Below are 114,782 nucleotides of genomic sequence, written 5' to 3'. Positions count from 1 at the left end.
CGGTGTTGTGGAAAGATTTGGAACTGATGACAGGTGACATTTGTGTTTTCAACAATGCAGGTTCTAAGCGTAAATTTAACCTCGAAGTATATAGGAAAAGCGTCTGAGAATGCATGTTTTTTTAAAATGGTTATGATAGTTGTCTAAGATTTGTTCCTCAAACTGTTTTCAAAAGTTCCAGTTCATCCAGGTATAAACTAAGATCTCGTATGTTTATCAGAAATATTAATGGTTTGCAAAATTTACTATGATCAGATATATGAAACGATTTTTTTCTGAGTGAACATATTAATTGAAGACACATTAAAAAGCATTAAGCAGTCAAAATAACACTGTTTGCATATGTTGTAGGAATACAGAGCAAATAGTCTATCATAGTTGAATGGATGATAAAAACATATATTCTGATAATTAGAGTTTTAATTTTTGCTTAGTCGGAGTATTGGTGTTTTTACCTAGTCGCAATATTTTTTGGTTAGTTTCTTCTTCCTCCTCGGCCTCTTGTCCACTTCTGGACTTTTTAAGTTTGGATCTGAGAAATCCTCGATATGGTAACTTGGTCCTGATTCCTGGTTAAATGTTAGAAACATATTAGGTATCTCATAAGGAATAGTTTAGTAGTTGCAATCTAATTCTTGATACCTGCGTCATTGTGGATGGAATTGTTGAATGTGGAGTAAGCATTTCATCCTCGGGTCTAAGGTCTTCTTTTGGGAATGCATATATTCCAGTAGAGTAGTACGTGTTCATCTGTTTCAAAACATTAGGTTCCATAATCTTGACTCTAACTGCGAAATGTTGATTTTCCAGTGCCTTAATGATTTGTGGAACATTAGGGCATTTTATAACCTATTTGATATGTACTGTGTTAGATAAGTGAGATCAGATGTGCAGTCAGTTTTAGCATCATAATAATATCATATTTTTGTTGTACCTCTTCATCAAAATCCATTACTGCCAAATTGAACACAGTTCTGATTTCACGATCCAGAAGAAGTATATCAATATCACCAGTTGCATCTTCTCCTAGAATACTTATCTCCCACCTGGTTAAGCGACGCATTTTGATTGTGAAATAAATTTTTTATAGCTTTTATAATTTTTAAATAATACATAATGATATGAATAACATAATTTAAGGGAAAAGATAAGCCAATACCTCAAATCTGGTTCTGGAACATTCCTATCATAGCATCTGTAGCATTTAAGGTTCCCATTCTTCAGCTCGATTGTTTTGTAGCACGATGTGCAATGATACCTGAACCATGCTCCTGTTTCCAAAACCTTTTTTACCTTGATTTTGCAGATAACCTCTTTCTGCATATGATGTTGCTATTATAATTCAGCCAATGTTAATTTCAATGTACAAATATTATATTCTCCATTTTTTTCCATTACCTCCACAAACTCCACTGGTAGCTTCTTTAGATCAGATACTGTAATAGTTTCATTCTTTGGTTTGACATGATTCACGAAATTGTATTTTGAAAACTTCCCCTGTGAATACCTGTGAATATTTTTATGGTTTCACATAATTTATATTCTTCCCTCAGCTTTAGTCATTTTAATAAGCAGATTTGAACTAATATAGATGAAGAACTTACATTTTTCTAAGTGCCACTACACTCCTGTCATCATAGTTGATGTAGAACTTAGTTGCTGTGACATTTGCTATCTCATACTGCTTTGAGTTCTGCCTTGCTGGCTGCCATGAGGTTATTTTTGCACTGGCTATGATGATTATGGTTGGAAATTCTTCAATATCTTCGAGTGCATCATTGAATTTCTCAGCCATAGCATCCCAGAAACAGACATTTACAGAGGCCCTTTCGGAGAAAAAAGAAACCGTTTGTTCTATCTCTATTAGGTACTGTTCTTTGATGCAGGAAATATTTTATAAAATTTAGAATATTACCTCCCATCAACAATGTTGAACTTGATCTGTTTTTGTTTTTTTCCGAACCGATTAACCAAATCAGCTATAGGGGTATCATTCTCTATGATACCGACAACATCTTGATACATAACAGAGGGAAACAATCAGTTTGTTTAGTTACGAAGTGTATTAAAAGTAGAAAAAGGATTCCAGAATAGGATCATAACCTGTTAGGTATAGATTTTTGTCAGCAATAGTTTCCAATTGGTTTAGATCATAAAAATCAAACATATTTTTCTGGATGAGCCCGTCCTCCTTGTCTATTTTTTCAATCTGAGTGTAGTTAGTTAGGATTATTTGTTTATCATGGTTAACACATCTAAACTTCTCAGAACTATCATATTCTTTAATTGTGAAGTTTGAAAAGATGCAAATGTTCCCATCTTTCAGCTTTGTTTCCTGTTCTTCAAAAATCTTCCCCGGCACAAATGCATGCATTCTAAAATTCTGGAAATAAACAGATGTATATATATTACTACTATGGAGTGTTCTATCCTGACAGGAACAAATCAGAATGCAAGCTTAAGAAAATAAAATGTACAGCTCCTACCTTATCATCCAGCAGCAGTATATTTATTCCTTTCCATGCATCACCAGAGTTTGAAACACCTTTCCAGTTCCTTATAATCCTGACCTTGATATTCCAGTTGAAAGATCCAGCATTGAGTTCAGACAAACAGTTGAATTTTGTTGGAGACATATTTTCGGTTGTTTGCTCTCTTCAACCTACTGGGTTTAATCTCCAAATCTTAACTTGAGGTAATGTTATTGGGAAGAAATCAAGTTGTTGAAAGTCGATTTTATGTTTGATGTGATGTTGTTAGATCCTGCAATATTTTTAAAAATTATCAATATCCATTACACAGTTCATAGTATGTCACCTTGGACAATAGGTTTTGATTCCAATTTAATAATACAAAGTTCGTCGATTTTAAGTACACAACTGACAACAATACTGTTTTGTAGCAAAAGTTTTATGCAATACAGCAGAAAAAGTAGTTTTCCAAAGTTCTGTAACAAACAGAATTTTCTGCCATGTCTTAACTCCACGCTGCCAAAACAAAAGATATACGCGGATGCTCCCCATCTCCCATCTACGTCAATTTGTTGTTTCTTTACCCTGTCAAACAATTTCAGATAAAGTATTAATATGATGAGACTTTTTTTTCACTGTTTCATAGATAAAAATTTTTCTTACCATATTTCTTGTTCTTTAGCTGGTAACTGTTCAATGTCATATCTTCATCGTCACTCTCACTGACCACCTCGATGAGTTTCCTGGCTTTTTTTTTGGGAGGTTTTTCGATTGCATGTTTGCATTGACCTTTGTTTTTTCCTGGCTCGGATTTTTCTCCTGTTGGTAGGTTTAATAATTATTTATACGATGAAAAATAGGCATGACATATTTAAACATAAAAATATTTTATAACCTTTTTAATCTTGATGATTTTTTCTTTGCTTCCTGAAGTGTGCTGCTTTGGTTTTCCACCTCCCGCGTTGATCTTCTCTTCCTGCTTTTTTTTGGCCATTTTCTTCGGCTTATTACGCGAGGTTTCTGTTTCCACGTGCATCTCCTGTTATTGCATGCATGATAATTGTTATTTACCAATTATGATGTTTACAGCTATATAATGTTCTAAAGATTAATCGATTAGATAAAAAACTAACATCTAGGATTTGATCGTCTTCAGCATCTTCCGAAATCTGCTGAACATCCGCTGCGTTTTCATCACTTTCGTCCACATTTATTTGCACGTCACAGACTTCATAGACCTCGCTGTTCTTCAATATATTCTCTTCATTGACCAAGATCGTGAAACCGTATTCCTTGTTGAGCATATTTTTAAGCACAGGTGGGAACTTGCCGTCTTCTTCCTATTGCAATTTGTCAGTGAATATATACTTGTAATGTTTGGAGCAAGGAAGCAAATTCAAGCAAAATGTATCAAACCTCTGTTAGATCGAGCTCAACATCAAAAACCATCTTCCCGGTTAGTCGTCTTATTTCTCGATCACCTAGAACTAATGGCAGCGCTCCAGTTTTGTCGGTGCAGAGCACAAACAATCTAAACCTAATATCATGCACGCATATTTTATTACCACATAAAAATGCATTAAATTTTTTTCTCAGAAAAATGATTATTTTATATACCTTTTTTGTGGCCAGGGGAAGAACCGACCACATTCACTGCACTTGTATCTTCCATCGATTAAATCAAGCTCTAAGTTGCATTTTGTGCACATGTAGCAAAACCAGTTTAAATCTTCTTTAATCTTCTTCACAGTCACCTTGCAACCCACCTTTCCCTGCATTAAACGTTTATTAGTTGACATCATAGCTTAAAATGAAGAAGCAAGGATGCCATGTAAAATGAATTTAATTTATTATCACCTCTTTGTTCATATTTTTTATATCAGCGATAGACATATCGTCAATAGCAACAATCTCCACCTGAGTAGGTATTACTTCCTTTTCAGCCAAAAAATTGTTTTTTTCGGCTCTGTATATGATGAAATAAGTATCATAAGAAATTGACAATGCACAATCATATTGAATGAAGATGTGTACGAACATGTTTCACACCTTTTCTGCAATTTCCTAACAGCATGGTGGTCAGGGTTGATATAGAACCTTGTTGCTGGATAATTTGTTAGGTTCACATCACCTAAGCCAGATAACATTCAACTTTTAGGGTATACTATATAAATCTGAGATTGGTTTGTTATTAAGATGTTATAATTAACGTAAAAAACTTATGTTTTGAACTGTGTAATCCTTTATGCGATTTTTGTACCTTGAAACTTTCCAATCTTTGCACTGGAGATAATCACGAACTTATTTCCACTTCCTAGATTTTTTATTGCGTCTTCGAATTGTTTTGCAAAATCATCAAACAATGTAACACTAACATCGGTGCTGTTACACATAAATATAAATTTTGACATACCGAAATAGGTTTTTTCTGTCAACAGAAAGGAATCTAGGTAATAAATTATTGATGCATTAGATCCCTGACCTTCCATCAGTTAATGTAAATTTCTTCTGCTGTTTTTGCTCATCGTTGTCATTAACGTAGTCTCTTAAGTCTTGAGCATCTTTAACTGCTCCACAAACATCTTGAACATATTTTTTGAATCAAATAAATTAGGACATGGTTTTAAGTACCTATATATTATCACAGAAAGTATACATTAATGTAAGAGCTGATGTTTGGAAGATGTACCACAAAGAAATCGTTTATCCTCTTCCATTGATCGAAGGTCGTTCAAAGGGAAAAGGTCCACCACCATCTTTGGTATAGTTAATGCAGTTGATGTGCATCTTTCCATTTTTGTATAGTGAGAGAAGTAAATATGTTTTTCAAAACGAACACACCGGTTAAATTCGAGTCCAGTATAGTCTTGAACCAAGAAGTTAGTGAGTTGATAGATATCTCCTTCCATGATTTCCTTTTCAAATAGTGGTGCCAACTTTGCTGCAATAAATCCATGAATACGCGAACGCTGAAAATAGATTGTACATAGCATTTAATACTTTCAAAATAAATTACACGTACGATAAATTGTTACAGAGATGGTGAAGTAGTTAATGCACTTACAGAATCATCAACAAACAAAATGTTCAGACCGCGAAATTCTTTCGTTTCTCTGGTGATTCCTTTCCAAACAGCCTGTGCTCTTGCTCTTATAGTCCATTTCATGGTTGAAGAATTCAGATTCGTGATTGGAGTATGATTGATGAATTCCATTTTGTTCATCATATAGCCTAATTTTTTCCAGAATGCAGTTTAGTATAATGGAAGCTATCCTTTAAATCTTCAATGTAGTAGATCTTATGGTACGTTGATGTAGTCTTATTTTAACACAACTTATTTAATGATTTCTGTGGTAGGTGGAAGATTATAGCTTAGTTGTATCACCTATGTTTGACAGCAACCCTATGTAGTTTTCCCGCCTATGTAGAAGGGTTGTAAATACAGGCGTGCTTACAGCTAACTTTTTGATAAATACTGTCCTTTGCACCAGTCCCTTAAAATGCTGCACATGTATCTAAGTCTATTGTTTATCCGAGCAAAAGTTTCTGATTTTGTCAATTTTTTTGGTCCATTCACCGAGCTTAGTCTGATTGTATTTGTATCATATTTGTTTGAATTAGTTAAATATGATACTTAGTCTCCATAATCATGTAATGGTTACTTTGGTGTTCCTGAGAATTATTTGAATAATAATAACAATAAGTTGTGCTTTCGTATCAATTTTTTCTCATGCAAAAGCTACTGAATATAATATTCAACAATTACAATACATTACATAGGGGAGATAAAAAAGCTATCCAACATTGTTGTTCCACCAACTTCTTGATATTGCATCGCAACTAAAGTCCGTTTATCTCCCAAAACCTTGAATGAAAAAAATAGTGTTGGATTAAATATTGTAATTTATAACCTGTACGTTGTTTGTATCATATGTATGAAATACCTTTTTCGAAGGTTAGTTTCGACATCAGAGTGATAGTTGATGAAGAGCCTAGTAGCTTTGACATTCCGCATAGTAATCTCTCCAGTGTACTCATTTTTGATGACTTTGCAACTTGATATTGTTAGTATGGGTGGGTTGTTGACGTTGTTCCTCAGAATTTTCTGAAATTGAAGGGCAAAACCATCCCAAAATCTAACACGAACACGGTGGCTGTTGAAAATATTTTAATGAACTATTATTTACACAACCTTGTATGATATTTTTAAATATAGAAGTTTAACTTTGAAGAATACATACATGAGATCAGTTAGATAAAATTGATGATAAAAATGTTTTTCGTATAAATTTGGACCATCAACCGTTTCCAAAGGCTTCAAATCCTCGATAATACCTACAACGTCTGCAGAGTAAACAAATTCAGATATAGAACTGAATAAAATTTTCCCACGTCTTATAATGGTATATAATGCAGAAATTCATTTTATTGTTTATTACCTATCAAATATGTTATCTCAGAAGCAGGATTTGATAGATTTCTCATGTTTGTGAAATGGAAAACATCCTTTGGAATTCCAGCTGAGCTACTGTCGATGGGAGTTACGATCGAGTTGTCGTTCAGAACTAAATGCAACTCGTCGTCGAAACAACGGTCATTCTGCAGGAATGGTTGTACAGAAAATTTGTTGAGAATATAACTATTTCCTTCTGTTAACCTGTTTGCAACAGTATTCAGACATTCCACAGGTACCCAGCAGTGTTTACGATTATCCTGTAAAAAAACAACCATTCATTCGGGGTGAGGAGGAGTTGTATAGGCTATCATGCAGTGTAAAAATAATCATGGATGAATTAGTTACATATTTGTCAACGAAAATGAGGTTCATGCCATGAACCCGATTATCTGATGTAGTCTCAGCCCACTTTCTTGTCACTGTAACTTCAATGCTGAAGAGAACTTCTTCGTCTAAGTGTAGATCATGAAGGTACTTCGTCTCCATATTCAAAGAATACTCTGCATCTTTGTTAGGTGATGACATTTAGTGTGTTGTGTAGTGAAAGGAGTTACGATCGAACTGTGTAGGCAAGGTTAATATATAGAAGTAATGAATACTCTGCGTGTATTATTTTTTTTTTGTTAGGACGTGGCAATATTAGTGGAAACCGCCAAAATTTTTGTATCACAGTAAATTTTTTACGAATCAATATTAGGTTAGAAAAAATTGAACAAAATGATTTGTTTTTTGGCTTTTAAAATATACCGTCGTTAATATATATTTAGATTTCTTAGCTGAGATGAATAATAGATTGACTGGACTAACTAATTCTTTCTAATCTTTGAAATTTGTCATAGTTGTAAATTATAGAGGAACGCATTTTTATTTTATGAAAGAAATGTTATTTAAGATATTTTAGGGATGTTGCAATGGAAGCCTAATTTTTTTCACCGGAGCATCATTAATTTGAAGCATATTTATCTGAAGCTTTGATGAACCAAAGATTCCATGAAAAGATTTAACAAAACAAAATTAACGCAAAACAGGCAGAAAATTTCAAGGATGCAGTTTTGTTTCAGAAGAAATTTGTGGTCTATAGTTGTAAATAAAATGCAGCAGTTATAAAAAACCAAATTGAATGCAGTTACGTTCAGTTTTTGAGTCATTTATAAAACAGTTTCTTCTATGCAAACTATACAAAGGATAAAATCTTGGAATATACTAATTTGACTTATCTGAAGAACATGGCTTCATCCCAGGCTGCAAACCAGGCTGCCAAGAGGAAGAGATTTCAGGACATTAAGAATACAATTGTAGATGAAATATACAATCTGGTGATTGCTTCGAATGCTTTTGTGACAGAAGTTGAATCAACCAGTGAACAATTTAGTGGCATCTTCCAAGACATGGAGAAGCGTCAGTCGGAATTGATTCATCAAGCGGTTTTAATTAACGAAAAATATGGGTAAATTATTAAACTATCTTAAGTTTTGTTTCTTTCTGTAAAATATTTGACATGGCCTGCTATCACATGCACAAATGCAGAAGCATTGCTGATCTGGTTGAAGAAAAGAAGAAGCCTAAAATTGGAGAGGTATCATCTTCGTTTGAAACTCTGCCAATCAGTTATTCTAATAGTACTAACAGGTTTCTAGATGATTCTGAATGTTCTCTACAGAGGCATGTTGAAAACACTAACAAAGCATTGGAGACCATAATTAATAAATTTAACAAAAGTGTTGAAACCTGGAAGAAGAAGTACGAAGAACTCAAGGAACAGGCTAAAGTTCTTGAAAACAATAGAACACTACATAGGATGAAAGTTAATCAATTCAGGAGTGTTCTGTACAGTTTTATTCCGGGTGTTGACTCTTCTGACTCAGATGAGTCTGATTAAAGTTTCATTGAATAATGTTTCTTTATGGTATGTTAATGGTGGTCTTGTGTTCTGAGTGTAGTCTTTATTTTTCATATTTTATTGTAGATTTATTAATGCTAATTATACATGTTTTAATTTGTTGATTGCAGATTAAAAATATTTGCTTGTCTTATTTCGTTTCAATAAGCAAGCATTATATACTTGAAAGAAGATATGTGCATTTCTATTCCCCATTTTGCATGACATGAAACAGACAAAGTGTGATTCAATATAAATTGAGGCACAAATTAGTTCTTGAAGACATGACAAACCTGTATGGGAATTACTCTAAGTTTTTCCCAAATGCTTCTCTGGATGATAGGAAGCACTGTAAGACTATGCTGTAAAAGAGGTTTAAAAAACCCCTTGACTAATTAAGAACGCAAAAGCAGCATCATATTCTAAAAACCAAACACAACTATACGATTATATCAGATGCTGCTCTAAGCATAACTTAGATTACTACGATTTTACTCAACAACGCACTACGCACAGCATACATCAGTATCATTATACTCAAGACAACATAGAACGTAACATAGATCACTACTATTAAAATCCAGGAATTAGACCACCAAATTGATTTTTTAAGAGCAATTAATAGCAGTTCACAGTCAACAGTTAAATAGATCCAGAACAAATATCTTCAATTGTTACTTAGTTGAACATGTCAAATTTACTCAAACTGAAAACATGGGTTAGTTTTTCCACTGCAAAGGTCAGCTTACGGATTTTCTTGTTCAATTTTTTCAGCCTTTTTTCCAGCTTTGCCTTTTTCCCTGGTTTCTTTTTCTTCGCCCTGTACTCGGAACTTTCAGATAGACCTGGGCTTGATGTCTGTGATGATTGTTCCTTGTCCTTCCTGCAAAGAAAGTCAAATTTTAGAACTAATATGTGTTAAGAAAGGACAAATATTTGTAGAACAGTTTAGTTGATCAACCCACACGAACCTCGTTCGTTTTTTGTTCCGAGGCGACGGAGGCGGTGTCGGATACTTCGGCCTGTGGTGAATCGAGAGCGCAAAATTAATTTAAAGGTATTAAAATAGAAAATAAAAAATTGTAGATGATCTTACGTCGCCAGCATTCTTTTCTTGTTTTTGGTGGTTGGCGTCTCCCTCTTCTCCCTGCAAGAAAGTAAAAATAGTGTTTGAGCAGAACAGTGACGAAACTAATGAAAGCAAGAATCTGATCTTACATTGGCATCATCGACTCTCTGTTTCGATTTGCATTCTCCATTGTTTTCTCTGTAGCTGTTAAACCCTAATTTTCCAGAAATGAATAGATTATCGTACCTGGTACTCTTTTGTTTCTTTTTATTCCTGGGCTTTTCAATGTCAAGTTTGGGCCTAAACGTTTGGTATTGGGCCGTTAGCTCTTATATGGTTTTTTGTGAAGAATTTTAAAGTACAATTGTTTCCTTTTTTTTTTTTTTGGAAAAAATATATGTTTGAACATTCCATTATCCACACATCTGAAACTTATTAAAACTAATTTTTTTGGTAGCTATATAATTTTTTCTTGACTAAATTATTGTCTTAAAATTTTATTAAAAATTTGCACTTATCCTCTGTCCTCCCAGGTGCTCGGTTCGATCCCGGCTCACCCCGAGAGTTTCGTAGAATTAAAATTCATTTTTAAGGCTATACGCCATATTTGTTAAAAAAAAAAATTGCACTTATCAGCGTAATGAAGAAAAAGGCATTACATAACAGTTACATGGGAAAAAATAATTTGTTGGATAACATTACAATTGTGTTGGATGATATTACATGTAACTGCATCTCTTGATAACTCCCTAATGTTGGATGACATCGTGTTGTATATATTTAAATAACAATTTTGATTTTGAGAAATTTTTGGTTCCATGAATTCCCTACTTTTTTGTATAATTATATTCTATATGATATTTTTTTTTTTTTAGGTTTGTATATATTTTTTTTCATACGGCATATTTTAAAAATTGAATTTGGCATTTAATTCTTTAAATAATGTAAAGTAATTAAATTTAGGTTGCAGTTCTGGTTTCCCTAATAGCTCTGTTCTTAGTTATATTTTATGGTATAAAATTCTGAGCTCTTCCTAGATTATCTCTCTATGAATTATTTAGCAGGCGCTTGCTCCCAGGCATGTATAAGTTCTCTTAAGCATTGTTATTACATTTGCATGTGAATGATTTTGTTCTTCAATTCAACCGTGAGTAGTTATCTTATGTTTGTCACAAAGCAGGTTGTTTAGGGGATCCGGAGCTGAAACCCCATTCCGTTTGCTGAAAGTGTTGATTGAAGACGACCATGGTCATCATACCTAGTAATTTATTTTAGTGTGTTTTTATTGAATTTATTTGTTTTCATAACAGCATCTGCTCCCTTGTTTTCTTGAAATTTTTGGGCATCTATTCAGATATAGGTCAACTATAGTTTCACCTCAGCGAGAAGACATTCACATGTGATATTCTGTAGCAGATGATTATCTAAATGGACTTGAGAAGATGCTCAATATTTTGCTATATGCAGAATATCCTTGCCGCAAAATTGTTTGAAATTAATTCCACTATGACACGGAAGATGTATTATCGTCTAAACAACAATCGTTTATGTTTGATTAATGCCTAATTTTATTCTGTTTTAGATTGGAAGTTTTGAATAGTTTTATGTGATAATTTGGATTTTGAGTAATTTGCGTTGCTCCTAAAAGGTATATTTGAGTAATTTGCGTGGTATTATTAAAAAAGTTAGGTATTGATTAAACTCCACATCCTTGATATAAAAAGCTAAACATAGAGCTAGGTTTTTAAACAAAAGAAGTTTAGATCAGCACATCTATTAGTTAAGATCCTGTCTAGAGATTGAAATTCCTGCATTCCTCATTCTGCGATACCTGAAATTGCATCACAAATTCTGTCAATATTTTTGTTTTCGTGTGATTAGAAGCTAATTAAAATAATTGTACCTTTGTCTGAGCATACTATGTTGTTCAGATTCATAGTTGATGAAATATCTTGTTGATGGCGAATCGATCAATAGTATATCATTGCTGTAACGATTGAATTTCATTTTGCAGCTTGATATAGAAATTGTAGTTGGTTCTGCGTTTTGATCATTCCATGTGTTGAGAGAATTGTTGCAGAGCTTAGCCATTTCATTTCTGAATCTTATAGTTTTCTTCGTTCTTCAGTCTCGTTTTGATAAATTCACTTGATTAGTAACGGAATGTTGAACTTACAAAGGCTGTATAAAAAAACAGGACAACTACTTACATTGTGTCTGTTATTTCAAGGTCCAAAAAGATTTCTTCTTCATTGTGTTTGTTGATAAAGATATCCATGGTCCCTTTTTTTAGAACTATCCCAATAACATCTAAAGCAAATTGAATCAAGTATTTTTGAGTATTGATGTATAATCATTGATGTAATATCTTATAAAATATATTGAAAGTAGAAAGGTATGTGTCTGGTATACCTATACAGTGATTTCCCTGCAAATGTTGCTTATGTAGATGCGAGTAATCTTTGAAATTGAATGTTTCTTTTGCTGTGACGCAGTCGTCTCTTCGCAGGGGCAGAACAATTGTTGATTTCATTAGAATCATAAAAAACTCATCATTCTCAGCCCACTTACAGCTTGATCTGTAACTGCTGATCATAAAATTATGTATTTCATAGCTTTTATCCTCTTCAAGGTCTTGAATGTAATAGTTTGCCATATTTGAAGGAATCCAGCAATATATTCGATAATTCTAAAAGTATAAAGATGAAAGTAGTCAAGTTGTGTAACATATGCAGTTTTTAATGAAATCAGTCAATTCTTAATAGAGAAAGCTTACTGAACTGTCCGTGAGGAACATGCAGATACCACTGATAGGTTCTGTTTGTGATGAAGTTTCAATCCATCTTCTCGATACCTTCACTTTGATGCTTGCTGTGTAGATTCCTGGTTCTAGTAATTCTTGAATTTGATAATATCTGTTGAATGCCATGGAGAGGACTGAAAGAGGTCTTCAAATCTTGCATGATTTTGTAGTGTAATAAAGGTATGTTATATATTTTATAAAGTACAACTTTACAGACTCACCTCAATTGGCATTACCTTTGCAGCTTTTTTTTATGTTTGTTTATTTGTTCATAGGACAGACTCTCGGCTGTCATACAGTAATCTTTAACGAATTTATCCATCATACAACAACTTTATTCAAAAGAATAGTAAATTTTATTTTAGTATTAACTTTTATTGATATAAATAGGATTGAATAAACCAATCAGAAGATTCATGTTCTAATGAATTCTCTTCCATGTTGGAACTTTTGATGGCCAAAATTGTTAAGCACCCATTATAGTTGTCCTCAGGTAGGGGTGAGCAAAACCGAACCGGAACCGAAAAACCGAACCGAACCGTGTAAATTCGGTTCGGTTCGGTCCTAATTTTCTGAAAATTCGGTCCATTCGGTCCGGACCGAATAGACCGAAATAAAGTTCGGTCCGGTCCGGTCCGTAAAAAAATATTTCGGTCCGGACCGAATAGACCGAAATATATATGATTTTAATTAATATTTATATTATATATCTTATATGTTATAATTATAATATCTAATTTGTAAATTTAATTATATCTATGTTTAATGAATTGGGGGTGATTAATTAATATGAAAATTTTAAAATAAAAGATGAATTTTAGTTTTATTTATAATATAATTTTTTATTTTAAAAATAATTTCGGTTCTTTCGGTCCGGACCGGACCGAACCGAATTATTTTGGTTTGGTCCGGTCCGGTCCATTATAAAACTTCGGTCCGGTTCGGTCGGAAAAAAATTAAAACTTCGGTCCTCGGTCTATTCGGTTCGGTCCGGTTTTGGACCGGACCGACCGAATGCTCACCCCTATCCTCAGGCATGCAATAATACTGGTTACTCGTTACTGTTAACCGAAACGTCTAGTCAATGTTTCTGGTTTCGTAGAGGGTGGATAACATTTCATTCCCCGAGATTTTCACTGCAAAGGAAATCGAATCTCTGTCAAAGGTGAACCTGTTGCTGTTTCTTTTGTACAGCTCTGTCATTACTCTCTTGGTTATGTTATCAGCTTTTTCGTAGCTGATTCCCTGTTCATAATTTATTCGTTGATGAGAGATATCGTATTTTATTTGCAGCTGAATATGTGAGAAAGAGGTCAATTCATTAACATGCACAATCACTTAAAATACTTTCCAAATCTATCATGGCAACTTAGTTTTAGAAAAATTTGTTTGTTTATAATATAAAATTATACAGAGGCACAGATGAGAAACCGAAAGGTATGCAGATGAAAAGCTTTTGTTTGAATTATAAAACCGTTTCTTCCATCCAATCCGCATAAACTTTAAAATCGTGCAACACAACAAAGTAACTGTTTTGAAGAATATGGATTCACCCCAGGATGCAACCCGGGCTGGCAAGAGGAAGAGATTTCAGGAGATGAAGAACAATGTTATGGACGAAATCTATAGCCTGGTGATTAGCTCGGATGCTTTTGTTACAGAAATTCAAACAACAACTGAAGAATTTAGTTTGATCTTCCAAAACATGCAGAAACGTCAAATGGATTTGGCTAAGCAAGCAGTTTTAATCAACGAAAAATACGGGTAACTTATTCAAGTATCTTAAGTTATTCTTCTTTTTTTAAATGATTTGACATGCTTTGTCGTGACACGAGGGATTGCAGATACATTGCTGATATTGTTGAAGAAAAGAAGAAACCTAAAATTGGAGAAACATCTTCTTCGTTCCAAACTCTTCCAATAAGCTATGCCAAGAGTTTTGACAGATTTCTTGAAGATTCTGAATTGTCTCTGCAGAAGCACACTGAAAATATTAAGAAAGCACTGGAGGATGTAAATAATAAGTTTAATGAAAGTGTTAAAACCTGGAGTAAAAATTTTGAGGAGCTGAAGGAGCGGGCTAATATTCTTGCAAACAGTGGAACACGACATCGAATGGAAGTTGATAAATTCCGTAGTGTTGTATATGGTTTTATTCCAGGGATAGATTCTTCGGACTCAGATTTTTCTGATTAAAGTCTAGTGTTCATGTGTTCTTAGTTTTGTAAGTCTTTTTATAATGACTATTATGCAAATGTTGAACTTTATGTTCTCCTTCTAAGTGAAGATGAAGCATTCATTCCGTCTCATTATCTTTAAGATACCATTTTTTATTATCTCTTTCTAAGTGAAACATTTTTTATTTTTAATAGTTGCTTAGTTATATGATTATTTCTGGTGAAATAATCATCATATTTTACTACTTCTTAGATATGAATAGAATTTTCATTGTACCGAACCAAGAATGGAAGAATTGAAAGCGACTAATAAAAATGAAGCAATGGGGTGACATCCAAGTTGGAAAAGAAGTGGAGTTGTTATGAATAAAGACTCCTTCCGTTCTTAATTAGTAGTTGCTTTTGTCTATTTTCCTGCAAGATGAAACCATTGTTTGTTTTTAATAGTGCCTTATTTATATGTAATTTTTGGTAAAACAATCATCATATTTAAGTAGTTCTTAGATTTTAACATAATCGTTTCTCGAGTTTATATCAATTTATATGTGGTAAGTTGCTTTTGTCTCTTTTTCTGCGAGATGAAACCATTGTTTGTTTTTAATAGTGGCTTATTTGTATGTATTTTTTGGTAAAACAAATATCAAAATTAAGTGCTTCTTAGATTTTAACATAATCGTTTCTCGAGTTTATATCAATTTATATGTGGTAAGTTTTTAGGCAGAATTTAATCAAACATGGTGAAAACTAATTTAATTTGATCTGTAAAAAAATGGAATGTTTAAAATTTTTTCGATCAGAGGAGTACTATAATACGCCCTCTATTTGTATTTACATTCTTCAAAGAAATGATATAATCCGGGAGAACTATTTGTATATTTATACAGATTGTAATATTAAGGAAGAATGTTTAAAGTTCTATGTTTTATAATAAAATTATTACACCCTCCATTCCTAAAAAATTTGTCATTTTGCCCTTGTGCACGTAATATGAAATTTATATTTTTTGAGGGAAAAAAGTGTAACAGCTTTTTTGTTATTTAAAATAATAAAATTTAAAAATAAAACGTGCACACATACATTATTATTGCACCTATGCATTCATGGTAGAAGCCAAAGCGACTAATAAGAAAGAAGCTATGGAGTAAATTCCTGCATGTAATTGAAGGTGTAAAACGAATACACTTCTACATATTATTTATCAAAAAATAATGTTCTAAAAATACAGACATTCCCAACCTTTCTAACCTTTGAAAAATTACAGACATTCCCAACCTTTCTAAAAAAATCTATAGTCGATTAATCTTTTGAACATTATATAGTTTTACTATTATATTTTTGATATTTATATTTTTTATTTAAAAAGCCAAAAAAAAAGAACATGTAGAATTACATTTTTATTGCACCAACAACTACGTGAAGAAAGTCAAAGGGACTATTGATTACGAACGGAGGAAGTATTTTTTTCAGTTTTAAATTCATAATATACAGGGATAAAAGTGACGGTGAAATAAATATTATTAAAGAATGGTCTGAAACGCTTAATAGTGTTTGGGTAACCCTCTTTCACTACATAGAAGCGTTAGGAGGTTTATTTGTTTTTCATACTCTTTTCTACTTATCGTCCAACAGGAATTGAAATTCAAAGTTCTGCGTACTGTAATATTATGCATTATCAAGTTCTTCTAATCGGTATGTCCTGAATTTGATCAGTATGACTACAATGGGTAGAAAAGGTACGATTTAGCTGTATTTTTTTATAGTGCTATCATTATCCAAAATTGCCCCAATTTAATTTCTGTTTCCTTTTCTTCCTGAACAGTGTCTATGCCATTAAGTAAATCGAGCCGTAGGAAGGCTTTCATATGTCGCATTGTTGAAGATGTGAATAAGAATTTCTTATTGGTATATTTTACAAATAAATTTAATTTATCTCCATGTTTTATCTCTGTGTATATGATATTGTTCGTTTGAAAACTTTAAGGTTTTATTCCTCAGAAATTTCCGTCGGAGTTTGCTGTATATTTCAGTTCACTTGGATTGAATAATATAGGCTTGCATGTTCCATTGAAAAAGACCTGGCTTGGACGTTTTGTTAGTGAGTCTGGAACAGTCGAAGGCATAGAAAATTTTTTAGAAGCCTATCTTGTCAATGTGTGCTATATGTTTTGTTTAGAGTACATCGGTGGTACTGAATTCACAGTTCAAATTTTTAATGAGTACGCTGTTGAGGTAGATTACACAAAAACTGCTGATATTGCTCAAGCCAAATTACACAAAAGTAGAATTAGACCAAGTGTCATGGAACCTTTATCGGCTATTAGTGAATTAAAGAAGGATAAGTTGAAGACCATATTTTGTTACAATGCTTGTTCTGGTTTTGAAGGAGAACTTGAAATTGTCATTCACGCAAAACATCTGGGGGACGATGAATTGATAGAGGTGTGTTTTTTTGAATCATAATGTAAATTTAACTTTTTTCTCTGTAGAGAGTCTGTTGCGATCAATTGTTTCAGGTGTTTTCATATGAGCAAGCTACAGAACTTGGTTTTGAACCTGGAATGCAGTGGATTGTGCTGGGGTTTAAAAAAAATTTTTGGAAAATTAAACTGCAATGGAAGAGAAATAGGTTATTCTTTGGCAGTAAGTGGAATAAACTTGCAAGAGCTTCCAACCTGACTATTGGTGACAAATTAATGCTTGTGAGCACAGATGAAGAAGAGCGATTTGAAGTTGTTATCTTTCACAAAGAACAAAGCAATGCGGTGTACAAAAGTGGTAACTTAGTTTAGAAAATCTTGAGTTTAACATATGGAATGTAACTTTAATAGTCTTTTGATTTGTCCTAAAGATGTTTTAAAGACTATTGTAAAATGATCAGGTACCGTGGATGGTGAAGGTCATCTAAAATGGTTCAAAGTGTTGAACTGGATAAGTGTTCATGCCGGTGAATTGGTGAGTGAAACAGATCATTTTGATAGTTTTATACATGTTTTATTTTACAAAAAAATTCACACTTATTTTAGTATTGAATTGAGTTATTGTGATTAGGAAGTACCACCAATTTTTCTTGAAAAATATGGAGATGATATTAGTGATGATGCTGAAATCTATCTGGCTGATGGGATGGTCTATGGCTGTAATTACTCTAAAACAAAGAAATTGCTGTTTGGTATCAAAACTTTGATGAGGCAATATGGTGTAAAGGAAGATTTCACAATCTTTCTTGAATATCTTGGCAACTCTAAGTTCTATGGCTCAATATTCAATGAAGAGGGATTAGAAATCTTTAACTGTCTGCAGGAGAAATTACTATCATACAATCTTGTAAAGTTAAATGCACCGGAGGAATATATCATATCAGACAGTGATTCTAATGAAGGTAAAAATATCTGATTGTGTAATACCATGTTTTCGTTCTATTATTTCTTAGTTATTGTATTAAATGTTTTGTTCTTCAGGATGTGGTTCTGTTCATATTCTGGGAAGTAGATCAACAAATCAGACACCATTAGAGGAGGAAGGTACATCTGATAACAAATTCACAGTGAATTGTTCTTTGCTGAATAATGTTATAATTGTTTCATGAAAGTGTTTTCAGATGCCTATGCAGTAAAACATGAAAACGTTCTGCCCACTGAATATCTCTCTAAGTTCAGTGTGAAGTTATTAAAATCACATGTTGATCAGAACAACCATGGTGTGGTATGTTTTTTGAACTATGCAAATTATTAGAGGTACTCTAAGAAAATCAGAAAATAATATATTTCTTCAATACAGTTTCTACCGCGTTTTTTACATGAGGTTTATAAGAAGTGGAATAAATCAACTTCTCTGAAACTTATCATGGATGGTAAAATTCATGAACTGAAAGTCCTCAGAAGAAAGAAGAGCTGCAGACTTGGTCTGGGTTGGAATGAATTCACAATGAAGAACAACCTCAAGAAAGGGGATACGTTAGATTTCTTTCTGCAGGGGACCGATACCTTGAAAGTGAAGAAATCTGTTTAGTGGTAAATTATCTCCTTTGGTATAGCTGATGTTACTATTAAGTAGTGTAGATTGGAGAATGGGAAGACTTAGTTCCTTAGAAATGGTTTTCTGTTTATTGACCACTTTTTATTAAAAGATATCATTGAGTATTATTTATTGACTGTGACTGATGCTCAAATTCGTTTTATTTAGTTTCTGTTAAAACATTATTAGAAATAACAAACAATAGATTTGTTACATTCCCTGTAAAATGTAATAAATAAATGTAGTTAGTGTGTTAATAATTAACAAATTGTTTTATTTTATGAAAAAGCAAGCGGAACATTTTTGGTTATTTTTAGTTCCTCTCTTGCAATATTTTCCATATAATTTATTAACTGAAGTTTGGTTAATAATGCATCATCGTTTTTAGTATTGAATATTGCACTGCAATATTAAATTCGTAAAGCAAAAACAGACTGTGTATTTCATAATGCAGATATATAATACTAACATTTACATTTCGCATAACAAAAGTAATTGCCTATAGTACGATCTCATCCAGCCTTCACATAACAAAAGATATTTCGATGTTGTTTCAATCCCAATATAACTAATATTTTATCAAACTAATCGAAAATTATCTCGAAGAGCATAAGAAGAAAACAATGCTTGCAGTTGGATAATCTAACCCTTTCCATATGCGCAGGCCAGCCGTACGGCGAGTAGTGGTCAGCTGGACGTTTTTTGTACAATGGGCAAGTGGAAAAAGATGGTTTCAGAATTTGTCTCGCACCCCATCCCCCTACGCACAGTTTGAGACGACCATTAAGGGCTTGCGTGAAATAGCTTAGTTGTGCATTGAAATTTTGGTTGCTGATGAACATGGAATGAATCGCTTTTGCAGCTTCTTCAAAAGCTTCTGCATTGTAGAACGGTCTAAAGATATTTATAGCAAGAAAAGAAAAGTGATCACGAATTGCTAGATTTTGAAGGAGAAACATATTTTCCGGGATCTGTTTTTTTAGGAAGAGGTTATTGCATGCATTATAACTAAGAGCATGGGGAACTCTTATCTCGGCACATTTCTTTAAGAAGAGAGTCAATCTAACAGAAACAACCGGGTTCCACGAAATCCTGTGAACATGCATGTATGTCCAGTCAAGATGGTGAAGAAGATTGGAAACCTCTTCATCATTCATGTAGACAAAAAAAACTTGAAACAAATTTGTAAAAGCAACAAAATCATCTTGCAGTACCAAGGAGCAAATCTTCAAAAGGATATCTATGTTGAGGTTGAGGAGATACTCCTCGGGAAAGGTTGTTTTTTTCATTTTAACAGAGCTGAAGTGGAAAATAAAGAACTGATACAGGGATTGTTGAAGAGTTATGTTTCCCTTTAGTTTATAATTTATTTATAAGCTCTGGGCATCTAGGTTTGGGGCGAGCACGGTTTTAGATGTGTTGGTTGTTCAAATCACTCCTTTTGTATTCCCGATGCGTGTTTTGACGTTGTGTGTTCAATAAGTTTGGTCACTTGCATCACTTTGAATGATGTGAGCAGAAGAGTAAATTGGTTTTTATCTTTTATTAATCTGTAATTCTGGAGTATTGCCTTTGGGAACTGCGTGTGGCCAACTATTGCACACGTGTGCCAATCTATGTCAATGCATGCGATCTCAATGTATGAAAAACCGAGACCTAATGAGGTCTACTTAGACAGTGCTCTTGTTTAGTTCGAGGTTTGAGAAGTACGTTAAAAATCATACCTTTGCTTTTTTTATTTCTTTTTATAATCTCTTCAACATGTATGTTTAAATTAAACAAAATAAATTCTCGTTCTGATTACACATCGAAATATGTGAAAAAGGGCAAAGTTTATGATAAAAGGGAACCCGAAGAATCCAACACTTCTAACATGGATATAATAGACAATAGTTTTTTGTTTATTTTTAATAAACAAAAAAGACAGTTAATTTTTTATGCCTTAGTGGCAAGATTTAGACTCAGAAACCGTCTTGGTGTAGGATTTTTAAATTGTATTTTATTTGCACCTAGGTAACTACTAATGGAAGTTAATTATTAGTTTTACTGTTTATTTCTCCCTACCAGTTTACAGATTTATTTGTGACGATAACATTAACATCTCATCTCAATGGTCTCTTCTCCTTGAACAGTCGAACAATAAAGATGGATTCCACGACTTTAATTCCAGAATTTTTCAAATACTTAACCTCCGAAGATGTTTCTTCAATGTTTCTGGTAAGTTAGTTTTCTAATTTGTTCAAGCTTGCTCGTAGATAGTAATTTTGGTTCTTATGCAACAATGTTTTGATATTTCAGATACTTCCTCCGAAGTTCTGTAACATGCATGGAAATACTCTCCAAGGAAACTGGATTTTAAACATTAGGAAGGGTTATAGGATGCATGTTGTTTACGATCGACAAAATCATCGTTTGTTGGGTATAAGCAAGTTGTTCTCTGATTTTGGAATCGTAGGTGGCGAAGTGTTGATCTTCGAATTCGTCGATGGGTCAAATTTTAATCTGTACATTATTGGTGAAGACGGTAATGAGATAGACTATCCCTCAAATGGCCATGCATCTGAACATTCTTCTCCAGAAACTGGTAAAATAGTTCGAATCATTGCAAATCTTTTGCTTTCAGTGTTATCACTAATTGTAGATATATTAAACCACTGCTTTCAGTTTCAACATATCATGGAGGCTGGAAGTTTCTTAAGTTTATTAGTAATGCGGATCAAACGTTTGATGAAGTTGTGAGTAATTTAAAATTCAATGCATGATGTTAAAAATTGGTTTATTGGTAAAGATTATTTCCGATGCATATTGTGTAATACAATCCTTTTTTTTATTTATAGTTGCTTCCGACAAAATTCTGGAGAATGTTTGGTTCTGTAATACCTGAGTGGTTCAACTATGTTCTGAGGAATCATTTTAGATTTGGTGGTCACTTTGAATTTTTGGAGCGGAAACTTTCAGGTTTGAGAAAAATATGTGATGGTTTGAGGTTGTCCAGTTATGAAAAGCTTGAATTATTGGTTTTTACCTATGAATCTGGTGGTTTTTTTAAACTGAGTCTATTTGATGGAAGTGCCGTGGAAGTGCGCTTGGATGTCAATGAAATAACATTTGGTAAGTTTTCATTTTTGGGTTTTTTTGTTTTATCGAGGGACGTAGTGATTTTTATGTTTTTTCTTATGCAGGTACTTTATTCTTGACATTACGCTATCCATTTGAGTTTGATGTCCGGGTTATGCCTTCTTACATGTTAAAAAACTGTCCTGGAGTGGTTAGTCTGTCCATCATGAAATCTTGCTTCATATTATGTATAAGATTTGGTATTATTTTGTTGATGACATTTGTTTTGTAGACAATTTCAGTGGATTTCATGCGTGTAACCAATCAATGGAAAAAGAATGACAAAATATCAATCTACAAAGGACACTTTTCATGGGAGTTTGAAATTAGGAAATGTCGGACGGCTAATCGCACTACTATCAATAATGGTTGGAAAAACTTCCGCAAAGATATGAATCTAGATGTTGGAGATTTTTGTTATTTTCGGTGGATTAATGAATCCTACCATCATTTTAGAGTTGAGGTTGTTAGGGGGAAAAACATGAAGGATCCAGGTTGTTGTTAGGCGAGGTCAGGGGGGTTGATGAAGGATCCACGTTTATGTTCCATAATTGAATATTTCCCGCTGCTGCATGCATGCGGTTTGGAGAATGATTTGCACATAATTTATATCCTAAAGACTATTGCATTGTATATTATATTTGATGTAAATTTGTACTAATCACGAAATCACCGTACTGAGTATTAAATATTCAATAAAAAAATGTACTTGAGAGGTCTAATCTTTCTTCAATATTAGGATATAGATACATATATCGGTAAAAATGAATGGTATAAAACGTAGTTATAAAGAAATACAGTACATTTATGAAAAAAGAAATACTTCTTTTTATGACAATAGCAGAGGCCACAAATAAAGTACTTCTTGTTTTTCGCGTTTATGGGCTTCCACTTGTCTATTGGGCTTTTTTTAGAGTGAAGTATCCACTCAGTGTAAAAAAAAAAAATATCAACTAAGAGGAAAGAGGGGGCCTGGAGAAGCAAGACCAGGATCAGCTGTTGAGTGTCAAAAATCAAAGTGAACTGCATATTTTGTATCTTCAACTTCGAAAGGCTATGAGGTAAGATTCGTGTTTATGCTGATTTTGACTTCCGAAACTTAGAATAAGCTAATTTGCCTGTATAACTAAATCCAGGTCGGTCGAAGGTACTGGGATTTTGGCTGATAAATTTTACATTGGGCTGAATCGCAAAGACACATTGTCGAACAAACTGGTAGTGTTTAGATCTGTCTTAGAATATCTTTTCTATATACTTTGGTTAAGGTAAATAGTTTTGTTATCATAATGCGTAACCTAATTTTTAACAGAAGCTACCAGTTCAATTCTGCTCGAAATACAGTGAGGTTTTGTATGAATCAATGGAATTGAAACTCCGTAACGGATATATTCTGCGTGTTGAACTTGATCTGGTTAAATGCGAGATGAAGGGTTTTCTATGGTTTTTTAGAGACATGGATTTGAGGGGAGGAGAGTTGCTTCTCTTTGAGTATTTTGGGCGTTTCAGTTTCAACGTTTATATAATTGGCGACAATGGTGCAGAAATCAGCTACCCAGATAGAGTACATTGTCTACAACTATGTTTACCTAGTATCGGTTAGTACATAACTGTTTTTTGAATAATTCTACGTGGTACTGCAATACAAAGACGCAGAAATTAATAAATTTTTTTAATCTGTAGTTTCCGTTGCTGATGGTGGCTGGAGATTCTTCAGTACTCGTGTAACTGTAGAATCTATTTTTGATGAAATTGTATGTTTGTCTGCATTTTATAATTTTGTGTGTTTATCACATTCATTGATCAATTGTGCTAATGTATACTGTAGGATGCTCCAGCAGAGTTTATTGAGCGATGTGGTTTATTCTTGCCAGAACGTATTACATATGTACTTAGTAATGGAAAGAAGTTTGATGGCTCATATGATTCACAGAGTAGTCGTTTCAATGGTTTGAGCAAAATGTCTAATATAGTAGGATTAGATACTATGTCTGTTGTTCGTAATTTGTTATTGAATTATGATGGGTTTAAGACGATTTCAATTTCTGCCTTTGATTCGGAACAGAACGAGGTTGTTTTCCCAGGGACACCACTTTGTATGGGTAAATAGCTAACTCATTCCATTGTTAATATTTTTTTACATATTTCCATATGTTATGCGAATGTTTTTGCTGAAATTTTGTTTTTATAGATGCAAGTGGTTCCTATCCTCTGCTGAACAACTATTTTCAAATAATTGTTGAAAATAAACACATGTCCGATGATTGTTTTGCTGTTGTAAGTAATTGTAAACTGCTACATATTCATATAGTGATATTATAGATGAGTTGTGATCTTCACTGTTTTGTTTATCTTTCTTTTTCATAGGAAATCTCCAATGAATATAACAATCTGTCAATAGAGTGGGACAACTTCCAGTACCTTAACATTTTTACAGGATTGTTTTCGTGGAGGATTCTAGTCAGGAAGCGGGATGATCATCAATGCCCAACAATTGAAGATGGTTGGAAAATACTACGAGATGGTTTGGCTTTAAAGGTTGGGAATGTCTGTATTTTTGAATGCCCAACACTGTCGTATGACCAGTTCAGAATCAGAGTCTTGGAAGGAGATCATGAGATGTGATAGTTCTTGGTTCATTTTTAGCATTCTGGATTATGAAAGTTAAATTATCCTGATTACATCTTTGAATGACTTAACAAACATATTTATTTGATTTTCCATTGTTTTATTACGTTCGGATTTTTTACAATGATATATGATTCTCTATCATTTCTGTGGATTAAGGTGAATGAAAAGTTGTAGTCGGGAAGATTTAAATCATAAGTGATATTTTTTATTTGGTGAGAATTTCTTAAATGATCCTTTTTACAATGAATTGGGAATCTCTTTTTACAAACTGTCCCATTTTTTTCGTCACCTAGCCTGCTGTGCTGGCGTAACTGATCAAAAGGTTGACTCAAATTTGATAAAATTTTGTCGTGGGAAAAAAGAAAAAAAAATCTAACCGGAATAAATAACTTCTAATAAACTTTGAGATGTAATTTTAAGTATTTTAACATAATGGAAGAGTAACTTTGGATCAGTGCTCAAAAAGGAGTCAATTCAACCAAAATTATTGAAAATGTGACAACATTTCAATTACTGACTAAAGATGCAAAAAACCAAGAATTCGGAAAACCATCTTCCATATGGTAAAACCGAATGTAAAAACCAAAAATTGGTTAAGATAATTAAAACATGGTAATTATGTAAAACACGCGTACACATGTTACATTGAAAAATCTAAATCATCCATGCATGCGTCGAGATGAATTTTGAATTGGAGATGAATATGACATGTCACAAGTAAAACTAATTTGTTATGTGACAGAACAATGTAAAAAAAAATTAATTAATTCTGACCAAGTTGTATTGTACAAAAATATAAAACTATAAAGATTTAATTTGAGCAAAGGAAAATACAGAACAATAAATAAAAAACATCTTGACTTGATATTTTTGTGTACTCAAAAAAATAATGTCCGTTTGGGTGTATGAAATACACATTCAGTTATCTTGGTGTTTACTTCTGCCCAGTGTAATAAAAGTCGGCGATTAATCGCCGATTAATCGCTGTTCGGTCGGTCACCATCTAGATTAAGCGTTAATCGGTGAAAAAATCGTTTTTTCTAAAAACCGGGATTAATCGATCAAAAGTCGGGATTAATCGGAAAAAGTCGGTCAAAAAACGGTGAATTTAAAAAAAATAAAAATTAAAAGAAAAAAATTCTTAAAATTCTAAAATTTAATTTGAAATAAAACAAAAGGCACGGAAATGACAATACAAATAAATTAAAGTTTTTTTATTACCTTCCACTCTTTCAATAATAACTTTAAACTCTAATTACATAAATTTGCAAATATCTTTCTTCGTAGATTCAATCAAATTCAAGTTTATATATTAGATCACTGGACTTGTATATGTATATAAAAACATGTTTTGTGTTATAAAAAATCATTAATCTTTTGATATTATATGACTATAAATTTATACTGTATATAATTATATTAATATATATTATTTAAAAAATAATATTAAATTGATTACGATTAATGATCCGATTAATCACTCCGATTAAAATCCGATTATCCGATTAATCGCTAGACGGTGCCTAGCCATCAAAGTGAAGTTTAAGTAATACTGTACTACTAAGTGTTAGAGTACGTGTGTTAACCTCAATTTTCAACTTTTTAGTACAGTAGAATCGTCATGGGGTACAGGCTATATGCACAGCTGAATGTGTTGGCATGATTAAAAAAACACAGGCAGGACATAGCCATGGTGCTTAGGTCTGCGTACTAATAGCCCATTTTCTGATTCGGTGTTAAATCAGCATTTAATGACAAAAAACTACTATAACCTTTCATGATCTACTTGGTGCACATAACAATTGAGTATGTTAGGAGTACCAATATACAAAGAATATATATTTTATGTATGCATGAAAAAGTTATTTGCGTAATAAAAATGTATTTAATTAAATAAAAATGGAAGACGCAAAGAAATTCAATAAAATTAGATAATGCCTCGTAGATTAAAGCGGAATATATCTTACAATAATTATTATGCTAATAGCCTCTGAATATTTTATAGTTTATCATCAAAATCATACATTCGGAGCAAGTAGCTGCGAGGATTTCTTTGTAGCTGCAGCCAACACCATACGGATCCATGTTATGAGCCTTACCGGAGACATACGAAGAACATACGCCATTCTGTGGGAATATATCAGGACGATCGTACCAAAACACTTTGTATTTCCTACAGCGGCCGTTCAGAGCCCTACAATGGCTTTCAAACTCCAACCTAAACTTTGAAGATTCAGAGATCTTTTGGTGGAGAATCTGGCCGTTTTGTTGAAGTGATGATGGCTCGTAATGTGTTTTAAACACGCAGTACGCGAGGAAACACAAATCATCATCATTTGCAATATTTCGTAGAATATTAAGCTGCTGGGTCGGGGTGTTACCTCGAATCAAGTTTTTACATGCTTTATAGCAAAGAGCTCCTTTGACACCAATCGCCACAGTGTGCTTAACGAAATTGTTGAAGACCCTACATTCTAGATTCTTGAAGGGTTCGACAACCTCGTGCACCCTACTCCAGTCTAAATTGTGTAGGAGTTTGGTAACAGCTTCTGGGGTTTGGAAACGAAACCAGACTTGGATGAGGAAGAATAGGTCAAGAAAGCCATCCTGCTGCAACAGATGACATATTTTCAGGAGAATGTCGATGTCGAGCAACAGCAGGGGGGAGATTGGTCGACTGGATCTGGCCATTTTTTGGAGAGGTTTAGAGGAAGTCTGCTTCATTTTGTTTTGCTCAGAAATTTTGTAATGGCATGCAAAGTATCCAAGGGTATAAGTACTAAGACAACAGCTCTGACTTTTCATATCCAGCGTGTGTAATTTAATTAAACTAAAGGCAGTGAACAGACCAGCGTGTGCATTAATTTTTTGGGAGTATTTCTTTTTTCATTTTACATTTTACAGTGTACTCATCCGTTTGATTTTCCATGTCATTCAATCAGTTCTAAAACTTGTAGTGAATGGGGGTTGATTGTAATTATAATAATTAAATTAGTAAATAAACCATGTGTATAACATTTGTTTTTTATGTACAACGTAATATGCAATTAATAGAACATAACTATGGAAAAATCTTATTTGCTATAAGTGGATTCTCATTTTTAAACTGAAATACTTACATGTATAATATATTTATATTTATGTTTCTTTATTCAGTGTTATAAAAAGCGGGAATCAGAAAATCGACTATTAATCAAAATCTGAAATAAGATCATTATTCAGAATTATTTTAATTCGGTATTGGAATTCGTTTAGTATTATTCGTGTTAGTTTATTAACAAATACAAATTCGAATTCAAAATTTAGAAAATATTCGGTTCATTAACAAATACAAATTCGCATAGATAAAAAATATAAATGAAGATTCGCTATTTGCTTAATTATTCGGAAATTATATATTATATATATAAATATATATATATATATATTATTTTATATTATATAGAAAAAAAATTATATTTCTTATTTAATAGGGTTATGGATTATTTTGGGACAATATATTAAATTAAAGCAGCCCAGTCCATATAGTAACAGGTTGCGCCGCTGGAAGTTCTATTGTATGATCTTGGAATTAATCAAGGCGTATTCAACTTTAAATTTTGGTTTTAATTTTAATTTTATTTTCTTTCAATCGGATGATTGTGGTCTGTATAATTAGTACTTTATAATTTGCCTAAAATGGTGAAACACGAGAGTTTATAACTTTTGTCAAGGGCTAGCACTTCAGTTATTTAGTTCCATCTTGTTTTAATTGAGTACTTTAAACGAATACAAATAGTTCGTGAATCTAACCGAATCCGAATACGAAAACAAATAATTATTTGGATAATAAACGGATACAAATTCGAATATATGTATTTGAACCGAATACAAATATGAAAATTAAGATATTAGTTTCGAATTCGTTTCGTGAACAGCCCGACATATATCTAGCCAAGTGATCATATTTCTGTCCAATTTTCCAATGATAATATCTAATACAACAGTAATGAGTAATTTATTTCAAAAACAATCATCAAAAATAATTATACAAAATTATATAATACAAATTTAAAAATTGTATATTTTTTGAATTTATATTTTAGTAAAGAATCATATTGAGGATATATGTACAAATATCCATCAATATAATATGACAAAATAATTTAAAACAGACGAACAGTAGCGCATGTGTGATAAGTAACTTTCACAAGAACTAAGAATCAAAGCAAGTAAGTTTCGTGCATAAAATAATCTGATGCTGAAATAAACTTGGCACCAGTATCCTAAATTCATGTCAAGTTATAAAAAACTTCCGGATAAACAACATTTTGAGTTCTGGTAGTGCACTTGCCGAAATCGTCATCTATGAAAATCTGAAGTCCTTCAGGAGAGGTAACACGACTGATGGCCACGTACAATTGACCATGGCTGAATACAGGTTTGGGAAGATATAAACCAACGAAAGAGAGGGATTGACCCTGGGATTTGTTGATTGTCATTGCATAACAAATTTGTAGGGGCAGCTGATTCCGAATAAATTTGAACGGAAGCTTTGTATCACTGGGACAACATTCAATCCTTGGTATGAAAAAACGTTGCCCAGCAGACGATCCACATATAACCTCACACTGAACAGAATGTTTTAGGCATTTTGTGACAATCATCCTGGTTCCATTGCATAGTCCGACAGTTTGATCAAGATTCCTCATCAACATGACCATTGCACCTTCCTTCAAAATCAAATGATGAGCGGGAACACCAGGCATATTAAGATTGTGCAAGTACTCAGATGGGAAACACATAGGAAATTCACTCTCTGAACCACCAAAATCCTGCGCATCATCTCGACTGTAATATGATACTGGATCACCAGGCAATTTATCAACAATAACAGAGTTGATATACGAAGCAGTTTTGTTGGTCGGAGTAAGGATTGCTCTTTCGCCAAGATACTCTGGAGAATGATACATTTTCTCAAGGTCTGGAAACACAGCATCAATCATTTTCTGTGATGAGTTGGAATCAGATAAATTGCAGTACCTTGGAGGAAGATCTACATCAAACTCACTGATATCAGAGTTACCAGAATCAACTTTTGAATATGAACCATCTCCAATAGAGAGAACCCATTTGGCAAATTGCCTCAACACCTCATCACGCGCAGCATCATCTGATCGACCCAAACGCATATTACGGTTTAGGATGAAAACTGTGCAAAACCTCCATATTCGTGACCGGGTGATGCTAGAATTGACAGTGTCTGCACGAGAGGCAAAAGGAATGACAGGAAGAACTTGTCGGAAATCACCACCAAAAACAATTGTTATTCCTCCAAAAGGTTGATGATATCTTTCAGGATGAACTGATTTCATTAGATCACGCAGTGTTCGATCTAAACATTCAAAAGCGTATCGGTGAGTCATTGGTGCTTCGTCCCATATAATTAAGCTGGTTTCTCTAATCAGAGCAGCAATATCTGAGTCATGGGATATGTTGCAAACTGAAAAATCGTCAAGAATAATTGGAATTTTAAATCGAGAGTGAGCTGTACGTCCACCTGGAAGAAGAGTTGCAGCTATGCCAGAAGATGTTACAGGCAATACAATCTTACGATCAGCACGTAACTTGTGTATCAATGTTCTCCACAAAAAAGTCTTCCCACAACCTCCGCTCCCATAAACAAAAAAAACACCACCCTGTTTCTTTTCTACTGATTTCATTACCTCTTCGAAAACATGCTTTTGTTCTTCGTTGATATTCCCAAATAATTTGTCAAATTCATTCTGCATCACAGCAACGTCGTAGTTCGTCTCATCAAGGATGAGATTATTGGTTCCGGTGTTCAAAAAAATAGGAGGCGGTTGAGGTAGCATTGGAAAATCAGACAAACTCTTCCCAACACCCTTTAACAGCTGATGAATATCTGAAAATGAAAACAAAAGATTGTAAGGGGACACGTAATTGTATTATTACTTTGTGTGAAAAAATTATTGTTACTTGCAAGAGCATGATACATAATTTCTTCCTCAGTGAGAGTCAACACTGTATTGCCAGTGGCTTTTCGACGATTGTGTAATATATCATCAGTCAAGGATTCAATATGCGAGGACCATAATTTGAAAACATCATTTACTTGGCAATTGACAATGATGTGCACAAATAGCTGCCTTATCTGTGATGCAAATCCACATTTGGCACACTCTGCAATTACCTCATGCCATTCGTTGTCATCGTTGAGAAAACCATAATGATTCGCTGCTTCCTGAAATGAATTGTATACTTTCCCATCTATAGTCCTCAAAGACTCAAATGATACAGGGCCTTTTATCCTAGAAAGCAGCATACGCAGATACCATACATCGCCGCTACTATGGTGGCAGTATGTCAGGCGCCCAATTTGAAAACCTTTCTTCCGAGGAGTCCACATACACAATTTATCATTCCAAACATAGTGCTTTGGAATCTCATCGTATGTATACTGTTGAGCACAGTTGTCAATAGAATTAAGGTGGAAAAAAGCCTCCAGTTTGCTTCTGCGATTTTTTTCTCTATTGGCAATCTTCTTCAAAGGTTCATCAGATCGGAAAGTACATGGTCGTTTGCCAGGAAGGTGGAAAGGAAGTCGCTCCACAGAGATTGACCTATGATGAATGTCAAAACCAAAGGTGCGATAAGCAGACTCAGCACCGCAAATATAACGCCCATCAAAATATTGTTGAATCTCGTCTACAGGATCTTCAGGTTGACTCTTTGGCATTGGTCGGGAACCACGTACTTCAACAGTTGCCCTATCAGGACCTTTCAAGCAGTATTTAAACAAATACTTGATGCTGCGAGCATGGCAACATATCTCGATATTAATATGACATTGGTACTTAACCAACAAATCTCTATTGTAGGGGACAACATACTGGTTATCAAGCTCGGCATTTCTAACTTTTACTGTGATACCAGTGTTCCTCCTCTTGTAGACTGGGAATCCAGATTCATCAAAACTTGTGCTGCTTGCATACCTACAAATATTTTAAAATTGTGAGGAAAAATGAAATGAAAAAATGAAAGTGGTTGAGATCTGAAAAGTTTAACAAAGTTCGAAAATATATACTTACTTTTTGGGGAAATGCCTGGAACACTTGTGATTAACCATGCAGGGTGATTTTGGGAATTCAGGGCCACATGGTCCATGTATCATAAACTGTTTGACTGCTTCATAACCAGTTGGATCTGTTTCTGGATCGGGGATTTCAGCCGAGACGAATTTGTCAACATTCCGTTTCAGTTTGGTTTTGGAATCATTATCCAGCCATATGAGCATATGCACATGAGGTAAGCCGCGCTTCTGGAATTCAACAACATACATAACTGGAAAAAAAAAATCCTCATTTAATTATAAAATTGTTATAACTTTATGAATTTACAAATATACTTTGAATGAAAAATCTGCAGGAAAGATTGTACCTCCAATGCATTTCCCAAAAAAACCTTCCTGGCGGATATCATTCAGAAGTTGAGTGAGTTTAAGCTTAAAAACCCGAGCTATTATATCAGGATTGTCAACAGGTGTACCAAAAGGAATCAGCTTCATCATCTCAATAACTTCTGGCCACATAGGATTAGAGGTCATTGTTAAGAAAATATCAGGATGGCCAATATGACGACAAACAGCAAGAGCATCCTGAAAATTTTGTTGCATATAGCGCTTTGAACCCACATAGCCAGCTGGTAGAATGAAACTTTTACCAAGGTTGGATTTGTCTGAATCACCAGATCGTACAGAATCACATATGTGGCTGTAGAGTTCACTCCTGAGTGTTGTCTGGTGGGTTCTGTACCACCACAGTCGTGCCTGCTCTATTGTTGAGAACGCATCTACAATATACTGTTGAAATAATCGTCCTCCAAGTCTCGGAGTCATACCTGCAAAGTGTCGATTGCAAATTAAATACTAACATTACGTGTATAATGGTGAGTTTAATTTAAACTATTACAAACCTTCATTGTGCCGGACTTGTAGTCTGTATGCGTAGTAGTCCTTCAGTGTGATGCTCTCTCTCGTCTTACCACGTTGTTCTTCAGTTGACTCATATTTTAGACCTAGGTGAAAACCATCTTCACCGCCAGGGAAAAGTAGAGGGTACTGCAAAGCCATCAATTTGGGGTGAATGTTGGTAATACGCTGCAGCCCTGTTTTGATGTCTTCAACAATTACATCGCGACTTTCATCAGTCTCCTCCTGATCTCCAACCAGAATTCCAGCAACTTCGTTCGAAGGACCAACGCGATTCTCCCTCCCATCAGTTGCGCGGGAAACTTTCAAAAAAATATCCAATTCCACAACTTCATTGTTTTCAAACCTATCCCTAGCGCTCCTAAATTTTTTCACAAGCTCATTCTTTTCATCCAACATTACAATCAGACCGCTAACAATCTCCTCATCTATCTCATCAGACCTATCCACCTCAACCCACCTAAGTCTATTCTGAACTTCGTTGGCTGTGTCGTATATATACAACTGACAGAATTTTGGATCTTTCCCTTCATCTGGAATCAAGGTCCCAAAGAGGTGATGATTCTGCCCATTCAGCTTATATACATAAGGTGATCCTCCTTTGTTTATAGATGAGTCGACATTCCCACCAGTTGATGTGAAGGCAAACATAGAATTGTACACTCGCGTGTTACGGTGAAAGTGCGGACCTTTCAAAGGGTCATTATAAAGTTGCCATAGGTATGACGGAGTCCTTGGAGCTGGTGGAAGCTTTATTTTACCATTACCACAGCATATATTATATTTGAACAATCCTTTCTTCACACCTTTGTTACATCGTTCTTCAACCCACATAATTGACTGGCATTTAACACATCTACCAGTTGGAGGACCAATGAAACCGTAACCTTTTGGAACTGCAGGATATCAATGTTCATTACTGCAGTTGTAATTAGTTGGGTAAGCCAAAATGTTCACAAAAAAATGATTAATATGAAACCTGGTTTAAGGTTCTTCTCATATCGGGAATTGAACTCCTCAGCATGTTCCTCGTAATCTGATAAAAAACAGGAAAAAAGAGTTTGTTAGAGTGTGTGCATAACAATAATTCCAATGTATTTGAGAAGTTTCTGCTTTCACCATCAACTTCAAGGAAGTCATCGTATAACTCCTCATCACCAATAAATGAAGATTCTCCTGTATTGTAGAAGGACAAAGGTCAAAATAAACCTCAAATTGGGATGTTGAAGTCCTTTTGAAAATGCAAGACTAACCATCATCAAGGTGTGTTGGAATAACCATTTTATTAACTGGATTTGTCTCTTCAAATAAAAAACTCTTGGTAATAGAATCAACAACCTCGGGTCGTGCACGTCTTGCCTTCTTGGTTACTCCTTTAGGTATATGTTGAGATTCACAATCAGGGTAAGCAATCCCTGCCTTCCTCCTCCTCTCTTGGACACCTGCACATTTATCTTTTTATTGCAGAAACATAACATACATAAAACAGCATTGATCATTTGGAAAAGTACCCGCTGGATGGTCAACACGAAGCGAGCCTTTCCTCTGGAGAGGGGTAAACTGACTACTGGCTGTAGCATAGAAAAGTGGTATTAAAACACCAAAAAAGGGTTTAAAAACTGCAATGTATTAAACTCAATTACAAAACGATGCTGGTTTAAGAAAATTACGAATTGTGCTTTCAGGTGAAAACAATCCACTGGTTGGAAGATGAACTTTGGCCTGTCAAGTAAATTGATCAATTCCTAGTCCAAATGAGTACCATGTTCAAACAAACACTGTCCGAAAAAAAAAAAAAAAAAAACCTGGCTAGAGAAATTGTAAGAAATAGGTGATCTTGCAACACATTCATTGCATGCAGCAGCCAAACCTCTCTTACTGGTAACATTTTTGTTTACTGTGATGAGTCAGGCAAACATAAACGAAATGTAACCATAAATTAAAACAATGTAATCTAGGAAAAGTTTATCCGTGTGTGAAATTTAAGTATACTACCTGTTTTTTCAATACTGGGTGTAACATTTTCCTGCAAATTAAAAGTTAACAAATGTTTCAATATTGATGTAATTCTATAAAGCTACTTCCAACAGTATGATGAAAAGGGGCTTGCCTTCTGCAAAGCAGCAGGAATCCGATAAGGGCTTGATACATTTGTAACATCACCCAAGGGCTTCCTAGACGATTTACCTAAGCCGGAGTTTGAACCAACAATTGAGTAATTATAACAAACACATTGCATACTAAGCAACCAAGTACACAATTAAAAATAGGGGAGTAAAAAACTAACCCACAACTGTTTTGTTCGAGATTCCGCCTACAGTAGATACAGGCCCTCCATCTTGGCATTCGATGACCTAATCGATAATGGTGTGATTGAGAAACATAAACCACATACGGAGAACTGTCATGACAAAACAAAAGAAATAACATAACCTGGGAGAAGAAGATTATACAACTAACCTCATCCATGAAGATACAGAGCGAGGCTTGGAAAAACAAATGAAGCTCCTAGTCTGAAGGAGGAAGAGAAAAAGAAGCTCTGGATTTCAAATTCAAATTCAAACAATCTGAGAATGAAATAAAAAATACATAGCATTGATTTGTGAGGGAACATAAGGATTGTCCAGGAGTCTGATCTTTAACCCAGAAGACCAACCCGCCAAAATCTTTGAAGTTAGATATTATAGTACATACCAACCTCCCATTCACGTGATTGACCCAGCTGGAAGGTGGTCCACGTGCGGTTGAATTGTTTTTGTTAAAAAATGAATGGCATGATATGTTATTAAGAGGGTGAAGAGGGGCATTGGTAGTAAAAAGCCTTGAAAAATGGGAGGAGTATCTATCTATTTATAGATATTTGGTTCCGCCACTGTTTACCATCAGGGGCGGATGGAGAATTGTTTTCTGAGGGCACCAAACAAATTTTTGAAAAACACCTGTATATTTTAAATTTTTTCGGGGGAATTAGCACCTGGAGGCTTAAAGGACATCCTGCAAGCCTAATGAATCTGAACCATGGCCTCATCGAAGTTTGTCACGTCTTAGGATATGCATTGGAAGAGATAGTTAAAAAGGTCTAAATCATTTCAAGCAAGCAAGTATTAGTATTTTTGAGGTTTATGAAATTGCCTGACTACTGAAATTACAGGGACTGATCAAGGAAGAACTCATGGACTCGTTCAATCTGCCAGTCTGCACCATCTGAGGTGATGAAAGTTGTGACAAGTGATGAGCATTTTAAACTGTACCAATTTTTTTCAGTGTTAATAATTTAAAAAATTATCTCTGTGGAAATTAAAACCAACATTTGCAGAAGTTCCAGACAAGGAGACTGTGTTCCCTAGAGTCCCTGCTAATGATACTGAACTAGTAAGCTTGAAAAATTCGCAAAATATGATATGCATATATGTGAATGCACTGTATTAATCATATTAATTGTAAGTTTAAGTTCGCAAACTTGTCGTGACTACATGTTTGCAGTATCTTCATCATTCATGTTTATAAAGTTGTCGCGATTGTCCTAGTTAGTGTGCTAAACAACAAACAGGAGCATGGTCGCGCACATACAAATATAACTGCCGACCCTCAAGTACTGACTCTTTTAGTAAAATATTTATGGCAGAGAATTTTAAGCGAAAGTTCTCTGTAAGAGAGCCTCAGAAGCACAACAGCTTCCAAATAGGTGTCCTAACTTGGGATCTTGGACAGAATCAATGGCCTCAAGCAGTAGTTCAGCGGGGGACTTAAACAGCTAAAAAATAATTTGCACAACCTCGGATGGTTTAGTTGTACATTATTTATAACGCGGTTAATCTACATGTGTCCTTGTGGTTGAAGCATTTACCTGAAAAGTTAGACTAAAATATGATAGCGGGATGGAAAACGCTGTGGCTGTGAATGGTGGAGATGGCCCTAAAAACTACACCAGGAATTCCAGGATACGGTACTCCATCTGCTTGAACCAGAACATCGATCACATAATCCACATTTACACTCTGCACACACAAATTGATATTGCAATGGTAGTCTGATAAACACATGTTCATATGTGCTGCATGGATTTGAAAAGTATTTACACTATGTGTTGAAGTTCTAGCATATGCTAATAAGTAGGCATACATTTCAGTTAAGATTTGTTTACTGCAGCGGCATTGATGATGTAATTTTAAGTTTCAGGTACAGTCTTTATCGCGTAACAAAATGATCTAAGTTTTATACTTATAGATGTACAGTAGTACATGATTATTATTACAGGAAGAGTCATTGGACCTAACACTTTTTCATGTGTTAAAACTATAATACAAGAAGTGCAGCTCAAGTTCAATGCTAATTTCCAGGGTTCATCAGCCGCCCTGAGTTCCAAGTTTTCTTTAACGACACCTTTAGCAATGACTTCAACACGCTATTCAATGCTCTTCCTGTTAATAAATTGTACATGGCAGCTGGAGTTACTGGCTCTTTTTTTGGTCAATTGTTCCCAAAAGGTCCATGAATTTCAAGCACTCTTCGTTCCCTTGTCAATGGCTTTCAGAAGTTCCTAGAGAAGTACTGCTAAAGGATTCCAGGGCGTGGAATAAAGGCGAAATAAGTTATGTTAGAAGTTCTTGTGAACTCAAAAAGGTTTTCGCTGCTTAGTTTATGAGCGACTTTAAAGCTTTCATCAGTGCAAGATCTGAAGAATTGGCTCCTGGAGGGTTAATGGTCATATCCAACCCTTGCAAGAACGATGAATCTGAACTATGCATATTGGATCCAATGGATGCCTTGGGAGATGCGTTCATTGATATGGTTAAGGAGGTAATAATATATCTCTACCTTTTGCAATACTCTTGAGTTGAATGACATTGATTAACTACTGAAATCACAGGGTCTGGTAGAGGAAGAACTTCTCGACTCGTTCAATCTACCAATGTATGTACCAACACCGTCTTAAATGATTAAAATGGTGTTGGCGGATGGGCATTAATTTCTCAGGGTGGAGGGATCATTTGTGAAAATAAATCTGAGTTCTGCTGAAATAAGTAGATATTCTTGTTCCCCTGTAAAAGCATCTTTACGGTGATGATCGACTTGTCTAGCTAAAATGTTGAATTAGCTAGTCACCGGAGAGTATGCACTCTGATTCTAGTTTGGTTTTCTTATCTTCATTTTTCATTATCTTTGTAATCTTATTACTACTAATAAATTAAGTAACTGGAAAGTGATATACCGGGACAAGGGCAGAATAAGTAACGTTAGAAGTTCTTGTTAAGTCAAAAAGGCTTTCGCAGATCTGCTAATAAGTGGCTTCAAAGCTTTCATCGGGCAAGATTGGAGGAACTGGTGCTTGGAGGTTTGATGGAGATGGCCTTATCAGTTCCTTGAAAGCCTTATGACTTTACTTATTAATTTCAAAAATCTTTAAATATATATTGTAGTAGCATTTTGATCACTTAATTAGATTGATTAGAATATTAAATTAATTTCAGGACCATAACACACATGTCTCAATAGCTTGGCCCCCTCACTAATTTCAGGACCGTAACACAACTGTCTCAGTAGCTTGGCTCCCTCACCACCTAGCCTAGACTAGCCAATCTATGAATAAAAGAGAAAAAGATAACAAAACAACTAGTGTATGTCAGCCAGAAATCAGAGCAAGAAATAACAGAGGGATGGAGTACAATGTAGCTATGAATGGTGGAGATGGCCCTAACAGCTACACCCGGAATTCCAAAATACAGGTACTTGATTTGCACGAACCTAGCTGCACATCGATCAAACAATCTCCTTGCGCACACTGATAAACTAATTATGCACTGATAGTCTGATACATCATACAAGCACACATGTTTATATATGCTCCATGGATTCGAAAAGCAAGTACATTATAAATTTATGTTCTAGCATATGCATTATAAGTTCGGTTGCTGCAGCAGAATTACTAATATATTTCAAAGTTTCAGATACAGTGTTTAACGCGTACCAAAGTGATATTATAATTATAGATGCACTAAAACTTGGTTAGCTTGCTTATAATGGATTCAAATGTTATATGCAATGACATGATTTATTTATGACAGGAAGAGGCATTGAATGGTACAAAATCGCTGTTAATTGGATGCATAAGAGACCATCTGGATTTACAGAAAAGTTGCAATGTTTTCAGGATCGCAGACCTTGGATGCTCAGTAGGCCCTAACACTTTTTCATGTGTTAACACCATAGTACAAGAAGTGCAGCTCAAGTTCAATGCTCAATTTCCAGGATTCACCAGCCTCCCCGAGTTTCAAGTTTTCTTTAGTGACACCTTTAGCAACGACTTCAACACCCTATTCAATGCTCTTCCTTCGGATAGGGTGTACATGGCAGCTGGAGTTCCTGGCTCTTTTTACGGTCAGTTGTTCCCAAAACGGTCCATGAATTTCATGCACTCTTCTTTCTCTTGTCATTAGCTTTCTGAAGTTCCTAAAGAAGTACTAATAAAGGACTCCAGAGCGTGGAACAAAAGCAGAATAAGTTATGTTAGAAGTTCTTGTGAAGTCAAACAGGCTTTCGCTGCTCAGTTTATGAGCGATTTTCAAGCTTTCATTGATGCAAGATCTGAAGAGTTAACGCCTGGTGGGTTAATATTCATATCCATCCCATGCAAGAGCAATGAATCAGAACTATGCATCTTGGATTCAGCGGATGTCTTGGGAGACGCTTTCGTTGACATGGTTAAGGAGGTAATAATACATCTGCCATGTACATTTTTTTGAGTTATATGTGACATTAATTAACTTCTTGAATTATAGGGCCTGGTAGAGGAAGAACTTTTCGACTCGTTCAATCTACCACTCTACATACCAACACCGTCTGAGTTGATTAAACTAGTGTCCAGTGATGAGCATTTGAATATTCTCAAGGTGGAGGAATCATTTGTCAAAGTAAAGCTGAGTTCTCCTGAAGATATTATGTTTGAAAGTTCTCATCTGAGAGCAGTTATGGAAGGCATTATAAAAAAACACTTTGGGCCAGATATTCTCATGGATGACCTTTTTCACCGATACTGCAATAAACTCAAAGTATTCTCAAACCAGTTTAAGAATTATGACAAGGTTGGTATTGTTTCTGTAGCTGTTGAACGAGTGATCATGCAGGATGAACTCGTTTAGACGAGTAGATACTCTTGTTCCCTTGTAAGAGCATCTCAAAGGAGGTCACTTTGCTAGCTAAAATGTTAATTTCAGAGAGGATTCCCCTTCAATTTTTCTTCAGTTTTCTTTGCAAGAAAGGTTTGGCTAGAAATTTATCATTCAGTGTCTGAATGGTATTTATAATACCTTTTCGGAAAGTTAATACTATTATCTTAGTGAAATACAATTTTAATTTGATTTATGTTTATTATTATCATAGAAGGTTTTATATCCATCTATGAACATCGAATGTGTTGTATTATTATCTTCTACTGAAATAAAATCCTAAAACTTTTCTAATTATTTTGTAGTGGATCTTGAAGTTTATAGCTTTGAATTTGTGCTTAAGGATTCCATGTTTTTAACAACCAAAACGCCTGTTTTTCTAACTCTCCTACTTGTGTTGGTTTTTTAGATACAAGAGGGAGATAGATATAATATATTGGGTGGAAGCCTATGGGAGAGACATGGAAGCTTATTATTTTATTCATCATAATACTCTTTATATAGAGTTTACATCAAACATAAAGCATGTTTAGTGCCGCTCATCTATATCTATATCTATATCTTCTTAATGAGCGCACAGCCCGTTTAGCATTTTTACCCATGGATTACCCGCTTTTTACCCAGTTCACAGCGGTACAGAGCTTTAACAAATGACCCGTTTTCATAAAAGATAACCAGGAGTGCCGAAGTCAGTTGTTCAGATAGCAGTACTTTAATTTATCTTTGATATTATGTTTTCCCACTTTATGTCATATTGTGAGGCTTTGTCATAAAAATATTTAGGGGTCACTTGTTTGTCTCTTATTTGAATTTTCAAATATAAATCAAATCCGGAAAATCAACATAATCAAGAATTATAAGAATCATAATTGTAAATTTTCAATTAAATTTCACAATTACGATCCAATCACCAATATTATTCCCTTAAATATTTTATTTTTAATTATATCAAAAATAAAATTATTGTATCAACAATATTATTTAATACCAAAATCTATTATTAAATTTTATTCAAAGGTCAAAGAAAATTAAGATTGTTCCGACCAATATTTTGTTAGCATTAAATTTTAATTTTCATATAATCATGTAATATGAGTGGTAGAATTCCAATTTTTTTCTTACATTAAAATTTAATTTAATTATAGAAATCAACAATTATATGAAAAATAATAATTATAAGATAATTTTGTTAAATTTTAAAAATAACTGTTAGAATCAACATAGAATTTTAGTTATCATATTTAACAAAATTCTTATAATGAAATCTTCACTTACGTTACAATTAAATTTAAAATTTTGTGCATATATAACTTAACATTTGATATCCGGGAATTTCGAATTTTAAAAAAAATTTGTAATATATAACAATTAATAAAATAATAAGTATAATTACTTTTACTATATTTTGTTAGCATAAATCTTCATTTTTAACGGTGAATAGCATAAATCCCTCATAATTAATTTTTTGTTGATGCAGTACCAGTAAATATACGTAATATGTTAAGTAAAGATTAAGAATCTAATGTTAATATTGGTTTAATTTATTTTCCAACCTCATTTTAATGGAAATTTTAATATTTTACCCGCACGCGAAGCGCGGGCATAATTCCCTAGTATAGCTTAATCAGTTACAAATATTTCTACAATCAATCAACATTAAAAGAAAATCAACTAATTAATATTTCAGTTACAATTTTGAATCATAATTCCAAAAATGAAGAATGGAGGTAATTATTAGAGAAACACTTTGGGCCTGACAAATGCAAGTATTGAGTCTTTTTAGAACATCTCCAACTCTCACAAGCCCTTAGCTAAAAGTCCATGTGGCTTTCCAAAATTAAATTTTATAGTCAATGTTTACAAAAATAGAACTCCAACCAGATATGCTACATATCTGTAGCGAATTCCACGTCATCTCCCGCAATTTATTTTCCTCCTTCCCACTGATTACATATTATTTATTACCATATTAAACTGATATATTCTATTTATAACAATCTAAATATTAATAACATACTATTTTTAAATTATAGCCAACCAATATAGCCAAGAGCATTGAAGCACGATGTCTTACATGTTCGGAAAATTTTACATAATATATATCTTACTTATCCAATTTAGCCAACGATTATAGCCAACGCGATTGGAGATGCTCATGGTAAAACTTTTACACCAAATAAGTATAAGTGAAATTTCTAACAGAAGAGCCTAAAGAGTACAAAGATTGCGACATGGTGTGTTAACGATTGTCGGCATTTCTCAATTCTACAACGGTGTCAAAAAACTAACATAATTGATGGCCTCAGACAGAAGTTCAGGATGGGACTCAGAGCATCTCCAATTGTGTTGTCTATAATCGTTGGCTAAATTGGACCTGTAAGAGATATATAACACGTTTAATAACACTATATATAACACGTTTAATCAGAAAATTAGTGTGAGAGATAGTAGCGGGATGGAAAATGCTGTGGCTATGAATGGTGGAGATGACCCTAACAGCTACACCAGGAATCACCAGGAATTGCAGGATACGGGTACTCCATCGGCATGAACCCGAACATCTATTACATAATCCACATTTACACTCTGCACACACAAATTGATAATGCAATGGTAGTCTGATAAACACATGTTCATATGTGCTGCATGGATTTGAAAAGCATTTACACTTTGTGTTGAAGTTCTAGCATATGCTAGTAAGTAATAGGCATAAATTTCAGTTAAGATTTGTTTACTGCAGCGGCATTGATGATGTAATTTTAAGTTTTAGGTACAGTCTTTATCCCATAACAAAATGATATAAATTTTATACCTAGACTAGCATTTTGCCTGTGCTTCGCACACGGAAATTCTCGATGTTCCATTCAATTTTTATAAAATTTAACCGGTTTTCGATGATGACAAAAAAATATATCACTAACAGATATTACAATTAGATTTGGAACTATAAAAATTATAGGATGTGAAAAATAAAAAAGAAATTATTACATTTACTATTGATATTTCTATTAATAAAATACATTACGTTAGGCTATTACATGTTAGATATTGGAGAGTAGCACCCATCTGATATTACAATAACTTAATCTCAATTAGGCAATTAATTACCTGACCATGACTCTAGCAGACAACCCAATATCATCTTCATCTAATTTTTTTTTTAATTTTTTTTTGAGAAAATCATCTTCATCTAACTTAAAAATCATCTTCAAACAAATAAATTTTTGATTTAATTCAAAAATATTTGTTCGTATTAATGACTAACGTTTGTATTGCAAAATAAATATAACACATAACTATAAAATTTTATTCAACTAAAAAATTTTAAACGGTTGTATTATTTTATTATAGCAACATTGTCCATACTTTATTAACATGATTTTTTTCTAATATATAATATTAAATTCAGTATTGTTATTAATAATTTGTTGTATAAAAATTAAATTCATTATTTTAAAAAATGGGTATTATGTTAAAACTTAAAAAATATAATAGTTTAAGTGCAAATCGAATTTTTTTTGTTTTCTTGTATTTAATGAAAGTACATAAATCATTGCTGCCTTGGACACATGTACACCACCTCATGGGAACCAAAAAAAGTTATTTCCTCATAAAGAATAAAAAACCCCTTTCAGAGATATATATCAGCAAAATCAAAAGTAATTATAAATAATAGAACTCTGTCAAGAAATAGTCCTAAGCAACTTTTTAAAAAAAATACAAAGTGATTAACCTTACCAGTTGCCTTATACATTGGCAGGGGAGAATGGATAGAAATTGCTAGATTCTATATGAGCCTATGTAGGGGTTGGAAGCATAATTCAAAAGAGTACTACATGGTTTTTCTTCCATGTTCCTCTTTACCAGTTGTTTTTCTTCTATGTTCCTATTCGGCAAGTGCCACTTTCTCCTTAGCATGTTGGCTAACCTGTAACCTCTGCAGCAGCCTTGGCAATTGAATTAAATGTGACCGTCACCCATGAAGCCCCTATGGATACATATTTGTTACTGAATACAACAGATTTGGCAACTGCCGATTTAATTTTCTGGGAGACTTGATAGTTTTGATCCACTTTTTGAACTTTGTCGGAAGTTCGAACAGCTAATGCTTTACCTAGAACATAACCCTTTTCAACAATACTACTAAATACATCTTTTGTTTTAGTGAGATAAGAGTCAGCTCCATATGTTGCAGCTCGGTCTTCTGCAGCCTGAAAAAACATCGCATTATGTTATCCATTCACAACATCTAAATTGGGACGTCATAGCTTAAAAATTGCACATAGAAATACAAATCCTTACCAGATGTGGAAATGAAGCAGTGGGAGCCAGAATGATAATTACAGTCAGGTCAAGTAGCTTTGTGCCCTGTAAACTTTAAATGTGTCAAGCTGCAAGTCTACAAGAATTACTATACCAAATTAAAAATTACAGTAAATCTATAGGAAGGGACAATTTGTTTGTGTAGGCTAGTACATTTTGTATCAGGCATGTTTTATTGGCATAGCAAGTACCATGGGAACATCAAAATGAAGAGAGGTACCTGCTTGCTAGCTAAATCAAAGAATTTCCATGAACTCATAATTATATCAATACCAGCAGCAAGAGTTTTCATGAACTCTTTGGTACCAAACCCTGCAAAGACCCAAAAGTAATGTCATCCTGTAACACACCACATAACACATCAGCATCAAAAAAGTTCAAATTATGTGAATTCTCTTAATTAAGCCTACCTGCAAGGCTTGCAAGGCTTAAGGATTCCGCTAACATCTTCTAAGATGGTTAAAATCTTCTTGTTTGGAAATATATGTGATGTTAAACTTAGCAGTTCTTCTTGTTTGGAAATATATGGAAAATACTTAACAGCCCCTGTTCAGTTCAAAGGTAAAAGAAGGCAAAGCTCCAATGTCACAAGTGTTTACACGTGGGTGTTGATACCTCCAATGTCACAAGATTGAAGTTGGTAAAAGAAGGCAAAGCTCTGCTCCCTACAAAAGCTTCTGCTTCGACATGCAGATTCTCAAATCTAACTTCAATTGTAGGCAACTGCAGTCCCACTCTAATAACATTATAATACCAACCATAATCAGGAGAAATGTCCCAAATTTCATTTAGCATTAAATTATCAATGAATAAGAACCAAACACTTTAGAAAAAAAGTCACGAAGATAAAAGTAGAATCATATAATATACATATAAGTTTTTTGTTCAGACATTATATGAAACATATATCAGGCAATCGAGATATGAATGATAATATCCATAAAAAGTTAAAATTTTAATTCAACAAATGCTTAACAACAAATAGATTCCTATAGACTATTAACAAATTAGAGTCACAAAATACGGAAGATGAACTTTTACCGCATTATGCAGGAGTGATCAATGGGGAAGCCATACCAGTGTCACTAATATTGGCTACTCGATGCTTCGATTCTACAAAAACACAAACAAAATTATACACTGATTCTACACAAAACATGACACCAAACTGTTTATCAAGAATTAAACTCAAATTCACTATTAAACTGACAACAACTTCTCATATTGAAAAAAATTCTCAAGGAAGATAAGAAAATTAACTGAATTGTGGAGAAGGTTACCATGTTTATAAGATGAAGAAGAGCGAGGACCAAGCGGAGTTCGTTTCTTTCATGGAAATTTCTCAGAATAATCACCACCTGTTGATCAACGACAATCAAAAATTTGAAACTCTGAAGAAGAGAAGATTATTATCAGTTTCAGATCATGACAAATGATTCAAATGCAGAGTAAAAACAGATTGATCAGAAAAGGCACCGGACTGTGCTGCAACAGACGGTGAGAGAGGAAGTTTCTGAATCACCGCTCCACGAATCAAGGAGTTCGAAATTTAAACCGATGATAAGATAATAGTCGTGTGAGGCAGTTTGAGAGAAATTAGTTGAGTATTACGTGCTTTTGTGAAGTGGTTATAACCCGCATGAACATGGATAACCCATCAGAAGTAGAAAATTAAACTGTAATGGACACGGGTCTGACCCATTTGAAAACGGATGATCCAATAAATAGTCAAATGTCCAGAATGTACATGTTTCTTAATAGTAAGTAAATATTAATAAGGGTAAGATTAGTAAATATTAGAAGCCTAATGCTAGCACAAATTTAGAATATATTGATTGATATTGATATTGATATTGATGTAGTAACAATGATGTGACTTTTATACTTATAGATGTATTAACACATAGATGGTTTGTTTATAGAATTTCCCTTGAAGTCAAAAAGGCTTTCGCGGCTCAGTTTATGAGCGACTTTAAAGCTTTCATCAGTGCAAGGTCTGAAGAATTGGCTCCTGGAGGCTGGAGGGTTAATGGTCATATCCATCCCTTGCAAGAACGATGAATCTGAACTATGCATATTGGATGGATGCCTTGGGAGATGCGTTCATTGATATGGTAAAGGAGGTAATAATATATTTACCTTTTCAATATTCTTGAGTAAATGACATTGATCAACTGCTGAAATTACAGGGCTTGGTAGATTAAATGTCGGGAATTTTGCAAATGTTTTTCTGGATGTTAAGTGATGGCTTGCAGCCTCCGGAAAATGACTACTACGAGCTGCCTAATAGATTACCCTCAGAAACCGTGGCCTTGCTTCTCTTTGGCTCCTTGCCGAAGGTCCACGTGATCATAACCCAGCCATAAAACAACCGGATACGTGGTAACTTTATACCATGTCATTTCCTGATCTCAGGACCATAACACAACTGTCTCAATAGCTTGGCCCCCTCACCACCTAGCCTAGACTAGCCAGCTCGAAAGACAAGTGATCTATGCATAAAAGAGAAAAAGACAACTAAAATCCTTACGGCCATTATTAAGTTGTTTCATGCTTGAAGATGGATAAAATGCTAAGATGTGACAATTGTCTGATCCCAGTTCTTACAACAAATTGTCCGGGAAAACTTTGTGGCCTCTAATCGAAGTTCGGTGCGGACTTGTACAGCTACATGATAATGAAAACAACCTTATTGGTAGTATAACTAAGACACCCTAATTGGTATATATAAAGTGTATATCAGCCAGAAATTAGAGCAAGAAATAACAACAAAGGGATGGAGTACATTGTGGCTATGAATGGTGGAGATGGCCCTAACAGCTACACCCGGAATTCCAAGTTACAGGTACTTGATTTGCTCCCACCTGCATATATATTGATCATAGAATCTCGTTGCACAAACTATTAAACTAATGGATTGTCTGGTGTGTGCCGCACACGCTAACAACCAAGATGGCAGATTTTGATCGGCTCTAATTCCATTAATAATAAATTAATAATGATTCCCTGCATGCACAAAAAATTTCACCAATCAGAATCTTCCATCTAAGTAAAATGTATCAAAACACACTTTATATGATTTACTTATGACAGGAAAAGTCATTCAATGGCACAAAATCGCTGCTAATTAGGTGCATAAGAGACCATCTTGATATACAGAAAACCTGCAAAGTTTTCAGGATTGCAGACCTTGGATGCTCAATAGGCCCGAACACTTTTTCATGTGTTAAAACCATAATACAAGAAGTGCAACTCAAGTTTGATACTCAATTTCCAGAATTCACCAGCCTCCCCGAGTTTCAAGTTTTCTTTAATGACACCTTCTCCAACGACTTTAACACGCTATTCAGTGCTCTTCCTATCGATAGGTTGTACATGGCAGCAGGAGTTCCTGGCTCTTTTTACGGTCAATTGTTCCCAAAAGGGTCCATGAATTTCATGCACTCTTCTTTCTCTTGTCATTGGATTTCTCAAGTTCCTAAAGAAGTACTAATAAAGGACTCCAGAGCGTGGAACAAAGGCAGAATAAGTTATGTTAGAAGTTCTTGTGAAGTCAAGCAGGCTTTCGCTGCTCAGTTTATGAGCGATTTTAAAGCTTTCATTGGTGCAAGATCTGAAGAGTTAGCGCCTGGAGGGTTAATATTCATATCCATCCCATGCAAGAGCAATGAATCAGAACTATGCATCTTGGATTCAGCGGATGTCTTGGGAGATGCTTTCATTGACATGGTTAAGGAGGTAATAATAAATCTGCTATGTACATTTTGTGAGTTTGTGACATTGATTAACTTCTTCAATTACAGGGCCTGGTAGAGGAAGAACTTTTCGACTCGTTCAATCTACCAGTCTACATACCAACACCGTCTGAGTTGATTAAATTAGTGTCCAGTGATGAGCATTTGAATATTCTCAAGGTGGAGGAATCATATGTGAAAGTAAAGCTGAGTTCTCCTGAAGATTTTATGTTTGAAAGTTCTCATCTGAGAGCAGTGATGGAAGGCATTATAAAAAGACACTTTGGGCCAGATATTCTCATGGATGACCTTTTTCACCGATACTGCAATAAGCTCAAAGAATTCTCAAACCAGTTTAAGAATTATGACAAGGTTGGTATTGTTTCTGTAGCTGTTGAACAGGTGATCATGCAGGATGAACTCGTTTAGACGAGTAGATACTCTTGTTTCCTTGTAAGAGCATCTCAAAGGAGGTCACTTCGCTAGCTAAAATGTTAATTTCAGAGAGTTTCCCCCTTCAATTTTTCTTCAGTTTTCTTTGCAAGAAAGGTTTGGCTAGAAATTTAGCGTTCAGTGTCTGAATGATGTTTATAATACCTTTTCGGAAAGAGAAACATGCCAAATAAGTCGAAGTCAAGGATTTGCCATTAGGTTAATACTATTATCTTAGTGAAATACAATTCTAATTTGATTTATGTTTGTTATTATCATAGAAGGTTTTATATCCATCTATGAACATCGAATGTATTGTACTATTATCTTCTATTGAAATAAAATCCTTAAACTTTTTTAATTATTTTGTAGTGGATCTTGAAGTTTATAGCTTTGAATTTGTGCTTAAGGATTCCATGTTTTCAAGAACCAAAACGCCTGTTTTTCTTACCTTCCTCCTTGGCACTTCATGAAAAATGAAGAATGGAAGTGATTAATTGAGAAACACTTTGGGCCTGACCAATGCAAGTATTGAGTTTTTTAGTAAAACTTATACAGCAAAGAAGTATAAGCGAAATTTCTAAGAGAAGAGCCTAAAAAGTACAAAGTTTGCAACATGGTGTGTTTACGATTGTTGGCATTTCTCAATTCTACAACGGTGTCCAAAAACTAACATAATTGATGGCCTCAGACAGAAGTTCAGGATGGGACTTACAGCAAAGAATTATAAGCTGAGTTCTGCTGAAGAAAAGAGCAGTAACAAAAGGCATGAAAAGATTGGAAATCTTTTCCTAGCTGTTGAGCGAGCGATCATGAAAGATGAACTCATTAATACGAGTAACAAAGCAAGAATCCATCTAGCTAAATCTTTAGTGGTCAGTATTCTATATTTTTTAAGAGAATCAAATAGCTAATTGATCTTTAAGATCTCGCTTTACCTTATTTCTGTAATATTATTTACTGCTAGTAATAAATAAGTAACTGAGAGAGCCTCTCATTGTCGGGGCAAAACAAATTTAGCTAGCTAAATTTTGACTAGCCAATATTTTGTTTTAGTTTGAATGAATCAAAAAGCTGATTCGCCATTGGAGACTCTATCAAGAGGTTGAGACTATATATTCTTCGAAAAGAAAAATGTAAATAAAATTTGAATGTGCTAAATTGCTGTTAATGGATAGCATCTGAGACCATATTGATATACAGAAGAGTTGCAAAGTTTTCAAGATTGCAGATTTTTTGATGCTCTAAAGGCCTCAACACTTTCTCATATGTTAAAACAAATAATACAACAAGTGCAGCTCAAGTTCAATGTTCAATGTTCAATGTCCAGAGTTCATCCGCCACCCTGAATTCCAAGTTTTCTTTAGCAGCGACTTCAAACCCGTATTCAATGCTCTTCCAGTTGATAGGTTGTACATGGCAGCTGGAGTTTTTGGCTCTTCTTTTGGTTCATTGTTCCTTAAAGGGTCCATGAATTTCATGCACTCTTCGTTCTCTTGTCAATGACTTTGGAATTATAATATTCATAATATATATATTTATTCAGAAAAAAAATTCCAAAACAATGATCTTAATTGTACGGTCAAAGGACTTAAAAGTGCATGTCAAGAAGTCAAATGACTTACATATTTCAAAACAGAGGCCAGAACATTTATTATTTGACGTACACATTACAGCAACAAGTTAGTTTCATACATAAAAATGGATAAAATATCAAAAATTCAACAAATGTCTAATTACAGTTCTTCAGTACTCTGTACTACAAATTATCAAATAACATACGACGCAGAAGTAGAAAGGTTCCGACTATATATAGGTGTTTAACAATTGTCGGCATATAGTCCAAGAACTAATTGTCGGGGAAAACTTGGTGGCCTCTCATAGAAGTTCGGTGCGGGACTTGTACATCTGCATGGTAAGTAAAACAACCTAATTGGTATAACTGAAACAACCTAATTGGTATATATAAAGTGTTTTATCAGCCAGAAATTAGAGCAACAAATAACAGAAGGATGGAGTACATTGTAGCTATGAATGGAGTACATTGTAACAGAAGGATGGAGTACATTGTAGCTATGGATGGTAGCTATTATTTTTAAGGCTTAATGACCTTTTAGCCCTTGAAGTTTGGGTGGAAGTTCCGATGCGGCCTCGAAGTTTAAAGACGTACTTTTCGACCCTCAAAGTATCTTTGTCGTACCTTTTAGCCCTTTTTAAAAATACCGGTATATAACGGGGTTATATACCGGCTTTACCAACGCATGCCTCATGCTTCCCTTTCTCACAGACCTCTTTAATATGCGACAGACACGGACAATCACTGCGGCGTCAAATCAGGGATTCATATTATCGTCTTCCGGTCTAAAATTATGGCAAGTGATTGTCTTAAACTAAGCTTGTTGTGCTGCGGTTGTTTAATTTCGAAATTCAAAATTCTTGCCTAATCATGGATTATCGAAGAGCTCTGAACTCATTGTTTGATATCTGCTAAAGAGTTTAATGTACCATGGATTCAACTACACACCTCGGTTAGCCCAATTCTTATGGCGCAGGTTGATAGAGAATTGAAAAACGAATATGATAAATAATTTCTTCTGAGCACATTAATCTTCTTTCATTGTGATTTTTTGACAAAGACGTTTTGACAATGGCTGATGGATTTAATTTGCCAGGTCGTAAAGAAAACAAAGAGAATCATGCGGCTCCTTCTCTGGTGATTCTTTGGAACATTCAACTCTTCGGGGGAACACCACGTGTTTGATTTATTAACTCACAATGTTTGTATGTTTCAGGCATCAGAGATCCTGCAGGCGAAAGGGCGCTTGATTCATTTCTACAAAAATGTGCCGAGAACATCAAGAAATCTAGGACCAATCCTCCAGGTTTTGCCAATGTCGAAGGCTCTCTTAAATATAACGGAGGTGACACTTCCTCATGTAGGCAAGTGTTGATGTTTTGTGCTGAATTAAGTACAAGTTTATAAACAACCGCCATGTGTTCGTTCTGTACAGGATCCAGTCGGTCTCCGCTTTCTACTGTTGATCAGAATTCACCCTTTGCATTTGTTATGGGTACCACAACCAAAGGTAACATTATCTTCTCCGTGCTCTGTTTGGTCTAGATCATAATTTTCGTAGTGCTTCCACATCAATATGTCTGGTATTCTATGTACTTAACTATGTACTTAACACATCAAGTTTGTGTTCAATCATTTTTTGGACGTATATTGACTTCTATTTTATTGTTAAGCCTGTGTTAAATCATTTCTTGGTCATTAAGCCTATTTTTAAATATATTAATATATAATATTAATATATTTAAAAATAATATTATGTTGTGGTAAGAATTTAAAATTTTAATATTTTGATTAAATATATATTTTTAATTTTATAAATATAATTATAGTTATATTATAAAAAATTAATATTTTAAAATTAAAATATTGACAAGTCACATCATTTTGACCGCTTAATTACCGCTTAATCCGCTTAATGACCGCTTAATCCGCTTAGTAGTCCGCTTAATTTTTAAAAACGCTTAATAACCCGCTTAATACAAAATCGAAGCGTTTTGAAACCGATTCCGCTTAGGCGGCCGCTTAATCAGCCGCTTAATGCGCTTTTCATAACACTGCTTACATGAGATTGCATCACCAAAAATCAGCATCTTTAACAGCCATTCATGCTGGTCCAGCAGCAAAACAACATGAAGATCAGGTGCTCTATACCTGCAAAAAATGCATTAAATCAAGCTTATAGAATAGAAACTGCAAAAAACTATATTGAACTTATGAACTTCAGAAATATTATATATTATTTGAGCTGCACCCTTCGATTCTTCATAAAATAAAACTCATCTATTATCAAATCTGTTTCAATATCTTCAATAAGTTCTCGCTCAATATGAATCATCATAGAATCTGCCAAGAACTCCTCCTCCATTTTATTGCGTAGAGCAGTTTTAATAAATTTCATAGCTGAGAAAGACCTTTCGACGGTGGCAGTAGAATCCGGTAATGTCAAAACAAGCTGAATCAGCCGATCAATCAAATTATAATGCTGCACCTTGCTGGTTTCAACTAATCCACGACACAATTCATTGATTGTATATTTGATTCCAAACAATATATGTGGGCTGGGCTAAATTTGAAATTTTGGGCTAGGCTAAGTCCAGAAATTGTAAGCTCGGTAATATAAAATTTTAAGCTTTTTTTTTACCCCACTTTAGCCTTAGGTGTAGCTCCGTCCTTGGGCCTGACCAATACAAGTATTGAGCTAAAACTTTTACAGCAAAGAAGTAAAAGCGAAATTTCTAACAGAAGAGCCTAAAAAGTACAAAGATTGCGACATGGTTTGTTTACGATTGTTGGCATTTCTCAATTCTAAAACGGTGTCCAAAAACTAACATAATCGATTGCATCAGACAGAAGATCAGTATGAGACTTACAGCAAAGAATTATAAGCATTTTGGACCGGATATTCTCATGAATGATCTCTTTGATAAGCTCAAAGAATTCTCAACCCGGTTTTAAAATTTTGAAAAGATTGGAAATCTTTCCCTAGCTGTTGAGCGAGTGATCATGAAAGATGAACTCATTTAGACGAGTAACAAAGCAAGAATCTAGCTAGCTAAATCTTAAGTAGTCAGTATTCTATATTTTTTAAGAGAATCAAATAGCTATTTGCCCTCTAAGATCTCATTCTACCTTATATCTGTAATATTATTTACTACTAGTAGTATTAAATAAGTAATTGGGAGAGCCTCTCATTGTTGGAGCAAAACAAATTTAGCTAGCTAAATTTTGACTAGCCAAAATTCTGTTTTAGTTTGAGAGAATAAAAAAGCTAATTCGCCATTGGAGACACTATCAAGAGGTTGAGACTATATTCTTCTTGGAGACCTGCAACTGACTAATATCAAAATTGAAAATGTAAGTAAAATTTGGATGTGCTAAATTGCTGTTAATGGGTAGCATCTGAGACCATATTGATATACAGAAGAGTTGCAAAGTTTTTAAGATTGCAGACTTTGGATGCTCTGAAGGCCTCGATACTTTCTCATATATATGTTAAAACAAATAATACAACAAGTGCAGCTCAAGTTCAATGTTCAATGTCCAGAGTTCACCCGCCACCTGAATTCCAAGTTTTCTTTAGCAGTGACTTCAAAGCCGTATTCAATGCTCTTCCAGTTGATATAGGTTGTACATGGCAGCTGGAGTTCCTGGCTTTTTTTTGGTTTCCAAAACGGTCCATGAATTTCATGCACTCTTCGTTGTCTTGTCAATGACTTTGGAATTATAATTATAATATTAATAACATGTGCTCTTTATTTATTTAAATTACAAATTAGTATAGAAATTTTTATAGAGTTTTTTTATAAATTAAATTATTTGAGTTTTAAATATTAAAATTGTTAGCAATGTAATTTTGTTGGCGAGATAACCATTACATTACAAAATCATTGTCAATATGAAAGTTTTTGCATATTAATGTAATAATTATTATTTAATAAAAAAATATATGATGATAATTGAATTAGAGTTGCTTCGTATTAAATTATTTGATTTTTAAAAATTAAAACAAATAATTTTGTTGACAATATAATGTTAGTGATATAAGCACCACATAAAAAAAGTTCCATGTGAAAGTGTATACATATGATGTATTACTAATTATTATTATTATTATTGGAAGAATATATATGGTGATAATCAAAATTTGATATTTTGCTATCAATATGGAATCTTATCTACTTAAATTTTGATCCATGACAGAAATTTTATAGAGTTTTTTTGTAGATTAAAATATTAGAATTTTAAAAATTAAAATGAATAGTTTTGTTGATAATGTAATTTGTTGATAGGACTATTGTTATATTACAAAATTTATGATAGTATAATAATTATTATACTAAATAAAAAAATTACATGATAATAATAAAATTAAATTTTTTTTGTAAATTAAACTATTTGAGTTTTAATATTTAAATAAATACGTTTTTGTAGAATGAACGAATATGTTTGTTGATTGTAATTATTAGTATGTTGGTGGGATAATCATTGTATTACAAATATCCTGATCATCATGAAAGCATTTTCATAACTATAAAATAGAAATATTTATTATACAGAAAATTACATGATAATAAACGAATTTTGATATTTCGGTATTTGGTACGATATCCTTCCACTAAAGATGGATTTCACATATTAAAAAAATATGTATATTGATAATATCGATTTAGCTATTAATTAATATCAATATATTTGTTTCAAAAAAAAAATATCAATATAAATTTTTATTTATTTGAATTCTAAAACATGGTAGGAGTACTTTTACAGTTTTGTTTCATTGTTTAAATTATTTGAGTTTAAAGAAATTAAAATAAATATTAAATAATTGTATTGTTGGTATAGTAGTTACATTACGAAATCCTAAACAAGTAGAAGTCTTCGTTTAATAGTATAATATTGAAGTCTTTAATTATAAAATCATAATCAATATCAAGGTAATTATAAAATCCTAACCAATATTCAAGTCTTTAATTATGAAAGTCTTTACATTACGAAATCCTAAACACAGTTCGTTTAATAGTATAATATTGAAGTCTTTAATTATAAAATCATAATCAATATCAAGGTAATTATAAAATCCTAACCAATATTCAAGTTTTTAATTATGAAATTCTAATTAATATGAAAGTCTTTTCATAATAATATAATAAAATTATAAAATCCTAACCAGTACACAATCCTTTTCATAATAGTTTAATGATTCTTATTATTAAATAAAAAAATATATGATTACAAAATCATAATAACTATAGAAGTCGTATTTAGTTATAATATTTTATCAATTCATGAATATTATAAAATAAGATTACCAAATTTTAAAGGTTGTTGATATTTTTATTCACAAAGTTTTCGGAAAACAATGATCTTAATTTTATGATCAAAGGACTTGAAAGTGCATGTCAAAAAGTCAAATGACTTGCATATTTCAAAACAGAGCATTTTTATTTGACAGACATGTTACTGCAACAAGTTAGTTTCATACATAAAGATGGATAAACCAGTTCTTCAGTACTCTGTACAACAAAATATCAAATAACAAAGGACGCAGAAGTAGAAAGATTCCGACTAGGTTTCTTAACAATTGTCGGCATATAGTCCAAGAACTAATTGTCGGGGAACACTTGGTGGCCTCTCATAGAAGTTCGGTGCGGGACTTGTACATCTACATGGCAAGTAAAACAACCTAACTGGTATAACTAAAACAACCTAATTCGAATATATAAAGTGTAGATCAGCCAGAAATTAGAGCAAGAAATAACAGAGGGATGGAGTACATTGTAGCTATGAATGGTGGAGATGGCCCTAACAGCTACACCCGGAATTCCAAGTTACAGGTACTTGATTTGCTCCAACCTGCACATTGATCATAAAATCTCATTGCACAAACTATTAAACTAACGGGTTGTTTAGTGTGTGTCCATGAGTACATACTAACAACCACGGTGACAGATTTCTATTGGCTCCGATTCTAGTTACAGTCTTTAACGTGTACCAAAATGATACAACTTTCATATTTATTGATGTATTATGACATGGATGGCTTGCTTATAAGCGACTCACATATTATACGTAATAACATGATTTACTCATGACAGGAAGAGTCATTCAATAGCACAAAACCACTGCTAATTGGGTGCATAAGAGACAATCTTGACATACATAAAAGTTGCAAAGTTTTCAGAATCGCAGACCTTGGATGCTCAGTAGGCCCTAACACTTTTTCATGTGTTAACACCATAGTACAAGAAGTGCAGCTCAAGTTCAATGCTGAATTTCCAGGATTCACCAGCCTCCCCAAGTTTCAAGTTTTCTTTAGTGACACCTTTAGCAATGACTTCAACACCCTATTCAATGCTCTTCCTGCGGATAGGGTGTACATGGCAGCTGGAGTTCCTGGCTCTTTTCACGGGCCATTGTTCCCAAAAGGGTCCATGAATTTCATGCACTCTTCTTGCTCTTGTCATTGGATTTCTGAAGTTCCTAAAGAAGTACTAACAAAGGACTCCAGGGCTTGGAACAAAGGCAGAATAACTTACGTCAGAAGTTCTTGTGAAGTCAAAAAGGCTTTCTCAGCTCAGTTTAGGAGCGACTTCAAAGCTTTCATAGGTGCAAGATCTGAGGAACTAGCGCCTGGAGGGTTGATGGTCATATCCATCCCTTGCAAGACTGATGAATCTGATTTCATCATGGATTTGTTCGATGTCTTGGGAGACGCATTTGCTGACATGGTTCATGAGGTAATAGTACATTTAATTTTTGAAAATCGGTAAGTTTGAGTTGTATGACAGTGAATAATTCTAAAATTACAGGGCCTGGTAGAGGAAGAACTTCTCGACTCGTTCAATATACCATTCTGTATACCGAAACCGTCTGAGGTGATTAAAGTAGTCTCCAGTGATGAGCATTTCAATATTCTCAAGGTGGAGCAATCATTTGTGACAGCAAAGCTGAGTTCTGCTGAAGAAATTATGTTTTACACTTCTCAAATTAGAGCAGTAACAGAAGGCCTTATAAACAAGCACTTTGGACCAAATATTCTCATGGATGACCTCTTTGATCGATACTGCCATAAGCTCAAAGAATTCTCAACCCGGTTTCAAAATATTGAAAAGTGGGGAACTCTTTTCCTAGCTGTTAAGCGAGTGATCATGAAAGATGAACTCATTCAGACAAGTAGCGAAGCATGAATCTAGCTACTTAAATTTTATTATCCAAGAGAATTTAATAGCTAATTGCCCTTTAAGATTCTCTGACATTATAAATAGGGTTTGGCTAGTGTGTGCCATGGGCACATGCTAAGCATTAACATTTATAAAATTGGAGAGTTTTCATTGGTGTGGTTGTTGCAACTGCAGGGGGGTCCACCATTATTAAAGAAGCTAAGCCAATAGAAACCATCCAAATTTATAAGTTTCGGTGCTTAGTGTGTGCTCAGGAGCACACCACAGAAAAACAGTTATAAATAAGTTGAGAGTTTGTCTTTGGGGTCTCCTCTCGAGGCCTGCAGCTCAATAGTATCAATAATGAATAAACACTTCGGACCTAATCTTTTAACTTCTCATGACTTCTCCGTCTGATGAATAATATTGCAGTAAGCTTAAAGAATTTTCAGCCCGATTTTAAATTTTTAAGAAAATTAAATATCATTCCATAGTTGTTGATCGAGTGATGATACTCATTATATTAAGAGTTGGTCTGACTTAAAAAAAATATTTTTTTTGATATTTATAATATATTGATAATAAAAGTTATGAATATAATAATAAATTGTGACAAATTATCTTTTAAATATTTGTAAAATCAAATTTTAAAAATAAAATAAATCATTGAAAAACTAGATTTTAAATTTATTCTAACTCATAAGTCGAAAATTGAATGAATAAATTGTTTCCGTCTTAGGTCCAGAAATGTTCTAAAGAAACTTGGCAAACACCCGTAAGTATAGCCGTTGAAGTTAGTTGTGATATAAAGGGGGAAGTGAAATATAAATCAAAGATAAATTTCTTTATAAATGGTTGATAAATTAATTTTTTGTGTTAAAATATTGATTTTGACTAATTAACAAAATATTAACTCTAGAAGCTGCAAATTCAAAATTTTATAAAATATATATAATATCGAAATTAACAGGTTCAACATTTTTCTCTTTTCAATCTTTATGCTCGCAGCGTTGTGTCTCTCTTCCGCATATAGAGTCTATATGTTTGTATGTATCGCGGCGGAGAATACACGATTTTAGGCGAGACGTACTCATCTTTTTTTACTCAATAATCAAACAAATATGATGCGTCGATTGTCATACGACGCAACCGCCGGGGGTGTCTGAAAAGTTTTAATGAAGTCATTTCCGTGAGATATAGTGAGATCAAAGTAGTGAGATAATTTTGCATGGAATTCCACCATGTTGTATTGGATGAATGCATATATGAGTGTAATTGCACAATTTATTCACGGTAGTTTAGGGTTCAGTTAAATTTTATAGTATTCAGTTAGGGTTAGGTTAAAGGCATCCCCTGACAATTTTTTTTCTATATGTGGTGTTTATTGTCCATGAAAGAGATGCACCGTGAAGGAACACAAGAATTCAACAAATTTAGAAATGTGGTATTTTTCGAGACCTTTGATTATTGGGACATTCAGAGAATGAGGACCAAAATTTGGTTTAATGGTTGTGGGTATATTGTGGATTCAAATTTTTGTTTCAATCTTTTAGAAGATCGGATCTGCGCCACCTCAAATATGAATTCGGGGAAAAAGGTTCAAATCATTCAATTGGTGGAGGATTTCACGATACAGGTAAGTCCCATGTAATCACGGGGGAATGTACTATTTTCACAAATGCCACACAATATTTATCTTATACTAAGTCGGAGGTATTCAAGGAAACAGCTGTAAAGCATAATGTAACGTAAATGTAATTACGATAACTCAACACAACAAAAGACAGGAAACAATACGTAAGTATATTACAGGAATCTACAGGTTGGAGATTCGATACGAACAGACAAAGACAATCAAGATATCCGAGACGAGCATCCGTCCACTGAAAGAAGTTCATTAATATGTTCAAGCCTCAGTGAAGAATAAAGTTCAATGTGTCTGCTATCAAGATTGCCTGAAGATCAAGTATCAAAGACCAGAAGATTCCAGTATATTTAATTTGATTATTTATAATCAAATTTATCGAAACAACATCTAACCCGGAATGACTGATCAAGTAGATTATCAAGCAAAGAATTCAAAGAATTATTTCAGTTCGAGTCGTTCGTGAACCAGACCAGTGCACAGGACGTCAGGACATACGAAAGTATTCAGTGGATTCGATCAACGAATTAATTGATCAAGTCATCGAGCTGTTACTGTGTGTGTCACCAGTAATTAAATTGTCATGTGTATATATATATATATACAAACATATATATATATTATTATTAATTCTAGTCACTTGAATTAAATCAATTCATGTGACAAACAATTAATTAATATATATGTATGTATATATAATATCTCATGCATGCAGATTTGGACACTTAGAATTTTTCTAAGTACATCTACTCCATTCCAGTGTACAGGAGTACTAGAGGAGGTCAAAGCGCAACATTTGACCGTGCAATGGTCAAGGCGCAAGTTTGACCCCCCAGTAATATGTGTTGCAAATTCTAAGTCCAAAGATACATCCAGTATATCACCATAAAGCATTGGAGGCGCAACTTTCATCAAGCGCAACCTTTGACCAAAGTCAAAGGCGCAACTTTCAGTTGCTCAAATGTTTCTAAGTCTAAGTCATACAGAGACACTGTGGAAGTTCTTGTGGGCGCAACTTTTGACTCAAGGTCAAAGTTTGCGCCTCACTCTCACCATGAGGCAAAGCGCAACTTCCTTGAAGAATTCTCCAAGTACAAAACCACAGTAGCAACAGTTGAGGCGCCATGTTTGACTCCCCTCAAAGCGCAACCTTTGACCACATACATATATATACATATATACTTTCTCAAGCGCAAGTTTGTGATGTATGTATATATATGTATATACAACTGGCGCCACTTCCTTTCCTGTATGGAGTTAGATTTATTTTGATAAATCAAATCCGTCCAGGACGAACTCAAGTCGTCCAGGACGAACTCGTTAACCATGGTTAGTTGTTGGAAAGCCTATAAATAGAGGTTGATGTTTTCATTTGAAAATAACTACACACTTTGTAAAGTGCACACACTATACACATTCTCGAGAGCTAAATTAGAAGATCGTTTTTATCGAGAGTTTGTAATAGAGTGATTGTAGTCTCTGCAGCCGACACTTGTGTTGGAATTTGTAGCACCCGAGGATTATTTCTAATATAAGAATATTCCCCGACTTGCTGGAGTTATTTATTTACGATTGATTTAACATGGACTGAAACAAGATTATCCGCAATTAAATTAAATCGAAGAAAATTGGTACGACGTATTCAACCCCCCCTTCTACGTCTGATTGGACCTAACAACAGCCTCTTCGAGGCTTTGAGAATATGGGTATGGACTGAGTACATTTCACCCTCCCTGACTCTGTTCTAATCGGGATACAACAGGTATGTGTGATTTAGTTTGGTTTATTGAAATTAACATATTAATATTGTAATATTTATATATACTCCCCACCATTTTTAAATTAAAATTTAAAATTTTATATTTTAAATTCTACTTTTATATTTAAGTATGACGTGATCACATAACTTTTTCGCTAAAAAATGAGAAATCTTTTTCGTTTCACACTAATTTTCATTTCATTCACGTAATTTTAAAATATAAGACAAAAATTATATTATTTTAACAATTTCTAGAGTTCCTAAAGAAGTAAAGGACTCCACGGCCGGAAACAAAGGCAATAGAAGTTCCTAAAATCGGTTTTGTAAATATAATAACAATATAGAAACAATTTTGCAAATTGTTTTTATAATTTGACAAACAACTAAGATCACATGATAAGACAAGATATATTTATATAATATATAATTTCTACTTTCGGTCTTCAAAATTTAATAGAAGTAAGCTTTTTAAAATAATATGTACTCACTCCGTCCCACCAGATTATTTATAGTTTCCTTTTTCAAATGTCTCATCCAATTCTTTACATTTCAAAATTTATCAAAAATAGTTAATGGGTCCCACCACTTTTCAACTTATCCTCCCTTTTCACACTACTTTTACTCCCTTTTCACACTATTTTTCGTCCACTATCTCTCTTTTATACCTTAAAAATTTATGGACCTCACCATTTCACTCACTTTTCTTTCTTTCTTTTACTCATGTCCCACTTTTCTTTCTTTTTTCCACTATAGAGTATTTCTTAACCTCTGTGTTCAAAACAAATGTAAATAATTGGCAGGGACGGAGGAAGTATCTTTTATTCTTTTTATGTTCGAAACAGAAATCGAAGGAGATCTCAGCTAAATCAAATAAACTTTATAATTAGTATACGATTTTTATTCCTTTTATGTGTTAAATTAAATAAGAAAAAAGTTTAAAAATTTTTGTTCCAAAATTTATAATTATTTTTTCTACACTCTATTCTCTGTTCTAATTGAACTATAATAGTTAAATTATCACAAAATCTTTTTATTTTTACTAAAAAAAATCTTAACTTAACAATGTATTAATCACCATATAAAATATTAATAAGATAAATTCATAACATAAATAATATAAGATTATATATTAATATAAATATATTTAATAAAATTATTTGTACATCATATAAATTATTAATATATATATTAAAAGATATTTTAATTAAAAAATAACAGTACAGATAGTGGGTTATGAGTTGGTTATTTTATAAAAACAAGATATATTTATGAGTTAATCTACTTCTATATATTAAAAAGGGACTAAGGGCAAAAAGAGCAAGAAAAATGCTTGTGAAATTACATTTATACCCTTAATTTTCACCTAATTTCTGTCCTGCCCTGGCCTCTTTGTTTTCTTCGTTCTCTCTGCCGGTTTCTATCGCAGCTCTGCTGTTTTCCTTTTGCTTACCCGCAATTTGTGTTCTGTACTAGAATGCTACTCCAAGATTGGGTTTTAGGAAAACCGTTTGCATATTTTTATAGTTGAAGGATTTTAGCAAAAACTATGACTACCCTGTTTTACACAGAGTAGCCATCTCTCGGAATCTCTCGGAAAATGCCCTCCCGTGATGAATTTGGTCACCTGTGCGAAGCTCTAATACGAAAAGTAATAAGGATAAAAAGGAAGATGAGATGCTCGACAAAATGCCTCAATCACCTGGAGACAAACTGAAAGGTAAGGTGGATCCCAAATCTCTCTTCTGTATAAACTTCTTGGCACAAGCACTACCGGAGAACAAATAATGGTGATGGGATAAAGAAGAATTGGTAACCTGTTTTGAAGTCACCACCCCCGTGGTCAATAACGTGGCTTTTGAATTCTGTCTACCTCATGGAACTAAGGTAGTAACTCCACTTAATGAGGTATTGCATCAAGGGCTTGAAAAATTCAAGCACTGTATTGTTGGTACTTTCTCTAAGGGAGTGCTCAGTTACTCGGTTGTGAATAAGTTGGCTACTAAACTTTGGTGAATCATGGTCTCAACAAAGTTTCTCAGAAAAGTGCAAACACGTTTCTTTGGCTAAAAACACTTTTCTCTGGTCGAAGCATTCAAACTAATGCATCATGGATCTTAGTATCTTACTAGCACTATGCCATATTGGCTTCGATTGGAGATCTCCCTCTACTACTATAGGTGTGGCAGTGAATATAACATTGCCAAAGTAGCTTGGGGAAAGTGCAGGACGGAGTCTAGCTCGCCCATCAGTAGTCTGGGGGAATTGCAGGACATTGAGCTGATTTTGGCTTCACTTGAAACTTGAAACAGCTGTTTCAGTAACTGCACGAGGATGTCTCTGTTAAATTTTTAACAGAGACTAACGGAATGGCCTTTCTGCAAGTTGTAAATGGTATAGTCAGTTGACTGAAAGCTTTTTTTACTTGGTAGGTCAACTAAAAGTTTTGGTCGAGTACAGTGATGAAATAGAGCATTAACCCATAATTGATATTATATTCTATCAAGTAGCCATCGTAGTTGCCTAATTATATATTGTGTGCTTTACATCATGTGCTATTAGTACTTATTCAAGTCTTTAACCGTTAAATTGCTCTTGGTTTTTCGCCGAAGGACTATAAAAAAATGGGTTATGATATATTTGTTAGGAGTTCGAGGGGAAAAAAAAGGACACACACACATATCAATTACTGGCTCAGACATTCTTTTTTAGCTAGAGTCCTTACTGTATGCTTAGAGCAAGTATTATATATAATTTTTAGCCAAAAAAAAGTGTTATATATAATAATAATTTAAGTGTGATGAGTGCAACAGTATTCTTTGGCTCAGTCATATTTTGATGGTTTGGTTCCTCAACAGACTACTTGAAGTTGTATTGATGTCAATGCAGGGAATTGAATGATAATCAGCTCTCTGGCCATATTCCACCAGCACTCGGGCAGCTCACAGTTTTGTTGGATCTGTAATATTTCTGTTTCTATTTTATGTTGTTAGTTGGGCAATTTGGTTTATTTAATTGAGTAACTTACTCAATGTGATTGTACTATATGGATGTAGAAATGTTGCCAAAAACCATCTTGAGGGACCTATACCTGATAATCTTAGCTCTTGCACTAATCTTAATAGCTTGTAAGTGTATTCTCTTACATTCCTCTTACTATACCCTGCAATAGACCATTTGTCCTCATTTTAAAGGAATACATGATAACTATATTGACCTCTTTAATGGCAGCAACGTTTTTTGGAACAAGCTAAATGGGGCCATACCCTCTGCATTTGAAAGGCTTGAAAGTATGACATATCTGTGAGTTACTAGCTGATCTCATACCTTTTGGCCAATATTGCATTGTAGACATTCTCTCCAAGGAAATGAACTGAGAGAATGGTTGAAAAAAATGTTAGTTATATAGCAAGTAATAAGTATAAGTTATACTCTTCTACATTATAAATTATTGTTGATGATTTTGGAATACTTCAGGAATGCAGACTTATATTATTGTAAATTATATTTAGTAAATGTCAGTAATCAACTCTAATAAATTTATCCTTCATCTCTAACAATCTCAAGGGCCCAATTCCAATTGAGCTATCCCGTATTGGTAATTTGGATAAATTGTGAGTAAGAAGTTCATATATGTTCCTCAATTTCTCTCTATATTCTTTTTTGGGATATAATGTCCTTGCTGCATCACTGGTTATGACTTTCAAACTGTTTATAAGTGGTATATGATCTTTTGTGCGGGGACCTCTCTAATAAAAGTATCAATAGTGCAATTCCTTGGCCGGTTGGTGATTTAGAAATATTCTTAAACTGTGAGTTTGCTGGGTTGCAATTATTGAAATCTTTTAAACAAAGACAAGATATTTTACACTAACCACACTTATCAACTACGATAGGAATTGAAGCAAGAACAATCTAAGTGGACTAATAACTGTGGAGTTCAGTAATCTAAGAAGTGTTATGGAGATGTAAGAGATTTTTATATGGCATGATTGTGAATATCATATATCTTGCTGATTAAGATTGTTTGATTGAACTTGTTATGTTCTGTATTTTAGAGATCTTTCGCACACTAATGACTAACCTGTCTGGTGCTATTCCTAAAGAGCTTAGCCAGCTGCAGAATATATTTAGTCTGCAAGTCTCCTTTGTCTAATTTAACTGCTGACGTTTATGGAACAGTGCAATCATAAAGTTAAAATCTACTTCTATATATTAAAAGAAAACTAGGGGCAAAAGAAGCAAGAAAAATGCCTGTAGAATTACACATATGCCCTCAGTTTATAAAGAATTTCTATAATACCCTCTGCCATTATATCCATGTTTTTAGCTCCCAGATAATATTCGGATCGTGCAGAGCATTGATCGGTCGTTTAGAATACTGAAGCGATATGGTTGGCCAGTTGAAATATGCTTCCACAGAAGGTAATTCGGCGACTAAAGCCAGCAATTTGTTTTTTGTACCGGTTGCCTCTCCTAGATCGGGTTTTAGGAAAAAGGGATTTAGCATTGCTTCAATCTTTGTGTGTATTTCAATTGTGGTTACGCCGCGGCACACCCTCCATGACTGTTTCCAGACTTGCAATCTACTACAAGCAAAGAGATTTCAACTTCTACCCTGCATGGGCTTATTCCATTCCAGCAGTCATTCTAAAGATCCCATTTTCATTTGTGGATGATGGGCAGGGCTTACACACTATGTTATAGGTCATAGTCCTGAATCAAAAAGGTAAAGTTTTATAGAAATATTTAACTAAAGGTCTTCTTTATCTATTGTTCTTTAGTGCTTCTAATGATTGCAAGTGTATAGGTTTTTTCACCAGCTACTACTCTTTGCTTTTGTCAATCAAGTGCCTACATCATTATTTCGCCTAATACGATTTTTACTGATCAGTCTGTTGCAACCTTCTGCGGTGTCTTTACCGTATTAATGAAATGCTTGTAAAAAGAAGAGCATGCCCTTGTCTAAGTATGAATTACATATCTACCTTGATTTGATTGTAGTTAAGGGTTCTCACATTGATGTTTAGCTTCATTTTTGGTGATTATTAGTTAATGGGGTTTATTTATGTGCATATATCTATGTTAATGCGCGTCTAAATTGCAATTACCTCTTGTGTTTTTGGTTTCATAAATTGTGTTTGGCTTGAGTTCAGTACGGGGTCCGATTTATGGGTCTCCTTTTCTTATTTAAGAATTGTTTTGTTATTTAAGTTAATGGTTTTTTGGTTTTCCGTGTTTTTTTATTTTGTTTTGCAATTTAGATTATGAAGTCTTACATATGGATTTAAACTTTGGATGGTACTGTACAAGACGTTGAACAAGGAATTGCAATATCATGCTCGTATATAGCTCCCAGAGTTATACCTATCTCTTTGAGTTTAATTGTTTGATTATTGTCGCTTTCATGGACTACCTGGAAATTCTAACAAGGTTAGACATATCTTTATTTCTACTTGTCAATATCTATGTCATTTTCCTGCATTTAAGTCTTACGTTAAGCCCTGTGTGTATGTTTATAATATTGCCCTTGGAGAGAGACTCTAATCAAATATTAGAGTATAATTTGTTCAATCTACAAATTGCCAAAAGATGAATAAAAAGGCTTCATATAAATTACAGGTTGATTCAAAAGCATTGTCCGAGACATAAGAAACCAAGTATATTATCTTGTATTCTGTTGCAAGAAATTCAATTGGGAGGAAAGGGGGTAGAACTGAATATACATTTTAGTACAAATGTGGAAATTTATGTATGATACTAATTCATTCCTCAATTCTACTTTACATATATGAACTAGAATTCAATCTCACCATTCTCACACACTCAAATCTCTTTACAGAAAGAAGTTAGCCGCCCAGAGTTTTTTCTTTTTAATGCTAACCTTGCTCTAAACTTTTTACTTGCACTTCTTACATGTTTCTCTTTCATCTAAAATTGTATTTGCATTTTATTGTATTCTATTATCCAGTTGCATTACCCTGAAATTAATCTTAACGTGATACATTGGCGAACTTATTTTATGATTAACATCTTTTTGTTCTTTTGATAGTAGCGCAAGTCTTTTGACGAGAACTTTCTCAGAATGGACACATCAAGTCTCTGCGATTTGGTTAATGCTGCACACTACTTGCAGTTGAGACCATTGTATAAAAAACATGTTCAGCTATTGCGTGAAAAATTGAGGATGAATCTCCTGAGGAGATATGCCGTTATTTAATTTTCCTGATGATCTGACAGAGGTATTGTTTACTTCCATTAACAGCAATACTATAAATGTGTATCTGTTAGGTTTTGATGAAATTGCTAAGTTATTCTCTGTTGCTGAATAATGGAGGTCATATAATGCCTATCTGAGGTTATCATCAGTTCCATTCTTCTGGAATAGTTTAATGCTTTGCGTTTAGGTTTCAAAAGTATATTGATTATTACTATTAAGATTTTAATTAAATTCATTTTTATACAGGGAGTTTTATCATAACACTCAAATTTTAACATGCTCTCACCACACAAAACTGAGCACTAACAATAAAGTAGATGAGAGGTACAGTAGTCCTGACAATTTAATGCATACCAGGGGTCATGTAAAAACTTAACAAACTGTGTTATAATGGCCAGACAGTGCATGAATTTGTATCTTGCTGCGTATATCCCATACATGTAAATGTTGTTAAATTAGGATATAGAACTGATAGAGAGTTAAAATCTCTCCAACCTTTAGCTATAAACCAATTGGAAAATACAAGGCGTTATATGCAATCATACCCGACACACAGAATCACGGCCCCCTATAAGCGGAATGTCAATATTGGGATGCATTGCCAAGCAATAAACTCCACTTAGGTGACCATGGTAAGACCTGATAACCTTTAAAAGGTGAGAAAATACCAACAATTAAGTTTATTAGAAACACTAGCAGTGGTATCTAGAAACTCCCATGTTATTATTATTACATTTCTTTAACCTAAAATTTGATTATTTTATGCTATAAACTATTAATTTTTGTTTGCTGAATAACTTTATTAATAGAAAGTAGAGGCTGAAGTAGAGGTTCACGAGCATAAAGATGACCGTTTAGTCGATGACCTTGTCTTATTTATTAATGTAGGACACGGAGGTATCTCTACTTCCCTTACTCACTTTTCTCTTCATGTATATACTGGCTCAGACCTCAGAGTAACATGTACCTACAATCCTTTACATACTTTCACATTATCAATCAACTTTCAAACCCTGCCACCTCTTCTTTTTCACAAGGGGAGGATGCCATGTGCCTCCTGATGAATTAACTTATCTACTCCTGCAGCAGCATTTGCTCACTTGGATGCCATGACTGTGTTGTCCTCTCAGGTCTGTAATTATCTTGTGTTGCCACAATTCAGTCGTTTTGTTATAAATATTGTTAATATATTTTTCATCCTTTTATAGATATCTGAGCTTGGTGCATGCAAGCTGGGGCTAATATAAGATCATCACACAAAACGAAAGATCTTGACATGGTCTAGAAATTATTTGAATTCTGAGTTGGTCATATATATGTTCTGAATTGGTGGATATTCTTCTTCTAAATTATTATTGTAATGACTCAGATATTTTATATTTTGAACATTCATGGAGGTGGAACTTCTTCACTGACCTGCTCACATAACAAGTTTCTTGCAATGCTACCTGAAGCCTATTTGCAGTGTACTTGAGTATAAAGCCAGAAAACAACAGCCTGATTTTGACATTATAGGGTGTTGATACTAATCATCCATTTCTACCTTTGGCACGCAGATGTCTTAGACCACAAAAATCACAAAATTTGATGTGAATTCTCGATATAAATATTCTATATCTTAGAGGCTTTATTTGGAGGACAAGTTTATAATAGTTTTTGCAAAAATCTTGCACTAACATCATTTTTTTTAGAGTCAAAAGTTTTTTTTTACTGGATTGGTTTAGCTACATTAAATTTATTATAATGTGAAAGCTCAATGTTGACCTGTTATTACTTAAAAAAAATTAGACTAATTAAATCAGTCGACCGCAGAGGCCCGTGCCTTGCACGGGCTTTTACGCTAGTTGTAGTTTATAACTCATAACTTTGGCTCAACCGCATGAGAGTATTTATACTTTGAAACGTGACGGTTGACATTCTAAAGTTAATAATATGTTATGGTTTATACCCTCGACTCCCCATTCTAAAGTTAATAATGTGTTACGGTTTATACCCTCGACTCCCCATTCTGTTAAAAAAAAGCCGTTAAAGTTAAGTCCGAGGGGCATTTTCGTACTTGCATAATATAATTTTTTATTTTTATCCAAAATACATATATAATAATTAGATTTTATGTTTAAAAAATATTAATTTATTATAATAAAATACAGTTTTCTAATTAAATAAAGTATAATTTAATTGTATTTTTAAAATAATATTATACAAACGAAATATGAGATTAGTTTTCTTACAATTTAAAAAATTAATATTCGAGAAAATAAATTTCTGTGATAATTTTAATGAGATTGAAATTCTTATATTTAACTCTTTTAAGTAATGATAGTTGGGAGTACTAGTATTAAAATAAAAAAATTAGGCAATAAATTTGAATTATTAGATTTTTTTTGATAAAAATCAAAATTTATATTATGTAAGTATGAAAATGTAATGAACTAACACCTCATATTTAACATTAATGAAAATTTTTAATGGAAGGATTACAAACTGATTTGTTTTTTTTGGAAGTTTTGGGTGCGAACTGCCACGTTTCAAAGTATGGTTACTATTCTGCAATTGACCCGCCTCTCATCCTTTGACTTTGTCCTTTTTCAAGTTAGTCGAGGGGCATCCACTGGTTTTTTCCAGCGGAAAGTCCGAACCCTTTTGTTTTCTCTTGTTTTCATTGATTTTCTTCTAATAAAGCCCAATTTTTTGGGTGTTCGTGTGTGTCTCCTTTTGGAGTGGTTGTTTTGCCTTTCCTTTAGGAGTGTTTCATTATGTTTTTGTTTAATTATTTTTGGAGTTATTTGATGTTTAAACTGCTGAAAATGATTTTATCGATGTTTTTGAGGTTCTGGAATGCCCGTGTTAAATCTGGGCCGGTGGTAATTATTGCAAAAGCTCAACTTTCTAATATGGGTCTGAAATTAGCCCTAAAAATTATTGGGTTACAGGAAGCCTAGGTGTGATAAAAAGCCTGAGTATAAGGTCCGGGTTATTGATCTGTGATTTTAAAATTCGTAGCTGATAATCTGAGGTTGGAAAAGCCCGCTGGACATCCATGTTTAAGAAACGTGGGATGTCCAACTTGAGCCCCCAGCCTTGCCAAGGGCCGAACTCGAATCCTAGTCCTACTAGGAGTCAGATTGATGAGTTCAGGACTCCGAGAGTCCTACAAGGATTCTAACTTTCGGAGATGACTATCTAGAGTCCTCGATAACCTCCAGTAGTTTAAGATAAGGATCAAGGATCAGTCATATCCTATCTCTGACTCAAACACCTACTTCTACTAGATCTCTAACACCAGAGACCTTACTTCTAATTAGTCTTTAACCCTGAGACATCTATATAAATTATAAAGAGCTCTATCCCTCCAAACTAGAACTACGTTTTTGACTTGCTTCTCACCCAGCTGAAAATACGTAGGCATCTCGTAAGGACCCGTTTGAGTTCCGATTCACGAGAGCAGTCAAAAAGCACGCAGCTCACCCCTTGATTTTTTATCCACAACACTTTCACAATCAAAGATTGTTCATCTGTTAGGGGTTTACACTTTCGGCATGTCTATAGCTGGTATGTAGCATGTAACTGGGGTGTCGCTCCTCCTATCTTCGTTTATGTGATTAGGGTTTCTGAACACTAGTCTAATAATGGCTTTTATGCGATATAAGGTCCATTGTTATGTTGTTGCTTTCTGGTAGAGGGGGCAAAATGTGTGATTGGTTTGATTTTGGTTCTCATAAAATGGATCTAGTTTGGATAAATGAAACAAAATCATTTCCAAACCATATATTAATAAATGTGGTTGTGGTTTTAGTTTGAATTATGGGTAATCTAGTTTAATAAGTAAAAACAAGTATTATATAATGAACAAAAATTAATATACCAAATAAGTGACAATATAATAAATAGTAAATATAACAATAGCTTGTGTGGGTGTACGAGTTGATGTAGTGTTTCGAGCTCTAGACTTCTTCAAAAAAGGTCATGAGTTTGAATCACGAGATGTGCGCGTGTTTCGGCTTGGTTTCCGGGTAAAACCGAAACCGCAACCATATATCCTCGGTTTTTAAAATCAAAAACCACAACCGTCGGTTCGGGTTCGGTTTCGGTTTAAAAAAGCCGGTTCGGTTATATTCGGCTCGGTTTCAGTTGCAAAACCGACAACTATAAAATTGAAAAATAATATGAAGACAAATTGAACCGGCACCCTTCTTGCCATATCAACTCTATTAGTATTGCAGTTACTAGTTCAGAAGTGCAGAAAATAATGGATAGGCTTGTGCTTGTGTGTTTGCTGTTTACTTCTGCGTACTTATGCATTGTGTTTTTGCTTAGCTTTGCTGCAATTTAATGCGGTGAAGTAGTTAAGTAGCAATCATAATTTCGCTTTCTTTTGCTTTCTTCAGGCAATCATAAGCGGAGTTCTTTTGCTTTCTTTTAGATCTAATATGAGTTTAAGTTCTTCCATACTTTCGCTAAATTTAGACAACTCATAAGTACACAGAAGTGCAGAAGTCTATTAGTATTGCAGTTATTAGCAAATAATGGAAGTTACTAGTTTAGAATTTCTTCTGATGCACCTCATTAAGTTTTAACTGTTCTGAAAAGGCTACGGAAATATTTAAATTAACACTACTGCAGACTCTGCAGTTACTAGTTATGAACAATTACACACTTTTGATGCACCTGTTTGATCAATTTTGTAACAAACAAAAGAAGTCAAAATGGACTGCTGCTAATCTGAAAGGGAGAGAGCATCATCTCCTAAACCAGTAAAGTTAAGATAACTAATTACACAATCTTAAAACACATGCTTATAATATGGTTTTATATGAATCAAAAAAGAAAATGGTTTTATATGAATCCAAAAAAAAATTCAAGAGCTGACAATTAACATTTTAAGCCCCAATCAATTAATATTGGCCCAAATTATAACTATCATATATTTATTTATTTAAATTTAATTAAAAAATTCTTATAAATTATATATATATATATATATATATATATATATATATTATTTAAATTATTGGTTCGGTTCGATTATTTTCGGTTCGGTTTTTACTAATAACCGGAACCGAACCCATGAACTCGGTTCGGTTTTTTAATTTTCGGTTTCGGCTCGGATTTTTCCGGCTCGGTTTTTACCGGTTTATATCGGTTTCGGTTTCGGTTTCGGTTTTTTTTCAATTTTTTGCTCAGCCCTAGCGTGTTGTAACTAGCAAAAAGAAGAAGAAGAAAAGCACAATAGTGTGTGTCATTAAGAAATCTTAAAATGTGATTTCATATTGATCCAAATTCACAAATTTGGTTTGGTTTGAATTGGTTTAATGGTTTCGTAATCATATTGTCACCTCCGCTTTAGGGGATGTGGCTGTAATTTGGATCGCGAAATATCTTTGATGTCATTTTTACAAGGTGTATTCGATTGGAATTTTAATGGATTGTTTAGTCTATGGATTTTAATGGATTGTATGTTATTTTGATTTTGTGCGGATTCTTGATAAAATGTCACAGAGTTTATAGGATTTAAGCACAATTCTTCAAAATCCCATTGATTTTGATGAGATTTCAAAAAACTTAAAATACACTGAAGAATGCCACAAAATCCATCATTTTATAAAATCCAAAAAAATCCATCAGCATTTGAATACCATCAGATTTTAATGGATTTTAATGGATTGTATGTTATTTTGATTTTGTGCGGATTCTTGATAAAATGTCACAGAGTTTATAGGATTTAAGCACAATTCTTCAAAATCCCATTGATTTTGATGAGATTTCAAAAAACTTAAAATACACTGAAGAATGCCACAAAATCCATCATTTTATAAAATCCAAAAAAATCCATCAGCATTTGAATACCATCAGATTTTAATGGATTTTAAACAATCCCAGTTGAATACCATCGGATTTTAAGGCATATTTGAAATCCCAATTGAATACCATCAGATTTTGTAGCATAATTTAAAATCTCAATCGAATATCTCAAGATTTTAATGGATTTCAAACAATCCCAATTGAATATCCTCGGATTTCATGAATTAAAAAAAATGCTTTAAAATCTCAATCCAATACACCACTCTTAATTTTAATAATTTTCAAATTCTATATGTTAAATGATCCGGAAACAAAATAATTAATTATTTTTAGTATGTTTTTACTTTTCAACGAAGTTGAAGGTTTATGCGGGCTGTATTGTAGTTAATGAAAATGCTTTTCTTTTTCGTACAATTTTTTTTTTTTGAATTCGAGCAAATCGAATTCGTTTTTGGGCCGATGAGCTAAATTTAAACGCCGCTCTAGCACCGGCCTAATAGAATACTCTAAATAAACGCGTACACATAACGCTGGCCTGGCCTCGTTATATAAAACCTCTTCTCGCTTCCTGGAAGCTACCAGAGACATACAGATTAGTCAAACTCGACGACACCGTATTTCGTTATAAGTCTCTCTCCATCTCTCCCAACCCTAATCTCTCTGTGCACATCTCGTCTCTCTCCGATCATCTCTCTCCGATCATCTCTCTCCAGGTCTGTCTCCCTCTCCTCTCTCTCGATCTATTTATTTTACGTACGTTTTCTAGGGTTTCATTCCCACAATTGGCGGTATACATCTTGTTGAATTGAATTTTTACATCTAAATATACACACTTAACTCAATTGTGAATCTATTAGATGCATAATTGTTTTAACTTTCTGTTATTATCATTTATATATTTTGGTTTTGATTTGTACAAGAGTTTGTTTGTTTATAGGATTGGATTGTTAATTGATGCTTAAGAAATTCTGTTTGTTTTTTACTGCAGGTTTGCAAAGTAGGGTTCTTGGAAGTTCCACCGTTTCGAAATTGCGGTGATCAGTTCTTATATATAAGGTAAGAAATGCGGGCTAAATCTGTCGAACTGTATATTTTGTTGGTATGTTTTGTTTGTATACGACTGTCAGGCAATTTTTTTTATTGGATTTTAGCTCATTTTGGATTCTTGACATATTACGCCATTTGTATTTTTTGTTGACTGCCTAAGATGTATAGGGATAATCTTGTGTACTAATCAGGAATTATGTGCTTTTGAATGACATTGAGATTTTTGATTTTGGCCTTTTTGAGTATATTTTAAAGTTTACCTAGAATTATTGTTTGTCTGAGCGGCGTTGTTTGCTTTGACTATATGTTGTGACCATATTAAACAGCTGGATTTTCTTTATTAATGTTTATTGAGTAGCTATTTTATGTTAGAATGATGTGGGATACCCTGAGTTTGGAATATATATAGGACTGTGATTGGGGGTTGAGTCTTGGGGACAGAAGAACAGAGACATGCCATCATATGAAAAGTTTTTAATGAACGATTGGAGTGTATATAAATATTTTTTTTACTTGTAATTAGATAAGTAAAACAAAATGTTCTTGTTTAAGTAGTAAATAAGGATTGAGTGAGACTTCTTTTGTATTGCTACGTATCGAGAGGTTATGCATATGTACTAGTAACGAACGGTTGGCCGGTTGCATATAATTAATAAAATTCTAAAAATAATATAAAATCAGGGATAGTTGAGAATTTATCTAGCTGTTCTATGATAAGAGAAAAATGGGAAAGTTTTGGGATATGCTATATATTTTGTAATTTGTAAAAGATCTCACAGTCTCAGGTCTAGTGTGAACGTCTGTAATAAAATTTTACTGTGTTCTGTGACAATCTTCTGAACACGAATATGAAAATTTTTACTGGAAAGCATAGCCAAAAAGAAGTAATCCAGTTAAAAGAATTTTTTCCTGTGATATGTGGAACTGAATTAGCTGATGTCATATTTATTTAAGTGTTGGTAATATGGTCAATTGCATAATCCTAAATACCCACAGACTCGTCTTCATTATCCTCTTTTTACAAGAATAGCTATGGTTAATATTGTCTAGTCTGAATTGAGATTGTTTAGTTGATACAGATGTTTAAAATAAAATTAGATTCCTTATATTTGACCGAACTGTATTACTTGCTTTATATTTTGTCTTTGTTGGTGAGCATTCTGTGATGGAAGAACTAACATTGTTTCTTTCTCTTATTTGAGATGCACTTTTGGTCATCAACATACAAAAATGCAGATATTCAGTTGTTTTTCTCATCTCAATGGACTGCAAAAAGTTTATCCAGCTGGTTGAAGAGAAGAAGAAGAGAATTCTAGAAAAGAAAGAAGCCCCTTTGAAGTGGGAGCAGAAGCTTGAAGCTGCTAGGCTAAAAGCTGAAGCGGAAGCTGAAGCCAAAGCAAGGAAGAAGAAGGCTAGAAAGCATAAGAGAAGATCTGTATCAGCATCTGACAGTGAAACTGATAGTGAAAGCACAGATGGGGCTAGAAAGTCAACCAAAAGGACAAACAGGAAGCATAGTAAGCATGCTCACTCTGATACCGGTGATGATGAAAAAGGTAAGGAGAAGAGATGGAAGCGAAAATCAAAACGTCACTCCGGCTCAAGTGAGAGCAACATTGATGAGAGTGAGCGTGATGTGAAATATGAGTTGAAGAAGAAGCGTGTTACTAAGAAGCGGAAGAATCATGACTTTGATCTGGATTCTAGTGCTTCAGATGACTCAGGTGATGAGGATACTGCTGCAGCCAGAAGAAGTCATGTGAAGCGGCATAAGCGTCATAGAAGATCTCACTCCAGAAGTTCAGATTTTTCAAGTGAAGAGGGTGGGGAGGTCAGAAAAAGAAACCATCGAAAGCATGATAATCACCGCCACCGGAGGTCTCACTTCAGCAGTTCAGATTCTTCAAGTGATGAGGATGGGGAGGTTAGAAAAAGACGTGATCGTAAGCAGAAAAATCACCACCGTCACCGGAGATCTCAATTGAGCAGTTCAGGTTCTTCCAGTGATGAGGATGGAGAGATCACAAGAAGAGGCCATCGAAAGCATAGCAACCGCCATCACCATAGACGATCAGATTCTGTTCATTCAGATTCTTCAAGCGGTGAGAAAACACTTAAAAGAAAGAATCATGAAAAGAGCCACAAACATCATAGAAGATCTCGTAGTCATGACTTAGTTTCCTCAGCTTTGGCTGACGACAGATGTGGTGGTAGCTGGTCTCGAGGTGACTCGCCTGGTTATAAAAATGATGGATTAAAGAGAGGGGAGAAGGATCATAACCATGCTCAAGACTATGGGCAAGATAAACTGGATGAGCCTGAGCAGCTGAATGATCTTGCCAATCGAGAAGCACAGACTAATGGAAACTTTATTGAGAAATCTTGTGCAGGTCAAGCTGAAGGGCACAGTGAAGGTGATAAGAAAAAAGCATGAAATGATCTCTGAACACTTCACAATAATATGTCATTTCGCTGATAATTTCACTTAAACTATGTGATGAACTTGTGATAATTTCGCTTAAACTATGTGATAGGACACATGTTCCTTCTGTTTTTTTGGTGGGTGCCGTTTGTTGTTTCAGGAACGCAGTTTGTTGTGATTACCAAGACTATTTTTCACAATATTTAAGCTCACCAAGATTTGTTATGTTTTTTTCTTTTGATATCTCCTATTTAATCCCTGCTAATATATTCTTATTTAGTATCTGTTCTTCATTAAACCTTAGCCATAAGAGCAAGTCCAATAGGTGTGTTAAATCAAGTCTTAAATCCAAAAATAGAGAATATAGGATAAAATTGCACTCCAACGCTATGCTAGTGATGTGCTAAATCACTAGCACAAGCTTCCCCTTCCCTATTTTTAGAATATGTTAGTCACTCCTAAATTATTTTTATCATTAAAATATTCATTTCTCTCTCTTCTCCACATCATTTCCCTCTCTCCTCCACACCAAAGTTGTTTAAATTTAATATTATTATAATAATAGGGAATGAATATAGGGAGTACTATTGGAGCTCATGTGCTAAATCTTGTGCTAAATCACTAAGACATACTCCCTCTGTCCCATTTAATTGTATACGTTTCTTTTCAACTGCTCGACACGCATTTCAATGCTCTTATAAAACACAGTTCCGTAACTTATTTTTGAGATTTTCTTTTTCTGAATAAAAATATAACATCCAAACTTTAATTCAGAAAAATAAAATTTTAAAAATTAATTTCACAACCACACTTTACAGGAGCATTAAAATCCGTGCCGCGTCCCCGTCCCCCAATGTATAATACTCAGGGGACGGAGGAAGTATTATTTTATAATATTTTTAGAGAAGCCCTTAGCATAGTGTTGGACTTGCTCTAACTTGTCATTGAGACTATGGTGCAGAGGAATTAACGGCTTACTGACCGTGGGGTACTGCAAGGTTACATGTGCGCTTGACTTGTCTAATCCCAATTTCTTATACTGTGGCAAAATGGGGATTGTATATTTGTATGTACATATGAACGCATCACAAAACTTGCCATTTACAAAACGGGAGAAGAGGGCTCGTGTATTTTTTAAATAATGTCCAAGAAACTAGAGTTGTAAAAAATAATTTGAACTATCACTAATTAATGATGGATAATTTTGCGTTTTGATTCTTAAAAGAAAACGTCACATCATATCACTATAAAACATAACACAATTTGGAGTTTAGAGTAAAACGCATGCTACATGAAATAGGGTTTAGGAATTTAAAACGTTACACAATCTGTCATTTTGTCTTTAAGAAGTAAAAAAGAATAAATGTTAGACAATCTTTTGTTTTGAATTGTAAAATGATACAATCTGTTATTTTGAATTGCAAAGTGATGTTTAAGATCATTGTTTCGGATATTGATATTTGACATCTTATCCTTAAAAAAAAATAAAGATTGGACCAACCCCCATATTAAAAAGTAGAGTGCGTTCGGTTCGGTTAACCGAAAACCGAAATAATTTCGGTTTGGTTTCGGTTTTCGGTTTTCGGTAGTCAAATTTTGATTTTTCAGTTTTTGAGTTTTTAATAACATTTACAAAACAAATATTTAAAAGTCCAAAAATTAAGTATATCTTGAGCCCAAAAGTGAAAAAGATTGCAGTATTTTGACGTATTAAAAAGAAAGGAATTCAGCTTAAGTTGAATCAGCAACTCAAGGTAAATAACAATACTCTATATTTGCAGTAAGCACTGATCACCAACAATTATATTACTTAAAAATTCATCAAAAAGGTCTATAATGAAGTACTCACTCAGTCACTCTAAAGATGATCCATAGTTACATAGTTGACAAGTACAGGGGCTTTATAGTATAAAGAGAGAGAGAGTATTGAGTATAGTATATAAATGTCTTTCTTTTCTTCTGTATGGTGCAAGTCCGCAGATGCTTTATATTGTTTATAAGTTCAAAATTCCGAGGAATGTCCATCATGGTTTACTCCGATGGGCGATGGGCAAGTGTCTTTCTTTCTAGTCCAAGCTAATCTTCACCTTGAAATCTTCACCATGGCATAAATGTCTTGCGTTCTAATCCAAGCTACTAATTTTTCAACTTAAATCTAAGCTTAACAAATAATCCACTACTTGGAAGGAGCCTTGATAAGGGGAAAAAACCTCCAAGTGTCTCTAATATTTTTAGAGATCTGATATTATTTTGCAACTGTAACACCTAGCACTGCAGAATGAGTAATGGAATAATTTATCTGTTCCTCAGCAATGATACAACAAACTTAGCTGACTACCATTAGATGTTCTTCAAAATTTTCCTAATAGAAACTCCATCAGACACAAGAGCAGAAGTGATATCCTACAAAATACATACAAAATAACTATGACCATTAAAATATTCTTTGGACAGAAGTTGGAAAACAAAAAGAATTATCCTCTAATATCACCTACCAGTCTATAGTACATCTTGCTGAATAATTAAGTGTTTTTTTGATAAATTCAATTGGGCATGCCTCTAAAGAATAGGCGTTTCACAGTAAATTTATAGAATTACAGATAATTGATATCTGTTATCCATCAGCCCCGAAGATTTATTTCTAAAATTCAGTTTGCTCATATTTTTAAAAATCAAAATCAAAGTACAATACTATTATACTCTGGGAAACACAATTATTCTATAAAATCTATCTAAAAGATAACCAAGGTATCCAGATCTTCATGCTAGTGATGGATGCAGTGGCTAACAAGGTTTAAGGGTTAGACCGTTAGAGTGCTTGATCAAAAAGCAGAGTCAGTCTGAACTTGCCAGAAATAAAATGCTTGATTGCAAGAAAGATCAAATCAGCAATAACTTAACCAAAGCAAAACAACAAATTATATTGCTAGTACTGATAACTGACCTCAGCCATTTGTCTATGACCGCAGAGCACTGCACCAGTAGAATGAGGGTTGTAAATTTTTTTGGATCTAGAAAAAGCGGCCTGCAATTAATACGTTTTTAGAACACTTCAACTTGAATATTAACAGTGCTACAGCAACACACGTCAGAAAGCCTAGGGAGGTGTAAAGTAAATACACTAGTTACCTGTACAAAGCCGCGTTCACCGGTCCAGTTATCACTCGGTTGAGATAATACAGGCACAATTCTAACTCCGGATGATTCCCAATCTTTGAACCTATCCTAGCATAATAAAAGACAGACAAGCTTAAAGTCAATTTGTCAAAGTTAAATGTTTGAGATTAATCATTTTGTTACAGGTCAGAATAAGAAAACATTCACATGATTAGCAACATACTAACCAACCTGGTAAGCCATTCTAATAAGGTTTCTTGCACCATAGTAGAGTCTCACATCAGACCTCTCGTCAGCGTTGAACCCCGTCTCAATTAGAGATCGGATTGGGCTGCATGAGACAAAAAGGGGGATCACTACCATATCAAAGAAAAACATACCGAAAAGCAGGTTTGGACAATAAGGCGATCCTGGGGAGTACAGAATGAGCAATCTCTATACTTAACAAGTTCGCCAAAAATGACTTGAGTGTTGATTTTAGTCATTGTTTTTATAAAATAACACATAATATTTCTAGCCATCAGATCTATTAGAATGCAAGTGTTTTAGTCAGGAAAGCTAACTCATAAATATTATTTACTGCTCAAAATACAAAGAGAACAACAGTAGTTTGTATGACTTGAGTATCTACTTCAAGCATAATAGTATATGTTGGAAACTATAGGTTCCTGAACTGTAAAGGCGACTGTTTTTGGTGTTTTCTAGTTATAATGCAGTAATTAACATAGAATAGAGAAATAGACAGATTAGAAGAAGACCATAAAGAATATAAAAAGATACTGAAAGAAATGAGATTATGAGAGAAATTAAGCAGAGAAAGAGAGAGAGAGAGAGAGATTAAAGTAGAAACCATGGAGAGAGAAAGTGAATATCACTTATAGAGGAAGAGGAGGTTGGTGTAAATACATCCATTTCATATCACAAATAAGAAGTACAAACAAGAGTGCTATTTACAGACTGAATGTGAAATTACTCATTTGGCCTACTGCACTCTTAACTACTACCATTGCCTATTAGTAATTTCCAAACAGTATAATATACGCGGATGTCCAACACAACACTATAACACAATAAAATTTAGTGTAAAATCAGCTCCACCCGACTCCAAAAGTTTTTAAAAAACACCAAATGAACATCTGACACCAAATTTGGTGTCACGATTATATTTGTTAACAAAAAAAAATTTTATTCCCTTTATATCCTATTATATCCCAAAAAAGCAGTACTTTTGAGAACTTAGGAAGAATATATCTTTGTTATAGACAAAATATTCTTTTGTGTAATATATAGTGTAAATGGGTAAGAGTTGGTTTTGCAAATATTGTAACTTCCACACTATAATGGTAGAATATTTACACTATTTTAGCATTATGGGTTGGACATGGTCTAAGTAGTTCAAAGAGGCATGTATCTACTTCTAGTATAACTGTATAGTTTCGACTTATGTTACCCCGACTCTTCATTTTGCCTCAATTACCCGTGTCGGACACTCGGACATGGGCATGGACACTCTGACACTTATTTTAAGCCAAAAACATGTAAAATGTTCAGAATATTGCCAAGTCCAACACTCTGACACGTATCCATGTTGGACACTTTTAGCCGAGTCCGGCTAACATAGGTTTCGACGCATCTTTCGCACAAATACTACAACCTGACAGGTCTATATTCTTATTTCTCTGTATTTTATTTTTGATAATATCAAAGCTTATAATGCTTTTGAATTATATGCAACGGCCAACGCAATGGTACAAATATATACCAATAGAGATAGAATTATATTTTTCCATTGTTTGCTAATTTAGATGGTACAAAATTGGCAGCAACAAAGATGGTGTTTACATATAAGGCCATCACCAAAACCGACATACTACGTAAAGCCATCACCAAAACCGACATACTATGTGATGTGCCTATAAGTAGTAATGTAACAGACACTAAGTGGCAAGTTCCACCATAGGTGAGGATTCTTGTAATATTCGAGATTAGGTCAGTATGAAACAATTCTGTTGCATAAGTTAATTATTGTGATTTCTACAGATGCATAATATATATACAGCATAGGCCAAATCATTCTTCAGCAATGCATTCACAGGGATTTAAAAAATGGGCTTCTAGGATCCACAGTTTTAAATATTGAAATATATATTAAAAAGGGTAGAAATTTAATCTTCAGTTTCAGGAAAGTGATATTAGTTATCAGTTATTGGCAACAACTTATGATATTATGACTTCCACGCTAAAAATGACGAGCAACAATAGTTCTAGATACAGAATTATGAAACAATAAAAGAATTTACAATGGGATTACTGTGACTTATTAGCATCAAGCAATTTATATTACAAGGAAGAAGCACAAAGTCATATCAAATCCCATGTCAGTCCAATTAACAGACGTCTGAGCTTATAAAGAACTCGGAGCATTTGAGAACACCGCCCTATTTTTTTCCCCTACACTCTACTTGTATTCTACTGGATTTGCAAATTCAGATATTGTGCATAAATATATTACTAATTCATACTTCATATTTATGTTTGATAAACAAATAATTGAGGTTGTGTTCACCCGGAAAGAAATGACTGGGCGAGAATGAAATAATATTTAAACTTTTTCTTAGGAAAATGATAATAATTTTCAGTTCTTCCTCCATTCTATTTATAAAAAAAAACTGCCCCAACTCACGTCTTTCGCAAAGCTCATCCTGGGATAATTGTACCTTTCATTCACTCTTCCAGTCTTCTTTTTTTTACAATTCTCTGTCTTTTCTTTCTTTTCACAATTCCTCATTTACTTTCTACGACAATTCTAATTTCTTCCAACCAAACCAAATCGAGATTTAAAAGGGTGTGGATATCATTATATAACAAACAAGCAGAAGAACCAAACTAGGTAATATTGCATAAGAATATTTGTAATTTATATCCTTTTCTTTCTTCAGCACTTTACTTTAACCTTTCATATATTCGCGGTTTCCCATTTCATTCCTATCTCAACTAGTGATTCACTCATACCTAGTTTGTTCTATACATCCTGATATACAGGAAAAACGCAATCACAAGCAGCAGTGTAGGTACTAATTATCGCTGTTTCCCTTCTTTTTTTTACACTTTCCTCTTCCATTCTCTTCACAGCTTCTCATTTCATTCCTACATCATTCCATTCATTGTATTTGTATACATACTAGAGTATAAAACAGCAACAGAAAGCAAAAAACTAGTCATCAGTCCGAACAGGACTGCCATATCATAACGTGTTAATGAACATAATCCATAGCAACCAGGAACACAATGGTCGGCAGGTAGCTATTAATTTGAGAAATATGTAAATTCATTCCAATCTTCAGGCTCATTCTATTCAGTTATTGATGCTGTTGATTCAAAACAATTGCAACCAATTGCACAAACCTAGCTAGTAATTCAAACAAAACTATTGTGTATTAATACGTAAATGAACAAAAGTCATAGCAACTGGAGGCACAGTTGCAGCTATTAAATCAAATAATTCCTCATTTCATTCCTATCTCACCTAGTCATTTCGACGTTATATAAACTCTGCCTACACCTCAGAAAACCGCAACCGAAACAACAAACTAGCAACCAACTCAAACAAAATTCAAAAAAAAAAAGTATCACGCTTAAATTTAACATAATTTCATGGAATAAAAACAATTTACCTAATTCCAGATCCCGTAGCGAAAATAAACACAGTCTCACACCGTCGAATCTCTTCGACCTCGAAACCGTTCCCGATTGCGTGACTCAATTCAACGATATCACCTTCCTTCAATTCACACAACATCTCGGCCGTCGATCCACGCACACTCTTCACCAGAAACTCAAACACGCCGCTCGATTCCGCGAGCGACGGCGGCGAAGCAATCGCTAATAACGTCGATCTGTTATTATGAGGTAGGCGAAGCTGGAGGTACTGGCCGGGCCGAGTGTAGGAGGAGACGAGAGAGGGAGAGGAGGAGACGTCGAGAGAGACGTGGAAGAGAGACTCGGCGGCGGGAGAGATTGAGGAGAGAGAGACTGGGTGGAGAGAGGCGCTGGTTTGACGGAGAGCAGCGGCGGTGGAGAGGACGCGCCGGAGGAGGAGCGTGCTCGAGGTCATCAGAGAGACTCGATCGAGAGAGATGGTCAAGGGCGGCTCCCGCGAAATTGGTTCCTCCTGTCAAAAATTAATGAGTATTTATATTTGTTTAACAAAAATTGTTTAATAAAAAATTGTACTTTAATTCACTGATTGTGGTTTTCCTAATAATTAGTACTGATTGTGGTTTTCCTAATAATCAAAACTCACATAATTATTTATCAATCTATTTAAATTTAGAGGTTATATTTGGAATTATCAAAATTGAAAATGAAAATAACAAGAAATTGAGGAAAATAAAAAAAATAAGGTTGATTTTTGTAAAATGTACTTCCTAGAGGTGGTCAAACTGGCGGTCGGGACCGAATTTCCATCATGCCCGGTTACAACTATATAATTCGTAACCGGCCCGCTTGGTTACGCGGGTCAATCCGGTTCCGGGCCGAATACTAGTGAATCAACTCGTACTCGTGAACCGATTCGTGGGTTCACGAGTTGAAACGATACATTTTTATTATTTTTTTATAATTTTAATTTTATATTTCAATTACATTTAATCAAAATATTTTTAAATAAATTTATTATTTTGTAAATAAAAGAAGTCCAAAAAAAAAATATTCAAGACGAACATACCTACTCAGCCAGCTTTAAACCGCGAATTATTCGCGATTCATGAATCAATTAGTGATTCGCGAATAATTCGCGTCCGGTTAACTCCTATATTCGTGTTCAGTTATCTTAAATTATCACATATATATTAATTAAAATAAAAATAAAGAGAACGGTACTTCGTATAAATTTTATTAATTAAAAAGATATTTTACAAATAATTTGAGAGGACTCCTCTCTAAAAAAAACGAAACAAACCGCATCGATACATAAAAAAAATAAAACTACACCAGACAAATTTTAAAATTACAAAAATAAAAAACTCGCGGACTGAATCTGATTCGCGGGCCAAATCTAGCTCATTGACTCGGCTCGTTGACTTCGCCGAATTTGTTCGTTCGTCGAACCCCGGGTCATTATGTCTGTGGCTTGTTAATTCATGGACCGATCGTTTCGTAAAATATAACGGGTTGGTCCGGGCCGAATCAAACCCGTCCTAAATCGAATTTTGACGAATTTTTAAGCGGGGCGTTTCCAAACGAATGGTTCGCGTGTATCATTTTTAAGTATCGTGGGTTTCAGTACTGCTTTAGCGCATTAGTTATAAAGTTTACTCCAATATCTATCGAGAAACATTATATGATAATTTTGTGTCCATGCAGAGTCTCACTTGATTTGGCTTCGAAACGAATTTATCAATCATACGAAATGAATATCAAGTAGAAATCTCGGCAAGTTTCAATTAATTTGTTTCAAAACGAATTTATCAATCACGTGAAACGTAGACGGATCGAGCTGAGTGATTATTTTTCTGGGTTACATCACCCATTATATGATAAATTCTCATAGTCTTGGTGGATACTAATAGATGGAGCCTTTTAAGATTCAGTGGACTATAATAACATTTGGGCAATGTTTTGGGTTAATGTTCCTGGCTTTTATTCGTTCAGCGATTACATTTCTAACCACCTAGATTTAAAATTTAATCCCTCTACTTCAAAAAGTCGAAATACAAATAGAAAGTTAACCTAAATTCATTCTTTCTTGAAAAGTAACAACGCAACTTCAGAAAACTTTTTGGAGTAATACGGAGTCCTGGGAGGGATATCATGTAACACATCCAATGAACTAAAGAAAAATATGCATGTCCACCTTATCCCCCTTATTAGGTGATATATTAAAACAGAAGGGGGGCTTTCTATTGATGGCACTCCACTCTGTTTCCCTATCACAATCTTGTAATCAGAAGCAAAAACCCAACACAATTGGTTCAGGAAATAAAATTCCTGGCGCTTACATCGCCAATTTAAGCAAAGGTAATAAATTTCGTAATTGTCAAGAAAGGGGGGAAGTCCCAGATTAATTTGCCGAGGCGGCATTCTCCTTGGCAATCTTCTCTGCCTTGGCCATAACCTCTTCAATTCCTCCAACCATGTAAAATGACTGTTCTGAAAGGTCATCAAACTTCCCATCCAAAACACCCTGATGAAAACAGGAAAGTAAGAAACAATACCGTGACATAGATGTACACATATAATGCCTGCTTAATATAAAAAATTAATAAAAAGGAAAATTGTGTTGACATAATTGAAGAATTTGACATTACAAGAAGATTTTCAACAGCAAATCCTTGGCTAATTAAATTATAGATATTAGAAACATAAAGCATCTGAACAGAAATGCTCACAAAGACACAAACTATCAATAAATTTTAATGTCAATATTTCCTACATGAGTGCAGCTAATCCATCAAGAACTCATATGTGTTATCCGTAATAATTACCAATATTCAGGAATTAGATATGGCAACTACCATTAGACATAAGTTTTCAGGCAAACAATGAAATCTAATTGGCATCATTCAAAGGTAAAGGGGTCCACAAACCAAATTATTACAAACCAACTCACCTGGAAGCTGGTAATGCTCTCCTTCAACTCCACGTACTTTCCAGGAGCACCAGTGAAAACTTCTGCAACATGGAAAGGCTGGCTCAAGAACCTTTGAATTTTGCGAGCACGAGCAACTGTCAACTTGTCGTCTTCACTTAGCTCGTCCATCCCCAAAATAGCAATAATATCTTGCAAATTCTTGTAATTCTGAAGCACTTTTTGTACACCACGAGCAGTATTGTAATGTTCCTCCCCCAAAATATGAGGAGAAAGCATACGAGATGTAGAGTCAAGAGGGTCGACAGCTGGATAGATACCAAGCTCGGAGATCTGAAAATTTGAGAAAGATGAAAAATATTAACAATATTTATAACATAAAGAAATAATTGTGCCAGCACAAGTTATGGCAGACCTGACGAGACAACACAGTTGTGGCATCCAAGTGAGCAAAAGTTGTTGCAGGAGCTGGATCAGTCAAGTCATCAGCAGGCACATAAATAGCTTGAACAGAAGTGATAGATCCTTTCTTTGTTGTAGTAATACGCTCTTGAAGTCCTCCGAGATCAGTAGCCAAAGTTGGTTGATAACCGACGGCAGATGGGATACGACCCAGCAGAGCAGACACCTCTGAGTTAGCCTGTAGGATGTTACATGATGCAGGACAGTTTCAGAAAGATGGAATATTAGAAACAAAACGATAAATTGATATAACTTGGGTGGATAAACCGCAGAAAACCCACTACCCGAGGGTCTCCCAAAGAAAGTAACGTATCACAACTTATGAAAGAGACCCAGTTTTAATATTTGATAATTTCTTATAATCAAGTCTACCATGATATATGGGTATTACAATGCTTATATAGAAATAATAACCCTAATAAAATAATCTAACAGCTTAAGGTCCATATAGGAATAACAAGCCCTAATAAACTAATCTAACAGCTTAAGGCCCATAACAAATTGGTTTATTATAAATATACTACTTATTTAATAATCTACTAGCCCCACATATAAACATGTAAAAAAATAATTTAACTCTCTTCATTTAAACAAAAGACGACATAATGATGATTGCACGCTAAAAATGATATTAAACCCAAATCGTTCTGAGAAGGCATGAGCACCTGTGTAAATCTGAAAATATTGTCAATGAAAAGAAGCACATCTTGACCCTCAGCATCTCTGAAATGTTCAGCAACTGTTAGTCCAGTAAGGCCGACACGAGCACGTGCACCAGGGGGTTCATTCATTTGACCATACACAAGAGCGCATTTGCTTTCACTCTACATAAGTGAAAAGAATAAATCAAATGTTCACTAAGTTAAATGAATAAGCATGAAGATATGAGGGTAAATAGTGATCAATAAGTTAAGGAACCTGCTTCTCTCCCAGCTTGATCACACCACTTTCAATCATTTCTCTGTATAAATCATTACCTTCTCGTGTACGCTCACCAACACCAGCAAAGACAGAGAAACCGCCTGCACACAAGTAATGCGGAATCAATATAGAACCTGATTGATAAACATGTTAAGAAGGGCACTTGAGCAAAAACCAACCATGGGCTTTTGCAACATTGTTAATAAGTTCCATAATAAGCACAGTTTTTCCCACTCCAGCACCACCAAAAAGACCAATCTTTCCACCTCTTTGATACGGTGCAAGGAGATCAACAACCTAATTAGAAAACATCACAAGGTTCAACAATTGTTAAATCTATCAGTACAAAGAATATAAGGATAATTTTATGATGCTTAGACTTCCTACCAGAGTGTATAGAAAGTATTAACAAGTCAGAACAGGAGAATAACGGATAACTTACCTTAATTCCTGTAACAAGAATCTGCTGTTCGGTGGCCTGCTCAACAAATGCAGGAGCTTCTCTATGAATTGGCAGGGAATGGTCGGTTTCTGTTACAGTTGATGGTAGAAAATAAGACATGTGTTTCTACTGACTTTAAAATCTCATTATTAAAAGAAACAGACAAGGATTATTAACTTACTAATATCGCCTCTATGATCAATAGGCTCTCCAATAACATTCATAATACGACCAAGGGTAGCTCTACCCACAGGCACCTACATTTTCAAGGAAAACACAAGTTAACCCCGTGAACTGAAAAAAGTACAATATCAAATGTACATTTAGGACATTCGCCCACAAAGCAACAATATTTATAATAATAAACTCTATTTATAGTACAACTCATGATCTACACTGTAAATGGTATAATAACTTTCTTCAAAAAGAGTAAACAGAATTAAAGCCTAATTTCAAGGTCATATTTTTTAAAAGACCTTTATTTTTAGTGAAAAAAATATATCCACTTAAAAAACCAAATTTCCTTGTTTACTAATCCACCTTTTATATCTTAATTCCGTTATGCCACTAAAGATTTTTCTTAAAGTTTCGTTTTTTCAAATATTAGAAACTTATATCCACATGAATTCTTACGACATTCCAATATATTTCAACATCACATATCACACACACACACACACACACACACACACACACACTCAGTTAAAGCTCATTAGAGTAAACACCGGTAACAAAATATCCAACAAATTGTACAATACACAATTATGAAATGCTATAATATGCTCACATACACACACATTATATTGTAAGACCTTGAACTAGAAATGAAAACATATACACACATACAAAAACGTCGAAAACCCGAAAAGTAACCGGAATTTAATTAACGAAATGAGCTTACAGTGATTGGGGAACCAGTATTGAGAACACGTTGACCTCTCACAAGTCCCTCAGTCCCATCCATAGCAATAGTCCTCACCATATTCTCCCCCAAATGCTGCGCCACTTCCAGCACTAATCGAATCGAATTATCCATCACTTCTAACGCCGTGAGAATCGGCGGCAATCCATCATCGAATCGCACATCAACCACGGCACCGATGACCTGACACACCTGCCCGATCGCTCCAGCTCCGGTGAACTCGTCGGTGATCTTGCCTGCGTTGGCTCCGGTCGGCGAGGCGGAAACCGTGGTCGCCGGCGCGGCGGCGGAGGTGGAGTAGTTAGCGACGCGGTTGAGGAGGAAACCGGCCGGCGAGGGGCGGCTCGCCCGGGGAGAGAGACGAGAGGCGTGTGGTTTGGGAGAGAATGTAGATCGTCGAGAGGAGTGGCGGAGGAGAGTGGAGAGGAGCCGCCGTGAAGACATGGCGGAGAGAGATAGCGAGATAGAGGGAGAGAGATTTTAGGGTTTGAAATGTGATCTGAAAAGTGTAGAGACAAGAGGGGACTGTGTAGAGATTGGTCGTCTCCTGATTTTACGAGTGGTGGTAAGAGTGGGGTTTTTATCTTTTACTCTTGGGCGACTGGTTAGGAAAGTTGTCTGGAAGAGGATGACAACGGTGTCGTTTTAATCGAAGGATTTGGGTTAATGGGCTTATTTATCTTGGAAACGAAATACTAGAACGGGCTTTTTGGGTTTTTAAGTTTTGGTTTGTTAATATTAAAAGGGGTTTTATATCAAACAGCTACCTTCGTCAAAATATCTCATTTGACCTCCCCATCACACTAAGGACTCATTTAGGTCACTATAAACCAAATATATATCATTTCACCCACATCACTATTCGTACATTTTTACTTAATCATTTATCAAAAATCAACCGTTTGTTTTTTTACTACAAAATCACTTGAAGTACCTTTATAATTGTCTTTAGTATTTATCAAAATAATTTGAGAATTACTAAAGCAACACAACTAGGGTGATCACATAAATATGTATATATTTATAGCTATATATTTTTTTAACTTAATAGCTATGTTGTTTTAGAAATTCTCAAACTATTTTGATTAATACTAGAGACAATTATGAAAGTACTCGAAGTGGTTTTGTAGTAAAAAAAAACATACGATTGATTTTTAAAAAAATGATTAACTAAAAATGTATAAATAATGATGTGGCTAAAATGATATATATTTGGTTTATAGTTGACTAAATGAGTCTTTAGTGAGATGGGTGGGTCAAATGAGACATTTCGACACAACGAGTGGCCTGTTAGATATAAAACTCATATTAAAAGGGTTTTTTTTCTGCCTCCACATACTAATAATTATTTATTATTATTTTTTCTAAAAATATAAATATTTTCATTTAATCCGAAAATTTTGACCGGTGAAATTTTTGTGTATATGATAGAATTGAAATCAATCAGAATTTGTCACTAATCTAAAAAATAGTTATTAGCGTATGAATATGAGCTCACATTACAAAATTTAATATTAGAATATATTTTTATCCGTTAGATGTTCTAATGTAAATTTATAGCCGAAAAATGAATTTTATTGTCATTCAACTGCTCTTCATCTTAGATTCCAGAATAATTTTCAGATTTTTTCACATAATTTGAGTTGCAAACAAACATACTTATTCTATATATTATTTTTCAGATTTTTCTTTTCAGATTAAAATTATAACATTTGTATTTTATTCAGAAAAAAAATGAAAAATAATATGTAAAAATATGTTTTTCTACACCTCAGATTGCGTACAGATATATTTTTTCGAATAAGAGAATTAATTCCCAGTTTATTTATTAATTCTTAAAAAAAATATTTTATCGATTATGAACAATTTAATTACAAATGCAATATCTAATTTATCCAAAATTGAGCTCATTTCAATGGTCAGTGTAAGGATAATTTTACATATATAATATCTCAATAAGGATAATTTTACATATATAATATCTCATTTATCCAAAATTGGGCTCATATCAACTATCATGCTAAGATAACTTGACAACACCAACAAATCATTTTTTATTTTTTAGGACCCAATTACTAATAAACTTGATATTATATAATTTTGAATATTAATTATTTTACTGCAATGCAAAACTCAAATGATTTTATTTTACTAGAATGCAATATATTCCTAAGATAACTTAACAACATCAACAGATCATTTTCTATTTTTTCGGTCGCCAATTACATGTCAACTTGATTTAATATAAATTTAAAAATGATACATGTCAACTTTATATTATATAAATTTAAAAATGAGTTATTTTACTGCAATGCGAAATCCAAATGATTTTATTTTACTACAATTCAAAATACCCCTTCCATTTCAACAACTCCTGAAGTTTCTTGAAAATCGAAGTCAGTATAGATCTGGCTGAACTATAGGAAGTGGGACAGATACTAAACATTATTTTCAAGACAACTCTTATATTTTTAATTTAGTAGTACCATTATTAATTTCATTTTACAAGTAAAAGTTTGCTCCAATATCTCCTTAACACATCTGTGCACATCAAAACAGATAACTATAGGTAATAGTCATGTATATTACGTTGAAAAAGTCTAGCATAAAAGATGATTGCATGGCATAAAAATTGAGCTTTCATGAATATTTGCAATGCAGGCAGGATTATAGTTTTACATGAACCTGTAAGATGCACAACTTATGTGCTCATGAACTTCAGTACTTACAAATGCAGAGCTTACACAGACAAAATAATACCTAGGGGAGGAAATCGATCTCATACCAGCCCGAATGTATATGGCTACGCCTACACCATCGATTCTAATACCAGCAATCTATATTGTTATATTCAGAGGAGAATGTTTTGCTTCAATAGCACAGTGATAATCCATATTCTAGTACATATTATCATTGATTCTATCGTATCATTTTATACACATCCTGACATCAAAACAGAGCCACTCTATTTGCTAGTCAAAGTATTAACTATAACTTATTATTTTCCCATAAGCTTTACCGTCCATGCACCACCAAAGTAGAGACCGACAAGTGGTCCAGCAAGAAGCAACTGCGTAAGAGGATCGGTGGATGGTGTGACTATAGCAGCAGCAACTACGGCTCCAACAACGACGTATCTCCAAATTGAAAGCATTTGATCCCCGGACACTAAGCCAACTTGCCCGAGTAGAAGTTGTATCACTGGAACCTGGACAAGAAAATTTGTCTAAAAATCTAAATCTAGAATAGATCAATATAATTTTTGAACTTGTTAGACACAACGGCTGTAGCATATGAAAATTGAAGAAATAGAAGTTGTATCACTGGAACCTGGACAAGAAAATTTGTCTAAAACCTTAATCTAGAATAGACCAATATGATTTGTGAACTTGTTAGACACAACGGCTGTAGTATATGAAAATTAAAGATAGCTGTCCTGTGAATAGTGTCAAAAGCAGAATTACGTTTTCATCAACTCTCATGTTCTCTATCCAGAAACACTCCGAAGATTATTCGTGTTGAGAAACGAGTTAAGAATCAGATTAAAAAGTGAAGGTAAAATAGTTGGTGCAATAAAAATAACCTTAGGCCCACTGATGAAACAATGTTGATTACCTGGAACGACAAACCTGTGCTAAACATGAGAACAAGCACAAACTCAAAGTACTGATCAATAGACCACAATGATTCCACAACCCCTTCTGCATAATTAACAAAAAAGTTCAAAGCTGCTGGTGTGAGAACCAAGTACGAGAAGACGATGCCCACGTAAAAGAGTACAGATGATCCTATAACAATTGGGCCCAGGAATCTTCTCTCTGACCTTGTCAAACCAGGCAAAACAAAAGCTATGATCTCATAAAGAATCACTGGGCTCCCTAACAGGAGGCCACAATATCCTGATACCTGCAGTAAATTTTGAAATTTGTATTACTTCATTTATTACTGATAATATTCTTATCAGAGATTACTTTGGCAGAAAGCCAGAAACTCGTGTTACCGGCTTTTAACTAGGAACTCGGAGCACTACAGAACTTGGAGAATATTTTGTACACTCACGGGTAGTTATTAAACCCACAATGCAAACCATATGTGTGTGTGTGTGTGTGTTTACACTCACTCGCACACATATATATAAACACAGCACATATTTATATGTAGAACCTTCACTAATAAAAATACAGAACTCTCATATTGGGAGGCTCCCGACGGGAGGGGAACCAGAATGAGAGGGTAAATGATGAACAAAGAAAAGATAACCTAAAAGCGGTGAAGTATATTACAAGTGTGTGCCATATTTTATGCCAAGATATCATAGTTTACATAAAAAAGATTCAAACCTTTAAAGTTGTGAAGAAAAACTCTCCAGGTGCTAATTGAAGAAACCTAACGCCTTGCGTTCTGACAGGAGCTTCAAGAATCATAATAAGTTCTTTTGAATAGGCAAAACATCCCAATATAGCAGCTCCAACACCCAAAACTGACACAAAAAGTCTCTCGCGCAACTCCTCTAAGTGATCATATATGGTCATTTCTTCATCTTCTGGAAGGAGCTCTTTACTGGGATAAAAGAAATTATATATGGCACTTCCATTTTTTGAATCATCATTTTGTACTAAATCACTGCTTGTGCCATCACTCACCTCTGAAGAAGAAATACATATGTGATGTTAAAATCTACATAAACCGCACACAAAACTGTATGGCAATAATAGCTAACCTGGTTCGTAAGATCTACATGGAACTTAACTTAATCCTCTGTAAGAGAGAGACACTTAGCAACATGGTATATCTCACATTATTAAGTTCAATTCTGAAATAAAAAATCAAGGTCAAACTTTTGTGGTTGCCAACTGTTGAAATATAGCATAAGATCCCCGTTTGGAGCCTTCCTCTAACACCTTAAGGTTTTAGATGGATTGGTTTTCACATTGGTATTAGAGCTATCGATAGATAACATGTATACTTAGACCTAATTGAGGAGGGATATAGAGTATCTGGCTTGCCTCTCACCTCCTCTATTGTTCTTTACCTTCTCTGATATATTTCATTAATCCGACCTTCATTCAATTCCTTCAACCTGGACAACTATTTAGGATTATGTGGCGTTCATAAGATCTACAGAAAATAACTAGCAAAGTTGAAACTTAAAGTGACCTAAGACCAATATAGTCCATTTCACATACAACAACTATATTTAACCTTTTCAACCCCAACGAAGCCTATTAGAACTACTTATTATGATTCAGACAATAATGTTCAAACCCTTGAATAAGGTTTTGCATGTAATAAGATAATATTTAAAAAGTTTATATGTACGCAGGAGCAATCTATTTTCATAATTAAGAAATGTTTACTTTATCTATGCAGATGAGGAGCACCACCATCTGTAATGTCAGAAATTATGTGAATGACACCGGTGTCATCTTTATACAAGTAATAAGTGGTTTTTGTCCAGTCCAGCTTCTGTTTGCTTTTTTTGCACTTTGCGGAGAAAATAGCAAAATTGCATCCTCCAATTCATTTCACATGAGTATGGTAATGGGTTAACCAGAGAATGGATAGATTTGGAACTAGGGATCGCCAATTCTCAGGTTGTGGTACCTATGGTGATGGAGTGTATGAATAGATTTGAAGGTCGGAATGATGGTGTAATGAAGAGGAATCATGAGTGAGGTGTGGAAATGGGAAAGTTTTTGACGAATGCTTACAAATCTTGAGTCGCCCTCATAGATGTGTCCAATTATGTTTATGGTGGAAATATTAATTGCATTAGGAATTTCAAGTGATGCAATTATTGGAAAATGAGGACACACTTGAGAGAAAGTTATAAGGTTGAACTACCTATATATTATAGAACTCCAGAAAAATATAATTAGATTAATCCGACTACAGAGTATGCTAGAATTCTTCAGCAGGTATGTAATACGGTAAACACGTTTATTTGATGTCAGGGGATGCATTTACTGAACTTGTTACTGATGGGTTATACTGATGGTTATGCCAGCCTTGAAACACTAGAATTCAGACCTTCAAAACAAGTGTGATAGATCCCGGGGAAACAAGTGTGATAGATCCCAAGTTCCACACAATACTTATGACACAATTCTAGCTTCGAGACAAAGACCATGCTAAGTTATCAAACTCTCCTAAAATTTCAAGGCTTCACGAAGACTTGAAATTTATATCATGCTTATCCATGATAGTTCAAGAAATACCCACTAACAATCACTTCAGCAAAAAACACAAAAACCAGTCATTGATTAAAATGCAGACAATAAGCTAAACAAAGCTGCTGTCAACAAAACAACTGCAATTCAGATCCCAGAAAAATAAAGTTAGCACAACATAAAAGACAAATCAAATCCACCCCATCTTAATTAGCCAAAATATAAAACACCCTTCACAAAAATTTCAGAAAAACAATAAAAATGCATCAAAATGTTAACACCCAGATCAAGAAATCAAGAAAATATCACCAAAAAAAATAAAAAAATCGATTTATAATATATTATATATACCTTCTAGTGGTGGTACAGGTTTGGTCTCTATTGCATCTTCAACAGCAAAGCAAACAAAACTACTCAACTTTCTATAGCTATCTCTTTGATTTGAGATACCCAGGTTAGGACATCGTGAGCTGAAACTAAGCTGAGGAGGTGGTCTGAAATTTGTGTTTGAGTTATTAAGACAACGTTGGTGGTGGTCTGAATAATTGTGGAGGTGTTGTAAATTGACGCTGAGAGCACTGGTGGTTCCCATTTCGATGTTCTTACACCTAACAGAATCTTTGAAGGACTGGTGTGATGCATCTTTCCTTATACTATATTTTTAGTTAAGAAATTAATTTTCTTTTGTCAACCCTATGGCAATCTTTATTTTGATTACCACATACCAAAGTCATCCCGATATTAAAAATAACTATTTAGTGTCCATGAGATTCCATTATAGAAGTGACATTTTACGCATAATTTTAGATATTTTGATCATATAATAAAAATTATGTTCTTATTTTTTTTATAAAAAAATAAAATTAAATATTTTTATTCAGAAAATAAAAAACTAAAAATATCAATTTTAGATATATTGTCAAACCTCTTATGCGCGTTAAAAATCAACCGACTTATATAATAGACTAAAGAAAAGTAATATTTTTGAGACATCTTAAAACTTTTATATAATATATTTATATTAATTATTTAATATTTTCATCTTCTAAACACAAATTTAAATTATTTAATGTCCAAACTTTTATTTAGAAAAAATATATTCAAAAAATGAATTATAGAACTATATTCTATGTACATCTTAAAATGCATGTTAAGAAATGTAAAAAAAAGTATTACCAATTCAAATAGACGGAGAGAGTAACATTTAACCCGTACTATATACTGGGGTTACTTTTTCATATAAAAATAAATTTATTAAATATATATATTTAAATGTAAATTATTTAGATATCATTTATAAAAATTTATTTTATAAATATATGGATAAATATTATAAACGAAATATATGATAAATTGTATGTTCTTTTCAATCAACTTAATATACGAAGAGATTTATAAGTTAGGTACCGCTATCTAGGATCCTGTTCTCAATTTCGAAACCCCAAATCTCTGAAATCTTATCTAGTTTGCTTCTGATTCTCGAATTAATCCGGATGATGATCTGATGTTATTTTGCTTTTCAATCCCGATTCGGATAACAAAGATCCTCACAAAATTTTGATTAGATATATTTGGTTTTTTATGTCTAATTTTAATCTTCTAATAAGTAAAAAAATATGAAAAATTTGTTTTAGTAGATTATAAATAGTTATTGTGAGATTTATAAATAAAATAAAAATTAAGAATGCGTTTGGAAGGTAAGCGGTAATGAGAATTAGGCGTTTGGCAAAAAATATTCAATAGAAAGAATGATTTACTCATCAAGTGAATTTCATTTCATAAGTTACTCTAAAAACCAACACATACTTTGCGATTTCCAAAAACTGGACTCATTCACCGCCAACCAAACACATGCTAAACATTCTATATGCTAGCTTGGGTATTATTAAGCTTATTATAATTATATCTTTACTCTTATAAAAATGAATGTTAAATTAAACATTCAATCTTGTAAAGGGGATATCTTGTTTGAAGTCTTTTCTCCGGTTGATGAGACTAGGCAAGTCTTGCCAATGCCAAACAATGTAGCTCTTGGTGCAGGGGTCTCTTTAGTTTCGGAGCTGAATCAGACATTCTATTTCATAGTAGCTGATTGCCTCGTCGTTTAATTTAGAAACGCGGGAATGGACCACGCCCCATGGTTTTTTTTTTTATCAAAAATTGTTATTCTAGGTGTGATGAGTGATGATATCGATTTGTATCCCCAGCCTCCTCATGCAGTGCTTGACACAGTTGAAGACATGGCTTTTGGTTGTCTACGATGATGGTGCTAAATTGTATTATGTCTCTGCTTCTCGGACCTCTTGTGGGGCGCAAAGAACTAATGAAACCTTTTAGCTCCAGCCCGGAATTTTGTTAAAAGAATAATATGTCCTTGTAAACGCTCCTCCCAACATCGTGAGTTTTTGGGAGAATTGGTCACTTAACATGGTATCAGAACTCAGTCTCACTGATGCTTATACACCAAAACAAGCTATGTAGCCCGGAGCTCTTTTTGATGTCCCTGTAATTTGGTGATTACTTGAGAAGAGAGGCATGTCCAGGAATACGAAGTTCATGCTTATGCAGATGAGCAGAAGTCTGAAGATGGTGGTGTCATCAGGGATACTTCGAATGCTAGATTTCTATACTTGCTGCCTGTGCTTGTTTCGAATTGAAAGTACTCATGTAAATTGTAACTAGCTACATCAACCTTGGTATCAACTTGTGGCAATGACATATTGTTGAAACTCAGTAGCTTCTATGTATTAAACCAAATGGTAAATTCTTAATTGCTAGATTGTCTCAACATGAATTTTAGTCATTATGAAGATATGATAACCACGGTGTCTCCTTGTAACTTGCTTCTCTTGATCAATATATACTGTTCCATAGACATGGAATACTGCGACCATGCAGCAGCTTCTCAGTTCTCAGACCGACCTAGTTAACAACAATATGGCTTATTGGCTTCTACCCGAAAGAGTAAAGAATTTGGAAGAGAGAACACTGGAAGCACAGAAACAGAAGCTGAGGATGTATGTGAGGAATTCTCGGAGATGGATTCGGTGCTACACCTAGATAAGTGTTTTCAAATTTTACATAAATTTGTATATCTCATAAGTTTGTAAACTTGATACATCCCCAGTTACTAATTATATGAAAAGGTCTTAATGCAGTATTTCTAATTACAACTATCACTGATTTGATAACACAAAATGATGACTTGAACATACAAACACATCTCTCACGAGTCCTACCAAAATCAGAACAGATGATCTAATTTTCAATTTACTCTAAACACTTTTGATTGCGATCTATATGGCTTCTTATTGGTGTTTTGTCTAATTTGCTGTTAATTATGATCAAAATCTCTTATTAATTATGAATCCATCAAGCAATATCACTAAAATTAAAGTTCCAAGCTCTGGCTGACAGTGAAATTCGGCACATTACTGCAGAACAGTGGAATTTGGCACTACAAACTTATTACTAACATGTTTTCTGATTTTTAAGCACAAGAGCCAAGAGGGGAGCCCTAGACATTAAAACACATAAATCTGATAAAATATGCACGGGTATACCTGAGGTACTATAATGACATGAATATGTAAAATCAATCGAAATTTCAGTACAAAGCAAAACCTGAAGCTGGAACTCAAAATGCAATAAAAGATTGGTTTCCGGTGAAGGGTATAATTCTAGATTACACGAAACAATGTTATATGCTTGATATGTTCATCCCCTATTTTATTACTCATGAAGTTTATATATTCAAAGTGTGAAAGTGCGAAAATGCCAGAGAGCCATTACCAGTTCCATACCATTTGTCCAACACATTTACACGCACACTTTTTGAGAGGATGGACTATATAAAATCCATGGGAACCCTGAAGAACAAATTCTAAAGAACTAAATGGATTAAAAATAATTTGAACACCAGTTCTGATTTCTGAACACAAAACTATGAGCTAAAAAAGTTGACATAAGATTACTCTACAGAACAACGACAAAGAATTCTTATTTTCTACATAATAAACTGTAGATCTACGAAGGTAAGCATGTACAACTATAAAAATCAAGGTATATACATCATGGTTACCGCAAGAGTTAATGAATCAAAGAATGAAGGACCTAAAAGTAAAATCATTGTCGCTTTTTTCTCAGAATCCGATGCAATTGACAAGACCATGTGATCAAAAATATTACGAGGGTAACACCAACAGATGTCCAAAAAAGTACCAACCCCCTAGGCATAGGATTGGGGAATAAACCTGACATTAGGCCAAAACAAAAAGGATAAGTTCAAGAACAATCAATAAATGGAAATTATGAACACACACGTAAATTACAAGTAGACAACGTACCGTGTCCGAATTTAATACATATAAGAAGCTCTATGATGCAGATTGCAAGGGACAGCCAACAAAATGCTCCAACCTTTTTCACTGGTTTTCTGATAAATTATTGCAAGTCAAGTAGAAGTAGGATCAGTAAGTGTTTCAAATTAGTAGATGCAACTAAAATTATGTTTAAATTTTGTGTTCGTGTCCCAGTGAGAGGAATAAGGCGGTACCTATCCTGTAGGTAGGAGTTGTACTCACGAATTGTGGGTATTGCTATTAGCCACCACAAGACCAGCCTATATATAATAAGGGGGTTCCGAGGAGGTATCCAAAGACAAAACTTAAGAAAGAATGTGTTGAGCTCCACAGTTAAGAACACAATGCAGAGACTTAAAACTTGAAGAAATCGCCATGGACCAAGCAGAGGGTGCCACTCATCTTTGTCCCAATGTGCTGGTGTGAATTGACCCAGTGTTCGTTTGACCTAACATTTAACAAGAAGCTGTTAATCCTGTAAAAGAGTTTAAACACCAAACATCATTTTGTATGCCAAACCATGTCTAAAGATATAAGATCTCATCTTTGGGATGTATTTAATCAACTGTTAATCTGGAAACCGGCACAATATATGATCAATTTTTAGTTTTTTTGTTTGCAAGACTAACACTGACATTTTGTAGAACACACCTGCCTAGCTTTAATATACAAAAAGCAAGGAAGGTGCTATGCTGACTACTTGGATATCATAAAGACATACACTTTATGTCAAGCAGAAAAAGGAGACTCAAATTTAGATGGGGGCCAAATAGTAAAAGAAATGTAAAATCACCAAAGAATGTACAGTGATGCAGAACAGTTCGAATCATATGAGTACCAATCAGAGTCATAATAGATATAGCATATGGACTTCCATCATGCATGTTAAAAGCAAGAGATAAATCATATTAATGACTGTAAACTATCTTGCAAAGGACGTAGCATAAATCACAAGTCCGAAAACACACTTTGCTGTAGATACTTGGCTGACGACTTATTCCAACCCATTCATATGTTCTACCGTCAAAGTACCTAACAGTATGCATTCCTGCCCAAATACCTGCATGGTACAGCAGCTAGAACTTGTCAACAGAGGGACGGGATAAAAGTCTTACAAGGAAGGACTACAAAAATAGCTTTGAAAAAAGTTGAAAGGGAAAAAGAAAAACATTTTTTGTATGAAAAAATTTATTGCTAGGCAATTCTTATGGCTAATGGAGCTGCAATGCAGGCATGAATCCATCGATAATTGAAACTAAAACACAAGAGAAAACTACCAAGACAGAAAGATGGATACTAAAAAATTGCAAAATCGTTGGTTGCAACGGAAAATTTAGGGTAAGATCATAAAGAAAATTTGTACCCAAACTTTTGACACATTAAAATTCAATAGTCCGAGCACCCAGTGTAACAACTTATACATCATTCAGCCTTTTCACCCAACAATTACACCTGATATAACACCATATGACTCTAATTGTATGCACAAATATTGTTTATGTAACTTAAGGTACAACTAGTCACTTCATTTCATAAACACACGAAAGAGAAAATTATTTTAGCTTAGCCAAGTTTACTAGGTGAAATATAGATAAAATAGAAACAGCATGTCACTTTATGTGGGAAACAGTGTTAGAGCTTTTAGTATTCTTACCAAACCAGTTGCAGATTAAAATATCAAGAATAATGCTGTCCCACCAGCACTCGTTAAAATTTGGTAACATGTGGCGGAAGGTAAGCTGCACATGTCAAGAACATTAAATTTTGAGATAAATATACAATGTGACCAGATATGTCATATACATTTCTGCACAAGTGTTTGCAGAGAGACGAAAATGACTTCAGACTGGTCAGGATGCAGACCTCCATTAACTCGAAACCAATTGATAAAACCCACAGAAGGGGTTGATTCCGAATCATTATAGCCTTGCCCCACCATCCAAATATATGAGCGAGCACAAATTCATCAAAAAGCGTCTCCTGAAAAGGAATAATGCAATATGAGGTGATCCCAATATTCTAAATGCCAAAAAACCATGGAAACAGTGTAAATTCTCAGGCTGAAAACTACAGGCAACATAATATTTTATAGACTTTCAGACCAATATACTGAAAATAAAAACCTGATAGATATCTATAAAAAATCAGTTTAACTTAGAACTTGTTTACAGTCTAGTACTGACAATGATTAAACAATAATTTATATGGAACCCATCAATATATAAAACTGATTCGTTGACTTCAGCTTCTTTTTTTTTTTTTTTGCTATTTCTGCCAGAAACGGAGCACTCAAACCAATGAAGTAAATTGGGAAACACTATAGTACTTGATGAGAACAAAAGTTGTCAAAGAAGAAATCATACATAAACATTCTTGAACCTGTTTGTGGGATTATCAGGCATGTATATTCGGCAATCAGCACCATAGGATTTTTCAGGGAGTTCTGCATTGGTTTTACCAGAAGATGTTAAAACCAAATGTCCCTTGAATATACAGTAAATGAGATCAAAAAATTCAATGCCAACTTCGATTCAACATGCTCATACATATGATGATTAATAATTCTTGGAACACTTACCAACACCTAGATCGGGATGAAGAAACTTCATGAATTGCCGAGCATCATCACGCTTCTGCAATGATACAAGAAAAACAACTGTTGATAATCAGCCATCGTACTCTAATTGATAGAAGTCGCGGAACTATTTGTAATAAAACAGAACCACAAATCTTAACACAACCATAGCATTGTCAATTGTTTAAAAACTCCATGATATAAACTCATACATACTTATTTGTGGTCCAACTTTTAAGCTTCAAAAGAATGTCTAAGATATAGGACGTCGTTGAAACAAAATTATTCATATTATTGGTCAAATAAACATCAAGGAAGCTATTCTGAGCCTTAATAGCCACAGGAAAAATAAGAAGAGAAGAAATAAGAGCTGGAGTTCGGTTACAAACTAATGGCAATTATTGCAGATTTAATGCTTCCAGGTTAGGAGGGGTAAATCCAAACTAATTTAAGTGGCAACACTTGCACATGTTGCATTGGCTGGGTCTATTAGGCATAAAACATCATCAACAATGACAAAAACATATTAGCAATTTAGCATTTTAAAGCTATTACTGACTAAAGAACAGACATGTGGCAAGAAATGCAGCTTAAAATATCATACTGATTTAAAGATTTTTCTGACCTGGAAGAGCAAAAATGTTAAAGAAACAAGGTAGACAACAGCCATTCCATGAACTAAACGCCATATGGCAGGATGTGGTCTAATCAGAACACTGTAAAACAAATTTAACCAGCACAAATTAGAGCATTCATACAACGCCCAAGAACAAATTCTCATGCCATAGATATTTAAATAAAAGAACAAAAGCTATAATCACAAAAATAAATGCATCAGAATCTAAGTTTGCCTTCATATACAAAGACGCCACATGGGAAACTAATTGACTTCAAGTCACTTACGTAGAGGGAGCTTGTAGCAAGCAATATGCAAGAAAAACTGCAATCATTGCACATACGCCCCTACAAAATCAAGCACCATACGATTAAGCATTAATACAAAGTGTAAAATATATACATACAAATATACCACCCTACAGGGTGACAAAATCAGACCTTTTAACTGAAACAACAATATCACCAGCTGAACTATTTTCTGGATCAAGAGCGCCACTTGCCCATCTGAACAACAATCCACAAAAATAGGTCAGGGAAAAAACAATAAGATCGACAAACAATTAGAATTACCACTCACAAATATAGAAATACAATCTGGTATTTTTATTCTATTTTAAATTATTGAATCTATATATATCATAGATTTAGAATCGAGACAAATGTATGCAACACGATCATAAATATATGGGTCTGGAGCAGTATAAAAAACATCTCAAAGAGAAATAATTTTCAGGTAAAACAATAAATCTAAATACTTGCACAATACGAGCAAGACAAAATCAACAGAGGTATACAATATTATTTAGCCTAAATTATTTATCGACCTCATTTAAAGGTCTTGTTACAATTAACAAATGCAAAGGATATGACTTCCAGAAATGAGGAATATCAAAGCAAAAATATATATGATAATATTCTAATTCCTCTTAAGACGGATGAAGAGGATCACTAGAAAAGAATTACACTCAACCAGTACCTATAAAGTCGAACAGTAAACTTCAAAACCAAAAGAAAAAAACAGATACCTTTTTAAATTTTATAACTCAAATAGAAAATAAATATCTACAAAACCATTAATAAATAAAAACAAAAGCCCAGGAATCAAAGCACAGGAGACATGAATTGATGAATAAAAACAGCTTGTTCAAAGAAAACAGAAGAGTAAGCTTAGTTATTCCATAATTGTAAGTGGGGAAGATCCATTATAACCATCAAATCCATCTTATGTGACATGAACAAGAACATAATCTGAATTTGTAACATGTAGAAGAAACATCAGTACTAGCAATAACCCAATAGCAAGATGAACAAAAAAAACAATTGCATAATCACAGACTTTGAGTAGCATTCAATATTAATAGAGAATAATACATCAAAAAATAAACAATAACACAATGTAACCAGAGTATTCAGGAGAACATGTTATAGCTAGGAATAAACTTACATAAGAAGGCATGCACCGACAAGTAATAATGATATAGTACGAGGTCTGTATGCCCAGGCTGTCCATGGATCCAGGTCATCTTCAACAGATGACGTGCTCACCTCACCGTTTTCATGAGTAACAACATTCCTTCTTCTAGATCTAGGTTCCATAGGTGAAACCACAAATATTTACCCCTGCACATTCACATGGAAAAGCAAAAGTAAATTATCTTTTTCCAAAACATAAAAAAGTACATAACAAAAACATCACAAGCTAGACCTACAAGATTTTATTTACTGGCTCAAAAAAAAAAGAGGATACCAACATTATGTTACTGCGGCAATCACACAAGTGTCAGATAGTGACAACCACACACGAATGCGGTGGTACTGAAAATCACTCACAGGTAAAATTGAAGGCATGCACCGCAAAACAAAAGACATAAATATTGGACTTCTATTTTCCGCGTTAGTTCATTGAGAACGAAATTTTCAAACATAGATGATGAAAATGATATATTTCAATACAGAACGAAACAGCACGCCAAACTAAAGAAGCATGCCCCAAACGACTAGACACTGTAATTGTGCTTCATCACAGATCTATTTTTTCAGGTTTCACTACATAATATGAATAATTACGTTTGATCGCAGACTATAAAAAAGAATCACATATTTGAATTTGCAAAATATGATGTCATAAAAAACAAAAAAGTTAACTCCAGTCACCACATAGCTTTTATAAAGGTATCAGCTACTCTGCAGCCATCAGCTTTCAAGTAAGCAATTATCATGACTACAGTTAAACCACAACAATTAATATCCTCGGACAGGAAAATTTAATTTATTTATCAAGATAAAGAATACTGCACTGTCCCTAATATGCTGGGATTCAAAAAACTTATTTACTTGAGGAAGTTATTCAATTTTCTTTTTAAGCAGACGGAATTTATGTAAAAATTAAATTTAAATTTAGATGGAAACAAAAAACAATATCGTAAGTAACTAAAAAACAAAACTAAGCAAGCATTACAAGTCTACAACAACAATCAAACAAAAAATTCGTATATATTCCTATCAAATACTACTCATCTATCTAATTACATTTACGAGACGATTCGATTAAAAACCGTCACTTCAACAATGGATAACGTACGATATAGTGATCATACAAGATCATAATCACTAACTGATGCAAATTCGCACAATTACATGTAAGTATATATTACGCAGTCTGTAACAAGCTTAGTATGAATCATGAATCACTTACGTAGATGAGCCCTAGCAGTACGATTGGAGGACGCGTGAGTCGTGGCCGTTGGATCGAAGAATCGTGAAGAGAATCTGGAGAGAGCGAGAGAGAGTGTTGGCGGCGAGATTTAGATAAGCGTGGGAGAGATTGTAGAGTAGAGAGGATAAGCGTGTGTGTGTCTGTGTGCGTTATCTCTCTCACTATTCACTAGAAAGGACGTTCAGAGAGATATAATTATGGTCGTGTGAGTATAGAGAGAGAGATATGGGAGCGAGAGAGAGATTAAAATGAACAGTGGCAACAGCGGCGAAAAGGCGGTGGGGCGAGAGAGAGAGAGAGTACGACGGTCAAAGAGAGATTTGAAGACGTTTGTTTAGATACGCAGGCTCACTTGGGTATAAAAAGGACGGGTGCTTTTTTATTTATTTACTACGCTTCTCGTTTCTCATAAATTACGCCCTGGGCCACGCTTTTCTATTATTTTTCATACGGAATTTAGGATTCCACCCTAATAAAATGTACAAATTTTTTAGGTCCATATTTGTCCAGAGCAAAATTTTATCTTAAACAAATTCTACGTAATGTTTTATAAATCCAATTTAGTTAATTATTATAATTAACATCATTAAAGATGCTCTAATATTATATATCCTTAGAAAATTAAAATTCTAGTACTTTTTTGCCGACAAAGATTATATTTTTGGCGTTTCTATTAAAAATTAAATTTTTATATTTTCGATAGCAAAAATGACGATCGTAAGTGTAGTAATAGTTTATAAATCCACCAGTCAAAAAAATTATAAATTCGGATTTAAAGATAAAAGAACAATTTTTGGAATTTCTCTATATTATCATGGCCGATGATGTCATTACATTTCACGCTTCTATCTTATACATTTGATTATATAATATATGTATATAATACTTTTATATTAAATAAAATTAAGCAAAATGCCATATAATAAATTACAGATGGTGAAACATATTAAGGAGACGTTTGAGTGAGCTTAAAATAAGTACATTTTGCTTAAAATTAAAAAATTAAGTAAAAGTTAAAAGCAGGTTAAGACTTATAAGTAATTAAAGTGTTTGGGAAAGAAGTAGAAGCCTTGAAACAAAAGTTAGCACTCTTAACTTTTTATAGGTGCTTCTTATTTTTTATACAAACAGTACGAATAAGTGTTTTTAATTTATAAATCCAAAAGTCCGACTTTTAAGCCAAAACAAACACCCCTAAATATGAATTTGTACTAGAAGATATATGTAACACACTTAAATTATGTAAAAAGAAATGGTTAAATTTTGATGATTGAAATTTGAGTTTATCTCCCTCATTTTCAATCCTAGTTTACATGATTGAAAAGTTTTATTGCATGTATACAAATACAACAGTATATACTTGTCCACAAGATAATATGCGGTTATCATACATGTGCAAAGTCTGTTTTATCCTTTTCTTGGTCTCGTGCGCCCTTCAAATCTTGACCATCAATAGTTGTTTGACCTTTGTTCATTATCTAAAATCATCCCCGCCTGCTTAATTTAATTTGGTCGAGAGAAACAACTCATAAGTAATTTCAAAACAATTCTCAATTGAGGGGTTGTTCCCATACTTGTGCTTGTTTGAAAAAATAAAATCTTAAACACACATTTTAAAGGATTTTTGATATCCAAGTGGAGAGGTGGTATGAAATGAAGGTATGAGATACATTTATTTTTGATTTTTTTTGTCTCTGTTTGAGTAATGAAATATTAATATTTGATACAAAATAAAATGATGCAAAAATATATAATTATTATAATTTTATTAATATTTTTAATTAATATAAATTAATAAATTATTTTTTACAAAAATTGTATATATTGATGCCACACTCGACCAAACACATGATATCAGATATCAGATATGATACCTTGAACCAGCTTAACCTGATTCCTTATTTCAGCCTCATACCACTCGTCGAACCAAACGGTCAATGATCCAAAATATCATTTATTACGTTTTGGTCTGGAAAATTTCTACAAAATATGACACACGTTTTGATAATAAAATACTACATAAAATAAAGTTTAGGATTTCAAAACTTTAGATGGTGCAGTCTTAACTTAAGAATTAAAAAAAGGTTAAACATTGTCTATCTATTGTTTTGGATTATCAAATATAGGTTAGGATCATCTTGAGAAATTGGTACCAGTATTTGAGACCATTTTCATCACATTTGTGACAAACCAACACCACCTTTGTTTAGAGATGTAAGAATTCATTTTGAGTAAATTTTTTTAAAATATTACTATGGGAATTGATATAAGAAATAGTTTAGCATTGCTATTTATAAAAAATGATTGTTTACAGTTGGCACAAATTTACGTATTGAATGATTTTTTTTAAAAAAATAATATAAGTTAAACAATTTTTCTCACTATTATCCCGAATATTTGCTGTTAGTTAAAAGAAAAAAAAAAAATATATATATATATATATATATATATATCACCAATTAATATTTTATTTCTGACAAATGAAATAAATTAAACTGCTCAATTGATAGGATAGACGATGGTTATCCGCTGTTTCCATGAATAAATAATGCTAAACACTTTTGTTATATTAAAAAGAATAATAATTTCGTTCCAATTATATAAAGCAGTGCCATGGATAGTATTGAGATTTGAGTGGAATGACCTGTAACAAGTAATTATATTCCCATGCTAAGACAATCATTAGAGGGGAAAGCTTGCATGTAAAAGGAGTAGGAGTACAATTTTGCTGAATTTTGAAATAAGTGTCTTTGCTGACTAATTTTATAGAGTATATTTTATGATACAAATTTATAATTTTAAATAAATTATTTTTTATTTTTGAAATAAGATTATCATAAAATTTATAAACTAATCGACGCTTATTTCAAGTCAGAGAGATTAACAAATGACATGACATCGTATCCGTTTGCTAAGAAATTTGCTTTCATGTTCTATGATTACAATTTGCTGGCAATATACACACGAGTATCGTTGGCATATATTATTTCTTCCATCACATTGAGGTGTACTTCCTGCTCGGCTCTATTCATTTTTATATATTTTTTACGACATATATTTCAATAATTTTGTAAAGTGTTGTTTTATAGTTTACTTTTGAATAAAAATTTCTAAAAACAAATTTAAAAATAAATTCTATAATTATATTTCACATGAGAATTAACATAGGTGCCGCGTCTCGTTTCTCATGTATATAATAAAGGGGACAAAGGTAGTAGAAGGTTTGGGATGGGATGGGCATATATTAATATTGTTATAAAATATAGTTTCACAATTTATTAACAAAAATCCTAATAGTTCTTTTTTTCTAGGTAAAAATTTGATATTTAAATTTGTATTAAAAAAATAGAAAATTATAAATTATAAAACTGCATTTCATAAAATTTTAAAATATGTGTCAAATAAATAATTTTTTTTACATAAGAATGAGTGATCTCGTATTGGGTTAAAGTTACTTCCTCCGTCCCTAAATACTTTTCTCGTTTGTCTTTGTCACGTTTGCCAATATACACTTTTGATCATAAATATCTTTGATTTTATATTAGTATAAAATATAAAAATTTCACCGTATCAAAATACTCATAAATACGAATCCAACAAGATCACTCATGACTACTCCCTCCATCCCTCTGAAATGTATACATATGGATTGGACACGAAGACTAAGAAAAATGTATAAAGTAATGTAAAGTAAGTAGAAAGAGAAAGAAAAGTGGGTAAAGTAGTGGGACCCATCAATATATAATTGATAGATTTGAAAAAGTAGTTGAAAGTAGTGGGTGGGTGGGGTTTTTATATTATAAAATCTTACTATTTTGGGAAAGTTTTGAAATTTGTAGAATTGAGTGGGACATCCAAAAAAGAAAAGTGTATAGAATTAAATGGGACGAAAGGAGTATATTTTACTTATAAATTAGACGTAAATTAGTAATTTATCTCGTGTTATGAACAGTATCGACATTTCAAACGAGAAATATTTTCAGAGACGGAAGGAGTACTTTATACTCGTAGGACTAGTTGGTAAAGCACCCTTGCTTTCATAAAACATCCAACTAGGCAGTCAATGGAGCGGAGCTCCGACCCGATCCGATCCGATTTGGGATCTTTTTAGCGGATATGGATTCATAAAAAAAATCCGATCCGAAATATGATCCAATAAGAAAAATCCGATAATAAATGGAGCGGATATGGATTTAGGATGATCCGATCCGTTAATGATCCGATCCGGTAGAATATATATATATTATAATTTTTTAATTGTAGTAGTTATTTTTAATCACGGATTTTCTAGTATGTGACCATAGACATACTAATAACTACTTTTTATTCAAGTGTAGAATTTTATTGGTTCTCATCTCATTGATAATGACGGTCCTCTGTATGCACAAAAATTTCTACCAATCAAAATTCTTCAACTAAGTAATAAGTACTCCCTCCGTCCCAAAAAGCTTTTCTCGTTTGATATGTCAGGACTGTTCATAACATGAGACAAATGACTAATTTACGTCTAATTTATAATACTAAATATAGTCATGAGTGATCTTGTTGGGTTCATATTTACGAGTACTTTAATACAGTGAAATTTTTATATTTAATACTAATATAAAATTAAAGATATTAATGATCAAAAATGTGTGTTGGCAAACGTGAAAAGGAGAAACAGGAAAAGTATTTAGGGACGGAGGGAGTAGTTATTAGTCCTTCCTGAACTCGAACAATCACCGACATGAATTTTCATAAAATACTCTTAAATCTAAGTTTTAAAAAAAACAGAAAAAGTTAAATGGATCCGGATATCCGATCCGTGATCCGTTATCCTAATGGATCCGGATATGGATCAGCCGGTAAAAAATCCGGTCTCGATCCGATCCGAATCCGATAAAATAAATGGATATGTATATGGATTTAGGCTGATCCGATTCGAACCCGATCCGTTGACAAGCCTACATTTAAGGGTGGCAGTTTCGGGTAACGGGTCGTGTTCGTGTCAGCAATCGGGTCAATTTCGAGTCGATTTCGGGTCAAGTTAAAATCACTTAAAAATGAATAAAACTGAAATTAGAATTTCGGGTCATGTCGGGTCCATTTCGTGTCAAAACGGGTGATTTTCGGGTCACTTTCGGGTTCGGGTCGGGTCTGATATTGCCAGCCCTAGCTACATCCAACCCGTGTTCCACCCCTAATTATGTTTTTATGATTACGTTGTTTGACCAATCATTTCTTATCATAATTCACTAATTTGGATACTGACCGTAAGAATGGTACGGTGTTATCTTCCAGCATCACATCTACTGACTCTTTAAAGTGAGAATAGCATAAGTGATTTATTACTAGTGCTCGGAACAGAATATATTTTGATTCTTTATACATATTTTTTAAGTTTCGTGTCCAAATCAAACATAAACAATTAGCTGGCACGAAAGGAGTACGATACTTTTAAATTTAAAATTCTTATTTAATTTATATAAATTAAATAATAATTTCAATTTTATTTTTATATTTAATATAAATAATTTAGTAGCATATGTTTTTCAATCATATATACATATATATATATATATATATTAATTATTCAAACAAATTAATTTATTTAACTAATCGTATTGATACTGCACAAATACTCAAATTGGGTCCAGCTACATTCAGACCAGACAAAAATCAGAATAATTTTTTCTTCTGAATATAAATCCAGATTATATTCGGTTCATCCTCGTCCTAAAGCACCATATCCTCTACTTTTTATTTTAAAATAAAAACTAATTAAATTCATAAATGACTAAACAAATCAGCTGAGTGTGTTATTTGTTTTACAACCTGATTGTATCAGCACCTGTGAATTTGTCTCAATCGACTCTATTGTTTTGGTTAATAAAAGTGCTTTTATTTTGTGACCAGAAAAATAAAATAATAATTGGTACCTTGTGCACACACCGAAAGAAAGAGAATCGAAAGCGTGGAATCCATTATGAAAGGCACGAAGCAAATTGGCGTAGGGACCATACATATGCAGATGCAAAACATATGGAGATTGGACATAAAGCTTAAATAAAGACTACCCACACTCAAGTTCGGTCCGGAAGAACTCAGAGCAGACACATAAATGGTGTACTTAACTCACCTGAATTATTTCCATTTTCGAACCCGGTTTTTCAATCATCTCATTTTGACCACATTCATTTTTTTTCAACTTCACCTTTGCATTTTTACCTTTTTAAATTTTTGTTTAACGCATGGAAAACGAGTGGAATTGTAGGAAAAATGTTAGATATCCCAAAATATTGTATCAAATATTTTTCACAAATGAGGTGTTGATGTTTGATTGGTTGTGTTTATTTTAATAATAATAAGACCCTCTCATATATACATCAATCATCCAATCACAATATTCCACTTGTCTGTCATATTTTTGGTAAAAAGATTTGGGGAATTTTTTTTGGGGTGCGCATCATTACCCGAAATTGTAGGGATGGTGACCGATGAGTTGGATTTGTAAGACATTTAAATTAAATTTAAATTACTTAGCAAAAAAGTTAATTTATAAAGGCTCTGTTTGGAAACTAGAGATTTGAGCCAAAATTAGAGGTTTGGGGGTGGTTTAGAGGTCTGACAACTGAAATCCGCTAATATAAGGCCCTCTTTGGAAGTTAGAGGTTTGGGACAAAATTAGAGGTTTGAGGTGTTTTAGAGATTTGACCACTAAAATAAGCTAATATCAGTCTTTGGTAGTTAGCGGTTCGAAATAGAGGTTTGGATCCAAAAAGCTAATTTTGAAAAAGCTACTTTGAGGAGCTTTTTGGAATAGCAGTTTTGGTTTATGTCAGAAAAAGCTAATCAAACAGTTATTTACCAAACAGTTTTACTAGAAACAGCTAATTCAATCCGTTAGTCAAAATATCTAATTCAATCAGCTAGTCAAAACAGCTAATTCGATCCGCTAATTTCCAAACAGGGCCTAAGTGTTTGGTAGTTAACAGATTGAAATAGAAGTTTGGACTTAAAAAGCTAATTTGGAAAAGGCCATTTTGAGGAGTTTTTTGGATTAGAGATTTTGATTTGTGTCAGAAAACGCTAATCAATCAGTTATTAACCAAACAGTTTTACAAGAAACAACTAATTCAATCCACTAGTCAAAACATTTATTTCAATTCTAGTTCAATACGCTAACCGCTAACAGTTAATTTCCAAACAAGGCCAAAATCCAAATCTAATCTTATTATAACCGGGTTTCAACTTTAGATATTATAATTCAAATTCAATTCACCGATTTTTAAATCTTTATCCAAAATTCAAATTTCAAAAGTTAATAGTATTGAAGTAAATTATTTTTTGTTGTCTCACACTAGAATTTCACTAAATGTAAAATTTAAACAACAACAATAATGTTATATCCGAAATTTACAGATACGACGTGAAATAATTAATCAGAAAATCATAGGGCTAATGTTATGACATCAAGTTTTGTACATGGCCTGACACCTGCAGCATGACGAAGACGACGTGATGAAAAGACATGACAAGGACTGCGGGAAGCAAGGATGCTTGGGGCACGTGAGTGACATGCTGTGAGGAATCAGTCGTTGGCTAGCATAAATATAGGGATAAGTACAAGCTTCGGTTGTAACAGAAGTGTGAGACTTTGAAGGGTACGTGGAGAAAGTTTAGGCAGTATAACGGCAACAATAATATTCAAAGCTGAAGACTTGTGTATAAATAGGGCTGAGATATATCAAAGTAGAGGATTAGATGATTAGCATCCAACACTTACAGTATACATTGTAACCTACTTTTCAACTTAGTGAATTATCTTTCTGGCTGGGCCGAGCTCACCCGCGGTTTTTACCTCACAAGGGTTTTCCGCGTCACCAATCTTTCGTCTTATTTACTTTATCGCACTTTATTTTGATTCACTTTTATTGATTAAATTGCTTAGTATTCAACCCGAAAATTCTGGTTAAAACAATTGGCGCCGTCTGTGGGAAGTTTACTAAGGCATCAATTTAATCCAACGATGGCATCCAACAACCCATGGTTAGACACAACAATTCCTACGGCGGAAAGTGATGTGAACGGAGAACTAGCTGAGCCAATGAAGAAAATGCAAGCTGAGATGAAAGTTTAACGCTCGGAAAATGATATTACGTCGGGATTTGACCAATGCGCGGTCCACCACAGCAACAACGAGAAGGAGTGTCTTGTGGAGTGTAGCACGACAGGAACACGAACCTGAAGAGAATGCTTACAATGGGGAGCCACCAGTTGGAGAAAAGGACACGACGACTAACGATAGGAGGACTAACAGACGTCGAGAAGAACAACGTGATGATGACAGGAAGAACATGACGCTGCTCGTGAGAGACGAAGGTCACGACGCAAGATATCCAGGTCACGTAATGACGTCCCAGAATCGGTGAAAATAAAGTGAAAGTGGTTGTAAGCAACCATGACATGTACGACGGGAACAAGTTGCACTCCTCTCGTCATGTCTGACGGGAACTAGTGAATCACACGTGATGCAACACGACCAAGAAGACATGGATGACATCTACACGACAAAAAACAACACCACAAGAAGACATGACGTGACACCATGGAGAGAGACCGACGTAATTGATATTTTTTTGACGGAATGAATGGAAACCTTCGCTTGGGAACACGACGACACGGTGGGTAGCAGCTTCGACATGAACATACACAAGTTAAATGATGACAAGTCAAGCCACATACATGTCAAATGGAAATCAAACAGGATTAAGATAATCAATCGCAAAGCAGACAACTAATTCAAAAAGGACATGATACATGAAGTCGAGTTTCCAGAATGACTAGCAAACATGGTGAAATTATAAAATAACAACATGACAGTTTTACATAAAGTCTTGACATGATGATCGACGTGATAGCTAGACATGAACTCTCGAAACATGACAGATCATGTCGAATACATTATCGCTTGTAAGTCACAAACAACGATCGAGTCACATATTTTGCTAATTTTGCGGCTGATTTCAGTCCAAGTCTACTATCTCAACAGGACATGATTGGGACTTCTCCTAAAATCGCCACAAGGGGACAATATAGTATATTCAAAACATGGTTGACATCGCTGTTGGAAATTTTGCTACTTTAATGATGCACTACATTTAAATCTTTATCACAACATAATGATACATGTGTACGAATTACAAGTCCCTGGGGGCTCGAACATGCTACTTTTGGAACTTTATCACATGTAAGTGAACTCATCCTCTTCATTCTCTTAGTCTTTAGCAATATGATAATGAGTTGATTACGATCTTTACTTGGGCTTATGCTATTTAAATGATATTTCATGCTTCCAATGAATGTTTGCTTGAATGATTCATAATCTAATCATAATGTCACATGTGCTTGTTTCTGACATGGCTTGCTACTCTACTTGATAGATATGTGTGTATGTCATGCAAGTTGTTCCAAATTTTCTTCATGTTTAACTGCTTAAAGTTGACGTCTTCATCATGATATTTATTGTGACATGATATTGCATGAGTATATTTTAGATACATATTTAATAGACAAGGAGGGCTGATCACCCTAACTACTACGGTTGATCATTATCGAAAGATGATGACGACAATACTACACATTACACAAATAACAAACGATGCCACGAATAACGCTGCATTTCAACTTTATGTATTTAAACATTACATAATCACAATTACAATTACGAGCTAAGTTTCAAGAGGGAAAGGCCTTTTAACTAGCCTACGAATGCATGCATCGACGTTTGAAAATAAACAAATTTGTCGAATACATCAACGTTTGAAAATTATATATTTGTCGAATACATATACTACATGCATCAACGTCTGAAAATTATATATTCATCGAATATATATATTTGTCGAATATATAAACTACGTGCATCAACGTTTGAAAAATAAGCGTGTCAACTACAAGTACGCATATTACAAGTTTAAATACATCGACGTATTTAACATACATGACGACGAAAAATCCACA

The 114,782-nt window shown here is 33.9% G+C and overlaps 11 protein-coding genes and 1 long non-coding RNA gene across 14 annotated transcripts; 5 read left to right on the top strand and 7 right to left on the bottom strand.

Annotated features, from left to right (window-relative positions):
- Window positions 1–28,885: 28,885 nt before the first annotated feature.
- On the bottom strand, window positions 28,886–35,073 carry LOC108201466 (uncharacterized). Its single transcript, XM_017369746.2, has 15 exons — window positions 35,065–35,073; window positions 34,892–34,958; window positions 34,715–34,791; window positions 34,600–34,630; window positions 34,410–34,501; window positions 34,275–34,326; window positions 34,116–34,175; window positions 33,858–34,046; window positions 33,724–33,780; window positions 33,584–33,640; window positions 32,589–33,500; window positions 32,055–32,513; window positions 31,706–31,958; window positions 30,594–31,609; window positions 28,886–30,519 (listed from the first exon to the last, which is right to left on the bottom strand). The coding sequence occupies exons 1-15, from the start codon at window positions 35,071–35,073 to the stop codon at window positions 28,886–28,888; spliced, it is 4,965 nt and encodes a 1,654-aa protein (XP_017225235.1).
- A 3,188-nt stretch (window positions 35,074–38,261) lies between these two features.
- LOC108201464 (loganic acid O-methyltransferase) lies at window positions 38,262–39,743 on the top strand. Its single transcript, XM_064085385.1, is given in 3 exon segments — window positions 38,262–38,330; window positions 38,670–39,314; window positions 39,384–39,743. Coding segments are annotated over 3 exon segments (1,074 nt in total).
- Window positions 39,744–43,406: 3,663 nt separating this feature from the next.
- LOC135149113 (uncharacterized) lies at window positions 43,407–44,414 on the bottom strand. The gene is made up of 3 exons (XM_064083974.1): window positions 44,314–44,414; window positions 44,073–44,138; window positions 43,407–43,981 (listed from the first exon to the last, which is right to left on the bottom strand). Exons 1-3 carry the CDS (start codon window positions 44,383–44,385, stop codon window positions 43,694–43,696), a joined length of 426 nt encoding a protein of 141 aa, XP_063940044.1. The 5' UTR covers window positions 44,386–44,414; the 3' UTR covers window positions 43,407–43,693.
- Window positions 44,415–44,599: 185 nt separating this feature from the next.
- On the bottom strand, window positions 44,600–45,572 carry LOC135149163 (uncharacterized). The gene is made up of 4 exons (XR_010287334.1): window positions 45,374–45,572; window positions 45,135–45,206; window positions 44,709–44,829; window positions 44,600–44,639 (listed from the first exon to the last, which is right to left on the bottom strand). It is a non-coding gene; the product is annotated as an uncharacterized LOC135149163 (long non-coding RNA).
- Window positions 45,573–47,356: 1,784 nt separating this feature from the next.
- On the top strand, window positions 47,357–48,466 carry LOC108201463 (loganic acid O-methyltransferase). The gene is made up of 2 exons (XM_017369743.2): window positions 47,357–47,831; window positions 47,897–48,466. The coding sequence occupies exons 1-2, from the start codon at window positions 47,469–47,471 to the stop codon at window positions 48,254–48,256; spliced, it is 723 nt and encodes a 240-aa protein (XP_017225232.1). The 5' UTR covers window positions 47,357–47,468; the 3' UTR covers window positions 48,257–48,466.
- Window positions 48,467–50,509: 2,043 nt separating this feature from the next.
- On the top strand, window positions 50,510–51,528 carry LOC108202314 (uncharacterized). 2 transcript variants are annotated; one of them, XR_001803068.2, is made up of 4 exons: window positions 50,510–50,811; window positions 50,932–50,972; window positions 51,052–51,180; window positions 51,271–51,528. XR_001803068.2 is itself a non-coding variant. In XM_064084732.1 (4 exons), the coding sequence occupies exons 1-4, from the start codon at window positions 50,766–50,768 to the stop codon at window positions 51,385–51,387; spliced, it is 309 nt and encodes a 102-aa protein (XP_063940802.1). In that variant the 5' UTR covers window positions 50,510–50,765; the 3' UTR covers window positions 51,388–51,528. The 2 variants fall into 2 exon arrangements, 1 of the variants encoding a protein (XP_063940802.1); XM_064084732.1 differs by having other exon boundaries at window positions 50,510–50,787.
- A 4,072-nt stretch (window positions 51,529–55,600) lies between these two features.
- LOC108201462 (loganic acid O-methyltransferase) lies at window positions 55,601–57,022 on the top strand. Its single transcript, XM_017369742.1, has 3 exons — window positions 55,601–55,669; window positions 55,931–56,572; window positions 56,645–57,022. Exons 1-3 carry the CDS (start codon window positions 55,601–55,603, stop codon window positions 57,020–57,022), a joined length of 1,089 nt encoding a protein of 362 aa, XP_017225231.1.
- A 15,953-nt stretch (window positions 57,023–72,975) lies between these two features.
- On the top strand, window positions 72,976–76,122 carry LOC108202832 (uncharacterized). 2 transcript variants are annotated; one of them, XM_017371394.2, is made up of 3 exons: window positions 72,976–73,131; window positions 73,407–73,474; window positions 74,702–76,122. In XM_017371394.2, the coding sequence occupies exon 3, from the start codon at window positions 74,727–74,729 to the stop codon at window positions 75,897–75,899; it is 1,173 nt and encodes a 390-aa protein (XP_017226883.1). In that variant the 5' UTR covers window positions 72,976–73,131; window positions 73,407–73,474; window positions 74,702–74,726; the 3' UTR covers window positions 75,900–76,122. The 2 variants fall into 2 exon arrangements, with proteins under 2 accessions (XP_017226883.1, XP_017226882.1); XM_017371393.2 differs by having other exon boundaries at window positions 72,993–73,131; window positions 74,668–76,122.
- Window positions 76,123–77,636: 1,514 nt separating this feature from the next.
- LOC108200497 (fruit protein pKIWI502) lies at window positions 77,637–83,172 on the bottom strand. The gene is made up of 5 exons (XM_017368669.2): window positions 82,679–83,172; window positions 79,236–79,335; window positions 79,017–79,112; window positions 78,832–78,912; window positions 77,637–78,290 (listed from the first exon to the last, which is right to left on the bottom strand). The coding sequence occupies exons 1-5, from the start codon at window positions 83,116–83,118 to the stop codon at window positions 78,228–78,230; spliced, it is 780 nt and encodes a 259-aa protein (XP_017224158.1). The 5' UTR covers window positions 83,119–83,172; the 3' UTR covers window positions 77,637–78,227.
- A 1,641-nt stretch (window positions 83,173–84,813) lies between these two features.
- LOC108202749 (ATP synthase subunit beta, mitochondrial) lies at window positions 84,814–88,952 on the bottom strand. Its single transcript, XM_017371280.2, has 9 exons — window positions 88,320–88,952; window positions 87,600–87,675; window positions 87,419–87,507; window positions 87,156–87,273; window positions 86,974–87,077; window positions 86,721–86,879; window positions 86,009–86,233; window positions 85,615–85,926; window positions 84,814–85,188 (listed from the first exon to the last, which is right to left on the bottom strand). The coding sequence occupies exons 1-9, from the start codon at window positions 88,782–88,784 to the stop codon at window positions 85,066–85,068; spliced, it is 1,671 nt and encodes a 556-aa protein (XP_017226769.1). The 5' UTR covers window positions 88,785–88,952; the 3' UTR covers window positions 84,814–85,065.
- A 2,209-nt stretch (window positions 88,953–91,161) lies between these two features.
- Window positions 91,162–95,156, bottom strand: LOC108200448 (sec-independent protein translocase protein TATC, chloroplastic). The gene is made up of 4 exons (XM_017368602.2): window positions 94,862–95,156; window positions 92,681–92,985; window positions 91,956–92,246; window positions 91,162–91,548 (listed from the first exon to the last, which is right to left on the bottom strand). Exons 1-4 carry the CDS (start codon window positions 95,100–95,102, stop codon window positions 91,339–91,341), a joined length of 1,047 nt encoding a protein of 348 aa, XP_017224091.1. The 5' UTR covers window positions 95,103–95,156; the 3' UTR covers window positions 91,162–91,338.
- A 3,235-nt stretch (window positions 95,157–98,391) lies between these two features.
- On the bottom strand, window positions 98,392–105,140 carry LOC108200328 (CDP-diacylglycerol--serine O-phosphatidyltransferase 1). Its single transcript, XM_017368439.2, has 13 exons — window positions 104,760–105,140; window positions 103,509–103,684; window positions 102,503–102,568; window positions 102,350–102,409; window positions 102,072–102,162; window positions 101,450–101,504; window positions 101,235–101,314; window positions 100,735–100,851; window positions 100,526–100,610; window positions 99,840–99,931; window positions 99,066–99,319; window positions 98,857–98,945; window positions 98,392–98,763 (listed from the first exon to the last, which is right to left on the bottom strand). Exons 2-13 carry the CDS (start codon window positions 103,658–103,660, stop codon window positions 98,636–98,638), a joined length of 1,269 nt encoding a protein of 422 aa, XP_017223928.1. The 5' UTR covers window positions 103,661–103,684; window positions 104,760–105,140; the 3' UTR covers window positions 98,392–98,635.
- Between the last annotated feature and the right edge of the window lie 9,642 nt (window positions 105,141–114,782).

The sequence above is a fragment of the Daucus carota genome, chromosome 9, assembly GCF_001625215.2.
Source record: "Daucus carota subsp. sativus chromosome 9, DH1 v3.0, whole genome shotgun sequence".
Classification (NCBI taxonomy): Eukaryota; Viridiplantae; Streptophyta; class Magnoliopsida; order Apiales; family Apiaceae; genus Daucus; species Daucus carota.
This window is presented reverse-complemented; position numbering and strand designations above follow the sequence as displayed.

Coding starts and splice junctions, on each gene's coding strand:
- LOC108202749 (XM_017371280.2), bottom strand. CDS start 88,784: ATGTCTTCACGGCGGCTCCTCTCCACTCTCCTCCGCCACTCCTCTCGA. Junction 87,078..87,155: donor CAATGTTGCAAAAGCCCATG/GTTGGTTTTTGC, acceptor ACTTGTGTGCAG/GCGGTTTCTCTGTCTTTGCT. Junction 86,880..86,973: donor TCAAGCTGGGAGAGAAGCAG/GTTCCTTAACTT, acceptor TCACTTATGTAG/AGTGAAAGCAAATGCGCTCT.
- LOC108200448 (XM_017368602.2), bottom strand. CDS start 95,102: ATGGGAACCACCAGTGCTCTCAGCGTCAATTTACAACACCTCCACAAT. Junction 92,986..94,861: donor ACCTGTACCACCACTAGAAG/GTATATATAATA, acceptor TTTCTTCTTCAG/AGGTGAGTGATGGCACAAGC. Junction 91,549..91,955: donor GCACAGGTTTGTCGTTCCAG/GTAATCAACATT, acceptor TTTCTTGTCCAG/GTTCCAGTGATACAACTTCT.
- LOC135149113 (XM_064083974.1), bottom strand. CDS start 44,385: ATGAAAACTCTTGCTGCTGGTATTGATATAATTATGAGTTCATGGAAA. Junction 44,139..44,313: donor TTGATTTAGCTAGCAAGCAG/GTACCTCTCTTC, acceptor TAAAGTTTACAG/GGCACAAAGCTACTTGACCT. Junction 43,982..44,072: donor CTGCTTCATTTCCACATCTG/GTAAGGATTTGT, acceptor ATGTTTTTTCAG/GCTGCAGAAGACCGAGCTGC.
- LOC108201462 (XM_017369742.1), top strand. CDS start 55,601: ATGGAGTACATTGTAGCTATGAATGGTGGAGATGGCCCTAACAGCTAC. Junction 55,670..55,930: donor CCCGGAATTCCAAGTTACAG/GTACTTGATTTG, acceptor TACTCATGACAG/GAAGAGTCATTCAATAGCAC. Junction 56,573..56,644: donor TTGCTGACATGGTTCATGAG/GTAATAGTACAT, acceptor CTAAAATTACAG/GGCCTGGTAGAGGAAGAACT.
- LOC108200497 (XM_017368669.2), bottom strand. CDS start 83,118: ATGACCTCGAGCACGCTCCTCCTCCGGCGCGTCCTCTCCACCGCCGCT. Junction 79,113..79,235: donor TTATTAGAATGGCTTACCAG/GTTGGTTAGTAT, acceptor TTATTATGCTAG/GATAGGTTCAAAGATTGGGA. Junction 78,291..78,831: donor GTCATAGACAAATGGCTGAG/GTCAGTTATCAG, acceptor TGTATTTTGTAG/GATATCACTTCTGCTCTTGT.
- LOC108201466 (XM_017369746.2), bottom strand. Junction 34,047..34,115: donor TCGTGTTGACCATCCAGCGG/GTACTTTTCCAA, acceptor ATAAATGTGCAG/GTGTCCAAGAGAGGAGGAGG. Junction 33,501..33,583: donor TGAGAAGAACCTTAAACCAG/GTTTCATATTAA, acceptor GATATCCTGCAG/TTCCAAAAGGTTACGGTTTC.
- LOC108202314 (XM_064084732.1), top strand. CDS start 50,766: ATGGATTCAACTACACACCTCG. Junction 50,788..50,931: donor GGATTCAACTACACACCTCG/GTTAGCCCAATT, acceptor TTAATTTGCCAG/GTCGTAAAGAAAACAAAGAG. Junction 51,181..51,270: donor CTCTCTTAAATATAACGGAG/GTGACACTTCCT, acceptor CGTTCTGTACAG/GATCCAGTCGGTCTCCGCTT.
- LOC108201463 (XM_017369743.2), top strand. CDS start 47,469: ATGGCAGCAGGAGTTCCTGGCTCTTTTTACGGTCAATTGTTCCCAAAA. Junction 47,832..47,896: donor TCATTGACATGGTTAAGGAG/GTAATAATAAAT, acceptor CTTCAATTACAG/GGCCTGGTAGAGGAAGAACT.
- LOC108200328 (XM_017368439.2), bottom strand. CDS start 103,660: ATGGAACCTAGATCTAGAAGAAGGAATGTTGTTACTCATGAAAACGGT. Junction 102,410..102,502: donor ATTGTTGTTTCAGTTAAAAG/GTCTGATTTTGT, acceptor TTGATTTTGTAG/GGGCGTATGTGCAATGATTG. Junction 102,163..102,349: donor TTGCTACAAGCTCCCTCTAC/GTAAGTGACTTG, acceptor TTTGTTTTACAG/TGTTCTGATTAGACCACATC.
- LOC108202832 (XM_017371394.2), top strand. CDS start 74,727: ATGGACTGCAAAAAGTTTATCCAGCTGGTTGAAGAGAAGAAGAAGAGA.